At 36.7% G+C, this 138467-nt stretch overlaps 8 protein-coding genes and 4 long non-coding RNA genes across 22 annotated transcripts; 3 read left to right on the top strand and 9 right to left on the bottom strand.

Annotated features, from left to right (window-relative positions):
• Positions 1-782: 782 nt before the first annotated feature.
• On the bottom strand, positions 783-9322 carry LOC114530094. Its single transcript, XR_003687741.1, has 3 exons — positions 9119-9322; positions 2130-2275; positions 783-920 (listed from the first exon to the last, which is right to left on the bottom strand). It is a non-coding gene; the product is annotated as an uncharacterized LOC114530094 (long non-coding RNA).
• A 3186-nt stretch (positions 9323-12508) lies between these two features.
• LOC114530093 lies at positions 12509-18309 on the bottom strand. The gene is made up of 3 exons (XR_003687740.1): positions 18135-18309; positions 13285-13379; positions 12509-12874 (listed from the first exon to the last, which is right to left on the bottom strand). It is a non-coding gene; the product is annotated as an uncharacterized LOC114530093 (long non-coding RNA).
• A 6401-nt stretch (positions 18310-24710) lies between these two features.
• Positions 24711-26505, bottom strand: LOC114530071 (piggyBac transposable element-derived protein 2-like). The gene is made up of 2 exons (XM_028551658.1): positions 25900-26505; positions 24711-25771 (listed from the first exon to the last, which is right to left on the bottom strand). Exons 1-2 carry the CDS (start codon positions 26491-26493, stop codon positions 24980-24982), a joined length of 1386 nt encoding a protein of 461 aa, XP_028407459.1. The 5' UTR covers positions 26494-26505; the 3' UTR covers positions 24711-24979.
• A 1940-nt stretch (positions 26506-28445) lies between these two features.
• LOC114530049 lies at positions 28446-33577 on the bottom strand. The gene is made up of 9 exons (XM_028551628.1): positions 32241-33577; positions 31670-31844; positions 31375-31532; positions 31130-31303; positions 30454-30823; positions 29882-30143; positions 29146-29342; positions 28980-29058; positions 28446-28782 (listed from the first exon to the last, which is right to left on the bottom strand). Exons 1-9 carry the CDS (start codon positions 32421-32423, stop codon positions 28446-28448), a joined length of 1935 nt encoding a protein of 644 aa, XP_028407429.1. The 5' UTR covers positions 32424-33577.
• On the top strand, positions 33407-37790 carry LOC114530050. Its single transcript, XM_028551630.1, has 10 exons — positions 33407-33500; positions 34036-34154; positions 34657-34725; positions 35130-35192; positions 35311-35367; positions 35605-35676; positions 36168-36362; positions 36982-37044; positions 37257-37559; positions 37692-37790. Exons 1-10 carry the CDS (start codon positions 33407-33409, stop codon positions 37788-37790), a joined length of 1134 nt encoding a protein of 377 aa, XP_028407431.1.
• On the top strand, positions 37780-38935 carry LOC114530084. Its single transcript, XM_028551671.1, has 3 exons — positions 37780-37862; positions 38283-38383; positions 38553-38935. Exons 1-3 carry the CDS (start codon positions 37811-37813, stop codon positions 38868-38870), a joined length of 471 nt encoding a protein of 156 aa, XP_028407472.1. The 5' UTR covers positions 37780-37810; the 3' UTR covers positions 38871-38935.
• A 5159-nt stretch (positions 38936-44094) lies between these two features.
• LOC114530087 (TNF receptor-associated factor 2-like) lies at positions 44095-50444 on the bottom strand. 5 transcript variants are annotated; one of them, XM_028551677.1, is made up of 10 exons: positions 50093-50444; positions 49623-49883; positions 49398-49551; positions 49007-49055; positions 48735-48833; positions 48144-48311; positions 47327-47476; positions 46510-46930; positions 46109-46297; positions 44095-45509 (listed from the first exon to the last, which is right to left on the bottom strand). In XM_028551677.1, exons 3-10 carry the CDS (start codon positions 49541-49543, stop codon positions 45487-45489), a joined length of 1245 nt encoding a protein of 414 aa, XP_028407478.1. In that variant the 5' UTR covers positions 49544-49551; positions 49623-49883; positions 50093-50444; the 3' UTR covers positions 44095-45486. The 5 variants fall into 5 exon arrangements, with proteins under 5 accessions (XP_028407478.1, XP_028407479.1, XP_028407476.1 ...); XM_028551678.1 differs by having other exon boundaries at positions 46232-46297; positions 50093-50443; XM_028551675.1 differs by having other exon boundaries at positions 44095-46297; positions 49623-49727; positions 50093-50443.
• A 2153-nt stretch (positions 50445-52597) lies between these two features.
• Positions 52598-55413, top strand: LOC114530105. Its single transcript, XR_003687745.1, has 3 exons — positions 52598-53097; positions 53222-53361; positions 53534-55413. It is a non-coding gene; the product is annotated as an uncharacterized LOC114530105 (long non-coding RNA).
• Positions 55414-55652: 239 nt separating this feature from the next.
• Positions 55653-58174, bottom strand: LOC114530082. The gene is made up of 3 exons (XR_003687737.1): positions 57346-58174; positions 56196-57228; positions 55653-55726 (listed from the first exon to the last, which is right to left on the bottom strand). It is a non-coding gene; the product is annotated as an uncharacterized LOC114530082 (long non-coding RNA).
• Positions 58175-61800: 3626 nt separating this feature from the next.
• Positions 61801-95651, bottom strand: LOC114530017 (TNF receptor-associated factor 3-like). 6 transcript variants are annotated; one of them, XM_028551586.1, is made up of 8 exons: positions 95571-95651; positions 85397-85490; positions 69009-69164; positions 66865-66916; positions 65989-66087; positions 64951-65115; positions 64707-64862; positions 61801-64166 (listed from the first exon to the last, which is right to left on the bottom strand). In XM_028551586.1, the coding sequence occupies exons 2-8, from the start codon at positions 85447-85449 to the stop codon at positions 63219-63221; spliced, it is 1629 nt and encodes a 542-aa protein (XP_028407387.1). In that variant the 5' UTR covers positions 85450-85490; positions 95571-95651; the 3' UTR covers positions 61801-63218. The 6 variants fall into 6 exon arrangements, with proteins under 6 accessions (XP_028407387.1, XP_028407393.1, XP_028407390.1 ...); XM_028551592.1 differs by lacking the exon at positions 69009-69164; XM_028551589.1 differs by lacking the exon at positions 85397-85490 and having other exon boundaries at positions 95571-95644.
• A 792-nt stretch (positions 95652-96443) lies between these two features.
• Positions 96444-104270, bottom strand: LOC114530018 (synaptotagmin-15-like). Of its 2 annotated transcripts, none has more exons than XM_028551593.1 (5): positions 103293-104270; positions 100545-100949; positions 98827-99266; positions 98536-98656; positions 96444-97731 (listed from the first exon to the last, which is right to left on the bottom strand). In XM_028551593.1, the coding sequence occupies exons 1-5, from the start codon at positions 103399-103401 to the stop codon at positions 97412-97414; spliced, it is 1395 nt and encodes a 464-aa protein (XP_028407394.1). In that variant the 5' UTR covers positions 103402-104270; the 3' UTR covers positions 96444-97411. The 2 variants fall into 2 exon arrangements, with proteins under 2 accessions (XP_028407394.1, XP_028407395.1); XM_028551594.1 differs by having other exon boundaries at positions 103206-103384.
• Positions 104271-105016: 746 nt separating this feature from the next.
• On the bottom strand, positions 105017-117901 carry LOC114530097 (tRNA methyltransferase 10 homolog A-like). The gene is made up of 9 exons (XM_028551687.1): positions 117592-117901; positions 116292-116356; positions 115643-115740; positions 115495-115566; positions 115007-115081; positions 113513-113600; positions 112592-112650; positions 106990-107095; positions 105017-106563 (listed from the first exon to the last, which is right to left on the bottom strand). Exons 1-9 carry the CDS (start codon positions 117780-117782, stop codon positions 106418-106420), a joined length of 900 nt encoding a protein of 299 aa, XP_028407488.1. The 5' UTR covers positions 117783-117901; the 3' UTR covers positions 105017-106417.
• Positions 117902-138467: the final 20566 nt, after the last annotated feature.

The following is a 138467-nucleotide window of genomic DNA, read 5'->3' on the forward strand; positions in this document are numbered from 1 at the left end:
GTAAGTCGATTTGAATTAATTTAGAGAACATCAGCCTGTAGTTGAATTAATTTACAATATACGTTTACAACAGACACCATGCATGTACATCTCGCATTCAGATATTGTATGTCACTATATACAAGCAATTATACTCATTATTAAATCTGTGAAATTTATGACTGGGTATATAATTATATACTGGGTATAATTATACATAGTTGATATTATATATTTTTAAAAGTACAATAGAAACGTAATACTGCTGTTCGTTATAAATCAAATTATCCATGGTTTATTCACATTTCTTCAAAATGTTCTTGGTGTCTACAACTCTTCGACAGTAAAGTCTTCAGCTTGTAGCAACTCTCTTCCCCTTAAATCTAAGAAATATTATGAAAATATATGTCACGCCAAGCTCTGTATTGATTGATCAATCTAGAGTGTAAAGTCTGGTTTCAACTTGGCTGCTATACAGAGCTATAGTTGCTATCATAGTAAAATAGTCTAAATTTATCTTCATTTGCCTACTAATGCTTAGTGTGGCTATAGTTTCTGCATGTAAAATGTAAATACGTCTTTAGTGCCAATAGTGGTCGCAGTGAATCAGATATTGACACTGTATTACATCTGCCACACGGCCTCGTAGCGACTAGCGAGCAACGACGTACAACCAGGCTGGGGTAGTTAAAGTCAATGTTTTTGGGGGGAGGGGGGCAGACAAACGACGCGAGTTAAAAAGTCTGCGTTAATGGTTCTCAGTGACAGTTTTTCAATCATGAATACCAAAGCCTTACCATGACGTCCCTCATTCTGTTGGGGAAGCTGGCCTCTTGCTTCTGCAGGAGGTAATGAAATTGTGAAAAAGGCCAATACGACTTCCTCGTTTGCATTAGTTTGGCCGGAAAGAGATCCTGAATAGACGTGAACGGTCAGACGACCTATGTAAATAAAATAGATATAGACTAATATTCAATCTTATACTGATTCATGTAACATCAACATATATATCTTTTTTCGGTCTTTTTCATGTACATGATGATGCACGTATATATATAAGGTAAACCAATAAAGATTTTTTGGCGCTTTACTCCATGTAAAAGAAAAATATTATTGCTGTAAAAACAAGACGCGGAATGTGTTTAGATTTTGTTCCCGTAACGCTGTAAGGATGTAATCTACATGACATGGGCATGTGCATGGACATAGAAATATTAAGGGTCAAGAGTCAAGTGTTGGTTTCCTTCAGTCGGTCTATGCTTTAATCTTTATTATGCATGCCACTCTTCATTCCACTCTGAGTGGGCATATTGAAAATGGCTAAAATGTTTCAACTTAAGCCTAGGACGTGCGTGTGCTCATGGAAAAATTGAAATCGTTAATTGTTATATATATAGACTTTAAACTCACTGGAAAACTAATGATAGAAAAAATGGCAGAATATATATAGTTTTCTTAATTGAGTTAAGATACCCCGGTTCTGGTTGACTACAATTTTGTTAAATCATGAACAATTTACATAAAACTCGTGATATTAGGCAGTGATAAAGTAAATCCTTCCTTGCGGTGTGTGTTTCACGTTCCCCTTATTAAATCAGTTTAAGGCTAACCAACTGCCATTCACGGCCGTCCAGGCACTAAACGTCGAACTTAGCTTTTCATACATGCACATTCAAATAAACCTAAGCAAAGACTCATTAAACATCAGGTTCGGCAAATGTTCGACGCCTGAGACAGGCCTACAGCAGCAACGGCCTTTTACTTCTTAATCACCGCTTAATATCACGAGTTTTATGTAAAACATTTATGATTTAACAAGATTGTTACACATTTTGAAATATCTATAATCAAACATAAAATTCGTCTCGTGCAAAACTTGCAAACAGCTCTCAAAGCTCTCAAACATTAGAATATTGCCCCAAAAATCTTTAGTTTACTGAAAAAGGGTTGTGAGGGGAAACTGAGTTGGGAAAAGGACAGAAGCATAAATGGAAATTCGTTTGAAAAAATATAAGACCACCCTGACCAGGACCAGAGTATTTCTAAACGCTCTCTAAAAAGACAAAGTTACTGGTCGTACTTCTTAAAGTCTATACTTCTACACACAAATGTGTGTTTTGTTTCCTCTCAAGAATATATACCTCACTCACCCTCAAGTCCATCACTGTGTGGCAATGTGACATGCAGATGCCTTGCTTCTGGTGATAGTGGGCTGGTGACGCACAGATCAAGTCGTACGTTTCCATCAGTTAGGGAAATAGAGAACGGTCTGGATGGAGGAGAACGGTCAGACGACCTATAAAGTGATACAATAGAAATATTTGAATAGTGTGAATCACGTATGCCATCTAAGTAATTGTCTGGCCTAGGATTGCCCCTAAAGTATTGCGCGTAATACATGGAATATTTATGAATAATTTAAAACTTTTATGGCATAATGCATGAGCACCAAGGCCTTTAATGCTCGAACCGCGAGGCGAATGTGTTTTAGAACCAAGAATGCCCGCTGGAATGCCGATAGCATGGTTATTTGTTTTTAACTATTACTCATTTATGGTTTTCCGACTCGTCATACAGCACGATTACCAATGAATTTCTAAAGAAATATATTAAGTATAGCAACTTCTGCTGATTAACAACGAAAATAATAAAATATGAAAATGAGATTCAATTTCCTGACTACCCGGCGTTAATTGGCTATTGCATGGTGTTACTCGACACAAAACTGATTTTGTTTTTAACAACTAGTCTTTGTTTACCACGAAATATTTACTACCTTTTACCTCTGTGCGTTGTTTCAGTATTGGAATGTGAAAACTTTGTGAAACAGGAGTGTCATAAATTGTTTAACCTTTTGTTTATGGCAGCATGCCACGGCAGAAATTTCAAATCCGCGTAGAAACGTAGAGCGTGGATACACGAGGCAGTTTTAAAAAATAGGTACGCAATGCGTACATGTAGGTAGCCTGTAAAACATTATTAACTTAAAAAGTCCAAAATTGTTTCAAACATTTCAGCATAACAATTTTAAAGGACTCATCTATGTATCTGAAAAATATTTTAGAAGATTTTTGTTCAGTTGAAATGCACTTGTGTTAAAAGTTTTGTTTTTTAAAAAAATATGTTTTTGTTAGTTATGTTCAAATAAAAGCTTCTTTTTAAACTCCAAAGCATTTGGTTTAATAGCTGCATGTCCACAAGCAAGAAATTGACAGTTGAAATATTGCATTATAATTTGTAAAACAGGGCAACTTGTTACTATACCATTTGCCGAGTTATAATTTATAAAACAGGGCAACTTGTTACTACCATTTGCAATAAGGTCATGTATTTGGTTTAATAGCTGGATGTTCACAAGCAAGAAATTGACAGGTGAAATATTGCATTATAAGTTATAAAACAGGGCAACTTGTTACTACCGTTTGCAATAAGGTCATGTATTTGGTTTAATAGCTGCATGTTCACAAGCAAGAAATTGACAGGTGAAGTATTGCATTATAATTTATGAAACATGGCAACTTGTTACTGCCATTTGCCGAATAAAGTAATGTTTTATTTATTTTCTATTAGTGTAACTTTGTAGTTGTAGATTCAACGCTCACCGATCACTGCTTTTTCGTCTTTAAAGTACTCACCTAGACCTAGTCACCTTCGCTTTAAAATTTGACAAACGTATTAACAACGTCCAGTTTAGAAAGTAAATACAAATAGATACAAATTTTGGCGTACACTTGGCGTACAATTATACTTATGAATTATGATTGGCGTACAACAATATTTACCAAAATAACGGCGTACCACATAAAGTGTAAGCAGTACCTCAATTCTTGTAATAATGCAATTATAGTTTCAAATCGTGTTGTATGTAAAAATTATACATACATATTATGGTTAATATTTTTAAGTGTTACTGGTAAATTCTGGCTGCAGACATTACCTTTTTGTAGTAACTAGTAACCCTATATATATGTTGAAAAAATAGGTAGTTTTGAGTTTGCAGAGACGTCATCGACTGTTTGGCGACTCTCGTATCGCCGCATCGGCGTACTAAATTGGCTTACATTTTTACGGCCATAAATTGTGTCCGGTGTACAAAAAGGGAACTTTTAGCTTTCCAAACTGGATTAACGTGACTTCGGTTGCTTCCGTTCTTCGAAAACAACGAAATTTTCGAAAAATAAAAAAAGTAGAAGAACAATAGGCAATCGTCATGTTTCGTATATCCGACGATTGTCGAAAATGTGGCACCCACACACAAACATCCGGACACTTTTAGACCACTTGCATTATGACGTCATACGCATAAGTGCTCGTGACATAAATGCTCGGGCTTGATTTTAGACATTGTCAGGGGGGTGACTACCTCAAAAAAATGCACTTGCTAAGTGACGAATCATGACCGATTAATCACACTTACGAAAAAATAGTATAGAGTTATTCTTCTGATAGATATTCTGTGGTAGGAGGCTGTAAGTTGCTTCGAACGAAATGGATGCCGTGTGTGGCAACTGTTCTGTTTTGGAAAAGATATTCTCGCTTTGCTTCTATTTTCGACATTGATCGAAACTTTTTTGACATCGCTTGAGAGATTAGATTACTTTCTAATGGTAAGGGAAATTTAACGTCGATTAGTGTTATAGATTGTTTCTAATGTTAGATTATTTCTATGCTGAAGAGAATTGTGTTTCGGGCTCGTATACTGCTGTTTTTAATATTGAATTCGATATTCGAGAGGAAAAAATCATAATGCGAGCTGACTACATAAAGGAACAAGAATAGCAATAATTTATCCATCTCCGTCTCAAGCTGCGTTTCTGGGGTTTCGTAAACTCATCCGGATATTTCTCATTTTGTAGATAATCGTATATTCGCTGATACAATGGACAACTGTTTGGCAACTGGCAACTCTTTATACAGTTGTTTTGCGGCTTTTCTTTGTGAGTCATACAGCCATTGTGCCTGCGCATTCGTGAAATGCTTTTGTGTAATGTTGATTAATCCAGCCATTGTGCAGCTAATGAGCGCTTTTGTTTTTGAGGAATGCCTTTCAAGTCATTAGTCATGTTTATGTCGTATATTAAAGATATGATATTGTGTAATAACATGTTTAAATTCGAAACACTAATAACACTAAAATTCGAAATACAAATTTAGAACTTTTTCAATCACGTAATCGTGATCGACCAAAGAACTAAATCTTCTTTAGTTGTTTTTATCAGGGGGACACTATCCGCGAAGGGGGGCATTATCCGCGTCGCGGATACTGTCCGGGGGGACATAATCCGCTAGCGGATAGTGTCCGGAGGGACATAATCCGCTAGCGAATAGTGTCCGGGGGGACACTTTCTGCGGGGGACACTATCCGCTAGGACACAGGCACCTCAGCTGAGGTAAACAATGACCTTGCTCAAGAATATGAGACAACTAAAAAATGGACAAAAAGTTTGACTGGACTTCCACCTTTTACATATGAACTACATGTAAAACACTTAGAAATTGAAGATACTGGTGGTACATGTTCTCACAAGAAACAAGGATACCAAATGTTTAAAGAAAAATATGTGCACTACGTTCAAGTTAAAGCAAATACAAGCAAAGGACAAATTTCCTGCTTTTTGGTAAAAGGCTTTGTAAATGCGGCAATGAAAAGTAATATATATTAAGTCTATAGGTCCATTTAAACAAGTTAAATGCTGAAGTAGAATACAGTAATTGCACGTGTCCTGGTGGCAAAGGTGGAAAGTCCAAACACATTGTTGCACTTTTATTTCAAATTATTGAGTACAAACAATTAGATTTTACTGAAATTCCTGATGAGCCTACATGCACACAATACAGCAGTGGCATGTGCCTAGGAAGGATGAATTGGACGATACAGTTCTTTATGAAGATATTACTTTTCAAAAAACAATTTATGAAAAGGATGAGTAGATTAGAAAGCGGAAATTTATTCAACCAAATCTGTTGAACAACCCCACACCTGAGATGCCCAAGTTGTCAAGACACCGAGATTCTCAGATTTGCCATCTCATTGACAGAAACAAACAAAAACAGTTATTTGGGAAAATTGTTAAAATCTAATGACTGCAAGCCATGTCTTTTTGATATTACTCACCAAGACCTTCCCTCAGGTGCTTTCCCCACTCCAAACCCATGTCAGTGGGGAAAGGACAAGGAATTAAGAGTTAGCTATAATGGAATAGAAAAAATCATAGATGTGCAACCAGGATTAAACATAATTGAAATATAGAACGTTCTCTGGTTGAAAAATTAAAATTTATTACAAGCTTTCGGCTATCAGTCTATAGCCTTCAACGGGTAGAAAATATAAATTCAAAGAAGGAGGACGCTAACAGTGAAACATGAAACTACATGTGAGTCTAACTACAGTATGAAAGGTTATATGATATATACAAGGAATAGCATGAAATATGTAAATTTTAGTGTTTTTAGTGAACATAGTATACTGTCCTGGAAGTGGCTTAGAATTATTGTCAGCTTGATCGGATAAAGCTGTATGCCATGACTCTAAAATTTTCCGACTGCGGAACTCTCCAATAATTCTAAGCCACTTCCAGGACAATATACTATGCTCACTAAAAAACACTAAAATTTACATATTTCATGCTATTCCTTGTATATATCATATAACCTTTCATACTGTAGTTAGACTCACATGTAGTTTCATGTTTCACTGTTACGCCTGTATTCAAAAAGCTCACTCACACTCTTACTCATCGAGTGTGACATATAAATTTCGTTAATGCTGATCAATGAGAAAGTTTTTTCTGAATAGATGGAAAGATTTAAGGTAAATCACTGGAAATCAAGCCCCTGTTCGGCTGGAAATACCGCCATTGAAACGCTATGAGAAGATTAAGATCTCCCACTCAATGAGTTTGAGTGTGAGTGAGCTTTCAGAATACAGGCCTTAGCGTCCTTCTTTGAATTTATATTTTCTACCCGTTGAAGGCTATAGACTGATAGCCGAAAGCTTGTAATAAATGTTAATATTTCAACCAGAGAACGCTCTATATTTCAATTATAATGGAATATTTTAAATTTAAAGAGAAGTGCTGGATGTTGCGTTGATGTGTGTTCAAAATGTGGCTTCATTGTCAACAAGAGTTTTTCATGGTTAGGTGCTAGTCCTGATCAGCGACTTTTTAATCTTTGACCCCACAGAACAAACACAAATTGGTGTTGGAGAAGTGAAATGCCCTTTTTCAAAAAGAAACATTTCATTAGAAGAGGCATGTAAGGACAAAGATTTTTTTCTTGAAATGACTAATGGAAAGGCATAACCGAAAACAAAACATAACTAATTTTATCAAATTCAGAGTTGCATGGCCACTCTCTGTGTTAAGTGGTGTGATTTTGTTGTTCACATGAGGTTGATTTGCATGTAGACACCATAAGTTATTGTTTTTATTCACAATATATGTTATCAGAGTTGTAATATTTTATCAAATGTTGTTATGCATGTTTTAATGGTTTAATTTAGTAGCAAGACTGTTACTCTGTAATTTAAATCAATGGAGGTAAGAACAGAGTCAAATAACAAAAAACACTCGTATGATTGAAATTATCAGCTAATGATAATGGTATAACAGGTTGCAAAATTCTGTAGTTCTTAGATCTTGCTATATATTGCTCTCTCAACATGGAACCTTACAGAGGCAATCTTTCTTGTTAACTCTTCTTCCAAGGAAGATAGTTGGGGCTGCCCATTTAGAAAAGGTGGAATATTTAGTGATACTCCTTCTGGCATATCTGTCTCTATATCAAACCCTCTATCTGTCATCACCCATCTCCAGAAGTTTGAGTATTCCACAGTCAATAGTATCTTCTATAAATTTTTGTCCAGGCCATATAGGAAGGACACATAGGCGTTGATGTAAATATATAATTCATGTTTTGAAAATACAGGAAACCTGACTAACTGAAATGTTAAACCGGTGGGAAATATATCCTGTTGAAGCAAACCCAAGGGCAAGCAGACAAGAACAAGAAAAAGTTAATTTTCTGGTAACAGGAATCTTGCTGTGCCACATTTCAAAGACTGCACTTCTGAAGTTATGGGGGCAGTTTTAGAACCATGGTAGATAATGTGTTCACAAGCTGGGAAAAGATAGTCAAAAAATGCTTTGAAGTTTGAATAATTAGGAAAACCTGTGTAAAATCAGAACTCGTATTCACTGCTTATGAGCTTTTCCATCTCAAATAAACGAGGTGTCATTTTAGCCATTTCTTCATTATGTTTGGTTTGTAGTGCATTGTTTTCAGTTTAGATGTGAAATTTTCTCATTTAATAGTACAACTACTTTCTCATGTTCCAAAATGCCAGCTTCATCTCCTTAAGAGCTTGAGGTGATATTGTCAAATCAGGTTGAAGCAACATATCACTCTCAGCTTGTACATTTTCCTCAATTTCTATTGTTTTGAATCGCAACTTCATTTTGAACAAATGTTCTTACAGTGGGGGGTTTTCTTGGTTTAATTAATATTCTCTTGAGAGGTGAAAATAGTTGGAATGTTATTTAAATATGTCTTTTTACCACCAGCAAAATGCAAGGAACACACTTTATGGCTAGAGCCGAAATATTTCACACCTTTTCTCTTTAATATTCATAACCACCTGCATTTTAAATCCTGATTTTTTGGAATCTTATGGAATGAAAATTTGGGGTTTCTTCTATTGCTACTCGCACATTTTGGTACACAACAGTTCCTTTTTCACATTCTGGTTTTCCTTCAAGTATGTCATTGTTTACCTCAGCTGAGGTGCTGCATGGGTTCAGCTTGCATTATATGACTGTATAAACTGTTATTTTTTCCTCTTAAATGTCGAAGTCAATATTAAGAACAGGAAATACGAGCCCGAAACACAATTCTCTTCAGGATAGAAATAAACCAAATGTAGCAAGACGATTTAAAACTTCAAAATTATCGCTCTTAAAACAGGCTTTTTAAATTTTAGCATTTTCCCGTCAAAATAAACACACAGACTCGGGCGTCCAGACTGGCTTCGTGAAACTTAAAATTCTGTTCCAAGTTTTCAATTTTCCGGGGACTTAAAGGACGTTAATAGCGGCTTAGGAGTGAAGTAGCGTAGAAAAGACAACACAAGACAACATACCTATTAAAGCTCGAGTAGCCAGACTTCAGCGAGCAAATGTTCTCTTCGCGTGTTCATATTTCGTCACATTCCAAGCGCATTTTCGTTGTAAACAATACACTAATCGACGTTAAATTTCCCTTACCATTAGAAAATAATCTAATCTCTCAAGCGATGTCAAAAAAAGTTTCGATCAATGTCGAAAATAGAAGCAGAGCGAGAATATCTTTTCCAAAACAGAACAGTTGCCACACACGGCATCCATTTCGTTCGAAGCAACTTACAGCCTCCTACCGTCATGCATCACGAGCACTTATGCGTGTGACGTCATAATGCAGGTAGTCTTCGGCGCCAGTGACCCGTGCTTGGCTCTTTACCAAGTTCTAGCAAATTCTTTTCTGAAGTCTTGATGAAGTGGCATAACATTTTATAAGCCAAATTTTAAAATTAACATGATGAATTTTGTAGGAGTTAGAAAAAAGTTGCTTGTCAACTAGAAAGATATTATTCGAACATAACCGCTCTTCAGGTGATAAATGATGACATTGGTTACTGGTTATTTTGTGTGTAATATGATACTTCCTACTTTATGCAAAGCCCTTACATGTATAGTGCCCTAATATCATAGTTATTAGTTATACCAGTTGTTTCATATATTCTTTGCAATACGAATTACGCGAATTTGCTCAACGCACATAGCACATGCACTAAACACATTTTTAATTTCACGGGTAACAAAATCTATCGTTTGATATATGAGCCTATAGCTATATGGCGACATGATAGACACTCCGAATTTGTGCAGACAAAAAGTACGGTATTATTGTCCGTATAGATCAAATTGTGCAACACTTGCTGAAACTATATCCATAAAAATATTCAAGAAAGCCATATAAATAACACTATACCTGTTTTCCATACTATAACTGCTTTCGTCTTGAACAAAGAGACCTTCTCAAGAAATGACCGTAAGCACTGCTCCGCTTGCTCAGGCTGTCTGTTGATTTTTGGTGATTACTACAGTATTTACAGGAAATTATACGTCTATGGCATTTGGTTATATTTACACTTTGTATTTTGAATATGCAAATTAGAATAAAAAACATGCATCCCACACAACAATTTCCTTTTAAAAAAAAAACCTGTTTACTTAGGGGCTGTTTACATGAGCCCGGTTACCCGAGATTCAACGAAGCGTGAGAGGACTTTGAGGTATTGAAATAAGTCTTTATGACACCAAACTAGCACATGCTATTGTTGTGGTGATTATACGACTACCAGAATCATGTTATCTGCTCATTTCAATACTTCAAAATCATCTCACGCTTCGTTGAATCTCGGGTAACCGGGCTCATGTAAACAGCTCCTTAATGAACAACCAATATAACAATTACACTTGTGTTGTGAGTATGCAAATTAAAGCATTCCAACCTCATAACATGCCAGACACTATACTTGGCCCATTATGAGCTCACTAGAGTTACACGAAGCAGTGCTTTCACAATAGACATAGAGGATTGGGCGTCACTACCATACAAATTAGCCAGCGATACCGTATCCTGCGATTCATTTGATTAGGCAGCATTCACCAACATACATAATTATTGTCGAAACTCGGATAGCCCGTAAGTATTCATGGTTAGTGGAACAATGAGATTTGTTAATGGTTTTTACAGCTCTCAACTGGTACATGCAGTCGTAAAAGAGAAGAATAAAATAAAATAAAATAAAATAAAATAAAATAAAATAAAATAAAATAAAATGTCTTTTAATTAAAGTCGGGCCATACTTCAATCTCAACTTTATTTATGAATACGAATACTCTGACAATCACGCTGTGCACAAATTGGCAGCCAAGCGCCAATACCATATAGACTGAACGCTGCATGAGATGCGTATAGGAGTTTATCTCATGCAAGTTATGCAACGCTTGCAAGGCTATACGCATAAAAATATTCGAATAAGCCATATAAATAGCATTTTAACTGTTTTCCATACTATAAGTATAACGGCTTTTTTCTTGAACAACGAGACCTTGTTTCGAAATTACTTAATTGCTACAACTTTTTAACCGTGTAAACTGCACTATATATCTTCTCAGACTGACTAGTTCTGTGTGTTTGCATGCATGGAGCTGCCTACACTGTCTGTTTATATGATGCATGAAAATCATGTCTATCGTGTTCTGCTCAGGGGCAAGTGAGAGGAATTGAAGCGCTTTTGATTGGCTTATCTTGGAAATACATGCTAGGCTAAACTGCTGCGTTATATGTACACATCATACGGCATATTTATGTTACTTTCCAGCCGATACAGTCATAGCAGGAGTACACTGGCTACAATGTGTACATTTTCATCTCTAAGTTCCTGTCCACAAGAACGTTAACATATCAAACTTGTGAAAAATGTGATCCCTGTATGTGAATTGTAAAATAACAGTAGTAAAGACTAAAACAACACTTGCTTATGTATATTACAACAACTGTTGGTAAACTCTCGATATCGTAGATGTATAGTCTACAAGACTCTATGCCATTAAAATTTAGTTAAATTTTGAAATATGGGAGTTAAGGCCCGCTTCCACCTTCGCCTGGGATAAAATTTTTGATCGTTTGGGGAAATGAGTGTGAGAATTATATTGAAAACCGTTTATTCACGAACAAATTACTATACAGACTAGAGTCTACATATTTTGTATACAAATCTCAAAACGAAGAATCATATTCATGCGAAGTCTTGACCTTTTTCTTTATCATGGTTTTGTGCCTGTTTGCGTGTTGTTCATCCTTTCGATTTTGAACTTCAGCTGGCAAAAAGCATCGAGATTCGAGCAACATTTTACAACTTTCGTTTTGTTTTGATGAGAGAAGCATTTATTTAACAAACGCGGAACTTGAGTGTTCATACAATTTTAATCATGCATAACTTTCACCTTGAATAACCTATATATAGACAAAGAAATTCCCGACGTATAGAATTTTAAATTACAGTTTCTTTGAACACTCTAAAAGCGCTAATTAAAAGGATTATACTGCAATTTTTTAGATGTCGTCGGCAATAATTGAAAGTTTCGTATACAACACCTGCATTATCTCTACTCTTCGCGCAGACTCTCATTCTACCATACCACTGATTCAAGTATACAGTCGTCAACCACAATATAATATCGATTATAATAATGTCACTTACAGGATGGTGAAATAAAAATACTGATATAGGGAGTTTAAGATAGATCTAATCGAATATTTTGCTGGAAATAAGCTACGGGAAAAAAAAATCATACAGACGTTTCAATTATGATAAGTAACTTCCATTTTTAGCTGATATTATACAGTTCCATATAACTTGTAAAACAGCTATCACTTTATAGCTGCTTTCATGTCGTCCAAAACTGGACGGAATTAAAGCAGCTGCAAAGTGATGGTTGTCCTATATATGTAATATGTTGGCATGTGAAAAACAAATCGCTGGAAAAAGCCTAACATTAAAATATAATCAGTTCCTCACTATATGATTATACATGCAATACTTGGGAGCATTTAGCTAGGAATCGTCAGATTTACTTATATATTTAGGATTATAAATTTAAAATTAATTATGCCTTGAAAATACCACATAAAATAAGTATATTTCTGTTCGTGAAAAAACTTGCAGTTGAACAAATGTTTATAAATACTGACACTTGGTCAATGGCGGTTGTATTCACATTGATTTCAAACGTTTCTGTCTACAATTCTTCGCGAGTAAAGTCTTCAGCATCCAGTAACTCTCCTCTTCCTGAAAAATATTATGCAAAATGAACTTACATTAAACTTATCAGTTAAGTTAATCGACCAAACATTTCCTACAGTTTAGATTTAAAACACATGCATGCAGGGCTGCGCAACTCCGTTGTCTCTCGGATATGAATTATGATTCCATGTTAAAGAAAATTGGTATTTTTTTAATGAAGTAGATGCCGTATAAAAAATCCGTGCATGATTCGGAGATCCATGCATAATCTTGGTGTCGTGAATTTTGCCGCTCTTGTCGAAAGCATGTAATTTTCACCATTGTGAAATATTCCTGCCTTAAACTTGTCTATTATCTGAAATAGACCGGCCTGGAATTCTAATACATCCAGTACCTTGACATGTTCACGGCAACTACGAATAATAAGAATGATATATAGCGTATATCTATCTTACCGCGGAGCAAAATTGTGAAACAAAAAACTACTCGCAAATTCCGACCAATTGGAAAAGAGATCCTGAGTAAGATCAAGGTTGAAGTGCGAGACAATCTGTAAAATATAGAGTAGTTAATTTTATTCATTTGAATGCGTATGAAATGACGGTAATTTAAGGCTATTTTCTATTAACGTTCGCTTCACCCGCGCGGGCGAAGCGGCTTTTGAAAATCTGCCCATGCGACCGTGACCGGCCTGAAAAACAAAGCGCGCTTCGCCCGCACGGACGTAATGGAGGATCGCCTTTAAGATGGAATTTATATGTCGCACTTTGGTAGCGTCGAATGCAAGATAGATCATGTCCTAATAAATTATACTGCTCGCAGGGTGCAGCACAACATTGTATTTGATCACTCCTGTTCTTTTCAAAATAGATACCTTACATTTGCGTTAAAGTATGAAGCGTGGACTAATTCACGGAAAATATTAGAGAGAAATCATGCTAAACAAGCGTCCAGTCTTTTGTACGTTTGTTTATGAAAACACCAAGTAAATTTAGTTTTGCAGAGCTTTATTTTTCAGTCTGTAAGTCTGGCCCAGCACAAATGCAAATATTTGCATTATCATGCAGTACTGATGATGGTCCCGGCTTGCGGACCGAAAGCTCTTCAAATCTCTGTAAACTCACGTGGCGTTTTCACAAACAAACAAATTTACAAAATACTATCATCGTCATGCAAACATTTAAAGACCTTATATATTAAACGTCCTCATTTCATTCCTATGTTAGTTATTATAGGGCTAGTTTTTATACAACATAATTCGTCATAAAGTAAATTGTCGTAATTCACGTGTTATAATTCCTTGTAATTCTTTGTTATGCGAAATCCGAAAAATGAAAACCGAGTTATTATCACAAATTACGACATGAGAATTACGATGAACTGCATGACGACGAATTATGTCACATGAAACCAGCCTTACTTTTAAGGCCATTCTCCATTACAGACGCGGCCTTTACCCCGCTATTTAGGTTACCAGCGGCGTACGGGAGACGATAATTGGGGGAGGGGCACATACTCATAAATTTATTATATTCATGTTAACAGACCTGTAAAAACCTGGATTTGAAAAGTAATTAACCTTGCACAATATGAATATATGAGTATACAATAAACATAATAAACACAAAAATTTGCATAATATGATATGGTTTAAGCGGATGTGTTATATAGGGGGATCCCCTCCTTTTAAACTTCTCGCCCATTCTGTGCAATAATTAATCGCAAGATTTTTTCACGCTGAAAGAGTTTCCCTTTTCTACTTACAAACGAATCTCAAATATAAAAGAACTTGAAACATCAGGCAAAGTGTTCTCAAGAGCGTTAAGAGCATAATCTGATTTGCTGATGTTCGGATAAAAAATGAAACACAAAAATATTATGATCATATGTACTTAATATTCAGGCATGCTAATAATCCCCGAGCGGGCGCGGAGCGCCTACGAGGGTACTAATTCCGCTCGGAGATTAGGAATTACACCCGGAACCCGGTAGAACATAGGCGAATCCAAAGTTGTCCAAATTCTATGTCGTGGACGGTCAACGTAGGGTGGTTTTGTAAGTTATGCGCATGCGCGAGTAACGTCTGGTAATCAACGAACGTTCTGATTGGCTCAGACAGAAAGTTTGTATATTTCAATAAGAACGTCAGCAATGTAACTGTCATTTCGTAAACATTTTTGTAAAATTGTTTTAAAAACTTTGTGCAAAGAAAGTAAAACGAGAAGAAACAAGATATAATTATGAAGCATGACAGATAGCAAAGATGAACGTGGATACAGTCAAGGGTACGTGTTTACTTTGTTTATTTGGTATCAAAAATACACACTATATTTGTAAAGTATAAAACTGTACTTGTACTGTTTTAATCGTTTGAAACTTCGATTTTAAACCGTTACAGAATTGCTGGCATGGTATAATGCAGCAAAATTGAACGGGCAATGTTTACACTACTAGCTTTATGAATATTTTTGTATTGAATGATGGAAACATTAGCTATAATATACTCGGTAAAATATAATAAGACTGATTTGAGTTTTATGTCATTTCATAATATAAATTTAGGTCAGGTTAACTCAGGAAATTGTTTACTTGGTTTGAAGTAGCGAGGGGTTGCTGCATGCATGTATTTCTAGTAATTACATCTGGTTTCAAAATTGACCAATGGGAACTGATAATTCTGTATTCAGTCAAAAACGGCACTTTTGTATCACAGAAAAAATAGCAAGTTCGTTTTCGTTATACTTCCATCTTGAGTAAATCCTGAATATATACCCGGCGAATTCAGTCCTTGAGGCCCTGTTTATACTATACCGGATTAGTCATGTCAAAGGTAGTTTTACCCTGAAAAGTATTACAGCACGATGGCGTTAACATGATCTGCCAAGTGAGAAAGTTAAGATTAGGGTTGGAAAATAAATCACACCACCATGGAGGGATAGATCGACGGAGGAATTAATATCAATTGTATGAACTATATATTCATTCTTTCAAACGTTCTTTGCCTCTTTCCTGGCAATTCGTAATATGTAGGCTATTTTGGTACAGGTAATAATATGAAAACAATGTGCACAATGGCAAGTGACAACTGTGATGGCCCGTTAAGTCAGGCTCGCAGATATTCATTCGCAAATTTTAAATTAAAGAGAATATGCAAATCTTTGGATAGCCAAATAGAGTTTCTTCCTAGACTAGTAATAGAGTCTCTTCCTAGAGTGGACTAGTACTAGTACTATAGTAGACGCGGCATATCAGTAGCGGCATGTTACGACGGTGTATAAAACAAAATCCCGTCCCCGCCGTACTAGATCCTTGCAAAAAAATTAAACATTATCTTACCCTATTTCGATTGCAATTCTTTGATAAGCCATAGAGTGAAATACGCCCGTGTATAGGTTGTATAGCTATAAGCTATAGAATTTCCTTCAACTCTATCGGCAGTGAATAGTTGTGTGTTCTTCGTACTGTCGGTTTGGTCGTACTGAACACTCTTGTTCGTCGGTTTGTCATGTCCTGTGTTTGCATCATGTGATTCTGTACGTCATGTTGTGTGATCGTCGATATTATTGGTCGATTTTGAGTTCGTGGAATTTACTTACGACGCAGGGTATAAATAGCAAGGGGGTAATCTAATTTATACAAAAAATTCAGAGGACATGTTTCGGTTACGTAACAAGAATATGGAAGTGAAAATGAAAATAAATAATAAATAGAAAGAAACATGGAAATGAAATTCCCTACGTGAACGCACAGAATGCACCGAGGAGACATGTATTACGAGCTTACATGCAGCAATTATCGATATAATCTTACTGTGAGTGAAGCGAACAGCCTATATTCTTGACGTGCATCTCGATTTCAATGATTTTTGAGCATACGTGGTACTGCGGTTTCATCCTATTATGCTTCATATTCGCACTTGCGATCTCAACTCGGGAGAGATTTCTCATGAGCACAATACTATTTGTATGACGTGAATATATTCACAATTTTACACATGGAATCGGGCTTGTTACTCACTGATTAGGTCAATGTAGTTTTTTTATCGACGAATATTCAAAGATTAGGGGTGTCGTGATCTATTACGTCGCTAAGCCCATGTATCAACCATATTTTGTTACGCGTAAGTCAAAACCAATCTGTTTATATAGCCAGCGTTGTGTTTTGAACTAATTCCGGTAATTCTGTGTTTCATACTGCAAAGAATATAGTGAAAACTGGTATAACTATACAATCTCAGGGCTCTACATGTAAAGGTTATATAGTCCGCACAAAAGAAGGAGCAGAGTTTTCGGGACGTATTACGATTTCACAGAGAATTAATAATAAAAGTGCCGCCAATTAATTTTACTCCTGCTATGCTAATATTTTGTTGTTCATTGACTGTAAAAACAATGAATTTCTAAAGAAATGAATAATGAGATGTAAATGATTTACAATTAAATATTAACATTTCGTCCCTCCCTTGCCCCCTATAACTGATGGTTGTGATTATATCATGCATAGGCTAGAATTACAAATTGTAAGCACAGTGGCAGTGCCTTTATCTTCCTCATGCAGTCATCGCTTGGGTAGTCTTCAGGATAGTAATGGCAATATTCGTATCAAAAAACTAAATCTTGTTCATATTATGATAAACGTATACAACATTATATCGTGGTTATATACCTGCTTTCCATACTTGTTTTTATCAACGAGACCTTGTTTAGAAATTATAGACCTTCTTGACAAATTGTGCTACCTAATTTTCTGATTGCTCGACTGATTGCTACATTGGTAATATCGAGATTGGTAAATACTGCACACACGCACTGCGCTATATATACATGTACACATCATAGAGCATATTTTCAATACACGCAGACCTACTTGATGAATTAGTCTGGCGCTTTAGTAGCATTTTAGTTCTCTTTATACACGTTTACTTCTCAGCTCATGCATTGAGTTATCATCTTACGACAACAATTAACGTTAACATGCATCTTCATCCCTATAAATTCTTGTCTACAAGAACTTAAAACAATGGAATAATGGGAACAAGGGAGCAAAATAGGGAATAATGTGTCGCTGATTGTAAAATATGTAACTGGTAAACAGCATTTCCTCAATTCTTAAGTAAAGAGTAAGCGCCGTTAAAATTTCATCAGGCGCTAAATTTCGAAACATGAGAGTTAAGACTCGCTCCCACCTTTATCTATGATAAACTTTTTGATCATTTGGGGAAATAAGTGAAATATATGAAAAACCGTTTAGCTTGATCGGGCGAAAACAAACAAATTGCTACAGACTACATATTTTGCATACAAACCTCAACACGAAGAATCATATTCATGCCAAGCCTTGAACTTTTATTTCATCGTGGTTTAGCTAGTGCCTACTTGCACGTTGTTGATCCTTTTGATTTCCAACTTCGGCCGGCGAAAAGCATCGAGATTCGACAACTTTTTTGTTTTGACGAGAGGAACATTATTTAACAAACGGAATTCGAGGGTTTATACAATTTTAGTCATGCATGCATAACTTTCACTATTGGGGAAGCCTGTTTTGAATAATCTATAGACAAAGAAATTCCCGACGTATAGATTTTTAAATCAGTTACTCCAGAAAAGGTCGAATCTATTTGAAAAGCTGGAATATCCTGTGAATTTGTTTCTCAATAAAATTATAAAAGCGCTGAACGGATTCATTCGCACGCATTATCGCTATTTTGTGCGCGTTTCTTCTTCTACGGTACGACATATTAATGATATTATGGAGTACACAAGTACAGTCGTCAACAACAATGTAATATCAGTAATATATGTCACTTACAGAACAGCTGCGCGGATAGCGTTGGAATAAAAATACAGGACACTATATATTATACGATCGCTTAAGGAACATGCATGATTCAGATATGATTATGTCTCTATCAGCTATGTCCAGCCACGTGTTTTCGTACACACTGATCTAACAATCACCTTAACAGAAACACGTAATATAACTAAGTAAATTGGCAGTATTTTAGTAATTCTGTACCGATCGGAACACGCTTAACAGTATTATACAAAGACAAAGTACTAGTTAGTTGATCATTTAGCTGTTTAGCAACAACCAATGGCATTTCATTTGGTACGGGCTAGTTTCAGTATATTTAGTGTTTCATATACGACTTGCATTCGTGACCTTTAGTAAGCCTTTACTATACAACTTTTTCTGCGCGGTGACTTTGTCATAGTGTGAAAAACACATGACTGGAAGAAGCCTGAACATTAAAATTTGATCATGCAGTTACTCATTATAATCATACCATTTTGGAATTTATCAATCGTCTGATTTCATTATTTATAAACTTAAATCTTAATTAAGATATATTGGATGTTAAAATACGACATAAAAAATACTTATATTGCTGTTCGTTTTAAAAATAAATGCGGTTGACACAAACGTTTATATATACTGAAAAATTATCAATGGAGGTTGTATTCACATTGAATTCAAACGTTCCTGCATGTCTATAATTCTTCGCGTGTAAAGTCCTTAGCATCCAGCAACTCTCCTCTTCCTAAAAATATGCAAATGACTTACATTGAACCTCAGCGGAATTGACTTAGGGGCTCTTCACTGGCCTGTTTCATACGTCGAAGCTTCATGCGCCGAACCTAATTCAAATGAACTAAAGTCTTTGTTTAAGATCTTTGCATTCGATTCGGCACATGAAATGTTCGACGTCTGAAACGGGCTTTAATCGGGTAAACAGCCACTTAATCGACCCAACTATTACTGACTCAACTATTAATTCAAGCTTAATTCTCTAGGCGTTTTCAATTAATACGTATGTGTATCGAAAGTCGTTAGTTGAAATTAATTCTAATATAAACTTCATTCATTGATTGATAAGCCGATGATAAAATAGAGTTTTAAGTTTTGTTTTTTTGTATGATTTAATTGTATTCGTTGGTATGTAACATAATCATATACATGATGTATACATCAATCTTACCACGAAGTAGAAATGTAAAGCAAAAAACTACTCGCAAATTCCGACCAATTGGAAAAGAGATCTTGAGTAAGATCGAGCTGGATGAAAACCTGTGAAATATAGACCAAGTTAAATTTAATGATTTGTCGTGTGGAATTACGGTATGGCCCAATTAAACAATGGATATAATGTCATAAAGTGGGAAAAATAAGGTTTATGATCTCATTTTATTGTTTGAATTGCATTCGACGTGATGAAAATGCGATGCAGACCTAACTGTCTTAAAATACAGTTCATATACTACAATATGAATAATTTAAATAACCGCTTTCCGTTCACTACTATACACGCGTAAAAGCGCTTAAGTTGATGCAAGTTGATATGAACAAGATTGAACAGTGGTGTGCTGCCCACATTGTTCAGAGTTGTTACGTTATCAACATTGAACAATATTGTTACATCCGATTCAGTTTCAACACTATTGTTCAATGTTCTCAACAACTGTTAACAATGTGGCAACACAACATTGTTCCACTCTGTTCAACTGCATGCTCAGAGTTATTAGCCGTGTAATAACTGGGAAGGTTTCGTTGATGCTGGAGTGTCGAAATGCGTTGTTTTGCGAAATCCGACATATATGAAACAAGTGACAACTAATGCAACATTCGTAATGTTGATTAGGTACACAAATCAATGAAATAGTTCAACGCGTCATACTTGTTAAGCCTAGCGCACACTGGTGCACTTAACACGCACACAGGTCACTCGTGACAATTGACACCTGCACATATTCCTCGTCTGCGGGGATCAAATTGAGATATTCTGTCATTCGTGTCGTAATATCCAATTATCAAACATGTTTGATATTTTCTAACACGCGTGACAAATGCGCCAAGCATGCGCTGAACAAATGCGATTAAAACATGCAGCAAGGAATATGTAAATGAGAAATACGATAAATAACCTTAAAAGTATGGAGGAAAAACGCAGTGAACTGGTTGCAGAAGCCATTTTAGAAGACAAACTGGTAGACATATGGCCCAAATATCCGTGTATTTACAATGTACGCTCGCGAGATTTCAAAAACAGAGATTTACGAGAAAAAGCATTTCGTCCATCCATCGTTTCGTCCATATTTTACGATTGGCTACCCTTAGGCGTCTCCGGCGCCGACGCATAAGCAAAAGGAAAAGCAAATTTTTTTCCTGTTGAGACAAATAATCGTCACTTTCATACTCCATGTTTAGTTTGTTTATTGTATATTTCACATTTACACATCTCTTGCTGCATGCACATGTAAATTAATCATTCCTGATGATGACTAAATAAAGTCGAAACGTTGAGTGAAAATGCTTCATTCGGAGTTACTATTGTTGTGTATTGCAATATTTACCAACGCAGGTTTTAAGTGATGCTATAAACACCGCGCTCGCGAAGGTATGTTTTTAGCTCGTTCAATGTCATTTTGCTAACCATTTTCGAATCGTGAGCGTTAGACAACACTATTGTAAGGTAAGAAACGGCCGAAATCGTATTTCCTCTACATTTTGAGACATATAAAGAGCTTTAAAATGCAATGTGATCCTGACACTCCATATAAACTATGGTATGTCCGACCTGTGTTTGTCCGAATTTTTGTCATTTGATGACGTGTTTTTGATAAGTGTTTGACCGTCGGAAAGGTGGATTTGGTCCCCGCAGACGAGGAATATGTGCAGGTGACAATCGTCACGAGTGACGTGTGTGTGTGCTAAGTGCACCAGTGTGCGCTAGGCTTTATAGCACAGATGTTTCTCATTAAAAGATAGGGGAATCCCCTTTGTCCACACTTCTAGCGCATTCCGTGCAAGAATCGCAACATTTCTTTTCACGCTGTTAATTCAAAATTGGAGTCGCGTTGTTCTGCTTACAAATGAATCTCAAACCCTAAAGAACTTGAAACATCAGACAAAGTGTTCTAAAAAGTGTTAAGAGCAATATTTTATAATTACCCGTTACTCTTTATACAGGGTGTATAAGAAAGGAAGAAACACAAATATATTCAATAGAAAACAGTTGTCATGAATATGTAATGTAGTAGCCTTTTTTGGATGAACACTGTGTACATAACTTGCTATGTTCGCATAAAGGTAATTAATAAGCAGGCATGCGCATACATTCAGGTAATATGGTAATTACATGGTTTTAAAATTGACCAATAGGTATTGAGTCAGTAGGTAAGTCCTAAATATTCGGCGAAGTTATTTCTTGAGGCTCCGTTTATCAAACCGGATTAGTTATGGCGTTATCCTGCTTTCCCAGATGGCTTTGACATGAACTGCCAAATGAGAACGATGCGATTATGATTTGAAAATACACCAGCATTGAAGGAATAGAACCACACCATGAATATATATATATATATATATATATATATATATATATATATATATATATATATATATATATATATATATATATTTATTATTTTGAAACGGTTTTGCCTCTTTCTTGGCACGGTGATTAATACATACTGTGGCTATTTCGTTACAATGTGGACGATGAAAATGACAACTGTGATGGGCCACTGTTGGCACGTTTAGTCAGGCTTGCAGATATTTTCCTTTGCCTCATTTTAAAAGAGAATAAGGAAATCTATGAATAGCTAAATACAGTTTCTTCCTTTTCTAGTACTTGTAGCTACATGCGTGCGCCATGCGGAGTATAAAACAAATTCAGTTCCTCCGCTGGACGTGATCTTTTCAAAATTTAAACATAATCTTACCCTATTTCGATTACAATCCTTTGATGAGCCATAGAGTGATAATACTGCCGTATAGCTATAGCACTTTCCTCACCTCCGGTGACAAGCACATATCACAATAGTGTGCAAACAATAATTCCTATATTATTATTTGTCTGCCTTCCGTGTCCGCTTTCACGATAGGGTCGAACCGTCAGCGATTGGCTGATTTTGGGTTTGGAAAATTGTTATTATAATACCAAAAACGTATAGAATTTTATGTGATAGACAGCCACTTTTCAGTATATTTTACACGAGCAACTTTTATTTGCCAATTACTATATGTGACAATTTTTTTGCTCGTGTAGACAAGCGAAATTGAACAATTTTTGTGTGGCAAATACATTTGCTGAAAAGCTGGAGTGTTAGCTTTTATATGACAAATAAAAGTTGTCACATACGAAAAATTGCTCGTGTAGATTACTCGTCACAGAAAATGTGGCGTTGGTCCATTCGGTCGCCGCATGTCAAGCCGCATGATTTGGACTTTCCAGGCATCTGCTATGAACTCGAAATAAGGCAAAGATGGCAGCCACAACATATGCATCGCAAACAGCGATCGACAATTATTAGGCGTTACTACCATATACATACACTATTAGTCACATCCTTTCAATGCGAATATTGTCGTCTTTGCAAGTCGTGTTTCATGCAATAACCACGCGCGAGAAATAATCGCTCACATTTAGTAATATTAATCGTAACCCTACCTTATTTCAAATCTGATAGCCCTGCAATGATTCATGGCGTAATACGATGATTTTGTATCCGCTGGAATATTTTCACACTTCTCCTACAACTTAATTGTAGTCGTCGACAAAAGACAACAGCATGATGTCGATGAGTATTATTTTGGAAATATTTTAATTAATTCACACATGTTATCGCGCACCCTTTCTATTCGTTACTTTAAAGTGCAGGAAGCTAGACCTGCATGTGACCTTCAGTTGTAGTTAATAGCAACAAGTCAATAACATTCTTGCCACATCCAACGCAGTTCGCCCCGCGCATAGCCCAAATTTCGCTGACGATAAACAATTCCTATACAGTCTTTTTTCACATTAAATCTAAAACGTTTGTCAATGCATTAAAATCATAAAATCTATGATAAACTGATTAGCGTTCTATATTAATTTTGCTGTTGCAAATGCAGCCTCGCCAGCATAACCGCCAGCAATTTCGACAAACGGCGAACAATCATGCACGGGAACTGTATTTCAGACTCACGGGCATTCATATATAATTGTCGGATTGTTATACTCCCCACGTTTTTATATTGTTTTATGGTAAATCCCTAAATAACTTTTTTTTTATTGCGTAGAAAGACAAGTTATTTACGGATTTAATTTAAAACAAAACGCCGGCTTAGGCGTACACTCGTGCTCTAGGGATTGTGTTCTAGGGACTTAATAGCATTACTTGAGAGACACAATCATGGCTGTCGTGGGAACATATAGCGTAAGTTAAGGTTTTGTGGTTACCCAGGGCCTGGGAGGACTTAAAATTTAAAAATAATGGAAAAGTCTTTACAAGTCTCAATGGATTATATTTCAAGAAACTATGCTTGCATTGCCTCGTGATAAACTATTTAATGCATCAGCTATTAAATATATATGGATCGCTGTATGATCTGCGTATTAAACACGTATAAAGACTCGTGAGTAGTGCCGGTATAAAAATTGTGTCTACTTGGCCGTGGCCTTCGCCTAAGTGGCGTACTTTATAAATAATCATATATGAGCATGTATATACTGCAGTCAAACAAAGTGCAAGCGATAGATGAGGATTGTATTGACATACGAGAAGTGTATGCTCTAGTCGAGAATTTCCTGTTGTATGGGTACTTGAAAAAAAATGTAAACAATAATCGAGAGCAGTTACAGGGTCGGAAAACGTCGAAGATTGCCAAAGTATATGCTGTCCGTTGTTGTGTATCAAATACTCTCTCCACACTGTTAAAAATTTTTGTTAAAATAACCAATTTTTTTCTTAGCTACCAATTAAAATTGGTTAATCGAACCTAAAATTTATTGGTCAAGTGCAATTGGTTGATTCAACCATTTGTTTTTTGATTACTACAAAGGATTATTTATTGGTTAACAATTTATAACTATTTAATAAATAGTTATAACCCTATATTATCCAAAGTGCTTTATAGTGGCCTAAAAATTATTTATTCATGTTACCTCACTATTCTTGGACCAAATAACAAGATAATAAAAAAAATTTTATTTTTACCCTTTTTTCTAGGAAATTCTATGATGTAGCATATTTGCTACATCGGCTAATAACATAACAGCTTATAAGAATAACTTTCAGTCCAGTAAATCTTAAAATACCCTGTTCTTTCAATACAAAGTCAGGTATTAACTATGGTTTAACTCAGTTGGTAGAGATATACTATGTTCTCCTATTTACTATGATAGGCAAGGAAACAATTACGATTTTTGTTCAGGCATAAATGAACCTTGCACTTCACACATTTGACAAATGCAAATCCCTCTGGACAATTCCGACACCGCTGCCTTTTGTCCTCATAGCTGGGCATATGGCCAACACCATCAAACCGAACATCAGTTACAGGTGCTGGGTTCACCTCTTTCTTTTTCTTGCTCAAACAATCGAGTGATCGACGCCCACGTTGGGACTTTTTTACATTGCATAAGGCTGCAGCAACCATAGCTTGAAATTTCCTCAAGGGCATTACGCGAACATCTAAGGCTTTGCAATCTCTTCTGTACAGGAGCCATGCATTCACCAGAGCAATGGTTAGGGTGTGGTAAAAGATATAGAGATACCATCGCTTGCTTCGAAGTTGATACTTGTAAAGTGTGCACAACATGTCCATGAGATCAACTCCACCCATTGATTTGTTGTAAACCCCGATAAGAGATGGACGTTCAACATTGACATGCTCCTTTTTTGACCTATCATATCTTCGCACAGAATCAACTTCTTCAGCTCCAATATAGGACGATATCATAGTGACACACTTGTTATCAAACCAACGAACTAATGACAAATTTTTTGTTGTCTCAACAACGCTGTCATGTGCTCCTCTACCTTCCTTTTTCAATTCTTTCTCTGACTTCAGTGGAGCTCCATGAAGGCGATTGCTATTGATGGTGCCAACATAATGCAAACCTCGCTTTTCCAATTCACTCACCATAGCGAAATTTGAAAAGAAGTTGTCAGCAAATACCTATAATGTAATTTATCTCAATTTATTACAATATGCTATAACAGTCGCCCCAAGCTAGGTTTATTTACTTTGAGTAAAATCAAGCAAACAGAAAATATCAGGGAGTTACAATTACAGGCACAACTAACCTTGAAGTTTCTGTCTGATGGAAGAGCTGAACATAATTTCAACACGACATTTCCACCCAATCCACAATCTGGAACATTATCATTATCATCCATTCCAGTGCCTTTGCCTTGATATATGTCAAATACATGTAAAAAACCAGTGGATGAGCATCGGGCCCAAAGTTTGAACCCCCATTTTTTGGGCTTCTTTGGAAGGTACTGCTTAAGAATAGATCTTCCTTTGAAGGCAACCATTATCTCATCAACACATTGGTTTTCTGAGGGACTTACTTCAGAAAAATTTGCATTCAAATCATCAAACCATCGCCTTATCTTCCAGGCTTTATCTTTTTTTTCTTCCTCTGTTACTTTTAAGTTGTCAACTATGTGCAAATATGAAGCAATCCTCTGGAATCGCTGCCTTGCCATTACATCAGCAATTGGGTGATAACGAGTATATGTCTCCCAAAAGCAACCGACTGCTGGCATTTTCACTAACCCCATATGGAAATATAGACCAATGAATGTTTCTATTTCAGATGAGTTTGTTTGTAAAGTGATTCCTGCTTTCTGGTGGGCATAATTATTGGATTCCTCAGCCAAATATTCAAGCATGTTATTGGTCACAAAATACTTGAAGTAGTTGTAGGGTGTGTCCTCCTTTGGCTCGGGTTCAAGGGCAGCATCAACAAAATCAAGATTTGAAGGTGGAATAAATCGTCTTCGCTTGTTAAAATTGTATACTTTTTTCTTCTTTGCAATAGAAGCAAGTGGCTCATCATCACTAAGTAGCTCCTCGTTAATGGCATCATCACATTCATATTCTTCATAAATACTGTTATAATTAGGCAGAGACTGTTCATAATTTATTTCATCTGACTCATCATCACTGGATAATTCATCTAACTCACTATCGGAACCAGTAACAGCCTCAATAATTTCTTCAATGGTATCGTAATGATGTGGTTCCTAAGAACAGAAGCAATATTTCAGATATTTGTCAAAAATGTAGCAATATATTGTTACCAATTTACAACCTATAGTTTCTAATTCAAAGGGGTCATAGGTTTAAAACAAATTTAACTTTTATTTACAATTTTTTACAAAAAAAAAGCCAGGAAAATGAGATTATTCAATATTTGTCATTCTCATTAATTTTACTCTGTGTTGACCAATGTAGCTTATGTGCTACATTGAGTTCTACTTATAAATTTCGAGTGTTAAAAGAGATGGTTTTTGAAAAAAATACCGCCCAAATGATCTTTAGAGTTCCTAATTTGAAAATATTAGCAAAGAATTAACAAATTATAACGATTGAATACTAAAATTAAATTTAGAATTACCTTGAATTCTGCCAATTCCTCCACTCCTTGAGCCGCCATTTTTAATTAATACAAAAACTTCACAACCGGGGGGGATGGAGGGTGTTATGAATATTAATGAGAAGTACATGTAGCAAATTATCTACAATGGTGTAAAAGTTGAAAAAATATTCCAAAATGAAGGCAAAATGAGCCTTGATTTTCCAGTGTAGCATATCTGCTACAAGGGATAATATAGGGATAAATTCGACGGCACAAATGTGACCAATTAACAATTGGTTACTTGAAAATTCAAAATGGCGGATTCGCGTAGGAGTGCAGTTATCAGTTAACTCATGATTAAATGAATTTAACTTTCCAAACTTCTGTGATATTTTTAATATCACAAGACACACCTCCAGCAACCTCTGCCGATCCAAATTATTAATCAATGTTCACAAAAATTCGCAATGGTTTATTTTTGTCGACGAAAAGTTATATAAAGGTGAAATATGAAATACACAAGACATACGGAGAAAAGTCATTGACTCATATCGTCATGTTTTGACATTGTCATCGGGTAAAAACTAAAACGTAAGTGGTTTTGAATTTGTTATTCTTTTATAGTAAGCTGTTTAATACTTTATTGTATACTCGCTTAAACTATAAATATGGTTGAAGGACATATGTTAAATGTGTGTCAATGACATTTCAAAACGTGTGCGTGTAGATTCAATAATTACTAAATTAGCAAATGTTTATTCCATGAAGTGTTCTATACAGAACCAAATATTTGTCATGAGTCTAATTGAGTACTGTAGAAACATTGTTGCCGCAGACACGCATTTCCCTATTTGACTGAGTGTATTCGAACGAGGATATTATATAATCAAGACATGCACCATAATGCATTCCTGGTAAATAATGGTTTTGATGGTATCAAATTTATAACTATGTCCTAAAAGTATATAATGAGAAACAGCATTGGATCAGAAATTTGGAATGTGTACCTGTCTGAACACTGAACAGACCTTCATGACTGTATGTTTTGACATAACTTTAAGACATATAACTTCATGCACAACTATTATAACTAGTATATATATATATATAATACCATTACTATATAGCAGGAGAATATTTTGTAACAGTCCAGCTTGCAACACAGAAATCTTTTTGGCATGTTCTTGCTAACACCATTTAATAACCATTTAATCTACATGGTTATATATACATAGATATATACATATATATAATATGTATCAGTTATGTGTGAATGGTCATGCTGTAAGGTACAACATAAAAAGCAGCATTTCTTCCCTCTGCACTGATAGGATGAACTAGATGCATTGGGGTGTGAATAAAAAGATCTTCACTGGTGACTAAGGTTGGAGGCTCCTCACCAGCAATTACTTCAAAGGCATGGAAATGATAACTGAACTGTACAGCAACATACTTCTTCAACTGAAAATAGGATTTGTTTGGCAGAGATATAATCTTGGTAATAAGACCAAATTCTGGTGCCTCCTGCTCATGTAAGTAACCAGTGACTACAATTGCTCCAACCATGTAATCACTACCATTGATAGTAACTTTTTGAGACCTATAAAACATGTGGTAAATGATTATTCAATCATTATCGCGGTATTGTATGTATATAAAAGCTGGGTGTTAAAAAGTAATATTCATTATGTATTTTTCTCCCAGTACTGTGAAAAAATTAATACTATGTATGTGTGCAAAATATTATGCCAAGGGTTAGATCTTTCATTATTTAGTATAATAATACAGTTTACTTACTCATAAAAAGTATCAACAGTCAATATGTTTCCCTCTTTAGCTTGCAAATCAGCATAGTAATCAGTTCTCTGAGCTACAACTGTTTGTCCACTTCCTATAAAAGTGCAAAAATGTAAGTGAATTAACCATTTTCTATACACCTATATGAATTGGATTGTATAATTACCTATTGAAGTTGGTCGCTGGAGGAATGATGAACTTCCTTCTTTATTAACATTTGAATAGTAGCACTGCTGCCCTTGATGACGGGTTGCCATTGTGTACGCCACATTCTTATAATTTCCAATAAAGGAAGCCAACCGTTTAAAATACCGATGTTTAGCTTCGAATCGCATGCACCATGTTCTTTTCATTGGTCCAAATCTACAGCAATGTGACATGTATTTTGATGATGTATTTTTGAATATATATACATATATATATATATATATATATATATATAATATATATATATATATATATATTATTTTTTTTTATTTTTTTTTGAATTTATTAGTTACAGTGTATAGAAGTGCTGAATTATATAATTAGAATTTTTGTAATAAAGGCCAATTTCATTTTCTAACATGTGAAAGATAACAGATTATATAAATTGTTAGTATTACAACTATAAACTTATGTGTAAATTTGCTGGACTTGATTATTAAATTCCTATCGAAGGTGGCAGAAGAGCATAATTGATTGGGGATGATTATAATGCTAAATCCATTTTCTGTCTTTTTAATTGCCTTAGAAATAGATTGTTTTTACACTCCTGCCTATCATTGAATGTATGAATATGAGACCCTCCCTCTAGTTTGTGTCTTCTGCTGCCATGTGTAGTTTGATTGAGTATTCATGAAATTAATTATTAATCTTTGTTTTCAGGTTTAAACTGCAGCATATAACAAAAGTACATATACCTCATCATATGGGATGGATAGTGAACCATGTAGTGCATCTTAGGGATGATTGATCTTCCTGGATAAATTCGAAGAAATGTAGAATGATGCTCTTCAATTAGCCCCTCCAATACACCAATGGCGTTCACAGAAGTGATATTTGCAAAAACAATATCAACGATATCTAGGAGCAGGCAGAAAAGCTTCCAGTGCTCATTATCATCAGGGACAAGTGCACCAACCATCAATGGTAAGAATTTGGACAAGCAATACATTTGGCTCGCTAAACATAAATATGGACAAAAATTAGCACTCAAATTAAATCTCGATCAAAGCAATCAGAAAATTAATAGGCAAATTATTTGGTTTAATCAATACAAACTTAGCAGAAATAACAGTTCTCTGCACTCATTTATTAATTATTTCAAGTAGTTAAAAGTTACAGTAGATGTCTGCCTCAATCAATTACTGTACACATTAATCAATCTTTTTATTGATTGGCAATGTTTTGCCTTAAGCACTTAATACTATTGATATCATTTATTTTGTCATGTTGTATAGAATGTAAACTGTTTTTAAAGATTGAGCAATACCTTTTTGTTTGAGGCTATTGTTGTCACTGGCAAGGGTGCGTGGCTGTATCGGTGAGGGCTTGTCACGGTCATACATGTAACCATAGTCGAACAGCTGTATTCGACTATTCAACTGCTCTAATGTGAAACATTTTTCACCATTTATCAGGTGCTTTAACATCTCCTTGCACTCATACTGCAATACCCCTTCCAATATGTCGTGCATAGCATCACCAGGCAGGCCACAAATGACATGGTAGTATTTCGAGTCACACAACTTGGACTTTCGCTTGACGCCATATGTGACAGAGAGGTCGGGATTAAGCTCTATTTGATCGCACTGATGGTTGTGACCTTCCTTAGAACGTAACTCAAAGTACTTCTCTAGGAACTGAATAATCAGAAAATATTAACCCTAAGACGTTATTACAAACAGAACCATGGCGTACAATTGGTATACAGCGAGTAATTTTTTAGGATGATCCAGATGGCATAGACACTTTTTAGTTAATTTTACAAGTACAAGCATCCAAAATTAATGTAATGAAATAATTCTTATTATAAATATAAGAGCCAAACATATAACATTGATAATTTGGCATTCACCATCGGGCTCTCATATTTATAATAAGAATTCGTTTTCCGCGTGGCTAATCTCTGGCTACAGTAATTAAAGAAATGGTTTGTTTTTTCGTACCTGTGAAGTTATTAACTCGAGGGTTCCCATGCACTCTCTGCACTTTCGATATGAGCCAGGCCCTTCTTTAAACCCACCTAGAAGTTGTGAGCCAAGATTATCGCCACAGCAGTAAACGATTGTCCCTTGTAGTCGTTGTATTCTGCCATCAATTTTAAATCCATGCCCCTCATCCTACGGGAGATTTTTCAGCTTGAGGTCTAATTGTATTTTGTATTCAATTTATCTGCTGGAACGCATGTTACCTTCTCAAGTTCCTTCAGATCATTCATAAACGGCTCCAATATGGCATCTATTCCATACTTTTTAACAAGGGGCACAGTAACAAGTGCAACCAGTTGGATTGCCTGAAGCTGGGACCTGTGTTCAGGGTGTATGTTGGCCAATGTGTAGTAGAAAGCACCTACAAGTAACGCAAATTGAGCAGTCGGCACTAAGTGCGGGGAAAGATACAGCTAATGCTCGCAAAATATTCTTATACAGTATGCTAATGTGTAGAATGTTTACTGGAAATTGAAAATATTGTATGAGTGTAATTACCAAGTTTGTGCTTTCCAGTCTTACTTCCGAGTGGATTAACAATTTCTAATTCATCATAATATAAAATTATTTGAATTGCTTGTGGATTTCTTAATAGTAAGGGGTGGCATCTATATAACTGGCCATCGCAGAAATCTCTCATGTAGCCATCGGTGCTTGCATGTCCGTTTAAAACCTAGTAGTGAAAATTCATGGAAAAATAGATTATTTAATTAGTATTAGGAACAGAGGCTCCTGAAGCAGTTTAGGGCGGCGGGGGCGGAGTTTTAGAAAAGGGCACATTCATGTCACTATAGCAACCGCACGAAGATAACTTAAATTTACAAGCATGCGAATACATTTTCAATAATATCATCGGTTAGTTTCAATGCGAAAGTAGGCATCATGATTAAATGGTGATTAAGCAAAAGGCTCAAGGCTTGCCCCTCTCTCCCTGGTAGGCAAATTGAAGGGCAGTGGGGGTGACTGCCCCCGTTGTTCCGGCGCCCCGGATTAGGGGTAATTTTTATGAACTATAGACTATGAAAATATAGTATTACATATACAGTATGGACTGTGGTTAAGGACTTACCTGTATAAGAACAGATGGTTGGTTTAGCAACTGTTCTAAAGATTCCAATAAGGGGACATAAGCAAATTCCTCATTAGCCAAAACTTCATTGTACCCCGTTCCAACTCTCCTTCTCTTTGAAACATGACCAAGTAATATTCGAGTTGGTTCCTTAGGTGAGAAAATGAATACGTACAAAAGCATGTTTTATCTACTTTGCCTCTGGGGCCGACACTCAGGGGAGGACAGCTCCGTTTTTCTATCAAAGGGAGGGAATGCACCCGCCTTTCCCACAAAACCTTTCACTCACCACCAATGAAAAATTAGTTTTGTGAAATGCTGTTTGCTGATGTTTCGTTTCGACGTGGGCCATAGGGTTCGAAAAAGGATGATCTTCGTCAAATAGGTCACTTAATCCTTCGATTTCAGCAACATCTACTCCGCCTGCTTCAAGTTTCTTTTCCACTTCCTTTTTTAACATTTGGACTGTCCTTTTTACGATCCCAGTTGTTCCTTGCACAACGGTATCTAGCGATGTTTGTGTGAGAAAGTTGGTTTCCTTGAGTTTTAATAGGTAGAGGGCGTTAATACGTTTCGTTTCCGCTGATTCATCTGCAACTCCATTTTGAGGGTTTACCCCAACATTTCCCTCAAAATTGTCAAATCCTTCTGCATCGTCATGAGCATCTACCAGTTGTGTTATCGGCTTCTTGAGATCAATGGTGTTATGACTACGACGAAGATGACTTTTATAGGAAAAAACACGGCCAAATGTAGATTGACATCCAGGTACTTCACAGGTAATGTGAATACCAGGGTCATTCTGGTGGACCAAAACTAAATGACTAACCATATCAGATATAGCTGCAGTGAAAAAATCTCCACACACTTGGCATTGAATACGATTCATTGCTTTCCCGAATATTCTGTTTGATAAAACTATGCGGTTATTAGTGATTTTTCCGCTACATTTTTTTCGAAAAATATTCAAAAAAACTATAACTTGCTTCTCTTTCAAATTGTCCAGCCAATACTCCTTGTAAAATTGCGCGGACTCCTTATATGGTTTTACGCGGGTCATCATGGGATATTCGCGCTAAAAGTGAAGTCTTGCTTTCTCTGTTTCTCGGCGCTTCGCGACAGCTGTTTCATGCTTGATTCTTCGTAGCTTTTTACTTGAAAAAAACATGTCTTTGTCGTTAGAAAAGACTTCTAGTGCGGAAGACGTTGTTTTGTTTTTAGAACGGAATGGTTTTTCAGATTTGGTGGACGAATTTGTTGGTAAATATATTGCATTTTGCATTTTTTTGAATTGAATTTTGTTTGCTGTTTTACAATTTATATACTCGTCTCCACTGAGAGTTGCAGTGTCTACTGCCTATGGTTTGCTACAGGCATTATAATACGCGTGTTTTTGACACACTTTGTGTCCTTGTAAAAGGCGAATGTGTCCTTGTAAATGAAAAAGTGTGTAGTTAAAAATCATGCCTCATGGACAAAAATGTCTAATATAATTTTAATTTGACTATTTAAAATAATTATTGTTTTTATTATAAATTTGACATTATTGAATATATTATATATTAAAAAAGGCTAGAGACTGACGGACCGTGCTTTGCATGGCTATGCTCTTTTTTATATGCTTGCGTTGTAATTTCACGTTGTAATTTCTAAGACTGAGTGATTATTGAACCTAAAGACAATGTGTGTCCTTGTAAAAATTCCGTATTATAATGCCTGGTTTGCTATGCGCCGTTGCAAATTGATGTATATGTACAGTATATACGTCTTTCACTAATTTTATCATTTTATTCAGATAACAAAATTGACGGCGAAGACTTTTTTGCTTTCGAACTGAGAGACATAAAACAGTTCATTCCAACTTTTAAAACGCGAAAAAAGTTCATAGCCTTGTGGACGTCGATTACCGGCATGGTAAGTGAGACTGATTATAAAAAACCTAAAAACATTTTTAACCTAAAAACAATTTTTATATTCTTGCTCGATCGGGTCTGTTTGAATGGCTTGAAATGAGATGAATTATTTTTTACATTGTGATTGACAGTTGTCACATGACCACCCCAAGCTCGTCTGTTTTTAAAAATGTATTTGTTGTTGTACATATACATATAATATTTAATTTTTTGTGCAACTGATATTACAAGAGTAAAGACTAGTACAAACTGGGAGCTGGACCTCAATGATGCTGGAATATTTCTATATTATTTTTTTACTATATATCTGTCTTTAATACTATCTATAATATTATGTTTATTATTATGTTTGCTATATAGTAAATAATTACTGAAAGAGGTTGAGCGTGATATTGAGAATTATTATGGCGTTATCTCCCGAAGCCGTATGCAGTGAATGATAATATATATTATGTACAACACACACATGTCTCTTTTAACAAAGAATTCTTTTTTAATTCTAGGAATTTGACTCCAATGGTGCAAAAGTTGATAGGAGCACAGCTTTTCCAGGGTATTCCAGTGAGTCTAATGTACGTACGCTATAGATACATTCTTTTAATGTCGTATTATTTTATTTGTGTTAAAATGAACATGAATCGGGCAAAACAACAACATCACCTAGCTAAGACGATAAATTGCCACAACATCACCTAAAACGCTAAATTCTAAAACCTAGTGAGTAGTGAGGACTATACTTTTATATATGTTTATTTCTGGAGCTAAGGTTGCTGAGCAACAAGTGTGGTACCTTTTTACCACAATGGTATGAGTTGGTTTTAACATTTAAAATTATAGAAATCTATGTGATTCTGGGTGGTATTTTTGTGCCTGCTTTTTAACTGAGACTCTGACTCATTTTGTAACTAATGATCAGTGATATGCTGCATGATTTTATTGCCATAACTGCATAAATTTTGAACATTTACATTATAAGGCTACACCTGAGAAAGAAACTGGGTCTATCTTCGACTCAGTTCATTGTGACCAGCCAGTTGAGGTTAGTAATTTGATAAACTTATAAAGTATAATTAATATACATGCACCACCATCACAGAAACTATGGGTCTATTGCTGGGGACCTGATAATGTTTCTGAAGTATTATGATGTTTTCCAGCCTGCAACGCTAATACAAGCGAGTAAAGAGGTCACTGAAACCAGTCCATGCAATAAGGTGATTCCCCAATGTGTGTTTCTAATATACAATTAAGAGATAATCTGTGTTAATAAATGCTTTTGAATGCACCTTCAGTGCATTTTACAGATCAATGATCATCAATTAATTCAGTGGCTGCATTGAAATTTGTGTAAATGCTTAATTGTAATTAATAGGTTATTTGTGTTTTATTTTTGACTGCATGCATGATGCAATACTGATAACTGATAAGCATTAATTCAACTCTGATTGTAGACCACTTCAAATTCCTCAAAAAGTTTGCTTTCCCCTCATTCATGGATCAAGAATTTCAAAATTCCTTCCAGGGTAATTGTGCATGTGGCTAAATTATATGTTTTTAATATGACATCAGGATAATATTTTTTTCCATATAAAGCACACTAAAATGTTGATCAGTCAGTTAGATTAATTGTGAGCACTAAAATTTGTTATTAGCTAGGCCAATTAATTATTGATCATTTAGTGACTGATCATATTTTGCATGTATATTTGCTCAAAATATGTTGTAGTAAACTTGAAATGTGTGCATGGCATGAAATATGTTATCATATAATTAGTTTTTTCAAGGCCTATAATAGTTAAACCTGCTAATTAATGCAATCAAGGCCTATAATAGTTATACCTGCTAATTAATGCAATCATTGTATGCAGTATTGTATGTGTACACACGGGTCTTATATGGATGAGGTGCATGTATATTGTATATAGACAGATGAGCCATATTTTAAATTAGTTATTAGGCTAATCATCCAACTAAATTGTAGGCTAATGAAATGAATTTTTTTGAAATACTGCAGTGGGAACCAAATGTGGAAAATGCACTGAAAGCTGGCCAGCTTACACCTGAACAGAAAAGTGCACTGAATCGACAATTGTGTATGTCTATTATGGCACAGCATTCAGGTCAATTAACTGCAGCTGAGAGGAACCAAGTTGCTATAATGCTTATTCAAAAATACCCTTGTTTGAGTGGATCCTTTGGAACTGGTCATGTAAGTATAACATAATACATGGTTTTGATAATATGAATATGGATGAATTTTGCCCGGGCAATATGACTGGTATATCAATTTGTGGAAAATGTGCAATGATGGTAAACAACCTTGCTTTTTGATTCTATGTTATTGCCATGAATTGCTATATTTTGCTAGGTATAGTTGGTTCACATTATAGCCCCATCTGTTAATATGTACTGCACATATCTAGATAAACCTGAACAAATGCAATGTGGTTTAGAAATGTTCTTGCATGCATTCAAAGTGCAGTCAGTTGAATGTTTATAGTTTGCAGGCTTGGTAGCATATTAATTAGAACCATACCATCCATAATAACTCATTATTGAAAAAGTGGAGTTTATTATGTTGCACTTGCTTTTTAAAAAAATGAATTATGGGACTTGTGCAATTAATATCTATATTATACAAATCTAGAATACTATAATTCAAAAATGCATGCAATGAATCCTAGATTCCATACATACTAAGGTTGGATACAGACAAAAAAGTTCAATTTTGAACCCTTTCAGGCATAAATTTATTATTAAGTGTCATATCTATATATATATAGTGCTACAATACTTGTTCTATTACTGTGTCTAATTTATGTTTGTAGCAATTCTGGGCAAAGAAAATAAGGGATAGACTTTTAAATGTGGGGCGAAGGGATGCTCGAGAGGTAAAAAACTACTGTATAAGGTCTGATAATTTCCCATGGTTCCATTTCTCTACTCCTGCTATAATACTGGACATATAAAAATAATCTGCATGCAAAGAAATACAAGTATATTCATAGAACGGAAGAACATGCCCACTAACTCCATCAAAGGAAATCCCTTGCACGATCCTTCTGGTCACCAGATAATGTACACGTATTAACTTTTGGTACAGCATAAAAGAAACGTTGAAGCTTCTGGAAAAGTTTATGAGAAGAGAAAGCCAGGTCGAAAACGAAAGCTTTTGGAATCGTCCGAGATTCCACTGATCCCAGCAGGTGAAACAGAGGAAACTGTCAATGAGCAGCATTCGCAGCTCAAAGCCTTTTGCAAGACTAACAAACAGGATGTGATGCTTGTTCGACAACTGATGGATGGCACGTTTCCTAAAAGGAGAAAAACTATTCTGGAGGACAACGAGAGGGTATGGAAAACTCTGAAGAATTATCCACCCTTGACCAGGGGAAATGGCAGTGAGGTAGGAAAACAGCAATATAACAACAAATCACGTACGCATAGGTATACTCGAAATATAAGTGGCAAAATGACAGGAAGTGTAGTGTCGTAGTTGCTTTAATTGTTATTAGCTATATTTTTTTTCTTTCTTTAGATAAAAGCAGAATTGGGAAGAATTTTAAAGCGTGAACGCGTGGCCCAGGAAATGAAGGAGGCTTTTTCAATGATTCGCCTCGGTTGTTGGCTGCTTTAAAGCATAATAAGAAGAAAGACATGCAGTCTCTTTTCATGGAATTAGACGAATGTGATTCAACTAACGTAGAAGGTACATATAAAATAATTAACAATTATTTTTCGTTGTACTTCTTGTTGTAGGAACACTTGCTCCGACCGTAATCGCCTGAGCCTGTACAATCATTGCAGCGGACATAAAATGAGTGAATAATTTCATAGCGACACTTTTAAACAATAATTATAATCACCTTCTCGGCAACATTCGACGTCAAACTTGTGACTACAAAGTCACACTTTGCGGTCGTTTTATAATCATGCAGGTGTATAATTTCAGACCATTTAGCGATTCTCACGATGACGAATATCCGCCATTTTTGGGGAAATTTCAATTTTCAGCATATTCGTAATCATGAGGAAGGCTAATTTACCATCCCCTTGGTCAGTTCAATCACAAAATTGGAAAGAGGTTTTCAGTCGCATTCATATTAACAGTTCCTAAATCATATTTTAGAGATGGAAAACCGTTGTATATTCGCGTCCCTACCGCATGTATTGGGCGAGAAAAAGTCGAAGTCCATAGCTATAGGTGAATTGTTTTGGAAAATTGTTGACGTAAGTTTGTGTCTTATTTGGTTGTTTAACAACACACCCCAGTAACATGTAAAGGAATTCATTAAAGACTGAGGCATACTCTCTAGGCAAGGTTTTGCTTTCAAGTAATTATATTATTCAATACACTCTTTATACATATATGACATTTATTATTAAATACATTTTATAGATAACAGAAGGCGCAACAAATATTACGAAAGTTATCGAGCAAAGCTCTACACCCAGGTTGGTGTCCGCTGGAACAGTTTTAAATGTGGAGTCGCTGTGTTTAGCTGCTGAAGGCATGGTCGTGTGCAAATTTGGTCCGGTGAATGCAATTCTGAACGCGGTTGTTACGTTACTTGCAAGTTTCTATGTTTTTAATGCCAGCTATCCAGGTGGATTACCCAAGAATATTTTCACATTCCTGGAGCATGTGCTAGAACTAAATACAACACATAGCTCATTGCCCATTGCGGTTGACAATTTTATGTCAGAAATTAATTAAGACATTTTGTGACATTTGTTATGGCCTACTGCTGCATGTGTTTAAAATTCTTTTTAAAAGTCTGTTTTGCGTTTAAAATTCTTTTTAAAAGTCTGTTTTGAGAATAAAGTTGATGCGAATTAAATAAATATTGCATATATCTTATAGGAATCTTTCCCTGATTCCTTCGCTTCCCTGATATCCTCCGGGGTCTGTCTTGGAAAAAACAATGTCCAATCCTGGAATGCGCTTTCTACAAATGCAAAGCCATCAGCTACTCTAAGTTCTTTTAAAGGGCATCTTGAATGCCTTTTATTCAAAGTAAATATCGCTTTGCCCAAATTCTGGGCAAAAAATCGCTATCCGTATATATTGGTCATTTTGACCAATACGTTATTTTAAACAATTTAGAAAAGGTTAAAATTGGCCATTTTAACAAAAAGAAATACGTTACCTCAGATCCATCCAAGGTACAATTTATAATTGGTTGAATTAGCATTGTAATTTATTGGTAGAAACAACCAATTAACACATAAACTATTTTCATTTGGTTAAAATGACATATTAAATTCGTTAAAATAACGTATTATTAATAGGTGAAAATTGCAATATATTATTGGTTGGAATGAACATTTGCAAAATTGGTAGTTTCTACCAATAAATTTTAACCAAATACAATTGGTACTCTTAACCAAAAAAAAATTATTTACCTCAGATCCACTTTTAACCAATTTTTTTTTGTTACTTTAACAACAAATTTTTAACAGTGCAGGCATTATATTACTCATCCAGCCCGATGGGTAATATAATCCAGGCAACATTGTGGGTAAGAATTACGCTAAAGTAAAGAGTAAAGACCGTAACAGACCGGAATACTACCAAACGACAGCCTTCAAAACGTCATATATATATATATATATATATATATATATATATATATATATATATACATATATAAATATATATATATATATATAATTATATATATATATATATATATATATATATATATATGAATATAAATAGAAGAGTTCTATTAGCGTATCCAGAGTGCCCAATACCGCTACTGTATATATATATATATATATATATATATATATATATATATGTATATATGTATATATATATATATATGTATATATATATCGCTTTTTCATCATTCTGAAATACTTGCTGCCAGTGATGCAATAATACATCATTATGTGTGCATGTTAAGAATGTTTACGTAGAAAATCGGCAAAAACGTTTTGAAATCAAATGCTCGACCTTCGTGATTGAATCTTCCGTGTTTAGATGGCCCGATCCAAACACTTGGAAGTGTTGCTTGAGTTAAAAAAAGCTCGCGACATCAATCGCCTTCCCTTCGCATTTCGCGAGCTTTTCTCAGTTCGAAATATTCCTGCGTGTTTAAATCAGCCAATTCAAGGACAGAAACCAATTGTTTTTTGAATAAGTGAATCGCGACAATTTTCTCTTCAATATGGTGCAATCTTAATTAAAATCGGCCAAGTATTCGCACAGGCAATTCAAGCGTGTCAAATAACACATATATGTAGTTTATGCTTCGCCATAACTGACGTCACAGTCGTCACTGTCACTGAACTCACAGCGCAACTGCACTAAATTTTATTATTTCGAATAGTATTTATCTATTTGGACTTTTTTATTACCAATCTTCAGTGTTTTAACCTAGAAGTTATTAAGTAATAGGAGCTATATTTTTTCACATAAAAGCCATAGCAATGCCTTAGTTTTTCTAGCATTTCTTCCGTAATTGCTGGATTAACAATCCCGCCAGAATATCATGCTTTATCATAAATTGTTCCCTATCTAAGTAATTTAACTGTGTTGTAACCTACCTAACTTCAACTCCTATGCCCCGATATCTATTCGTACTTTACAGTAAACGCGCTGCACTTCGTCAACGTAAGTCAAAACTGAAGAAAGCTTATTAAATAATAATAATAAACATCGTACAATTTTCTGTAAACGTGTGAAAACCCATGGAAGTTCTATATGCAGTTGTTGCCATTTAAGGTAATATGAAAAGTAGAGATGATGACAAGCAGAACTCAGTTGTTGCCATATAAGGATATATGGAAAACAGAGGTCAATTACAGCAGTTTGCTGTTGCGAAATAAGAAGAAAGGTAAAGATATAAATTAAATTAATTGAAAAAAACAATTTAAATTTGTTTAACTTTGCCATCAATCGGGCAAGTTGGATTTCGATCACCAATTTTCATTTAAAAAATCCCCGATTATTGCTGTTATGAACTGATAAATGTTGTTATTGGGAAGCTAAATATCTGCTCTTTTACACTGAAGAGGGATAGCAATAGACATAATTCGTCATGTTTGGTCCTAATTCACTTGTCACAACGCGTTTTAATTCGTTGTTATGCGAATTGCGAAACCCGGCATATGAAACCCGAATTACAGCACGTCATGTGAATTACGATGTATAAAACCAGAGAGGGGGGATTCCCCTAGCTTATACTGCTTGAGTACTCTTTCAATTAAAGTACATGGGTATATGAGTGGGCTAATATCGCACACGAGTCACCGGACTATATACTCTATATACTAGAAATACATGCATGCAAAATCCCCTCGCCTGAAGTAATAAGCCTATAATTCCATTAGTGAAATTTACTAGAAATACATGCATGCAGCAACCCCTCGCTATTTCAAATCAAGTACACAATTTCCTGAGTTAACCTGACCTAAACTTATATTATGAAATGACACAAAACTCAAATCAGTCTTAAAGTTTCCATCATTCAATACAAAAATAATCACAAAGCTAGTGTTAACATTGCCCGTTCAATTTTGCTGCATTATACCATGCCAGCAATTAAGTAACGGTTTAAAATCGAAGTTTCAAACGATTAAAACAGTACAAAATCTTCACAGACAAAGAAAAAACTTCAAATGTTATTTTATTCTGTAATTGCAGTCAACGCCGGCGGCTAAAAGTTTCAGTATACTTTATAAATATAGTGTGTATTTTTGATACCAAAATTCAAATTACACTTTCAAAAACACTTTTTGAAGTTAAAGCAAAGGTGTAATAGCCCTTCACAGGTTTATGCGTTTGCAGAAAAAGCTGAAAATTTAACAAATGAACGGCATACAAAGCTGAAAAGTATACAAATACGGCTCATTCTTACCGCGAAACAAGTACGAGATAAACAAAGTAAACACGTACCCTTTGTCTTTGAAAACATTTATAAGCTTGCAGATTATGAATTATTCCTCTTACACGGCTTTGTTTTGACTGTATCCACGTTCATCTTTGCTATCTGTCATTCTTCATATATCTTGTTTCTTCTCGTTTTACTTTCTTTGCACAAAGTTTATGAAACGCTTTTACAAAAATGTTTACGAAATGACAGTTAAATTGCTGACGTTCTCATTGAATTACAAACTTTCTGTCTTAGCCAATCAGAACGTTCGTTGATTACCAGTCTACACTCGTTCGCATTTCACGCATGCGCACAAGCACCATGACCATTGAACGTCCACGGTCCCATAGAGATTATAAATAAAACTAGAGGAGTCATCGAGGAGAAATTGGGGAGCGCGTTAATGGGGGGCAAATCCAAGTCCCGGATGTTCACTCATTCATGATGTCCGAGGCCAAAATATGTCGTTTTTAACGAGTTTTTTATTTCTAAATGGTTTTTTCTCTAAAATATCATCTCGGGATATCTAAGGTAGTAAAACCAGTTCCAAAAAGCACTGTTTTTCCTTAAAGAACCGGCAAAGCGACCTGAAAAACGAATATAATTTTTTTAATACCAACTTTAGTTGTTGCTAACGTGGTTGCTAAGGAGGCATTGATCTAGCCAATCAGCGCTTGGCTTAGCATCCGGGACTTGAATTTGCCCCCCATTATCGCGCTCCCTTTTTCGACTGATGTTTCCGATACCAATGCCTCCTCTAGTGTTATTTATAATCTCTATGCACGGTCCACGGTCCACGACATAGAATTTGAGCAACTTTGGATTCCGCTATGTTCTGTCACAATACCCGGGTGTAATAAATCTCCCAGCGGAATTAGTACCCTCGCACGGCGCTTCGCGCCGGCTCGGGGATAATACTCGTTTCTGCTGAATGATCGAAGTCGTATAATCTACAAGTTAAACTTACGAAATACTTGCATGCTTTAAAATACAAGATCTACCTATTTACCTGTTCAAAAACACTCCAAGAATGCTTTAAAATCGTAGATTTTTCACCAACTATATTTGAATCAAAGTTTTTCTATCGGAAAGCATAATTTACTTTACATTTTAATCAATTTTACAAGTGAATTTTTCCGTATATTTTCAAAACCATCCAAATGAAAAATATTTTTAAACTAATAAAAGTTTTATAATTCAAAATATCAGTTGTGCTGACGCGAACCAAAATTTTAATTTAGCCAATCGCACGCTTGCAAACGTTTGTTAGTTACCAGTTTTAACTCGTCTTAAACTCACGCACGCGCATAACTTACAAAAACGCCCAACGTCCATGACATAATGGCGGACAACTTTCATTTCGCATTTGCATTCCTGGACGTAATTAAAATCTCCGGGCGGAATTAGTACCCTCGCCCGGTGCTTCGCACCGGCTCGGGGATAATACCAGAACATGATAAATTATGAATAAAGACTAACACTTTTTCCTTGGCATCTTTATTACACATAGCTTCGTACCACTGATGTGGCATTCATCAAATAAATCAGCCAACTACAGAAAAATGTTGATGATACTTATGTACCGGGGCCGGTTGTATAGAGCCGTAAAACTTTTAGTTAACTTTAATCACGTTGTTAAGCCGGCTGCCGGTTGTATAATAACGTAGTTAGCCGTTAACTGTACAGGGTGTCTAAAAAAAAAACGCAACCACTTAATATTCTAAAATTAATATTGTTCATAAGCTCAATAGATTTTATGCCCCTGGGATTTTAAAATGGCTTCTAATCGTACAGTTCAACTGCTAATAGTCAAATCAGCTAAACTATAATAATGGTACAGCTAACAACCGAACGAGTTTTTATTGTCGTGCATGATAACTTGAATGCTAACTGTCGACCTTAAAATAAATTTTAAATAAAATTTTACTCGTTAAATACTTTCAATTCAGCTCGTTGGTTTACGCACCCGACTTTGTTTACCGACGATTGTGCCGCTAGAATATGATTACAAGCTTTCTCGCATTCCAGGGGCCAAACGTCTTTTGTGTTGTAGAACAAAGAGGATATTCATGAATATCAAGTGTTGCGTTTTTTTTTATACACCCTGTAGTTAAAGTCTAGTTAAAGTTAACTATCCTTAAGGGCATCGAAAACATAGTTAAAAATGGCGTGTTGAACTTTTCAGGAGTGTGAAAAGATTAAAATCAACACATAACAAGGTTTTCAACCGTTATCCACTCAGAAAGACCCCTTCGAAGCTTGTAAACTTTCAACATACTTTAATTTTCGTAATTTAGGCAGCAACAGACCGCATTTTTGCTTCGAAAGACGCCGGTTGACAGCAAAGACTCCATTTTCATCTGCAACCTGTTGTTTGACTCAAAAGGACCTTTTTATATATCATAGCGCCTTTTCCTTGAATTATTTTCGCGTTTTTTTAAACTTTTTCCTGGTTTTATTGCATTTTTTAATAATATTTTCGATCGAAATACAGTCAATTTTTGTAGTCTTGTTCAAAATCTATAGCAGCAGTCAATATTATAAGGAAACTTCATGTTATTGTTCTGTTTAACACTCCCATGCACGCAAGCTCCACACAAGTTAACCACGCGATTAGTTTTTCATCCGACAAACTACGTTTTGTGCAACGCAGTTAAATCGTGTAGTTAACTAATCATAGTTAAGGATTTAACTACAGTGATCAGCGATTAGCTAAAGATAATATCATAGTTAAAGATAACGACCTTTTGATACAACCGGCCCGGGACTTTAAGTTTCATACTATCAATTGTATAGATCACGAGATTATATTAGAGCTGCAGAGAGCTGCACTAGTTTATCGCTTCATCCAGTGGAAGCGGCATTCGCGTCAATCGAACGTTAATTGAGGGGGACCATATTCATATATTCTGCTCGTCTAATTTCTCTCGAACAAAATTTAACTTTCTATAGGAATCAGCCAAGGGTTTCCATTTCTAAAGAAATTTCCTTAGAAAAGTGTTTCGCTATGGGGTCGAGTTCATTATTAATTGTACATTCTTTTTAAAAGTTCCTTGTTTCGCTCTGCTCGCCAATCCCATCCCTGTGCGAGGAAAGCTATATGCAAATAAATTATGGAATAAGAGTCCCCCTAAACGTTCGATCGACGCCCATGGGAGGCGGAACAAAGTAAATGGTGGAGGCAAAGCAGAGGGGAGAATGTAAAAAAACATGTAACAATTTTGAATTTTATACGGACAAATGGCACAAACAAGTGTATATGCCCCTATAGATTGTGCTTGGAAACTTTTGAAAATATTATTTGACCGACTGTTGTGGTTTCGAGCAACCTGGAGTTACTTTTTGCTTTTTTGAGCAACAGGAAGGAACTTTCAGGATTTTACATGTCTCATACTGCTAATTCCTCACAAATTATTAAATAAAACCTTAACCATAAAAATATTCATTAATTTACCAGCGCAATCTTTGGAGGCCTAAACAAGTGAAAAATTTATAATAGAACATGTTTAACCTGGAGTAAAGACAACATTCATATTTCTGTTTTTTAACCATGCTATGGCGGGTCAGACAAAGCCAGTAGCGTAACCAGCCTGACAATTTAAGGCGATGTTACAAGTCATGAAACATTCCTTGCAACTTGAATGCAATTCTACTCGTGAGGTATCTAAAGTTGTCAAATACGAACATTTCTTACGATTCGTTTCGATACATTTCGAACACAATTTACAAAATTACATCCCTCAAAAATTATAATTGCATTTCAAGTTGCAAGGAGAATTGCATAATGAAACAGCGCCTTTAGTCCAGCTTGATGCAAATTCTATAGGCCATTATAATGATTTATTTCGGTTTTGAAGTCTATGCACACCAAATAGTCTTTCAAAGTCAATGAACACCAAATTATTACAGCATAGGGTGTCTACATCGTCAGACTGGCTATATGACTGGACAAAATGATATTTTTAAAATTTAGCCCCACCTAAAACAAAATATGTTCTGCCACCCCTGGTCTTACCCTAGTCCACAATAATCTTAATGAACATGACATCGTCTTTGATATACTCACGATTACCTAAATCCTCAATTGGCATGAAAAGCGGTGAACCTGATGGAATATTCATGTTAGATCGGGGGCGTAGGAAAGACGAACTTTGAGGATCAGAGTGAAACGCCTCGACCATGTGGTCACCGTTACCTTGATCCATGAGCATCATCGTAATCTTCTTCTGAAATGGCCAGGTTTGAAGGGAGTCATATTCACCTTGAATGGCACCGATAGTAAGAATTAAACACAAAGTTAACAATCTCTCTGTGGCCAAAAAGTGGAGTACCCGAAGAAAACCAACAACGACCTCTGAGCAAGAATGATATTCAATATTACATAGTCACTAGATCCAGTATTTCTCACCTATGAAAACTGAAATATCCTGCTGTATTCCATACTTTTACAACAAAGTCCTAATTTTCACTTACCTTTCATCACGATAAAGTACAAGGATAAATGCGTCCCTTTTCCAAATCCATCTCCGTTCATGTACAGCTTTGCACACATCTTATACCCGTCCTGAGCACTGTAGAAATGTTGACTATACAAGGCTGGCATCAATCCTCTGACAGCAGCCTGACGCTTCTTCTCATAACCTTCAATCCTCCATATCAAGGTTCCATTGTAGCTGATGATAGGCTGCTCGCCAGTGATGTTCCATCTTGCAAATAAACCTGAGCGAACGTCGGCCATTTCGTCACGGAGAATTTGTATTGTTTGTGTAAATTCTAGTCGGGGGACGTAGGTCGCCAGTTTTGAAACCAAATCACAAACAAACAGGAACAAAAGATGGAGGTGGCCCAGAAAGCCATCATTCGAATGCTGGCCTAGTTCTCTTCGTTTTAAAGTCTAGAAATTATAGAAAAAAAATATTTGATAACTGTTTAAACTTTTTTAGGTTCATTGTTGGTCATAGTAATTGGTAATTAAATTACTAGCCAGTTATAAACACGGAAAAATAAGTCACATTTATTAATCACGTGGCCGGTCCACTTTTAGTACAGTATTTGCTGGTCATTTATTTGCAAATCATTAGAAAGTTTATAAAGTTTATAAAAGGATTTATTTATTTATATATAAAAGAATACATATTTTAATATTTGCTATTGACAACCTTTTTGAGGACTGTCACTTGGCCAAATTTTAGCCTAAAATAGCTAATAAATAACAATAATGTTGCTATACACTACTGTAACCAAATACAGTAACCATTGGACAGTGAATGTCCCTACAACAAATTCTTACCCTTTCATTACAACCCACGGCCTGGTATTCACATTCGACTATGACATCCCCACATGATTCTTTGTGCCTTTCAATGTCCTTTCTTACAAATTTCTGTCTGCAGAACTCACAAGTGATAGGTGCTTTGGCACAGTCTTTACTAACATGATCCTAAAGGTGGGATAAAAATACATAATTTAAGAAATAAGGTTAATTAGCAAGACTAGATCATCAAGTTATTAATTACAGGTTAAATAAATATTATTTTCAATGACACTTTAGCATAAAACTGTTTTTCACACCATCTAAGAATTCATCTAAGCTAAAACCTATCTAATATATAACAAAGACCATGATTAATAAAAAATATCATCATTATATTATAAATTTTAATACGAAAAATTTTCAAAAGGTTGAAAGTCTCTCTACACGGCCAAAAATTGATCAGGTTGTCGCATCAGGATGCAAAAATTGAGCAGTTATCGCAATATTGTGCTGCACACTGGGAACAGTACAACAATGTTGTTAAAGCTTGTGGAATCATCAATGTTGATGCAATGTTGTTGTAACAAGTTGCAACAACGTTGATGATTCAATAAGCTTCAACAACAACATTGTTAACAATACTGTTCACAGGGTGCAGCACAACATTGTTCACTCCTGTTTTTAACAACTTGCATCAACATGATGATTTTTACATGTTTACAAAGATTGCACCAATTGCAACCCTATATATACTTAATAAAAGTACTTGATGTTAGTACCCAACTTATTAAAAAATTGGATAGTATAACACAATTTCATGCAAGTTACGGTATTCAAATATTCTCAAAATTACCCTAATAGAAGCAAATGTACCATCTTTCTGGCAGTAATTACACTTCACTTTCCGATATTCACATTCGCTTGTCAAATGGTCATTCAACTGAGGGAATCTCACTTCCATCTTGCATTTTGAATTAACACAGTTTCTCATCAGAGCATGTTCACACTCTTCAGAATGCAGCTACATCAAAATTTGATGAAATGACATCAAAAAATTTTATCATAACTTATCAAATATAAGGACTTGCAAAGTCTGTTGTCATCACTTAAAAAACAATATTTCTGAAATTATTGACATTTCTCTGTCAATTAGTGTATTTATTTCCATTAAAGTAGTGATATTCCATTAAAGTAGGTTGACTGATCTTATAAATAAAAAACCTTGCAATTAAATTTAGGAGGACATAATTTTCAAAGCAAAAACCTAAGGAAGATCCTGAACTTAATAGTTTTCAAGCACAATTAAGGTCTACTTAACAGTGTGAAATAAAGAGATCTTTTGCTCCACGCAATTAATACCAGAACTACATGGAGTGTGAGTGAATTTTTTGTTTCCACCAATTTATTTTTAACTGCAAGCTCATGTCTTAAGCTCAATTAGTACCTTCAGTTCAGCATACGTGCCATGCCAAACACAGCCTTCATTGGGACAATGTAAGGACAATGCTTGTATTTCACGTTCAGTGTATGTATCGGGAAATATCTGAAAGAAATTATAGCCCAACCTTTAAAACAAGATAACCAAATTCTTATTTTAGTATTTTGTCATGAAAATGTATATTCTATATAGGAGAGATATGGTATTTTTGAAATATATAATAGCAAATTGCTTGGTAATTGGTAAGACACATACAAAAGTGGGCTTAATGAACTTACATTTACATTCAATTCTGTGCCATCAACAGGGCATCTTGCGTCTGAGCTCCTAGGAAACATAAGGATATATCCAAAATATAGGAATTAGGTGAGAAAACTGTTTGTATATATGTTGGGTGTTGTGGGTTGTGAATCATAAGTACACACAATGGAAAGATGACCATTTTGACAGTATCCGCAATTACCAATTCTCACCATCAACGTACACCTAGAACACTAAACATTAGAGAGGTCCTGACCCATTGCTATGTCTGAATTAAAACAGGGATACATTTGCAATGAAAGCATGCTGATTGCCTGGCAAGACAGCTAGAGAGGTAGCAGGTACACAGGGTGTGTAGAAAAATGATATCCTACAGTAAAGCCTTAGGAATAAAAGAATATAACATACACTAGAATAGTGTCAACACATGAGGAACACATGAAATGACCACAGGCACTCTGCATTGGAGTTGACAATAGCAAATTGCAATAGGAGCAAATCAATTTTTGATTGATTGTCTGTCGATCTTCATTTGCAATCTTTGTTCCAGGCATTATTTCAACTAGTAAGAAGAGTATGAAACTGAAACTACACAACAAGTAAATATGAAAAGTTCATAAATTGCTGCCATACCTGTTTATGTAAACTGTGAATCAGATTGCAGAAATGTTGAAATTTTTAAGCACTAAAATGCTCTTTTTATCACATTGCCTTCACCAGGCTCAGCTATTTGGTCTCCTATAAGTTGTATCTCTTTTTGTTACAATTTATTTTGAAGAGCAAGTAGCTTGAACCACTTAAGTTGACCAGGTAAACTGTTATACCATTGTATATACTATGATATAGCTACACATTCCTTACGACTACACCAAGAGGCAACAACAAATATACTGTCTGAAAATAAATGAAAAAGTCTGAAAATTGAAAAATAGCATTCTTGTCATATTAATATACTTTCTCAAATTTTTGGCTAATGTTGGTTTTCTATACTACCTGAAGTTAGGGTGCATACTACAGTAATTGTACAGCATCACACCAAAATTTACTAAATGTTGTAACTCGTACGAATGTTCAATAATTTTAACCACCTAACAGGGTCTCACCTTTATATATTTCCAACACTGCGATTGCAGTCTGTAAAATTTGCAGTTTATACTGAAGAACATCAGGGTATTGATAACCAAAGTTACAAAACACCACACCAATCCATAGGCAGCCCAATGGCGAATGGTTTTACTTGAAATAAAAGTTCACTAAAACATTGTAAATTAGAACAAAGCTATCCGTATTTTGATTAAATTGAACAGGTATCATTTAGTATTCATGCTAACTAAAATCCTGTGTATTACGCAACGGGCGGTAATAATTCCATGTTCAGTATACACCAATATACATACAACACCCTTTTTTTAAACATCTATTGTATCATATCATATCATTAAGCATCATACTATATCACACCGTATCATATTGCATCATATAGTATCGTACTATATCATACCGTATCATACCGTGTCACACTGTATCATATTGCATCATACTATATCATACTGTATCATATTGTATCATAGTGCATCATATTATGTCATATCGTATACTATAGCATCATATTGTATCATACAATATCATACCGTATCATACAATATCATACAGTATCACACCGTATCATATTGCATCATATAGTATCGTACTATATCAATATCATACTGTGTCATATCGTATCATATAGCATAATATTATATCATATCATATAATATAGCATCAGACTATATCATACTGTTTCATATCGTATCATATAACATAATATATATCATATCATATAATATAGCATCATATAGTATCATACAATATTTACCGTATCATACTGTATCATATAGCATCATACTATATCATACTGTATCATATCGTATCATATAACATCATATTATATCATATCGTATAATATAGCATCATATAGTATCATACAATATCATACCGTATCATACTATATCATACAGTATCACACCGTATCATATTTATTATTATTATTATTATTATTAAAAAATACACATACAGTAGCTTAGACAGCTAAATTACAATGTGATTTACAGGTTCATAAAAATAATTTAAGAAATATTACATTTTAGAATTACAATAATTCATACTCTAATCTATATTACAAAGCTAGAAGTAAATTACAAAAGCTATATTTTAAATATTAAGAAACTAATAAAATAGTTAAGAATCATCAATTTTGAGATTGTACTTACGAATCGCATATACTAGAGGACTATTTCTAAAGCGCTCTACCTACAGTTGGTGGTAGCAAATCATTGAGTTTATGTGAAGGGTCCTTTATATCCTTTATCAAGTTTATGCACATTAACTCTCTTCGACTTTCCAAAGTTTTAATACCACATTCAGTTAATGCTTGTTCATAATTCTTTTCCGGGCATATAATTTTCATTGCACGCTTTTGAATTCTCTCTATATCCCTAGATTGTTCCTCTGTCAAACTCCCATGCCAAATTTGAGCTCCATATTCTACGATTGATCGAATTGCCGAAGTATAAATAGTTTTCAAGTCATCTCGCGGAGCATTATATCCTTTTAAAATTTTTAAAAGATATAATCGTTTAGCTTCCTTTTTGACAATGTATTCCGTATTTGTTCTCCATTTTAGATCATCGTCTAACCACAATCCAAGTAATTTATACGAGCTTACTCTTTCTAGGATGCATTCATCGACTTCTGTTGCAGGAATAGCTGTTCTATCCTTTCGAAAGTCGATAATCATCTCTTTGCACTTTTTGGGTTTAACTCCATTCTCTCAATTTCCGCAAAATTCTTTACCGAATTAATTTTTTGGGGTATATTACCAATTTCCGTGCCAGAGATATGATTGTGAACATCCAGTGCCTCACTAATCGTTGTATCGTCCATGAAGAGAATCGTATCTTCATCCACAACGACATCATTATTTCCATTTCCTACAACAGCTTCTGCTATAACACTAGGTAACATATTAATTTTAACCACAAAAGCAATAGGTCCCAGCTTACTGCCTTGCGGAACGCCTCCCATAACATTCGCAAAATCAGATACTTCGTTTCCAAACTGTGTAAAATGAGATCTCTCGTCCAGGTACGATGCATACCATTTGATCAGAGCAGGTCTTACACCAATTTCTCGCATGTTTTCTAAGAGTTTATTATGATCGATAAGGTCAAATGCCTTTCGGAAATCCAAAAAGACTATTCTTATCACTGTGCAGTTCATCCAATGATTTATGCCACTTGTGTATTAAATTAACCAGCGCATTAATTGTCGATGATCGTGGTAGACCCCCATATTGAGAATCAGAAATTTTTTCATCGGTATCTTCATATATCCACTGAACAGCAAAAGATTCTTGAACCTTTGCTAGGACACTAGTTAAAGCAATTGGTCTTAACTCTTCAACATGCGTACATGGTACAGATTTAGGGATTCCAGATACCTTGTATTTTTTCCAGATCTCAGGAAAAATTTTTGATTGAAAAGATTCATTAAAGATTTCGGTCAAAGGTACAGCAAAATATTTTGTAAAAATCTTCAAGATCTTCAGAGAGGGATCATAGGACCAGGAGCTTTATTAAGGTTAATTTTACGCAATTCTCGTTGTACCTGGTCGACAGTAATTAGAGGTAGATTCTCTATACATTGAAATTCCAACCAATTTTCGTTCACTTTCGGATAATTCTTAGTTAAGTTTGCAAAATAATCGTTTATATAATGAGCAGACTGCTTATCATCCATCTGAAACCCAGTATTGGGATCCAACATTATTGGTTTAGCAGTTTTCTTGCCGATCAAGCCCTTCATTTGTTTCCACCAAGATTTAGGGTTGTTTTTAAAGTTTGGACTTACTTTATTCTCGTAGAAATCAATTTTCGCTTTCCGAATTTCTGCCGAGACTTGTCTTCTGAGACTTTTCACACGCTCAACTTTTTTATTTTTAAAAGCCATATTCCTTTTAAGAATCAACGATTTTATTTTAGCTGTCATAAAAGGTTTATCCTTACTATAAACTTTAACCGTTTTTTCCGGAAAATATTCAGAAATCATATTCTCAGTGACCTGAAGAAAGGTATTGACTTTTTCATTGATGTCGGAGGTGTAAAGAACCGAAGACCAGTTATAACTTGCTAGTAGAGATTCGAAATTCTCTAACTGCTGCTGTCGGATTTTTCTCACTTTGATTTTAATCGTAGTTCCTTTCTCCGTAATATGAGACTTGGACTTCCAGCTGATGATATTATGATCCGACGTTGACAGTGGGGCTAGGATTTCCGGAGTTTCGTAACAGTCAGCCATGTCAGTGAATATTAAATCAAGGATGTTTCTGTTTCTGGTAGGTTGCGTTACAATTTGTTTAAGATGACAATGCCTCTTTAAACGGTTTTGTTGGAACCCATTACTATCTGGATTGAAATCGCCTCCTAGAATAATTGCCGTATGTGGGCTTTCTAGACAAAGCTGGTCATAACAGTTGTTGATATAATCATAGAAATTGTCAATTTCAGATACATTTAGGTTTGGTGGAAGGTATGCGCATCCTACTGCAATCCTTGAAATTGATCTTGGTAACCACTTTGGGCGGATAGTAATCCATAAGCATTCAAACAGTTGATCGTTTAAATCATCACGCGTTTTTAGTGGTATACTTTCATTGACATATATTGCTACCCCTCCACCTCTACCACACAATCGATCTTTTCTGATAATGTTCAGACCAGAAACATTCACAACCTCATCAGGGATTACATCTCTTAACCATGTTTCTGTCACAAGAATTAAGTCAGCAATATACTTATCTCTAAGGATTTCAAGTTCATTTACCTTATTGACTAATGATCTTGCATTCAGCATCATAATATTAGGGACAGCTCTATTATTATCCAGGGGGCGTTGTGCTTTTTCAGGGTGGATTCTGATACAGTTATTAACGCAATGCGTTCTGACATTGTTATTTGGTGAACTTTGTCTCTGTTCTGTTATTCTAACAGGAATACTTTGTGTGTTATTTACCTCAGTACTGTCCGACAATGTCACAGGAACAAGGTTTCCTGTATTACGCTTTGATAAACGTGAGCGATATTTACGTTGGGTTATCACAACGGGAATATTATTGAATCTGATTGGAATGTGAGCCATTAGACGTATGTTGAAAAATTCCCATGATGGGTGGTGTTAAATTTGATTTCACGTCTAATGGAATTTCTAGTGCTTTTCGATTGCCACAGATTACATTTGACAAATCTTGGCCAGAAACCTTCCGATTGAACTTCAGACCACATTGAAGATGGTATGTGGATTTTAGCAGATTGGGTTCCTCTTCGTTGACTTCGAAACAGAGCAATGTGAGTAGGTATTATATTTCGTTGCTCTAAATAGGATAAGATCTGATTCTCTTGCACGCTCTCGTGTATTCCAGACAGGAAAAGTTTCTTTACTCTTTTCCGCCTTCTGTCAACCCCAATAAAGCCATCACCTTCAGTATTTCTTTGTAATGGGACACTTAGTAAAGTATCTTCAGGGTTATTAACCATATTTGGTTTTTCCTTAGGTTTACGGGGTTTTGGATGCCTTTTAACCACTTGGGCATAGGATTCTCGACGCGCCACAACACAGCCAACTTCTCTATCAGTAAGAGTCTCGTCAGATTCATCCGACTGACTAGTGAATCCTGCTTCATTGCTTCCTATAGAATTTTTTAATTGATCTGACACTAAGGTGTCATTAGCGTCAGTTTCAATACAGTCTTGGGCAATAACTTGATTTACATTTTCTCTTTCTTCGTTATGGTTAATCGACTTTGTCGAAGACCCCTCTGTAAGGCTTGTTTCATTCTTCCTGATGAAATCTTGAAATTCTGAAATTACTGAAGTTATGTGCAAGATAGAGTTCGACAATGATTGAATTGCCTCGCTATTCACTTGTTGATCTTGCTTCATACATTCTATATCAGTGTAGAAATCAGGCGATTCACCCGAATGAACTTTGCCCATGTCATGTACAGACACAGGTTCTGAGATGTCGTCTTCACACTCACATATATGCTTACATAATTCCTTCTTGAAGTTGTTAGCTTTCGATCCATTAAAGGACAACAAGTTCTTACTCTTTCTCCAGAGGATCGTCGAATCTTCGGTTGTGAAAAGCTTTCTATCCCCGCCGGGTTGAGACCAAACACCATCAAGTTTGAAGGTTTCATAAACAAACCTTTTCAACGATTCATAGTCCCCGTTCCAAGCTAAACTTAGCTTGTTTGTTATCGCCATAGCATAAATCAAATAACTTATAACTCTTGTACCAGTTTGGAGCTTATTAGACAGCTTATTAAGTTGAATATGTTGAAATCTTATAAAGAAATTTATCGGAGCTAAATTTTCACGTCCGCCATGTTCATTCGTCCACAATATATTGCATCATAATGTATCGTACCGTATCATACCGTATCATACTGTATCATATAGCATCATACTGGTGAGCTATATAACACTGTCAGGTACGCGAGTCGCCCGTTGCGTAATATACGGGATGTCAGGATTTTAGTTAGCATGAATAAATGATACATGTTCAATTTAATAAAAATACGAATAGCTTCGTTCTAATTTTCAATGTTTTAGTGCACTTTTATTTCAAATAAAACCATTCGCCATTGGGCTGCCTATGACCAATCACATCTTCTTCACCCGAAGCTCAGAGCAGATTTCCTAAAAATGCCCAAATTTTTACAATTTTACAATACGCACATTCCTATTTTTAGGCAGCAAGTATCAGCCACCGATCTCTATATACCGTAATTATTCGAATAAACGCCGCGGCGTTTATTAAATTTTTAGCAATTAAGATGCGGCGTTTATTCAAGGGGGGCGTTTATTCAAGGGAGGCGTTTATTGCAAACTCGTAACAACTCTGAGTTTCAGTGTGTAATTTAAACGCCAATTTAACCAATACAATCAATCCTCAAAAAAAACTAAGTATAAAAGTTATGTGTCTTTTCTATTTATATAATTATATAGGAAAATTGAACTGTGGTTATAAATAAATGCTTCGAATAAACGCCGCAATGACGAAAAGGTTGCGGCGTTTATTTGAGGGCAGCGTTTATTCGAGGGAGGCGTTTATTCGAGTAATTACGGTAGTTGCGGCATGCAACTTTTACCTTTATTAGGCCGTTACCTTTATAAGGCTAGAAATCGAATTCCGTCGCCCCTACCGCGGTGCTAACATATTTAATCGGCAATTAGGTAAATGAAATATGCTGATTTCAAATATGTTTGTTCCCACACGTCAAACCACGCAGCTTTTTCATCATTTCATGATACCGGCCAAAGTCCGCTATTTTCATCAACTGAGCGCCATTTTGAATTTTTCGGTATCTTTGAACTTTCGACTTCGTTACTTGAAGTAATACGACGTACTCACGAAATGTAGGCGCATAAACAATCGAATCAGAAAATATGGATGATTGCCCAGAATAACGCTTTTTATACGGCAATTGTGACAATTAGCTTCACATTCAAGTTAGTACAGTTGATAAAATGTGGAAATATTTTAGAACGGCTAAAACATGGCTGGGAAACGAAATCAAATCACGACAAAAATTTGGTCAAATCACTTCCCAAATCATCCTCCGAATCATCTTCAAAGCTTTCGCTCGGTGCGTTCGGGCAATTTGTGCACCCAACGCACTGGCAAATTTCATTGCACTTGTTGTTTGACTTTTTACAAGAACATCTTAAGGTTGAACACCCTGCCTTACATTTACAATTGCAATCTTTGTTGAGTAGCACATCTGGGGCACATTCCTTCGTCATCCACACCACATCAATATTTCCCTCCTCATCAATTTTCCATCCATAAACAGTAGGTGAAGGCGCATCAATGATCTGAGTTGTTGCCCTTTTCCATACTGCTGACTGGTAATTTGCCCGTTGGATGTGCTGTAGAAGACAGTCCTCGTTTGGAGGCAAGGATTCATCAGAGAATTTGCCCATTCTGAATGAATTATACCTTGCTTCGTTGACAGATTTGGTCTCCTTAGCCCCATATAGCATACATGTCAATGACTCGATGCTTTTCTGGATGCGATCATCTACTGTAAAATCATTTCCTAGGCGAGCAAGTGTATCAAGAGCTGTTTCGTCATTGGAAACCAATTTCCAGGTTGATATTTTACTTCGACCATAAAACGAGCTAGTGGAATCACACCCTAAAGGTGGTAAAGAAACGAATATTTATCCAGATTGCTTTATTTTGCTGGTGATGATATGAACTATTCATATATTTTAGCTGAATTATAAACATTAGCAGACTAATTATTGCTTACCCCGGCATATGCATGAAATCCAACTAACGCTTTGCCTTCTTTCACACCAATCTGCTGCTGAACACATCGTACATTTATGATACGAGTTTTCTCATTCATACCGGTCTCAAAGAACAATTCGCATTGGAGTATATGGCAAAAGTAAAGCATAATAATGAAGACGACTGTATCGGGGCTCTTTATCAAAATGTTTCCATATGATTGAAACACATGATTTGCATGTGATTTGCATGATCACAAGATAATGCCGCTATTTCTCGAATCGTGAGAGGTGCACCTTCAATACTTGTAATACCGCTAAACATAAATGATGCGTATGTACTCCAGCCGGAACATTGTCAACTATGTGATCTTGAGCACTTGACTCAATTGATGTCATCAACTTGCTTTTCTGGGTTTTGTGCAAAGTGCCCATCCCGGTTGAAAGAGATAAAGGAAATGGACCCAAGGAATAAGTTAGAACTTCCTTCATGTCAACATTTCTACTTTGTGCCAGCAAGAGCATTCGAGCGAATAGGTTACGGTCATTCTTAAGGGTGGCTTCAACACCTTTTGCTTAACTAACTGGCTTGGGAATCGTTACTGAAAAAAATATCAGGCTTTCGAACTAGTAATCTGTCTCTTAGAAAAGCAGTCACGCATTCTTCTCCTCGTTGTTTCGTTGTTAGTAAGTCATTCTTTACTTCTTGTGAACTAAACCACTTGACAAGTGAATCATTTCTGTTATATCATTATCCGTTTCAAAAGGATAATATCATATTCTGAAGCGTGTTCACTATACCCAAGACATCTTTCTCATGGCGAGTTCTTTGTGGCATGTCTAATTCCTTTCTTTTCCTATAAAGTCGAAGTATAAACATTAAAACGACGTTGACTTATATGAAAAAGCAATAAATTAATATCACGGGACCTTTCAACTGTGTCAATGCCGGCCATCTTCATGCATTCTCTTGTGATAGCAGATCTATCAGATTGAGAAAGAATCCATCGTTGCACAGCACCCCTGTTCAATGTATTCAAACCATTCTTGAAAAAAAAGTATGTACCCCTAAGATCGGTGGACATGCCACTGGAGAACTAGAAATCAATTAGGTTTTACCCCCCGTAGTTTTCGAATCTCTATTTAATGTTTGCTCAATAGTCATGTCACACGCGATGGAGGAAAATCCATGATTCTGTTGGCGTTGCGCAGTCCATTGCTGACGTAGATCTCCCAATAAGTCGAGACAAGTATCTATTTAAAGAATTAATGAAATAGACCGACACACCAATCTGTGTATACCAGCCTAATTTTGATTGGAAAATAAGGCAAAAGAAAACCATACGGATGCGAGTGTTACCTGGACGTGTATCTGGTAATCTTGTCATTTCAAGCCAATATGCCGTTCCATAGCGGCAATAATTCCCTCGATCACATCCAAAGTACTATGTTAGTGATGTTAGCATTGAACGTATAATTGAGAGATGAAGTTCCCAATTTCCTTCTTGTGTAGCTCTATAGGAGTCGATACAACTTATTTCCCAAAAAACCCAGTTGTTTCATGCCTCATGATTAAATATATTTTAACCTCAAATTTTCAAAATTGAAGGCAGTTCTTATATACAGTGAAAGACTGAAAGAACTTAGCCGATTAATATTCTCACCTTACAAATTGAAGTAATATGCCTGTCATTTCAAGGTAAGTACTCCACAATGCATCGTATTTATCAACAATTTGTGAGAATGGTTCAGCTGTAAGGCTATCCTGAAATTTCTCGTCTGGAAAATTGTTCAGCAGGTCAGACGCGACTGAGTTGACATTATTGTAATCCTCAGAACTGAGGCTATCCCAAAATGCTTGGAAGCGAAGTCTATGCAGAGCTTCCCTCACTACTTTTTGGCGATGCATACACACCACTTATTAACCGAATTTGAGGTCTGTACTAGAAAAATATCAGACCGAGGTCTTGACAGTACGGACCGAGCGATAGCGAGGTCTGTACATAAACGACCGAGGTTAATAAGGGATTTATTATATGGCATACAGTATTTAGTTTATTTATTTGTACAATGCGCTGCAGCATTCTTGCCGGCTCTTTCGCCAGCCAGTCGACAAGCAAGCACTGAAGTGGCTTTCAAAACTTTGTTTTTTACTCGTTAAAAAAGAATGATACAGTAATATAAACAAAAATCAAAGATGAATAAATATAATATTCACATGTAACAAATAATGCTCTTCTTCGTCCATTATCCGTCGATATTTTTCGTGTCAAAAATAAAAGTGCAAGCTTGTTTTTGTTCAAAAGTACGAGAGTTGGACCGTTACTACCGCAACGGTCTAATACTGGGGGATTCCAGACCGGCAAAGAGCCAATCAGCGCACGCCATTTTAGTCACGAGACCGCGTACCATATAATAATTCGATTATAATGCTTTCCGATTAATACACCTTAGCTTGGTTAATTTGTCCTTAGCTTGTCCAACAACATCAGATTCGATAAGTATTAGTCCTAAAAATATTACAGACATTTGTTACATTAACCGATATAGCTATCCTGCCCTAATCTCAGGAATTTACAATTAAATATTGTGATACAAGGAAGTTACGGTATGGAGAAAATATGCTCTAATATACCTGTAACCCAGCATCCCTGAACATGTTCCCTATTGAACTCAGGAACGACATTGTCGCATGAAATTCGCCTAGCCTGACAACAAACCTCTTCATAAAAGTCGCATCTTTCCACCTGATAATAGATAAAAACAAAGAATGGAATGCACGGAAGCGAGAGGTATGCAATGAAACAGGCTCATTGAAAACTCCAATAACTCAAGAAGGTATCAGTTTGGTAAAAATGCCATTCGACAGTTTAGAGTATTTACCTAATCTGTTCAATCTTAGCGTAGATTGCTTCATCAAAAACTAGGACGATGTGCTCTTGTGCGGACAACTTATCTGCAATATCCACGAGTATTCATTGGGGGATCCATCAATTATTGGTAGGTACCTGATTCGAGACATTGGTGGTATTGCTGATTGCCTTAGAAGAATGTTGAAACCTGTCCAACCAGGAAGTAACGTTCCGTATGGTGATTCTGCAGCATCTTCATCAGAAACAAGACGCCTGTTCTGGCGTTAGCTCCGGCGCACGTGCCAGTCTTCAATATAAAGCTTCTGAACATAAACAAGTACGATCGTACTATAGTGGACCAGGAACTGCGTGATCGAGTTTCGATCTTGTGAAAATCGTTAAACGCTCAAGAGCTCCAAGATTATGACTTGATAAACAAATAAAACTTATAATTAATCATAATTAGTCGTCCACATTCGTGAGCAGCTTTACCGGGATTAACTGTGATATTTTTCTTAACTGTCGCAACATTCCCGCGTGTTTGGATCAGGCCATCCAAACACGAAGTCATTAAGTAATTTTTTTATAAAATAACAAACCATAATAAATTTGTTTTTAAATTCCCGCGAAATTTCCGTGTTTGGATGGCCTGATCCAAACACGGACTTCAACCAATCAGAACACGTTATATATATACATGTTATCTTATAATTGTATTTACACAACGGAGAGGACAATGTATTTCTAATCGTTTGCGTTTACTTATAGGCTGAATATTAATGATATGTATATATTATTTGCTGCAAATATGGTTAAGAATTACTTGTAACTTGCTTCAAAGGTCAAAAGTAAAAATTCGAACTCGTCAATCGATGCGGAATATTGCTTAGAATAATTGTGCCAAGTTTCATTCCGATCAAACAAGTAATGCTAGAGCCTTAGGGTTTTTTGAAAAAGCGTCGCCCTCTAAGAAGAAGAAGAAGAAGAAGAAGAAGAAGAAGAAGAAGAAGAAGAAGAAAAAGAAGAAGAAGAAGAAGAAGAGAAAGAAGAAGATTAGCAGCGGTTAGGGACCAGTTCTTCATAATTTTATTCATTTAGATGCCTCGCGAAACTAAATGCTCGATCGCGAAATTCAGAAGCACATCGTACTTTAAAAAGTATAGAAGTTCAATTGTTCAGAAATGTAAATAAACCGCATGATACATTCGCTTTGTCTTACACTTTGCCTTTGGAATTCGCGCTTATACATAGTTATATTAAATCTTCAATCCTGTGCAAACTACGACTTGTCAACGCGTCCAAACACCACATCTTGTTAAACGGCGAAATAGCAGCGATATTATTAAAATAGGACCAAAATCTACATGTATTAAATACATTCTTACCCCAATTCAATCTAAACTTAATCGAACAGATGTACACATGTACAATGCCGGTCCTACAACATCTTAGGTAAGAAAAGTTTCTCTCCCTGTATACAATGTATTTTCAATGACTAAAAAACGAAACCTTGAAATTATTATCAATAACAATAATAATGATTTAATGATTATTCAAATATAACGCTTAATTTATCTTTAAAAAAGTGCTCTACAATTAAAATAATTCAATTAAAAGAATACAATTCTAAAATCGCCCTATAATAAAATTTAAAATAGCTACCTACACTAAAAAAAACAACTTATTCAAGTATTACTTTTGAATAGGCTAAAATTGGTGATTCCAAGGAATGTTGCCCGCCCGCAACAACACCGCAGAAATTGTTGTTTATGAAGTTTTAACTATTGCTAAAGTTAAACACTCACGTATACTATTTCTGTGAAATGGCTATTTTAAGGCTTAAGTATACAGACGGTTATTAACTCAGTCGATTCATTTTTGAGGTGTGCAATCTTCAAATATTCTGTGCATGCAAGTCATATTTGAAGTTTGAGTAAATTTGTAGTCTTAAGTATTAAGAAATATGGGTGGACATTGGACTGCATGTCTTACCAATTTCTTTTAATTAATTGATAAGTCTTACCAATTTCTACGGTGTCCCTTGCGCTTACCAAAACAAATCGGAATATTATTCACGTGCTATTTATCGATTCAGTTTGCAACGTATAACTAAACTGTTTACAATGGTCTGTTACTAACAATCCACAAATTCCGAGGTATATCCCTTGAGTTAAAACAATTATGTTTATTTTCAATTAGATGTTTTTTGAAGTTGGGCTTGTCGTTTTGTGGAACGTCAGTTGAACGCTTATTAAAAGTCATATCGGATCACAATCAAGATAAACAATGATCCTATCCCGAATTGCCTCCAAAAGTGCCACGCCACTTGATACCGACCCAGCACGACGTAAAGACTACGAACTGTGAATCTCACCTGAGATTGAAAAACGGAAGTGACAGTCGAACCAAGCGAGTTATCAAGCAAAGCCACATAGGACTTGGAGAAGAGCTCTTCCACCATTAAAAAGTCACATTGAATTTACGAAAGTGCTTCCTTGGCAAATGAATTAGAACTCTGATAATTGAAGGCGAAAAAATATGCGCTAAGGTTAAGGCAATACCACCTAAATGGATAGCAATCTTTACCACGAGGATCATTTCCTGGAAATTGTAGGGAATTGTAAGAAAAAAAATTGTATCAAGAACAAGAATTACGAAACTATTGGTTAATCCAACCTGCGCTCCCGTCAATAGGAAGACCATCAATTTCTGAAAAGAAACATCATCAACTTAAACCAAGACGCAGAACCAAGGTCACCATGTGCATGGGGATGTAAAAATTCCACATGCATTTGGAAAATGACAAGAACACATTAGAAATACGGCAAAATGAGTAATTGGAACTCATAAGATAAACAAAAAGAAGATAAAATAGGAAGTTAAATGACCTAATAAAAGTGAAAGTGAAAGGAAGTGAAAAGTAGAAGAGAACCTAAAATGCTCACGGGACAATTACGGCTTTTTCAATGGTAAATCCCAGAACTTCCAGCCATCCTCACACTTCAAAACGAGTTTACCGATAGCTTTCGATTTCATAGTTCTTAATCCACGATAATCTTAATGAACATGACATCTTCTTTGATATACTGACGATTATTTAAACTATCAATTGGCATAAACAGTGGTGAGCCACTGGCTATATTCATATCAGACTTTGGGCGTTGGAAAGAAGAACTTTGAGGATCAGAATGAAACGCATCTACCATGTGATCACCGTTACCTTGATCTAAGAGCATCATTGTAATCTTCTTCTGGAATGGCCAGGTTTGAAGAGAATCATAATCACCCTTCAAGACAACAAAAAACAGCGACAAGTGCGATCCCTTTCCAAATCCATCTCCGTTCATGTAAATCTTTGCACACAATTTATAACCATACTGAGCGCTGTAGAAGTGTGGACTATACAAGGCCGTCTTTATTCCATTGATAGCATCCTGACGCTTTCGCTGGTAGCCGTCAATCTTCCACAATAAAGTACCATTGTAGCTATGGATCATCTGCTGTGCACGAGGTCCTCTTTGTGACTCCAGATCGGCGATTTTCACTGTATTGAGGGCAAGCGACTCCTCATTTTGATCCATTCTGCTTCGCATCCTCACAATTTGTGGATCTATTTCTCTCAATTCTCGTTCCAAACTTCGAATTTTTTCACGTAAGCTGTTGATTTCAGTAGTCTTGTTCTGAATACTAGCCTTCAGCTCAAGGATTTCATCGCTCCTTCGCGCATGGCCACCACCACCCGACTCCAAACCTTCAATACGTCTCTCCAACCCAGTCAACTTTCCGACCAACATGACAAACTTTTCAGCCAAACCTGACCGAACTTCAGCAATATCATCGCGTATTTTTTGAATGATTCCTGAAAACTCTGGTCGTGGGACATAACTTCCTAGTTGGGAAACCTTGTTGAGAAAAAACTGAAGCAAGAGACGGACATGATCAATCAAACCATCATTCAAATGCTGGCGTAATTCCCTTCGTTTCAAAGTCTACAATATATGCAATAATACAAAAATAAGAATGATCTCGTTTCACCCAGCATCAAGAGAAGAAAACTAATCAAGAAAACTTTATACTGGATAGCCCTATCAGTTCTAAACTGTTCTTTTTAAACGTTAAGTTAAACTCATCTCCTATTTACCCCGTGCTACTTTTGGAGGAAACCTATGCTAAAACAACTTTATCATTTTATACTGGATAACTCTATCAGTTACTATATAACTCTTGCCCCTAGAGGTCTAGTTAGGATCATCTCTTTTCGATCAAGGGTTACAACAGGCGAAAACCTGAATTAAACTCACTTTATTTATACTGGGTATAGCTCTATCAGTTTTAAACTGTTTTCCTGAATAGCTATCACCTTTTATTGATCCAGTCTTAATACACGGAACTACATTGATACATTAAATTGATTTCACTTTATTTATGCTGGATATAGCTCTATCAGTTCTAAACTGTTTTCCTAGAGGTCCTGTAAGGATCAACTGTTAAATATCCAGTGTAATTACAGAAGGAAATCAAGTTCTCACCTTGTCACGATTACAACCTACGGCCTGAAATTCGCATTGCCCTGGAACCTCTTCACACCCAACTTGTTCGTGTCTTTCAATGTCTCTTCTCAAAAACGTTTGCTTGCAGAACTTGCAAATCACGGGCGCTCCTTCACAACTCGTACCAACATGATCCTAAACAAATCACTTGTTTGTTCAACTAAAAGCGATAGCACAGTTTAATTTATGCAAAATATAAAAATATTAATTTTTCAAACTTCACCTTAAGAGAAGCAAACGCAATGTCTTTGTGGCAATATTCACATTTCACGTTGCGATATTCACATTCCTTTTTCAAATGTTCACCCAAATAAGAGCGTTGAAACTTTATCTTACATTGGGCATAAACACAGTTGATCTGAGCATGTTCACACACTTGGAAATGACCCTACATCAAAATATATTTATGACATAATTTTTTAAATTTCGACCATTTAATAACGACGACGTCAGACGGAGAAAGCCTGATGTAAAACTAAACAAAAAACTCAAACTTCATTTTAGCACCGTTTTTTGCTTTGCACGTTTGAAGTCATCGTTTGATATCATATGAGCGTCAAATGCGGAACGTCTGATGCTACATTAAGTTTGATTGGCTCAATCATACTTCGTGTAACATCAGGCTTTCAATGCTGGACGTGATCGTTTGATTTCATGACCTTAAAAGCAGAAAGTTTTCCACGTTGACTTCATTATGCGAAAGTTTCTTTTGCACTAACTTTCCTTGTTATAACCGCGCAGCACGAGGCATCGATCAACGAAGACGCGTTTCGGCAGAAGAACAGCGAAATCAAAGCAAAAAGTATCTCACGTTGCAGATTGGCGTCGATCGAACGTTAATTGAGGGGAACCGTATTCAGATACTCTGTTATGCCTGCTATTTCTTTTGAAAACAGTTTCGCTTTCAATAGAAACAAGACGCCTACTGTGCTCGGCGTGTGCAGTTGTATATATACGCGACCCAACCAACTAGCAACTTACCTGTGCGCAGGTTCCCGATTAGGGTGATATGGCCTGCAACTAGAGACGCTGGGGATCAACCCGAGAGGAAAATAATAATAAAAAAACCAAGCTGAAACTATAGGTTGCTGTCGCTACGCGACGCGACCAATTAGCCTTGCATAACAGAATGTATGAATATGGTCTGCCTCAATTAGCGTTCGATTGACGCCGATGACGTTGCAGTCCTGTTATATCCACCACTGCGCAATTGCAGTAAGTTTGCATGTTTCCCTATCACAAATTATGACCACATGCTCACCTCTAGTTCAACGTATGTGCCATACCAAGAACAGCCAGGATTAGAACAATGTAAGGACAGTGCTCGCAGCTCACGTTGAGTGAACGCGTCAGGAAATACCTAAAACGGATTATCCGGATTAATGCATTACTGCAAATGATAAATTAATACAAACCTCTTTATGGTTTTATTCAAACGATGAATTATTATAAATTTCTCTATGGTTTTATTCATATGATGAATTATTATAAACTTCTCTATGGTTTTATTCAAATGAAGAATTATTATAAGTTTCACTATGGTGTTATTCAAATGATAAATTATTACAAACCTCTTTATGGTTTTATTCAAATGATGAATTATTATAAACTTCTCTATGGTGTTATTCAAATGATGAATTATTATAAACCTCTGTATAGTTTTATTCAAATGAAGAATTATTATAAACTTCTCTACGATTTTATTCAAATGAAGAATTATTATAAACTTCACTATGATTTTATTCAAATGAAGAATTATTATAAACTTCTCTATGGTTTTATTCAAATGAAGAATTATTATAAACTTCACTATGATTTTATTCAAATGAAGAATTATTATAAACTTCTCTATGGTTTTATTCAAATGAAGAATTATTATAAACTTCACTATGATTTTATTCAAATGAAGAATTATTATAAACTTCTCTATGGTTTTATTCAAATGATGAATTATTATAAACCTCTCTATATATGGTGTTATTCAAATGATAAATCATTATAAACCTCTGTATAGTTTTATTCAAATGAAGAATTATTATAAACTTCTCTATAGTTTTACTCAAATGATGAATTATCATAAACTTCTGAATGGCTTTGTTCAGTGACATAGATATGAAAAATAAGTGTTGAAGCCTACTTGTTCCTTTTTCAATTCTGTTCCATCATCAGGACATCTTGGGTTTAAGCTCCTGAAAATAACAAGAATTTTTTAAAACGTTTGAACAGGTGATAATTGAGGATTTTGCAAGGGCGCCTAGCACTCGACGTAAAGGCAAAGATTATATGAGAACACAGAAGTGAGATTTAACAATGCTTTATTCCTCAACCAATACCGTGTACAGCTGATGCATGAAAACAAAAACAACGTCACATCCTGTTCTATTTCACTTCTGCGTTAATGCTTTGTTTACTGAAGCTGAAACCCTAAAGATACTCAGTTCCCCTGGTCTTGGAAAAGAAAAGCGAAACTGTCTGAAAAAGTTGGGCAGTAGTTAAAAGTTAAAACGTATGAAAGAAAAAGGACCCGACCAATTGGCCATCTGAAATAGACGTGTCAACGCCAGTACAACGTAAGATGCATTTGATCCAATGAGAAATAGAACACGACTTCACAGGCCAGTACGGCCGATGATAAGCGATTAAGAGTCTTCTGGGCGACTTGGGGTCCACCGGGGGAGGAGAGAAGGAAGTGGGAGATCTTGATTATCCGGCAAAGAACGCAAATAGTCCAGAACAGAATCCACACCCCAAGACTGCTAATACCGAGGCATCGCCGAGCGAAGGTTTAAAATGCTCTTGAGCAGGCGAACCACGAGGGGGTGTTGACCCACTGGAAAGCCCTCGATAGGCGGCAGAGCGCCCGACAAAGCTGAACGGTACGTATTGATCGTTCGATATTCTAATCCTTCATCAAACGCACAAGCTAAAAAGGCCAGGATATTTGCCAAAGAGGGGCGAAATGGATCAACTTCCCGTCCGAGACACCAGCAACTCCATTTCTTCCGGGCGGACTAGATGAAGAGTCTGATGCGCAAATAAGGGATGTAACTGGCGTGCGGGCCCTGAAGCAACCCGAGACGCAACGGCAAAAGAACTGGCAAAGCAACAGAGAGGTCCAGTAAAACCGGGTACCAGGCCTGAGTTGGCCACACCGGAGTCGCTATAAGGAGCTCTGCCCCTTCCTCTCACAATTTCCCTGAAGACCGCATTATGAGGAAAAATGGGAGAAAGGCGTAAAGTCTCCCTACTGACGAACTCTGAAGGAGGGCATCCGTTGCAAAGTCCAGTAGAGCCGGGTGCTAGGCTTGAGTTGGCCACACCGAAGTCACTATGAGGAGCTCTGCCTCTTCAAACGATCTGCAAACAGATCTATTCAGGAAGATCCCCACGACAGTATCAAGGCGTGGAAATCGATGGGCCAAATCCCCAATTGCTTGGGTCCAGAAAATGACATGACTCCCAGTCCGCCGATACATTTAAATGCCAATTCTTTTCTTCTAAAACAAAACAACAAACTGATGAAGAACTTAAACGTTAGGGTTGCTAGGCAACCGGTAAACCGGATGTGACGTTGTTTTTGTTTTCATCAGCTGTATACCGTATTGGTTGAAGAATAAAGCATTGTCATATCGAAGCTTCTGTGTTTGAAATATAATCCGGATTTATCGATTATCAGATGAAGCTTAAGAATTACTAAATCATTTTGATATTTCGCACATGTTACCCTTTAAGATAAATCCTATTTTCAAATGCTGTCAAATACCTCTTTTTAAAATTTATTGAGTTTATCTCGCAAGTCTGTGCACGAGCAAGTTTGCTTTCGCTTTGAATGTCGTTAATATGTTGAGATACTTTCACGAGATACTACACAATACATGTGACTTGAGGATTAAAATTAAATAATTTATTAAGGTTCTACAGCTAACATTCGATACGCCACATTGCAACCGTCAGTGCTCAATGCTAAATAGCAACATATCCGGTGAAAAGTAGTATTGATAAACCATCGCAACATCTAGCTCATTGAGAAGTTGTGTTAGTTAACATTCACCGAAAGCGTTAAACGAACGCAAAGTCTCATTACAGAATGAAACAAACGTTAAAATACAGTAGTAGTTTCGGTGAATGCATTTTAATTATTCATAACGGGCGAAAAAATCAACATTGAACTTTGCCACATACAACAACACAAGCACTACTTTTTCAGCGCGAAGAATCAAACAATCGAAGTGCATGTTGTTTTCTATAATAAAGTCGTGAGCAATGAGAAGTAAAACATACTCTATCAAGGCATCAACACATGAAGCACACATCAAGTGACCGCAGTGAGTCTGCATCGGTGTTGACAGCAGCAAATTACAACAGGTGCAAATGAATTTCCAAGCAATATTCTTTCGATCCTCATCTGTAATCTTCGTGCCAGGCATTGAGAAAAAGCTTCAACAAGAAAACGAAAGTTTACTTGAACACTGCCAAGTAATATAAACCATACGCTCCCTTTATACATATAAATATAGTTAATCCCAAATATAGTAAGCGCTTTAAAAACAGACTTGTGGCATCGATAAGTGCCCGTAAACAATCGATTTGAAAAGAAATTAATAATGTAAAACACGAATATATCAGAATATGTTTCATTAATATAAATATTTATGAAACTGCCAGAGAATGAGAGAGAGAAAACGCAATAATTTCGATTCCGTAGACAGTCGAACTCGTCATTTATGGTCGTTCTCATCATTTAACTCGATCCCATGTTACTAGAACACTGCCGAAATATATATATATATACACCCATTTGCAAAAACGTTGGCCGCAAATAGATAGATAGATAGATACTCGAAGTCTAATTAGAATTGTATATGATTACATTTGCATGGGATTTCAATAATATTACACAACATATGCAATTCTAATTAGATTTCGGGTATCTATCTATCTATCCATCTGCGGCCAACGTTTTTGCAAACGGGTGTATATATATATATATATATATATATATATATATATATATATATATATATATATATATATATATATATATAAAATATGTATTTAGAATATATATATATCAAATATGTATTTAGAATCATATATGAGTAGAGTGCTCGATATACCAAAGTATATATATATATATATATATATATATATATATATATATATATATATATATATATATATATATTCATATATATAAATAACACTATCTATATAAAGAGTGATATCGAGCACTCTTTCTTCTTGGATACTTTACTTAATTGTATATATATATATATATATTATCTATCTATACTGATCTATTTATCTATCTATCTATCTGCATATATATATATATATATATATATATATATATATATATATATATATATATATATATTTATATATATATATATTTATTGTGTATTATATTTATTATATATTATATATATAATTTGCGGCGACACCACTGACAAATCCCCGCTTCCAATTACAAAATTCGCAGAAGGGAAATTTTTGCGTTGTAAATCTAACACCAAACTGATCCATTGCTTGATTCTTCATGACATCGCAGTCGTCACTTCACCCACTCCACATAAAGAGGTATTAAGCCGCATTTCCAGCCTCGTACCCAGGCGCTTTAAATAAAATAAATATGGGAACACTACAGGCTTTTACATAGATCAGTGGTTAAGCAGAGCGAGTGCGCAAGGAGTTTTGGGGAGGACGCGACGGAGAAATGGAGCGCCTGGCAGAAAATGCAAATGTTTTTGCCAGAAATACGATTTCTGACAAATCGAGCTTTTCGGCGTTTTATTCGTGCATTCTTGCGTTTTTGGTGGTTTGTGGCCATATGGATGACCTGGAGGAATCGCTGAAGAAGTTCTCATTTGACGGTAGTAATTTTTTACAGAATTTGATTGCATTTTACATAATATTTAGTACGTTTTTAGAGCAGACTGTCAGTGAATCTTTCGTGTTGTTCTTAAATATGCTAATAATAATATCCATCGACCGTTATCATATTTTGATGATAAAATTATCCTTACAATAGCATCTTCAAGTTCTGGTGATTTGGATTTATCGTCGCTTGGGGGACAAAATGTTCAAAGTTCCATTGACATTAAAATATATGTATGCGCATGTTTCTATGTTTTTAAATGTCATACAGTATGTATATATTTCAAATACTTTTTATGCATGTTAACTGGGCCAGCTCTGCCAGTCAAACCTGAAGTTGACATTTACATTGATTTTCCACACATATGTCTTTCACTTGTATGCCCCAACATGTTCCTGTGTTTAACAATAAATACTGTACACATGGTCACTGTAATATACCAATGTGTAATGTGTAAAATAACTCGAAAATCTAGGAGATCATTTTAACGAGAATGAAAATCCTGCGACAATTGCTATTTTTTGTTTATGACTGTGTGCTAGTTAGAAACTTCCAGCTATTTCATATTGTTATCTCCTGCTGGAGATGTCTGCTTGAATACTCTTTAAATGTAGTCTAGCAGGCAACTAAAGCTATCTTCTCTTGCAGATGGATATCTGGGCCAATGAACCACCAAAACTCATGGAGATTAAAATTTAATTTAAATATAATTCATATATACACCACATAATATTTATATTATATATATTATATTAGTTTCTGTCGTTCCGTACGGAACATAGGTCGTCCACCAGAGAACGCCATCCCCTTCTGTCCTGGGCCTTCCGCTCGAGCTGTCCCCACGTCAGGCCAGCGGCCTTTGCTTCGGCTTCCGTTGAGCGCCGCCAGGTGGTCTTCGGCCGTCCTCGTTTGCGCTTCCCTTGGGGTGTCCACCGTAGCCCTCTTCGTGTGACATTGTCTGCAGGTTTCCTCAGCGTGTGTCCGAGCCAACGCCACTTGCGTCTCTTGATTTGTTGCTCAATTGGCTCCTGGGATGTTATTCTTCACAGCTCTTCATTACTCAACCTGTCGTACCATCGCACTTCAAGAATCTGGCGGAGGCAGCGGTTCACAAAGACTTGTAATTTTGACATGACCAAGTTTCACTGCCGTATAGGAGGACACTTTTCACATTGGAGTTGAAGATACTAAGTTTCGTGTTGAGGGACAGCTTCGTTGGTTGCCAGATGGGTTGAAGGGTATTGAAAGCTCCTGCAGCTTTTCCTATCCAAATGCGGATGTCCTGATCAGTTCCACCCTCTGTAGACACAGTGCTGCCCAGGTAGGCAAAAGCCAACCTAATCAGTTTAATGATCTTCTCCGGGATGCCATAGTAGGCCAGCAGCTTCCACAAAGGGTCTCTGTCCACGCCATCGAAAGCCTTTTCAAAGTCTACAAAGATGGTATACAAGGTGGTGTTCCATTCAAGGCTCTGTTCAATGATATTGCGGAGTTTTGCGATTTGGTTTGTGGTTGATCGTTCTTGCCGAAAGCCTGCTTGTTCGTCACGTAATATGTGCTCCTTCTCCACTTAGGTCTTGATCCTCTCCAACAGGATTCTGCTGAAGACCTTCCCTGGTACCGACAAGAGCGTGATTCCTCTCCAGTTAGAGCATTCTTTGAGGTTTCCCTTCTTGGGTAGCTTAATCAGGTGTCCGTGCTTCCAGGCAGGCTTTAGGCATTTCTTTGGAGGTCCAGATTTTCTTGTCATGGTTGTGTCCGCCTTCAAGGCCTCAGGAGGAATCTCATCTGGGCCGGCTGCCCTGTTGGCTTTCAGCTTCTTCACTGCTCTTTCAATTTCGGCTTTTGATGGAGGGTCCACACTAATATTCAAGGTTCGGTGCGCCGAGGGGATGTCAGCCGGGTTGGGCGGGACTGGTCGGTTCAGCAGGTCCTGGAAATGCTCTCTCCAGCGCTCCAACTGCTCCTTTGTTGATGTGAGGGTCTCACCATCCTTGCTTAAAACGTGTTGTGTTTGAGTGCTCTTCTTCCCGGCCAACCTCTTGGTGATCTGGTACATCTCCCTCATGTCTCCTCTTCCAGCTGCGTCTTCTGCATCCTGTGTCATGCACTCCACATGTTCTCTCCTGTCTCTTCTGGCACTCTTCTTTACCTCTTTGTTTAGAGCTGAATGCTCCCTTGATAGCTTTGCTTTTAAAGCTCTTGTTTTCGCCATGTTCAATTCTGCTTTCTTCTCCCTCCTCTTGTCAATGACCCTCATAATGGCTGTTGTCAAACACTCCTTTTGGACCCTGCTCCTCTTCCCAAGTACTTCTTCACATGTTGACTTCCACGCTTGCTTTGTCGGGCTCTGTTTTCAGGGCTCTGTTGTTGAGATAGATGGTATTGAACTTACGACCCGCTTTGCTGCCTGGCAGAGGCACGTTTTCAGCTTCAATCCCACCCGTCCAACCAGCAGGTGGTGGTCCGAGGCAACGTCCGCCCCTCTCCTCACTCTGGTATCTTGCAGGCTTCTTCTAAACTTCTTGTCGATGGTGATGTGGTCAATCTGGTTGACTGTATTATACTAATCAATCTGGTTAATTATATTATACTATATTACAATAATAATTCATGTATGGTGTTGCACACTGTCAGAGATAGAGAGGAGGGGTTACAGAGATTGCCAGGCAATAATTATATTTAGTGTTTTTTGTGTTATTGCCATTTACATGCAACCTCATGGGTTATGACCAACAGGTTATGATACACGTTTGTGTTTTTAAAACACCTTTTCAAAGACGTCTAGAGCTTCATCCTACTAGTCAGCAGTTAATAAAAGACCAGGAAAACATCCGCTGTCTCTGCATGTTGTTGAAACTTGAATCCAAGTCCAATAGGTTTGCATGTAAATAACCATTTTGTAATATATGTATTCAACTTGATATATAACCTCTTATCACATTTCTAATGAACTTGGGTGTTAACACAAAATATCTTTACAATCTTTTTTAATGCATTAATGCATTATACCTACTGGCTACTGTATTCTAGCATATAATCTGTCAGTGGCCAATGCAATTAAAGAAGGCACAGATTGGCCGCAGATTTGGAATGAATTGTGGAATATAATATGGATCCAAATGTATATGTAGAACAGTCACTGTTGATGGCTTCCCTCGATTTGTCCGCTGAGGAGAAAAGCATACTATCAAGGGACGTCTCCCAAATTCTAATAAAAAAATACAAAAATGATATATTTTAGAACTTCATAAAAGTTAAAATAAATGTATATAGAGGTGCATACCTTTGTTCTACGATAATCAAATATCTTATCCCTACATTTTCTTGTTTCTTCTTCATGAAGAATTTTGCAAATCCGAATGGATTCGCCTTTTGCCCAACTTGAAAATTCTTTATTTGGAAATGATGACAGTGCGATACCTAAACACTCTTCATTTGTGCATAAAATTTTCCCCACGCATATATTTCTGTGTATCGCTCTTAAAAATTCGGGCGGAATTCAGTAATATTTTATCAAGTTCCTCTTTTTCACTTTTGAATAATAAACAACAGTGAAGTGAACTCATAAATCGTAAGCCGCCATGTTTTATGCATTTTCTGCCAGGCGCTTCCTTTCCCGCGTCCTCCCCAAAATTCCTTGCGCACTCGCTCAGCTTAGCCACTGATCTATGAAAAAGCCTGTAGTGTTCCAATATTTATTTTATTTAAAGCGCCTGGGAACGAGGCTGGCGCATTTAGACCACACCCAATTTATCGGCACGGCAGGGCTAAAATGGGTACCCGTACTAATTACACAGTGCTCGGTGTTCGGCGTTGTATTGGTAGTCTTAACAGTAATTAAATTGAGTACTGGTACCAATAGACCCTTTGCATGTTAGACTACTTTTTGATCTGTCCAAAATAATCCAATCAAATCACCATAGCTGAAAAGAGCGTACCAAAATTAGTAAAAATGCAAAGTTTGGTTGCGAAATCTCGTAAAATACGGAAAATATAGTCTTGCAATGTTTGTATACTTTAGTTTAATGCACGCAAAAAGTTACCATTTTGGGCCAGAATGTGGTAACATTTTGCGTGCGTTAAACAAAAGTATACAAATTTGCAAACTTTGCAAGGCTATATTTTCCGTATTTCACGACATTTCGCAACCAAACTTTGCATTTTTACTAATTTTAGTATGCTCTTTTCAGCTGTGGTGATTTGATTAGATTATTTTGCACAAATCAAAAAGTAGTCTAACATGCAAGGGGTCTATTATAGCTGTACGGTTCCAATAGATTGATTGTAGTTTAAACGGGGCTTTAGTTGTTTAATTAAGACCTCGCGAGGCTGCTAGCTCAGCAAGTTTCTCTCGTGTGTGGATAGTTTTCGTGAGGAACTCCCCTCGAAAGGCAAGTTTCTCTCGTGCGCGGATGGTTTTCGGGCTGAGCTAACTGCCTCGCGAGGTCGTTAGCTCAGCTGGTAACTCTCGTGATATAATTATTCAATGTTATCCATGAAAAACAGTCACACATATAATTATACATCAATCACATCCATAATTTTTAGGCTGGGTCTACTGGAGATGCAAATTTGTAATGAGCAATTGCAACAAGGACAAATTTCGTTTTCAAATTTCTTTATATTTTTCAGACTAAGCCAATCGGAATGCCAAAATGTAAGCTACGTTATGTAAAATGTGAATAATGTACCTTTTACCGGAAGTAGTTAATGTTTATGCATTCTGATCGGGTTACTGTGAAATGTAAACAAATTTAGCACTTATATAGGATATGCAGTATACAGAGAAAATTCTCACACTGCTTGAGTATAATTTATTAAATACCTGCATGATAAATCAGTGGGTTTATATCGTGTCGGTTCGTGTCATGTCGGATTTCGCATAACAACGAATTTAATACAACGAATTATGAATTACGACAAATCATGAAATATGGTATATTTATGCTATACTCATGTTAATAGACCGTAAAAACAATCAAATTGAAAGTACGAATATGAATATGTAGACGTAATCGAATACAAGATTAACCGGCAAGAGTATTCCCGTAACCCGTTAGAATTCTTTCCAACATATCTAGTCGCAGCAAAGATTATTATTAACGTGGGTTGTATTATAATCTGACACGCTTGTATCCAGCAACGTGGAAGCTTAACTTTCTCTTTCTGTTTCACTTTGTTTGGTATAGAATTGCATAGTATATAATTATTAATATATCGCCACGTAAACAACTCAAACACATTTAATAAAGGCTGGTACGTTCTCGTATAACATAATTCGTCGTAATTCACACGTCGCGTAATTCGTTGTTAACCAGCCTTTAAGTGCAATTAAGTTATATCACTTCCTTATATGATATTAATCGTAATTAGATTTTGAATAACTTACATTTTGCAAATGTATGCATTTATCGAGATATGCATATGCACACATAAGTGTAGTAACTCACTTGACTAAATGTCCTTTGGTCTAAACGTCGAGAATTTTTCTTGTCGCAGCGGTAGCGAGCGAACAAGGCACTCGCAGATCCTAAGATGGCGCCTTGCATGACGGTACTAGTGGCAGGGTCGACTAAACACTCTATTATTGGGGTGGGGCTGAATTTAATGACATCGCTTTGTCTCCATAGTCTGACTAGTCTGCGAGCAGGCTATACAGGGTGTCCCAAAAAAAACGAAAACTATTGAAATCACTCATTGTTAAAATTTGAATGCCGTGTGCACGAATTTTAGCCCATGGGGATTTAATGCAACTCAGTAAAATGCTAAATGCTTTGTGTTGCTAGAGAAAGGGGACATGTCGAAGGTCATGGTGATTGAGATGCACATTTAAATATTGTTAATAAATATCATTTTTGCGTACGAGCAAATTTTACTGCATCATATGCATGCATAAAAATGCTTATGGCAAACATTTACACACTTGTGGGTCCCAACAGAGTGCTTAGGCATTCAAACTCTAACAATTACATTGTTATGAGTGATTTCAATAGTTTTCGTTTTTTTTGGGACACCCTGTAGTCTGACCGACCATAAAAAGCTGCATGCACGAATTTCTTCGTAAAAACCGCCTTCATAGGCATTATATTAGAATTATTCATGTCTTTAGAAATCTATTGTTTTCTCAGTCAGTGAACACTAAGATATTAGCATAGCGGGACAAATTGACAGGCTGGCTATGCTACTGAATAACTTTGCATCAAATGTTGTATAAGAACTGCCTAAAATAGACAAACACACTTCTCAAAGTTTCGACTTGAGTTCCTTAATTCGTCAGGAGAGTTAGTATAACTTACTATGAGTAAGCAGTTGTGCTTAATAGTCAAATACAGGGTGTCTCAAAAAAACCGAAAACTATTGAAATCACTCATTGTAAAATTTGAATGCCGTGTTCACGAATTTCAGCCCGTGGAGATTTAATGCAACTTGCTAAAATGCTTTGCGTTGCTAGAGAAAGGGAATATGCATGTCGAAGGTCATGGTCCTTGAGAAGCACATTTAAATATTGTGATCCATATTTTGTAAATTGTAAATGTTGTTGATAAATATCATTTTTGCGTACAAGCAAATTTTACATCATATGCATGCATGCATAAACATGGGTATGGCAAACATTTATACACCTGTGGGTCCCAACAGAGTGCTTAGGCATTCAAACTCTAACAATCAATTGCATTGTTATGGGTGATTTCAATAGTTCTCGTTTTTTTGCAGACACTCTGTAGAGCGATGGCAACATTACGAAACTTAGCTAACAAATAACAAGGAACATGCGTATTTTAGCGAATTCCGGCGTATACATGGCGCAAACTATGTCAGTGATATATAAATTATGAAACATAAATTATGCAACTTGCGTAAACATAAAATTATCTGAATTATCGGAATAAAGTAATTACATTAAATCTGACTTTATTTTGACTTTATTTGGTGGTTCTTCTATTGACAAAGGCCTGAGTATACACCAAATATATTTGCGATCGACGAAGGAGAACGCTTCCTGACCGTGTCATATCGAGATTTGCGATGTCAGATTTGCCTCGTTCTGATGTGTCGTCTTAGTAACTGGAGACCATGCGCTCGCTCTATTTTGACATTTTGTTGTTAATTAAACCATATGAGCCATCACTGTCCCCTTTTAATCACATACGCTGTGACGTTATAATGTTAACATTTTTGTTAATGATGTTAAACCGACATAAACACATTTCGAACGCACATCACTAATCTGTGATTGCCACTAGTATATGTTTAATATATGTTAAGATATTCATGTGGTTATTTTCACTTCCATACGTATACCAATATACTGTGCTGTAAGAACGAATTAATATACCGTATTTACTCGATTGAGCGCCGCCCCCGAATGAGCGCCGCACTAATTATTTTCAAATTCAGCGCTTAATCGACGCACTGTCAGAATTGTTGAATTAGTCTTTAGAATTTTCGTAAGGCGCAGGTCAGCCGTGAAGGCAGAGATTCCAGTGATTTGTGCGAGTAGGTTTGTTTTCTCTAAAATGCCCAAATGCTCGCTGTCAAAATGTGGACATTTGGCTACATCTAACTTTCAAATATTTTCATTTGAAGTTCTTGTTACAATTCACAAATAATATTATTTAAAGAGCGCCGCCCTCGATTAAGCGCCGCATCTGAAGTTCTAAAAATTTAAAGAGCGCCATGCAAATGAATATAGTGATTTCTTACCAAAGATCGTCCACTCGTCCGTACAGGAATCTTTTTAAGTGGTATATAGACAATTAATGAAATGATGATGCGTAAGCAATTTTGGTTAAAACGTGGGTGGGCTTCGAACCTGGCATGCATGATGCATTCATAAAATTTCTAAGAGGTGTGAGAAGCTCAACGAGAAGATATGTCTGTATCTGTCGTATTTTGGTTTATTCCACCTTCAATCACGTTGGCTTACACCAACCCAAACCCAAGGGACTCCAAATTCAACATGCGTCTCATCTAGTTGGTCCGTCTGTACGTGACATACCAACAAAATTCACACCTACTTCTTGGATGGGATCCACAGGCTGATAGGACCTTATATAAAACCACTTGCTACCCATCCTAACTTAGTCCCTAAAGCCACTGGCTCATCTACATTAGCTCGTACATATCTATACCTGTCTGAAACAGCCAGAAATAATTTGTACCTATCAAAATATCTATTTCTAGTCTTTCTTAACGTGAAGCGCATGTGGGATTTGGAGACCCTTGGGGTAGTTGAAGCCAACCGGATTTACAAAGAATTTGTTAAGAATATTACGTTTAATGCCACTCAAGAAGAGCTACCAAGTAATTACAAACTTAGTTTGTCGCGGTTAAAATCGCAGATCCGGAGACTTCCGCATTTAATTTTGACGTAAAGCCAACCGCAGTGTAGGCGAAGAGAGCTATGCCAAACAAACATTAGGTACAGCATCCAAGTTAAGTGGCAGTCCGTAGTGTGAGCTGCGAATCTCTGCAGGTATAATTAATTCGTTGGAATGATATTTAGCGGAATGTCTGTTAATATAATTATTAAATCAAATTATTTTAAAAAGGTTACGAGGCAAATATTCACAAATCACAACAAATACGAGAAAAATTTCAGTTATTTTGGCTTTCGTTATAGAGGTTAGAAAAATTATCACTGTTTTATATTTTGATATTTTTACTCATTTTTGTGGCTAGCCCACTTGAGGACTAGCCAGAACACAGATTTTCGTCGATGTGTGCGTGCGCCATTTCTACCCATTTCTATATAATATATAACACGATAAAATACAATAAACTTGGTTTACTTCATATGATTTCATTCATGTGAATAAAATCGTATGAAGTAAACCAAGTTTATTGTATTTTCTTCTTCAGAATATCTAAAATATTAACATGTGTCTAACTTTATATTATATTTATTTTAGTTTCGAGCTGTTCTTTAAGACATGAAAGCTAGGCGTACTCTTTATCTGACTCATGTAAAATCTCAACTATGCTATGGAACGGAAGTTTGGTCGCCCGTAAATAACATTCAACTCTCAAAGCAGGTTGAAAGAGTGCAACGTCGGGCGACGAGATGGATCATGATGACAAAAACAGGAGAGTTGAGTTACAAAGAACGTCTGTTGGCCCTGGACCTTCTGCCGTTAACCCTCGATAGGGAGGTTAAAGACTTGGTGTTTCTGTACAAGGCTCTGTTTGGTTATGTGAATGTTGATGTCAGTAATTGTGTCTCGTTTGTCAGTCATGGTCGAACTCGGCTGAGTAACACCTTAAAGTACATTCTAAAATGTCAAATCTGTAGAACAAGCACTTATCAATCTTCGTATTATAACCGTGTCGTGAAACTGTGGAACACTGTATGTAAAGATATATGTTTAGACACTGTGTCTAGTTCTAGTTCTTTTAAATGTTTAGTTAAACGTAGATACTTTAGTATTGTTGATTCTATTTATGATGTTGACTTGTCATGTACGTGGTCCTTGGTTCGTGACTGCTCGTGTCATAGGACTTAATTGTATTGTACTGGGTGTGTGTAGTGTTGTGTGTGTAATGATAGTAATGATTTAGTAAAGTTTGGGAATGTATCTTGCATGGTTCCTCGAGTACCGTTTATACCTTGCCCTTTTAGGGTCTATATTTTAGGACTAGTTTTGATTGAATATTTTATATGTTTCTTTGTAAAAATGTGTTTAATTGACCCTAATAAAGATGATGATAATAATAATAAAGACTCTGAATACGTTGAAAGCGTCTGATTGGTTGTTTTGAAGTTGATCTGATATGAGTGGTAGTTGAGGAATTTCGCTGTCAGGGATGGTCGCTGTGGAATGATTAGATTGTTGTGCATCAGATGCGGGTGGTCAAGGTTTAAGTTATTATTAGTTACATTAACTTTCACACCTTTGCTTCAATCGCTTGGACAAAAACTGACCTACTGGCACGAGCACAAACAAAACACGCACGTGAATTCAAAGAAGCTTGTTTAGTACAGACGGCAATACTACTAATCATTCCACAGCGACCATCCCTGACAACAAAATGCAGTCAACCATGACAACGCATCCCTCAAATACCACCAATGCCAGCTTATTACATAATTGACCTTTCACTCTTAAGCTGGCAAATTATGACAAAAATGTTCTCCGTGTTTACCATACTTACCCTTGACGGGCATATTCAAACCTAACAATGCAAATTTGTCCCTTTCCCTCACCAGTTCACTCATTACGAGTGCCTAGGCCTTGAGACCCTAGGAGGCGGTTTAAAAGGAGAAAGGAACACACACACAACCCAAGCCATACATCCATCCAAAGCGTTAATCAGCTTGAATGTGAGAGATCGATTTTACGTATTTATCAGTGCGAATGCATGTACATTCTTAACATATCAAATGTCCAAGTGCCACACAACTCATCTCATCCGACTCATCGTCGTCATGAACATTCTTACAATGCAGGAAATAAGTATAGTTAACAAGTACGATCGTACTATTGGACCAGGAACTGGTGAAGTATAGATTCAATCTTTCTCTCCAGGATGAAATTTCAAGTATCTATGAACCTAGGCAATCTTGCGAACGGTTATGTTAAAATTGTGGTTTTTCTACATTTTCTCATCTGCTTTCAATACAAAGACACTTAAAATGTGCCGAGTTGCACATCTATGTCCTAAGCTATGCCGCTGTAGCTGGCGAGAAGCTAGCGTTGCGTGCACCGTGCCACTGTCATTATAGTCGTTTTTTATGTATACGTATGTATGCTGGGCAAAGCCTAAACAAATAAATAAAAAATAAGTAATGCCCTAGAGAGAAACGCATTTAACGCAATGGTCCTATAGTCATGACTACAGGGTGTATAAAAAAAAACGCAACCACTTGATATTCATGATATCCTCTTTGTTCTACAACACAAAAGACGTTTGGCCCCTGGAATGCGAAAAAGCTTGTAATCATATTCTAGCGGCACAATCGTCGGTAAACAAAGTCGGGTGCGTAAACCAACGAGCTGAATTGAAAGTATTTAACGAGTAAAATTTTATTTACCATTTATTTTACAAGGTCGACAGTTAGCATTCAAGTTATCATGCACGACAATAAAAACTCGTTGTTCAGTTGTTATCTGCACCATTATTAGTTTAGCTGATTTGACTATTAGCAGTTGAACTGTACGATTAGAAGCCATTTTAAAATCCCAGGGGCATAAAATCTATTGAGCTTATGAACAATATGAATTTTAGAATATTAAGTGGTTGCGTTTTTTTTGAGACACCCTGTATACAGGGTGTCCCAAAAAACGAAAACTATTGAAATCACTCATTGTTAAAATTTGAATACCGTGTTCACGAATTTTAGCCCGTGGGGATTTAATGCAACTTATAAAATGCTAAATGCTTTGTGTTGCTAGAGAAAGAGGACATGTCGAAGCTCATGGTCCTTGAGATGCACATTTAAATAATGTTATCCATATTTGTAAATTGTAAATATTGTTAATAAATATCATTTTTGCGAACAAGCAAATTTTACAGCATCATATGCATGCATAAAAATGCTTATGGCAACCCCGATTTATACACTTGTGGGCCCAACACTTGAGTGTTTAGGCATTCAAACTCATAACCCCATAACAATGGCATTGTTATGGGTGATTTCAATAGTTTTCGTTTTTTTTGGGACACCCTGTATATTGTGTACAAAACAAAGAAAACACACGACCTTCTGGCTTGAACTCATAGTATATGAATATTAATAATATTAAAATTTGCCTCCCGCCACAATCTGACATGGCTTGCAAATCTTCTGAAGAATATAAGCACAAACAATTTAACTCCGTAAGTCGATAGAGAATAACCTTTAAGATAGTTGTGTGACGTTTTATCACGATCTGGTGCGAAATGACGGAGCCTTAGCCATTTAAACTTGCTACTGTTATTCATACTAATATTGAATATACTCTATACGGATTACTACGCTACAATTTTGAGTTGCTTCTAAATTTCTTTAAAATAAAAAAATCAAAATTATAACTCCGTCAATCGATGGGGAATATCGCTAAGGATAGTTGTGCGAAGTTTAATTGCGATCTGATGCGAATTGACGGAGCCTTAGGCTTTTTTAAAGAGTGTCACCCCCTAACAAAAACAACAACAACAACAACAACAACAACAACAACAACAGCAGCAGCAGCATCAACAACAACGACAACGACAACGACAACGACAACGACAACGACAACGACAACGACAACGACAACGACAACGACAACAACAAGATTAGCCGCGTGTGGGGACCAGAAATACGTATGTATATTATCCGCGCCAATTACTTTTGGTTATTAGGGTCCCAAGGCTTAGGCACTCGTAATGAGTCAGCTGGTGAGGGAAAGGGACAAATTTGCATTCTTAGGTTTGAATATGCCCGTTAAGGGTAAGTATGGTAAACACGGAGAACATTTTTGCCTGTATTATTACCTGCGTTGCAACTCCAAATTTATTTTGGAGCAAATCATGTTCAAAAATATTGAAATCCTACAGAGTATGTTCCTAATAACCAACCCGAGCCGGTGCGAAGCACCGGGCGAGGGTACTAATTCCGCCCGGAGATTTTAATTACGCCCGGGAATGCAAATGCGAAATGAAAGTTGTCCGCCATTATGTCATGGACGTTGGGCGTTTTTGTAAGTTATGCGCATGCGTGAGTATAAGACGAGTTAAAACTGGTAACTAGCAAACGTTTACAAACGTGCGATTGGCTAAATTAAAATTTGGGTCACGTCAGCATAACTGATATTTTGAATTATAAACCTTTTTTTAAATAATATTTTTCATTTGGATGGTCTTGAAAATATACGAAAAATTGACTCGTAAAATTGATTAAAATATAATGTAAAAGATACCTTTGGATAGAAAAATTTTCATTCTAATGGATGGTGAAATATCTACGATTTTGAAGCATTTTTAAAGTGTTTTTGAACAGGTAAATGGGTAGATTTCGGCATTTTAAAGTATACTATTGTTTTGTAAGTTTAATATGTGGATTTATCAACAAATGTATGACCCCTCTTTGAATTTATTCGTCAATATATCGTTGAAATGATTTGGATTTGAAAAGTATTTATTTTTAAAGGTGAATTTGTTTAAAAAGTAATTGAAATTTCGCTAAGAATTGTAGTATTTAAAACTATTCGTAGCACAATTATGATTATATTATAGTCGAATTTGATAGCTCGAGAGTCGACTTTATAATTCTACCAAGATATAGGATTTTACTTTACGACTTCGATCATTCAGCAGAAACGAGTATCATAGAATTTCAGTGATGGAAATATTGTTTATAGCTTTAAATATTGTTTATTGTTTAAAGTTTATTGCGTCAGGCGAGGGGACTTTGCATGCAATGTATTTCTAGTTAACTATACTTATTTCCTGCGCATGCATTGTAAGAATGTTCATGACGACGATGAGATGAGTTGTGTGGCACATAGGCAGTAGGCGAAAACCTGGGAACGAGGATGATAATTCCTTAAATTTCCGCAATCATTCTTCACGTCAAACAACCAGGTTCACACTTCTTATTTTATATACGGCTCACTGGGATAAATGGGATTAGTTGCATATTCCCAGCGTGAGGTTAGTGGGGATGTCCCTGATTTATGCACCGAGTGAAGCAAACTTCCTGTTTTCCGCTTTCTCATCAATTATAGCGACACTTTGCCATAAACCAGACTAATGTTTGTCTTTATTTATCCAAATCGCAATGATATTATATCAGTCATTTCGACACGTAAGCAACTCAAGCACAGGCAAAGTACGATGTAGCTATATATCTGTTAATATTCAGTTGTGTAATTGTGTTCAGACGCGCCCGATTTCGCGGCGTCAGCGACGGAGTTGAAAATTCTCCCCGGTTTTGTTTTGTTTTGTTTTTTTTATTTTTCGTCGTTGCAAGTCTGTAATGGCGCGAAATATACTAGTATTGGAAATGTGTATGTGACCGTATTTATCTACGTCCCAGTCTTATCTCCCAAGAGTTGTGGTGCACAGCTTTGGCTAATTTTCCGATGCGGATTCGATTTCGCTCGCATGATACCGCAATTCCTCCAAGAGGAACAAATAAACGTTTTTTTATGCTGTTCGATTAAGTTTAGATTGAATTGAGGTAAGAATATATTTAATACATGTAGATTCTGGTCCTATTTTAATAATATCGCTGCTATTTTGCCGTTTAACAAGATGATATGGCCGTGTATGGGCGCGTTGACACGTCGTAGTTTGCTGACAGGATTGAAGATTTAATATAACTATATAAGCGCGAATTCGAAAGGCAGAGTGTAAGACAAAGCGAATGTATCATGCGGTTTATTTACATTTCTGAACAATTGAACTTCTATACTTTTTAAAGTACGATGTGCTTCTGAATTTCGCGATCGAACTGTATTGTTTATGTTCAGAAGCTTTATATATTGAAGACTGGCATGTGCGCCGGAGTTAACGCCAGAACAGGCGTCTTGTTTGAATTAATTTTAATTGAACTTAATAGAAATAATAAAGCACTAGCAAGACGGATAGAGTTGCAGTGTATATGTGGATGTTTCAAAGTGAACTTTGGGTTACTTGTACTTTTGGAACGGAAATTTCCATTGCGAAGCACTGCCTTTATATATAAAAATTAATATACCATGTTCGATAATATCTACTTCCGTCTATAAAGAGTAATTAAATTTGTATCAACTTCTATCAAACTAGATTTTGCAATGGATGCATTTATATGATAACATAGACACACATAAGTGCAGCAACTTACTTGACTAAAATGCCCTTTGGTCGAAACGTGTAGCAGTTTTCTTGTATATACATGTAGTTTAGACTATACAATTACTTCATGGTTTCCGTGTTTGCTATAGAATAGAATAGAGGTTTATTCAAATTACTTTGCAGCAAAAGCTGAATTACGTAATGATTACAACCTTTGTATTAAAATTAATTATGATACTACTGATATTACTTACATCAAAAAGTTTAAAAAGCAGAATAAAATTCAGTTAAAATCTAAAAGTCAGGTAGACCTAAACCTATTTAATTTTATTATTGAATCTGTTGCACATAGCAAAGATAAAAGAGTTTTTGGTCCTTTCAGTTTTAATTAGAGGCAAGTTAAAATTATTTACATTCCTTAAAAAATAGCCTGAATCATATCTTCCAGGCAATAAATGACGAATCTTGTGATTTTCATCGGACATTACAGATTGGAACAAAGTGTTACATAAATATTCGTGATGATTTTCCATGGATTTAATGTTTAACAATCTGAGAGCATCAAGGTAATGCGTATCGGGCATAATTATCGCAATTGCCCTTTTCTCCAACCGTATCAGTTCGTTCTTTAAATATTGTGGTAATGAGTGATAGAATACTGGTATTGCATAATCAACAACAGATCTGATACATGAAGTGTAAAACAATGCTAAATCTTTCGATTTCACTTTGGCACGTTTTAATTGTGAGAGAAAGTATAATCTTTTATTCACTTTCTTAACCACAACCGCGATGTGCTCATTCCATTCCAATTTACTGTTTATAGTGAGACCCAACAGCTTTATACTTTCCACGACTTCTAATTCTTTACCATTAAGAACCAAGGGATCCAGATCAATAGGATTTGCGGAAAACGTAATGCGCAGTTCTTTGCATTTCTCTGAGTTTAGTTGCATCCTGTTTTTTTCAGACCAGCAAGACATTTCGTTTACTAGGCTCTGAGCTTTACTAATGCCGTTTTTCCGGGCTATCTCAGATGTTGTTGAGTCCCATAGATCCCCTTGAGATATATGTAAGTCGTTTATTAAAATAATAAACAACCAGGGACCTAATTTTGTGCCCTGAGGGACGCCTGATGGAACAGAGTCCCACGACGAAAAGCAGGAATTTCCCAGCTTAATTCTCTGGAATCTATCGGTAAGAAAATCTATAATCCAATTTACGACACTGTGGGGAATATCTAATTGTGACACTTTTTTGATCAGGATTGAATGGTCTATAAAATCAAAGGCTTTCCGATAGTCGAAAAGAATTGTTCTAATAACTGATCCATTTCCATCTGTTCCAGTGTACCATTGGTGTAACATATTGATAAGTGCCATTGTTGTAGATGATTCAGGTATAACGCCGTATTGATTCCGATCAATCGCCTTTAGTACAGCTGGCTTTACATATTTATTTACCACAAATTCTTCTGCCACTTTAGAAACGCACGAAGTAAGCGAAATCGGTCTTAGATCTTTTTCCGGGTGTTTCACAATCTTAATTTTTGGCATTGGAATAACATCTGCCTTTTTCCAAAGGGAAGGAACATACTGCTCTCGAAAGGATGCGTTGAGAATAAAGGAAATGCAAGGATAAATGAATATTCCTTTAGAAGCCAGTTAGGGATTTCATCTGGACCAGCTGCTTTGTTCACCTTAAGTTTTGATAAGACTCTCTGTACTGATAATTCTGATACATTGAGAAAAACTGGAGACTCTTCCAAAGGGTATTTGGGTAGTGGAGTGTTGATGGCCTGATCCAAACACGCGGGAATGTTGCGAGAGTTATTAAAGAAAAGCGCGCGAACACGGAAACCATTACGTAATTGTTTTATAAAATAACAACGACAAGGGCTGAATTTAAATTTAAATTCTTTAAAACTTTAAATTTCCGCGTTTGGATGGCTTGATCCAAACACGGGCTTCGACCAATCAGAACACGCGTTATATACATGTTATTCATAAAGGCAATTGCTGCTTGATTTTTGCTCCGGTGTGCAATATCCGAAGTCCTTGAGCGATGTGTTGAGCGACTTTTCCCAACATGGTTTCATCCCTAGAAAGTCGTGTACAACCCAGCTAGTTGAAGTCTTGCACCACATTGGATCCATTTTAGACTGTGGTAAACAAACTGATATGATATTCATGGACATGTCAAAGGCTTTTGACAAGGTCAACAATGCAGTCCTGGCAAATAAACTCCAACAATATAACATCGACGGATCTCTTCTCCAATGGTTCACCTCGTATCTTCATGACCGCCAACAGCGCGTCACAACCCTTGGCACTACTTCCTCCCAAAAACCAGTGTGCTCCGGTGTTCCGCAAGGCAGTATCTTAGAACCAATACTTTTCCTCCTGTATGTCGACTTACCAGATGTTGTGGCCATTCGTCAGTTGCGTATTTTGCCGATGACACGAAAATTGTTCACAGAATTGACTCCATCTCTGATGCCATTTTACATTTGAATCCTGGTCCAAGTCAAGTGGTCTCGTGTTTAACGAAGAAAAATGCAAAAGTCTTAGCATCACCAGACGTAGCCAACCAATTAAACATCCATACAGCATCAAAGGCAAAGAACTTATTCCTATCTCAGGACAGAAGGATCTAGGACTCTGGATCGCGAGTGATCTAAAGGCCGGCGCACACTAGAGCTATGTGCTTAGCAAAAAGTCATTCGTGGCCATTGGCGTAAGCCAGTTGCTCTCGTGGGCGGGCGACTTTTCCGGCGACTTTGGTCATTCGTGCCACTTACGGCAAATATCTAGCATGTTTGATAATTTCTGCCTCGCGTGCCGAAATCTTTCCGTGTGCGGCAAACTGAAAGCTATCTGCTTATGGATTGTCTACAGCGCATGCTTAATATACGAAAGTACTGAAACATCCAAGTGCCGGTGCGAACAAAGCAAAATGAATTGGTGGCTAAGGCCATATTGGAAGACAAACTGGTTGATCCTTGGCGAGAATATTGGTGTTTATACGATTTGAATTCTACAGATTTTAGAAACAGAGAGAAACGGGAATGCGCTATTGCAGAAATAGCTAGTAAGGTTTCTCAAACTGGTAATATAATTAATAGCACTTGGATAACGGTGTTTAGTCTAGTCCGACGCAACAGCAACAAAAATAACAACACCTCTTCGTCTTCACTTTCATCCATAATTTTGTTTTTGCAATCTGTTCGCCTTCTTGGATGTTTACTTTCGTATATTACGCATGCGCTGTTAAGACAATCAATAAGCAGATAGAGATTGAATATGTTTTCGTAGACCGTCAAAGTCAGCGAATTGGTAATCAAACACTGTTCGTTTTATCTTTGGGAACGGGTTGCATGAAAGGGAGAGGTCGAATATAATGTGAGTAAACACATATTATGTTAATTGTGTTTATTTTTGTTCAAAGGGCCCACAGTAATTGGTTTTCACTGTTGTGGTGTCCCTGCCATTCTTGTCCTTGTTTTGTCCAGACGCCTCATAGAAAGATGTGTTCGACGTCCTGTCATTTGTATTTGCAAAATTAAATAAATAAATGAATGATATATTTCTGTCCGCACAAGCTAGCCAAGGTCATGCATTCGGTGTTTATGCACATGCCACTGTGGCGACTTACCATTGGTAAACGTCGTATAAATATGTATATATGTATTGAGTATAAATTTAGAGTTGACTATTGATTTATAGTAACCCAATTAGGCTACTTAGACTAATTGTTTAACATATTCTCACTATGTGAGCTATTCTGCAACTTGATTGGTCGAGATAGCCACCGTATATCAATCATCTAATGGTGAGCAGCAATAAAAAATGGCCGAGTAGTAGTGACGAAGAAGAAATGAAATAAATATGTATATATTCACAATACAAGCCTGGAACAATTTGCTTCATAACCAATCTGTGAGCTAGAAGTTACTAAAAATTATAGCCATAATTATTCTATTGATACACGCATACGCGCAATACAAAAGCAGGGCCGTCGCTACAAGCTTAATTAATTGGGGGGTTGCATATTCATATATTCGTCTTATGGCCGAAAGATTTCTTTTGTTAGTTATTGTTTCTAAGGTTGTATAAACATGAATATGTGAATATGCATCCCCCAATTAAGCTTCTAGCGACGGCCCTGTGCAAAAACCTGGTTCTCATATGTCACCGACAGTCGGCGATGTATTGTTTGTAGCCGGTGACGAAGAACATTTTTTGAAAATAATAAAACACTTCATTCATCAGAGATCAGGGACAATAGGTATCGCCGACCGTCGGTGACATACGAGATCCAGGCTTAAAGGCCCACACACACTGAATTACATTATCCCCCAACGCGACGTAAATTTTCATATCTTTTAAGCAAATAAATTAAACTCTTGAATGAAATTTTGATCTGAGGTCATGACGTCATTAGGTGCCTTGGCAATACAGTTCAGGGCGTACCTGAGCGCAAGTTGCAACGTGTGCGCTACAAATTGCAGCAAAACTCGGCACAGCACATTGTATTATTATGCAGAACAATGAAATCATACAATGATAAACAGAAGTTTTATCTTCAATGCGGTGCATGGAATAGGCATACATTTTGTATGAAATGCATAAGTTTAAATTGCACAATCAGTGATCGACGATAACGTGATGATAACCATGTAATATTGTAAGATGTTCTTGAAATGAGTTCGTTGCTGTTGCCCTAAAATATTCAGCGTGTAACGTCCACGCGCCTTTAACTGATGCGTACTTTTGGATAGATGGGAAAATACTGTTCTAAATAACGTTTGAGACGATCGTATATATGCGTGTGGAAGTTGCGCCAAGTTTAACTTATAATCCTAACCTCATTGAACTATTGTTTGTCATATGGCAATAGTACTTTTGATTTGTATGCACATCTACGCTAATTCTTGTTGTAGCAACTGACTTTGGCAAATTGTAACATTAATAGCGTCGGTGAGAGGATCATATACTAGTTAAGTCTTTTGTATTTATATCATAATGAAATTTTTAATTTGAGCAAGGAAGCAAATAATCCCGAATATGTTGGGACTGTGCAGCAAAATGATGCACGCCATCTGTAAGGCCGTATAATTCTGTAAAACATAAACGTATACACAGGAATTGCAATGTACCAGTTCGGTTTAAATCTGCATAAAATCGACTGCTTTATTCTAATTACAGTCTAGCAATGCATATATAAACTATACATCTTCGTAATTTTAAAGCTTAAACGAAAAAATGGCTTAAAACCCTGTTATTATTCAATAACCAAATTCTACTTTTGAATTATTGAACACAGTTGAATGTGAGGCCCAATAAAAGGCCCAATCTGAGGCCGAATCCACGGCTAACTTCACAGTGGTAAACTAAATACAGAATAAATAAATACAGAATAAACAACACGCCTGTTCTGGCGTTAACTCCGGCGTGCCGTGCACGTGCCAGTCTTCAAAATAAAGCTTCCGAACAGAAACAATGCAGTTCATATTCATTTAGATGCCTTGCGAACCTAAATGTTGTTCGATCGCGAAATTCAGAAGCACGTCGTACTTTAAAAAGTATAGAAGTTCAATTGTTCAAAAATGTAAATAAACCGCATGATACATTCACTTTGTCTACAATCTTTGGAATTCGTGCTTATATAGTTATAATTAAATTTTCAATCCTGTGCAAAATGCGACGTGTCAACGCGCCCATACACGGCCACATCTTGTTAAACGGCGAAATAGCAGCGATATTATTAAAATAGGACCAGAATCTACATGTATTAAATATATTTTACCCCAATTCAATCTATAAAAATTAATCGAACAGCATCAAAAGAACGCGTACGGGTTTATTGGTTCCTCTTGTAGGAATTGTCGTATCATGCGAGCGAAATCGAATCGCGCATCGGAAAATTAGCCAAAGCTGTGCACCAACTCTTGGGAGACAAGACTGGGACGTAGATAAATGCGATCACATACACATTTCAATTATCAAATACTAGTATATTTTGCGCCATTACACACTTGCGACGCTGACGCCGGAGTAATTAATTAACGTAGCTACGTTTACTAGCTATAAATTAATAACACAAAGAAAGAGAAGAGTCTTACTTTAGTTGGCGCACACAAACTGCTGCTGAATACCGTCGTCGATAGAGTTCAAACGTAGAGGTATATATCCAATTGTAGCATAAGGTGATTGGCTTACATTCCAACACGAGATAAGCAAGGTGTCATGCAAGCACGCTAATCCGGGGGTAAGCTGCTTAGTAGCAGCTGCTGGTGTAGTCGCAGGAAGTAACAAAACGGAAATTAATTATCTATAATGCTATTTCTATCATTAACTGCTATATTTTTATTGACCTCGGAAGCACTTACAATGGTGCATCCGCGGCAACTTACTTTTCCTTATTCATTAGTGTTAGTCCATATTTACAGTTAATCCCATTATCCGATATCCGTTACAGTTATTATTGTTATTGCATGTCGTTAAAAGAAGCTATCACGCCCTATAGAATGAGAGTATAAATAACAAATGTAAAATATGAATAAGAGAGTTGGATCTAGACCTGTTGTGTGTGTGAAGTAAGCTCGGCTCGTCACATAACCATAAAGTTAGGGTTTTAAACCTACATAACGGGCCTTAATAGCGGTACTACGAACCTTTGCAATACATTATTTAAATGGTTTGAAACAGGAATTAATGTCAATAACTAAATATAAGTAAATGAATAAAGCGTTCGTTCTAATGACAATGTTCATCACAATCTCATACCAACGTCAGGTGGCCTCTTCTAGGAAGACGATCTTGTCTACAGACCTCACCAACTCGTTGCTGCTTGTCTTCTGTTTCACGGATCGTACCAGTCCTTCACGCTCGTTGCGGTACGCTTCCAACACACGAGCTAAGGGCCATACTCCTCTTGGTTTGCTGTCGCCTAGCACCATGACGATGTCGTTCACTGCCACGTTCCTCTTCGAAGCGTTCCACAATTTTCTTGAGGTTGTCTGGATTGTCCAGTTTCCCTAATTAACCAATTTCCTTCAATGTGTTGGTGCAACTCACCAGCTGGATTGAGAATCTCTGCAACTCCTCGCTGTCCTATTATCTGATGGGGGCCCCGTCGATGAGTTTCTGCAGGTGCGCAGCGACGATCTTGTATTTCTGACCATATCGCTCCTTAAGCAAGCGTCGCGCTTCTCTATATCCCTCCTCTGGCTGCATGGACAGACAACTTCGCATCAATTCCTGACCGCTTCCGGAAGTGTGATGCACAAAAAAGTAGAATATTGCGCTGGGGTGGTTTGCCTTGCACTCTACCATATGTTCAAATGCACGTACGAAGTCGCAGAAACCTAGCGGATCGCCGTTAAACGTCTGCAAACTGGGTCGTGGTAAGGTCAGCGCCATTAGGCTTTCTTGTTGCTGTTCGACTAGCTGCTGTAGCACCCCATTCTGACGTTCTTCCGTCGTCATTAGCGCTTGAAACGATTCCTCGCGGAACTTATCTAATTGCGAAAGGTTGTTGACGTACGAGCGTTCGTAGCCCTGCGGCGTTACAGCGCCCCATTCGGGGGCTTCAGAGTTGAGTGTTTGACGTGAGGAAATATCTACGGCAGCGGGATTAGCTTCTGGACTTGAAGAAACCTTTGGGGCATTCTCTCGTCGTTGATCGGCGAGGTTTAACTTGCGCTGAACCGGTGGTAAACTATGCAAAACACTTTTGTTAACCACAAAATTAAGGTTTCAAACCTACAGGCAGCACTCCCTACCCTATTGGTACCCTAGTTCAAAATGGGCCTAACTTTTCTTTGGCGCATTGCATGACGGTACCAGTGGCAGGGTCGGTTAAACATATCTACATATTATTTTGGTTTGGGGCTGAATTTAATGGCATCGGTTTGTCTGACCGACCATAAAAAGCTCCCGCTCCACGAATTTCTTCGTAAATACCGCTTTCAAAGGCAAATATATCGGGTGCTCTCCTTCGATCCTTCCTAGACACTCTAGGATCTTGTTTTCATTATGTTGAAGACAATTTTCCCCGCTTCCTGTACGCGCGCTATTCGATTTCTTCTCATTTAACGGGCCAAGCTCTCGGCCGGGGGCGGATCTAGGGTAAGTCCAGTCAGTCGCGCGACTTACGTATTTTTGGCAGTAAAAATGATAATTAAATATTCAAATTTATCTTGAAATATGAATAATTAACCCCTTCAAGATTGTAATAAGAATTAAAATCATAGTCCAGTTAAAGGGTTCAGTTTCAAAAAAGCAATATTCTTTCATCCAGAGCAGCGGTAAAACGCAAAAAACTCGCAGAATCGGGTGGGTCAGCCGGCTCATTTGATTGGTCGATAAGCCATTTGGACTTATCTCGACTGATTTGTGGGGTGGCCGGACTGATTTGCACATTAACGGGGCCAAATCAGTCCATTTCTTGCATTGCGATTGGTCAGTTTGAATTTACCGGACTTATCTCGACTGATATGCGGGGTGGCCGGACTGACTTGAACTTTAAACGGGGTTCGATTTCGATCGCTCTGTCTTCAGAATGATAAAAATACAAAATTTATTATTAAACGAAGCCAGGCTCTCCACTTGTGTGTTTTGAAATATGACCCTCGCCAGCTCTGTTAATAAGCGGAATCTAGTATGTCTTTCCTGGGCATTGTGATGAACGCTAAAATGAGCCGAAATAATCAAAATTCCGATCCGCCGATTTGAAAAATTTTCTCAAAATTTTCCAATTTGGACTTATGTTTGAAAAATCCTAGATCCGCCCCTGCTCTCGGCTTACTTACTCCGACAGTTTTGGACAAATCTGTGCACACGCGCACAAATTGTCACGGTTTTCAGCAAGGAATACTTTTCTACCAACTCGTCAAAGGCGTTCTGCTCTGCGGCTGAACATATAGGCTTGAGCGCCTTGTTGGCTAACGCGGTTTTGGCTTCATCTCTGGCAGGGCCGTCGCTAGAAGCTTAATTGGGCAGGGGGGGTGCATATTCATATATTCGTCTTATGCCCGCCTGATTTCTTTTGTTAACTATTGTTTCAACGGTTGTACGAACATAAATATGTGAATGTACACCCCCCCCCAATTAAGCTTCTAGCGACGGCCCTGTTCGCTTGCTTCCGGACTGGGTTGAGGAACGACTTTTGGAGACCATTTCGACTTGTCACTCGAACAAGTTCACCGGCTGTGTATGCTCCCTTTAATTATCTAGACTGCTATACTTATCTAATCGCCTACTATATTTATCTTTGATTTATATAATCTTGGAAACACTTGCGATGGTGCGCATCTCCGACTTTTATTCCATTATTTAAAATTTATATCGTAAATATGTAAGGGCAAAGGCCTTGCCTTTTTTTCGAGATTTAATCGGAATTCTAAAATACACAAAAAAACGTCCCCCCATAATTGCTTATTTCCCGCAACCAATCAGATCGCAGTCGACATCGATTGTCCCAGAGCTTTCGGCACAGGCAGTAGACGAAAACCTGGGAACGAGGATGATAATTCCTTCAATTTCCGCAATCATTCTTCACGTCTAACAAGTTCACACTCCTTATTTTATATACGGCTCACTGGGATAAATAGGTTCCCAGCATGAGGTTATGGGTATGTCCCTGATTTATGCACCGAGAGAAGCTAACTTCCTGTTTTCGCGTTTCTCATCAATTATAGCGACACTAATTAGCCATAAACCAGACTAATGTTTGTCTTTATTTATGCAAATCGCAATGATATTATATCAGTCATTTCGACACGTAAGCAACTCGAGCACAGGCAAAGTACGATGTAGCTATATACTGTTAATATTCAGTTGTGTAATTGTGTTCAGACATGCCCGATTTTGTCACTTCTGTTGCTACTTGATTGAATTTTGTTCGCAAACGCATTTGACTAATTTGAATTAATTTTAATTGAATTGAATAGAAATAATAAAGCACTACCGAGACGGTTGTAGAGTTGCAGTGTATATGTGGATGTTTCAAAGTGAACTTTGGGTTACTTGTACACTTTTGGAACGGAAATTTCCATTGCGAAGCACTACCTTTATATATAAAAATTAATATACCATGTTCGATAATATCTACTTCCGTCTATAAAGAGTAATTAAATTTGTATCAACTGCTATCAAACTAGATGTTGCAATGGATACATTTATATGATAACATAGACACACATAAGTGCAGCAACTTACCTGACTAAAATGACCTTTGGTCGAAACGTGTAGTAGTTTTCTTGTATACATGTAATTTAGACAAGCAATTTCTGCATGATATTTCTGTCCACAAAGTTGGCTATGCATGAGGTGTTTATGCACATGCCACTGTGGCGATTTACCATTGGTTAACCTCGTATATATATGTATACAGGGTGTATCAAAAAAATTCGAATCCAACTTTGACAAGCTGCTGTGTATAAAATACTAAAGTAAACGATATAATTTTTATATGGCAACAAAGATTAGCTTATTTAGTTTACGATTATACCGTTCTTATATCGACACGACCAAAACTGGCCGAGTTATCGTCTTTTAAAAATTGTTGCTCGGAATCAATTTTTTCCGCTGATGGAAATTCGAAATGAGACCTCCAGACAAAAGAATATGCAAATTTAATTAATGGAGGCATTGTGTTCTTTAAACTTCTGTCGTTGAACATTGAATAAGCAGAATTTTTGCGATAAATTTGTGTTTTAGTTTTCAGTAATGATTAGATTTTAAAGCCCTTTGGGACTAATTTTCAATAAAACAAACGTCCAGATCCCATCGGCGGAAAAAGGTGATTTTTATGAACTTTTTTTGTCGAACCAGTACTTCTTCATTTTTCAACTAAATTACACGTACAACGTGTCATTTGAAAGAGAAATGAATGAACTTAACAATGGTGTAAAAATCAACCAAATTTGTCAAATATATTTTGCATTATTGCACGCAAAATTTCGATTCGAATTTTTTTGATACACCCTGTATATGTATTAAGGGGCTGTTTACATGAGCCTGGTCTGACTAATGATTTTCCTGCATTCTAACTAAATAAGGAATTTGAAGCAATTATAAATTAATGCTGATTATTATTTGTAAACACCTCGCAATTTATATATACTGACCCAATTAGTCTTAGACTAATTATTAAACATATACTCAATATGTGAGCTATTCTGCAATTTGATTGGTCGAGATAGCCAGCGTATATCAATCATCTCATGGTGAGTTGCAATAAAAAATGGCCGAGAAGTAGTTTATTCACAATACAATCCTGGAACAATTTGCTTCATAACCAATCTGTGAGCTAGAAGTTAAAAATTATAGCCATATTCTATCGTCGCTAGAAGCATAATTAATTGGGGGGTTGCATATTCATATATTCGTCTTATGGCCGAAAGATTTCTTTTGTTAGCTATTGTTTCTAAGGTTGTATAAACATGAATATGTGAATATGCACCCTAATTAAGCTTCTAGCGACGACCGTGTGCAAAAACCTGGTTCTCATATGTCACCGACAGTCGGCGATGTATTGTTTGTAGCTGGTGACGAAGAACATTTATTGAAAATAATAAAACACTTCATTCATCAGTGACCAGGGACAATAGGTATCGCCGACCGTCGGTGACATACGAGATCCAGGCTTAAAGGCACACACACACACTGAATTACATTATCCCCCAACGCGACGCAAATTTTCATATCTTTGAAGCAAATAAATTAAACTCTTGAATGAAATTTTGATCGACTGAGGTCATGACATCATTAGGTGCCTCGGCAATACCGTTCAGGGCGTAGCAAGGGAGAGGGGCGAATTCATGTTAAATGACTCCATCCATGGTTGACAAAAATGAAGTTGTCACGTTGTTTATTTAAAGGGTATGTTTTGGGATGCCCTGATGAATTTTCTTACTTTTGATTTTAGTTAATTAATATGCACGGAAATGATCCATTCTAGCAAGCTAAGATCTTAAATATCAAAGGCCTTTTTCTTTGAACATCCCGAACTGCGTTTTTTGGGACATTCTATGTTTTACAATCTCATTGTTATTTGGCTATTTCCCAAGTGAATGCCAGTATTTCACCATAGTCCTGGGTTGACATAACATATCAGTCCAGTGCTCAAGTTCCTTGCCTCGTGCGTACATCATACCGCCTAACAATACTCGACCAATCAGCTTTCCCTCAGTTGTTGCGTCACTTCCGGTACTTTGATACACGGACAGCAGCAAGCTGCATGCCGGGAGATCGTCGCTCGTCGCGTTGATGTGAAATGTTTCATTGTAAAATGGCTCTATTGTGCCGCATTTAACGTTGGTTTTCTTCACCTTTAGCACGTTGTTGCCTTTCGAAAATGTCACTTTGACGTAAGTATCTATACATGTAGGATAAACAAACATATAAATTTTCATTTATGCGACGTTTCTTAGCACCATAGAACTAGTGATCATAGACAAAGAATTGTCAACAGAACTACTTGAACTATATTACATTATATAACGGTAACAAAGGAACAATTCTTTAATGCGAAAATAAATGTTGAAAAAAAACTGCTCGTAACCAAGAAACCGGACTATCATGTTGACCAGAGTTTCAGCCTTTCTTCCTCGAGCTCAAATCGCTCATTCATTTATTTCCATTTCTTTTAAATCATTGGCGTGGGCTGACACAATGAGGGGAATTTTATTTTACTATTCCTTCATATGAGGGTATGAATCAATAAAAGTAAAAAGGTCAATATATATTACCTACAAAATACTATAATTGATATGAATGCCATTCTCCAACCGGCAAATTTCCCAAGTGAAACACATATAAGCAAGCAAAATTAATTAGAACCTAATGTCTGTAATGAACAATCATTATGCTGTTGCAGAATTTGTTCTGAACAATGTTTGGCGCAAATCACAACCAGCCAGCTAAAGCCACTTGTTTAGCAAATATATACTTTTGGCAAGTCAGACGATATGACTGGGCATTTTTTGCTTACTGGTGATTGTCCGCTATTTAACCGATTCGAATTGACTAGTTTTAATCTGTATACACTGCTTGATAAAAATCCTATTTATTTTAATTTGAAATGCTTATCTTACTAAATAGCTACATGTCACTAAATAGCCACATAGTGACCACATAGTGACTAAATAGCCACATACACGTGCAGTTAATATGCACAAACCTGGATTGCTCATTCCTTTATAAAGTGGAAGATTGATGGCCCTTAAAACAATAACCGTCAGTCTATCAAGAATAGGATAGTGAGCCAATGACACGTGAAGATCTCCAAGCTTCGATTCAACCTGCACCGAAAGATAATATGAAATGAAATATACACCTTTCCGTAGAAAACGTTTTTGTCGCATTGACTAAAACTATAGCAGAAAGTAGTATGCAAGAATGCAAGTAAGTGACGAATATAATTACTGTATGATCAATATATATGAATTCGAGTTGAAAGTCACAATCCTACCTCCGAAAGCGTTTCGAAATCACGCCAAATTTCCGAACCGCCGAATGCCTCATCTTTTAACGAATATAAAACGTGACCAATGACGTCACCACGACGGCCTTCGCCATGATCATAGACGGAAAGCCGAAGGACGCGCTGACGCAGATGATCGCGGGCTACTTGAAAGTTGAACACTTCGCAAAAATTTGGATTCCGAGTTTTTCTTTTGACCTCAGTCTGATGCTGACAGCGGTCATCCGGTAGAAGGTACAGACGTACCTGAGGGTCGGGAGGCACATTAGAATCATCTCGGTTAGGCAGATGACGTATTCTAATAATGTTTACTTGGAGCTTTTCTGTAGCAGATTGGTAGTCTGTCCGAAACCAGATACGACCAATGTGACCCAACGGATAGTTTGTTTCGTCTTTGATATCCTCTTGCCCCGCGTCGATTCTGTCTTCTAAGAAAAACAGAAATAAAAAATATATTGCACTAACTGGAAACTGTAGCGTAGCCAAACGGACAATTATGTCAGTTCGGGGGGCCTCCACGATATTATTTCGCGCCTTTTAAAAGTAATTTTAATTACGCAGCCTTCTTTCGAATTTTAAACCCAAATATTTTAAAAGCCACTGTCATTTGAGATCATTATTATCCAGAATGAATACAAAAATATTATGTTTAATCTTTCTACAATTTCGTTAAAAAAATCCACCATTAAAGACTTAGAACACGTCATTCTTTTGGACATAATTTGCAAGTTATAGACTTGCACGTCTTAATTTATGGCAGACAGTTATCGAAATGATCAATAGCTTTAGTTTTACTTTCGCTGCCATTATAGTATCAGGTATACATGCGTAGGTGGCAAGCTGCCTAGAAAAAAAATGTACTCTGTGTCAACGATAATGGTCTCAGACTTCGAAAGCGGTAATGACTTCTTAATGAATATTTCTCACGCAAGAAGCACCGAAAGGTTTACGCGTTATCTAGAAGCGTAAATACAACCGAGTTAGGGCAAATATTGAACTATATATATAGTCTCGCAACGAATACACGTAAAATTTACGTTTTTCTTATGTTAACCTTTCCACCCGCATGTCTCCTACATCTAAGGCAATGAAGAAACATTTCTTAAATATTTAAATACTGGTGAATGTTTCCAAATAAGTAAAGCAAATAGAATGATCCTATAGCTCACTTCATAAGGCGCTGCGGTTTACAGATATATATAAGACGCGCAACTTGAGTACTCCTAATCTCATTTCCTTGTTCAGCTTTCATACCGCCTACGTCTTTAAAAGCTTTAACTTCCCATACAACACGCGAATTTTCAGCAAAATTGCGTAATTAACTTCAGGGAAATTTTGTATTAGGGGTTCGTATAATGACGCAAAACTACATTTATATAGACTCGATTAAACCGCGAATCAAAATTTCTGCGATAAAAATTTGGAATTATGCCTAAGTATATAATTCCTATAAATCCGCAGGAAATATTTGAGTGAGTCAAAACGGTTTTAGTTTCAGTCAAGCGTCGATTTTAGATATTTTAGTCTGGTATTCGCAACAATAAAATACGCGCATGCTTTGACATGTAGACACAGCCAAATAAGTAAAATAGCTATGAATATGCATGTCTTTACCGCCAAAACGCCAAATCATAATAGGCAATAAGATGGGGGCCTTTCCGTGCACGCGCGTGTAATATATGTGACTACCCGCTGAATATACATACCGTCTGTGTTGTTTGCGACGATTACATCCTCTTTCGACGGCGAATTATTCTTTCGCCGCCGCGGTGAGCTCCAGTCAAATCTTTGCACCAGTTCATTCCCGTCAAAACCTTCTTCTTCGCTTGAGCTATTTTCCAGCATATTGTTATTATTGATGTTATTATAGGTCGTCCGTCTCCCGAGCCCGGACTTACTGTAGTCCGGCGCAGCGGGAATTGGCCCGGAGCTGGTCAACTGATGCGTCGACGTCTGCACCGTGACCGGCCGATGTTTGACGGCACGTGACGGCGACTTCCGATAGCTTTCCGATGAATTTTTTCTCCTTCTCCGGAAAAATATGAACATTAAAATGGCGCAGATGAAAACAACAGCAAACACTACAATACCTGCGATCGCTGGCGTTGATACTGAAATTAGGAAAATGATGAAGTGTCAAGGCTGGAATTGCGAAAATTTGAAAAATTTTTATCAGAGGACTTCATGCATTGCTATATTCCTCGTCCCTCCAAAATGAGTTTTAGGCGACTATACCATGCAGCGTGCACTTTGGAAAATATAGCTATAACTAGATATTGATATAAGCCCGATGACTTCTAATAGGCTGAACCGATAACTATACAGTGGTAAAGGGTTTTCTGAGCAAGGAGCTGAAATACTTTTTTGACCCCAAAAGTTCGCCTGTATTTGTATACCAAGGTGTAGCTAATGAAAATTTCTATTCAGAGTAGATGTTTCAGGACTTAAAAGAAAATAAATATTTAAAAAACAACAACTGCCATTGAGCGAAAAAAATCAGAATCGGTATATCGGTTATTAATTTTGTATTTCCCAATACACCTTCATGCAGCTTCAATAGTCACATTCTGCTCATAGCTCAAGTAAGTAACCACATTCACCGTCAATGCCTTCCAGTTTACTTTTATACTAAAGGTAAGGTAAGGCTAGATCGCACATTCGCTTTGATCACACATCTAATAATTTTATAAGCTAATAGCGGCCATTTCGAATGGGCTCAACTTATATTGTGAGATATTTTAAACTTGATTTCATAATATACATGCAAGATATGAATGCACTGGAAAATGTATTTGCTTCACAGGTTATCTATAATTTAACCCCATGCAATTGCACACCGCGGTCCGTGGAGGCAAGGTGGTTTTCTATTTGCCGCAATACGAATGGTTTTTTAGGCCGCGGCTTTCAAGAATTAAGTGCGCCCGGTTTAATCCTTAAAACAGATAAAGTATATATATAGTTTAGAAAAAAAAGGGCTGTCTGCTATGCAAATTACATGACCCGTGCATCGTTTCGACAGCAGTTTGAACTATACGAAATTTTATCACGGGCATGCACGATATAACAAAAATTGTATCGTGGTCTCGCTTCGTATGCAGTATATATATATATATTTATATATATATATATAATTATATATATATATATATATATATATATATATATATATATATATATACGACCCATGCTTTTTTAGAACTACAATCAAATGATGGCTATAAATATCACGCATTAGCTTTTAGAAAAACCCGCAGAAACTAAAAACGCTCTTTTAATATTTTTTTAAAACCATTCTCAAACACTGCAGCACGTGTAATTTTGATCAAAACAACTGATTAATTATGTATCCGAACTCTTTGAATAAGGACCTTCACAAGCCTGTTTTTACTTCAATTACCGTATCGCAGTGAACTATAACGACTTCCACGATACTTTAATATATATATATACTATATTGCAACAGTATAAAACCATCATCATGCAATATTCTGCTTTCCCTAACTAATAGCTACGGCAGGGAAAATTCAAATTTTATTGCAATTAAAGTACGGTATAATCAGTTGCAAATAATATCCTACGCGCGCATACTACGCGAGCCTCGTGATTCCTAGGCAACGATGTTGGGCTTTGAAACGTTTGGGATATGATTTCACCGCGTGATAAATCCATATCGCGAAATAATAGGGGTCTCTTAAACCATCACGTTCACAGGGCGACGGAATATATCAGTAAAAGGGAGATACCGAGCAAGCAATTTAGAAAATTTAGAGCGCGTATTAATTTTGATATTTAAAATCTGCTTTATTCAGCTTATCACGCAGTTAACATTTTCACATTAATATATGCATATGCTATCCTCAAAGTTACAGTTTCATGAGTCTTAAAATTTTGATTATTAATTTCTAAATACTACGACTTCTAAATATGAATTTTTATCGAGGTTTCAACTGCTCTATATAAAGTATGAATTTATATAAGTAGCATGGAGCGGAAGTAGCATAGTAAAGAACGTACAATGGTTTGTAAAAGAAGTAGTATATAAGTCTGCCTACATGGCTGTTACAGCCCAACGGCTGTTTGGAGAAATTTGGTAAAGTTTCTATAACTAATCTATGTATATAAAATATGTTCAACAACGAACAAAACAGGACCAAAGCAATACAAAAAACCCCTATACATGCAACTTGAGTTGATGTATATGCGAGTCTTGTACACTAACCGAATTAAGAGGATATAATACAATACGAAATTATATACATAATATAACACGTGGCATTAACTGAAAACATTGATATTATTTTGTAAAAACCTTTTACATGCACATAGCTATATACGCAACTATATATGAAACAATTTAAGTGTCCTACCCGTGCCGAGAACGCCTAAGACACCAAGCTGTCCATTGACACGTCACAACAGAGACAAAGTCAAAGATCATAAAACGCGTCACTTACGTGTAGTTTCTTTGTTATCAACGGCTGTCTTCTTAACGGTCCTTCTGGGAACCTCGTCTTGAAGATATTTCGAGTCGGACAAACCGCCAAACTGTTGTTTTGGTCGCATAATTGTGTGAAAGACGGCAAGTATATTCAGCTGACTCAATACCTCGGTGACATTTCGTAAAGACTCGAAGCGATGTCATATCGTGTATGCGTCTATATCATTTGTCCCGGCCACCTGTCGATATTGATGCTCTAATTCAAAGCACTCCGCATCAACTATACTTGCTTATCAGTATGCAATAAACTATATATGCTAATTTCTCTCACGATTGTAAAGTAATGAGAAGCATATTGATCGAAAGAAGCGTCTACTTATTGTCACTGTATAAATACGACTAACTTATATTACCCCGGAAGACGCTAATGATTTAGTGAGCGCGTGCAACCGAGTGATTGCAAGCGCCAGTCTGTAAGCGTGGCGAGAAAGGGTTCATTTATGTTCAAATATTTCATATTTGCAACATTTTAGATATGTAATTATCCCTATACATTTGATAATTTGAATATAAAAACAAACTTATGCATGCATGCATGCACGAGCGAATATACTTCGTGTTAAACACAAGACAATGACGTTTTAAAAAATATGGATCTTTAACGGAATTAAAATCTGTTCCCAAAAAAGTCTTAAAGCATCAACTTTCTCTTTGCAAATTCACATACATCCATGCATGCAAGCAATTTGCTCAAAATCGAGGGAGCAAGCTTTCTGTAATTTGCGGGAATTGCAAGGAAGAATTTTTTTATCAGAATTGGCGGATGAGATTTCTGCCCAAGTGTTCTAGAGACCTATATATATGTATATATATAGTTCACTTATAGTAATTCCATGCATGTCCCGCTATATATATACCACAATTATATATAATCCTAACTTTAAAATACAATCCATAATCCTTACCCAACCAGAAACTAACATTGAGGTTACAGTGTTACGTATATTTTTATATTATTTTTAAATTTTTAATAATTGTATATATAGTTAAATTAACAACCCCAGCGTCTACGCGACGCGGCGCTGTAGGGTGTAACTGTTATTATAAATATGTTGAAATAATAATATAATAATAATAATAATATTCCATGAACCTATATAAGGGACAGAATACAGCAATATATATGCATGCACACGAGCGACGTTTTTTAACGTTTCCAAAATCCTTTTTGGCGTCTTGAAAGGTTTTGACGCCCCTGGGCCAGTTACTCTTTAGCTACATTTTGCATAGAGGTTTAAGGGTCCTAATTTCGAGTGGAATTATACACAAAAGCGTATGTTCGATTTCTGCCGGAGAACCTATAGTTGACTCATTTTTCTTTCAACTGTTTCCGGCTTGAATTTAAGTTTGTAAAATTCCACTCGAAATTAGGACACTTTAAACCTCTAGAATTTACCTGCATCGAGTGAAGTGCCAAAAATCTTAATACATTTTGCACAGTTAAATCCTAGTTAATTCAGAATTACACGACTCTGACAATTAAAAAGTTAAATAGTCTTTTATACAACTGGCCCCTGTTCCCATGATCCGAAAGGGTAAAGTGCTTATTGAATTAGTTTTAACCTCAAAATGATGGTGTATATATATGCGCCTGTTTATAGCGTGGAAACATCAACGAGGACGCTCGAAAACTTCACCATGTAGACTCTGGACACGGAATTATTACCTATATATATATATATACTTTATAGGAAATTTTATTGTACATGTGCTGAATGATGTAATTTATTACGACCTAAATACAGACTTGGATTTTTATTTTATCTCACTATATTTTGCCCGCTGAATGATGTGATTTATTATTATCTATACTAAAAATCATTTCCTAAATTTGTGACCATTTTATTCATGTCTATGATTTAAAGTTTTAAAACAAACATGGCGGGAACATTTCCTAAATAAAGTGTGAAAATGATTGACGAAATGATTAGATTTAGATATAGCTGTGCTTTGAAGGAAATTAATATCGCGGAAACATTTCCTCAATAAGCTCTAAATAAAATTGATAAAATTAATAGATATATAGCTATGATTTAAAACAATATGATGGCTGGACAGCTCCTGAATTTATTTGTGTATATACATTCATGGGACATTTGTAAAATTGAGTATGTTAAGTCAGTTCGACGTGAGACATGGAAACAAGATTTATTTCCATATTCAAAATTTAATTTTCCGTTAATTTATGCTGCTTTTATAGCCTTTAGAATCTAAATTAAGAAAATTAATAGGAAGTAAATTGACATGCGTTTCAAAAATTCGACCTCATGTTCAATAAAGCGATTATTTTTGTCAGTGCAAAGTACTCAAGACTGTGACTTGAGAATTTTTGGCCCGCATCTGCATGTCCTAGAGCATTGGAAAGGACACGCATTTCAACTTTTGGATCTGCTTTTTTAGGAAAATAATGCTTAATCGAAGGGTTTATTACATCTAAATTTAATCTTCGTTTATTTATGCCCAATATTCTCGAATAATAAGCATCACGCGAGCTTAGAAAGTGGCACTAGAACCCTCTGCGAAGGTCTGCTGCACTATAAGTATAGCTTCTTAAGATTGTGGTTCTCCTAAGTCTTGTTTAGTCTTCAGCGTTCGTTTATAGTGAACAGGCAAACTCGTTTAGCATGTGTATAACTTTAATTTTACGCAACCCGTTGTCTTTCTTATGCATTATATAGGTTCTCTGACATGAATCACATGATAAGCGACTGAACACGAGTAGATGTTTACCCACATTGTGCAAAAGTTTGTCAAGGGTAAACACACTTTGTTAGTTAAACCAAGTCTTCACACTGGTAAACACGATCCACGACCGAAAAGCGCAGCAAAAATGGTGCCTTGATAATCCGCCCTCGGTACAAAGCTCGCAAATATGCCATCGTTAGAGCTTTGAAAAGCTCTTCATAAAATATATAGGAGCAACAGGAATTCAACCTGGACAAAGATGAGATACGCATTACGCAAAACATTCACTTTGAACCCAAAAGACTAGATGCACTGGCACGATCGAGTGTCCAATTTCCACACAAAAACCACCCGTTATCTAAACACAACCAATTGTATGTGCGCGCTTGATTCACCCTACTCTACAACATTTTCACCCACTTGTTCCTCGCGTTCCTCATTGTCCACATTTACCAAAGAAATTCCTTTGCGTTTAGGAATGACGTCATAAAAAGAACGTTGCCAGTCTTTCGTTTCAAGATACTTGAGCATGATTTCAAACACTGAAAGATTATTATGTTTAAATGTGAATTATGCAATGCGAATAATTACATTTTAACAGTGTCGAATAAATAGGTCTCTTGAATAAGTACTGGGGGCGTTGTTTGAAAGGCGTTTAGCTTACTAGCTTACACGGTGGATAAGCTAAAGTTTAAAAATGCTCTCATATACATGTTAAGATTTAAGAATGACTTAACCAACATCTTATGCATTAAATCATTATATATACTTCAATTCAAAATTAAACTATTTACATCGAAATATTTCAGCTCGGTTAAATAGATAATTTTGTTCTCCATTTGAAACTTACCGCCGTTCAAGCTAGACCCCAACAACCGGCCACAGTACTAAAGTAGCTCAATAACAATTGCTTCGACTAAGAGCATTGTTTTTCGAGCATGCAGTTAGTCCAATACTGTTGTGCTTACCATGATTAACTGTCAGTACATTTCTAGACTGCAATTTGACGAAGTTACCGATTGGTAACTGTGCATGATTAACGTGATTTTCCACAGCAATTTTATGACACAATCCCTAAAATAGAAAAACTATGATTAGAACCCGACCGTATGAACCTACCGTTATTTGATATACCAAAAATATTTTAAAAATGTTGCATGGGTGTATATAATATAACAGCAAGCACATTCGGTCAGATTCACCCTCATGACCAAAACTTTTATATGCATAGGGCTATTCCAATGTGTGTGTGGAGTTATGGGATTGTCAATGAGAATTTAGAATCTATAAAACTTTGTATCAAACACTTTAGCCATTTTTCCTTATATCTTGCCTAGTTCTCAAAATATGTCAACCGAAATAAGAGAGCTAGGGGATATCTTGGATAGTTGCATGGGGGTGTGCAGGGTTTCCAAACGCTTTTATCCCCGAGCCGGCGCGAAGCGCCGTGCGAGGGTACTAATTCCGCTGGGAGATTTATTACACCCGGGTATTGTGACAGAACATAGCGGAATCCAAAGTTGCTCAAATTCTATGTCGTGGACCGTGGACGTTCAATGGTCATGGTACTTGTGCGCATGCGCGGAATGCGAACGCGTGTAGACTGGTAATCAACGAACGTTCTGATTGGCTAAGACAGAAAGTTTGTATTTCAATGAGAACGTCAGCAATTTAACTGTAATTTCGTAAACATTTTTGTAAAAGCGTTTCATAAACTTTGTGCAAAGAAAGTAAAACGAGAAGAAACAAGATATATGAAGCATGACAGATAGCAAAGATGAACGTGGATACAGTAAAAAAAAAGCAGTGTAAGAGGAATAATTCATAATCTGCAAGCTTATAAATGTTTTCAAAGACAAAGGGTACGTGTTTACTTTGTTTATTTCGTATTTGTTTCGCGGTAAGAATGAGCCGTATTTGTATACTTTTCAGCTTTGTATGCCGTTTATTTGTTAAATTTTCAGCTTTTTATGCAAACACATAAACCTGTGAAAGGCTCTTACACCTTTGCTTTAACTTCAAAAAGTGTTTTTCAAAGTGTAATTTGAATTTTGGTATCAAAAATACACACTATATTTATAAAGTATACTGAAACTTTTAGCCGTCGGCGTCGACTGCAATTACAGAGTAAAATAACATTTGCAGTTTTTTCTTTGTCTGTGAAGATTTTGTAGTGTTTTAATCGTTTGAAACTTCGATTTCAAACCGTTACTTAATTGCTGGCAAGGTATAATGCTGCAAAATTAAACGGGCAATATTTACACTAGCTTTATGATTTTTTTGTTGAATGATGGAAACATTAGCTATACTATACTTGGTATATAAAATATAATAAGACTGATTTGAGTTTTGTGTCATTTAATAATATAAGTTTAGGCCAGGTTAACTCAGGAAATTGTGTACTTGGTTTGAAATAGCGAGGGGTTACTGCATGCATGTATTTCTAGTCTAGACATTATCGAAAATCCGTGGATTTTCCTTCATCACTGCATATAAGAAATGATAGTCTATCTGAAAACATTTAAAAGATTCAGTAATTGTTCTTCGGTTACGTCGTTAGAACTGCATTGTAAACAATGTGTATTACCATTCACTTTATAATTTTGATTGGTTAATTTACCTCCAAGTAACTGCATGTAGTCAATAGTCTGAGCATGCGCATTTGGTGAAAGTAGGCTGAATTGGGTTTTAAGTAGGCTTGCTGGATGAGTACCAGGCAAAGCAAGTCATGGGAATCATGCATTTGTTGATCATTGGTCGTTTTGACGGACGCGAGATTTTGGATACGACCTACAAGTTGTTTCTTGTTCCTCCTTATTCATCCAAGTTGCTTTGTTACATGAAGCATAAATGGCGCTGCCATGGGGTAGAAATATTCGACAATAAAGTTCGAAGTGCTGTTGGAATTGCGGCCATAAATGACGTATGAAAATTCGACATAAAAAGAAATCAATGTATTGAGATGCCACCATTATACCATCCCTCCTTCATGGCGAATCTCGTCGTGACAAGACCATGTTGTTGATTGGAGGGATCGGCAATACTGACAAACGTATCAATGAGATCATCGAGTACGATCCTAAAACTAGCCGGAGCAAAGTTCGTTTGGTTCATAGAAAAAGAACGAGCTGGTTGTTCGGCAATCTTATATGAAAACAGGTTTGCTGTGATTGGTGGTTTGGGTGACGATGCAAATGCAGTAGATTGTTTCAACTTTTTATCAAATTCTTGGAAAAAATTACCTCACTCTGAAGGCGTCAAATACTTCAGCAGTGGTTGTGAATAGAGTTCTGGATTCTGAGAACTGCCAACTAGTTATATTACAAATAATGACCGTAAAATAGCAAGAGGTGATATAACCAAAATTTAATCGAATTCGATCATTTTTTAATTAAAAAAAATGTAATTGTAATATCAATTGGGCTTTTCGGCATTTGAAAAGAAAGTATTTCATATTTTTAGTCTAAATGATATGTGTTGGTGCCATAAACATTAAACTCATGTTTTCACATTGGAAATTTTAGTTTGCGCAAAATTCGCTTCCAAACTGTAAAACAATAGCCCGTAAATCATCTCTTCCTGGCCCACGTGAAAGCTCTATAAAAAACCTTTGATTCGCACTTGAGAGAATGTTTCTGAATTTGATATAAAACATACAGCTGTATGTAACTAATGTAAGACAACTGTAATTTACATCTTGGAAACAGTCGATGAAAGTTTATTATGCACTTGTTGGCTGGTGTCAACCACGCATGAAAGCCAAATTTTATCGAAGTATTTAGACAAAAAATTCTATTATAATGCACTAGGGTGAGTTGTTGCTCATTGTGTATAAAACATACTCTGTAAGGCGAATATACAGGTAAGAATAGGTTCATGATTCTTCAGAGCTGTACGACTTCGTTTAAACGATTGAAAAGTGCTATTTTGTCACATCATATGAAACACAATTGAGCTTTGTTATTTCTAATGACCCGAGTATTTTTATGATTAAAAGTTTCATACAGACGCATCAAAGTAAGTTGCAAAACATGCATCAGATTAATTAGCATTACTAATGCCTTTCACGGGTTATTAACCGCACGCCACGTTTACATTTTCGAGAGCGTCTGATGCGCCATCTGGAATCATTATTATGAATTCATAATTTCGCATTTTCTCGGAAGAACAATTCGGAGTTCTCAGTGAAACTTTGAAAACACAACTAACAAATCACTCCGTGTTTTGAAATCTTTCGCCAGACTAAACGGCTAGATGTGACTATATTTTGACGTGAAGAAACATATGGCTTCAGGTTACGACACAGCACGTTTAAAATCATTCTTCGACGAGGGTTTTGTTTGCTCGATCTGCCTTGGCGTTTTTAAAGATCCAATGCAATGTGAAAACAACGAACATTATTTTTGTTCCGGATGCATCATGGAACATCTAGAGAAGACCTCGCAAACTTGTCCAATCTGTCAAGATAAACTGACCGTAGAGACGCTGAGAAAAGCACCGAGAATTGTCGAAGATTGTGTGTCTCGTTATAAGATTGCTTGTGACCACGAAGGAAGAGGCTGTCCTGCGGTTCTCGAGATCGGAGCTCTACAAGCACACATCCGGACCTGCAGCTTCACGCCTGTCTCTTGTTCAAACGATGGGTGTGATGATGTCGTTAACAAACAAGAGACTGAGTTATGTCGTTGCAAGACGGCAACCTGTGATGATTATGGAGAGAGAATGGCCCATGGCATACGACGAGATGTCGATACAACTGCAATTGAAAAGCTTGAAAGTCGAATTGAAAACAGAGTGGCTCATTCTATGAATTGTGATATTGTTGTCATCGCGGGTCAAGATCTCAGAACATTAAAACCTCTATCTTCCATCGAACGATTCAATCTGTTCAACCAAACCTGGACAACACAAACCGAGTTGAAAATAGCTAGACGGGGTCATGCGGCTGTTGTATTTGAGAAGCAACTCCTTGTTTGTGGCGGTTTTACCGCTGTAGCTGGCGATGAAACCACAGATAGTATAGAAGTACTGGATTTGAATCGTCATCCACCAAGATGGACGACGTTTTCTGTCAATCTTCCTATTAAAGTTGCAGCTCACAAGTGCGTCGTTCATGGGAATCATTTGTTGATCATTGGCGGGAATAACGGACGCGAGATTTTGGATACGATCTACGACTTGCTTCTTGTTCCTCCTTATTCATCCAAGTTGCTTTCTCACATGAGGAAGAAACGGTTCGCACATGCCGTAGAATTATTCGATGACAAAGTTCTCATTGTTGGTAGATTTGGGATGAAAAATGAGGTGGAAATATTCGACATAAGAAGAAATCGATGCATTGAAATGCCCCCATTGCCATGCTCTATTTGGGGAATGGCGACGGTTCGTCGTGATGAGACCATGCTGTTGATTGGAGGGATCCGTGGGGAAGGGAGAAACAGCAATGAGATTATTGAGTATGATCCTAAAACTGGTCAGAGCAAAGTTCTATTGGTCATGGAAAAAGAACGATTGGCTTGTTTAGCTGTCTTAGCTGAAAACAGGCTTGTTGTGATTGGCGGTAGCGTTGAGGGCGATGCAAATGCAGTGGATTGTTTCAACTTTTCATCAAATTCTTGGAAGAAGTTGCCTTCGCTCACCCAGGAGAGATACCTTGCTTCAGCAGTTGTTGTGAATACTAATAGTTTTCTATTTTGTAGTTACGTTTGAAAGAACGACCGTAAAATAGTAACTGAAGTGATATACGCAAAATATAATCGAACAGACATTATTTGTCGATCATTTAATTAAGAATATATAATCGTAATATAATTGGGTTTTTGCCATTCCATAAGAAATTAAATTAAAATTATTTTTAGTCAGAATAATAAATTTCGTTTGCGTAAAATCGAACAGACATAAGTCATGAGACATTTGATTAAGAATATATAAACGTAATATATACTATAAGCGGGTATAATTCGGCATTCCACAGGGAATTCTTTTTTATTGATTTGTAGTTAGGTAGAATAAAAAACTATTACAGCTGTATTAAAACATTACACTTAGCATAATCCCGGCTATAATTATCATGAATTCCATGCACAAGGTTTTGGTTTCCGAAACATTTCTTTCTAAATTTAAAACAATATCCTGCATGCTTTATAAATCACCTGCTCCCCCCTGGCCCCACTTAAGACCCTTTCATTATTCCTGAACTTTCATTTAACAAATCACCTCCCACCAATAAAATTGGGCCCATCCTATAAAAACCTTATTCATGAAACCTGTAGTGGAGGACAGAGTTGGTCAATCAGAGTCGCGTATTTCTGAGTTAACAAGGGTTTAACTTTTCAAAATGTACATAGTTGAAAAGTTTTGTACAACTGACCCCTGTTCGTTTTTTAGTGTGTACCGTAATGTCAACGGTTTGTACAATTGACCCCGGTTCGTTTTTTACAGTAATGTAAACGGGCCTCAAGATTCAAAGAATTGGCAAAAGGGTTTTAACTATACGTACTTTTTAATGAAACAAACTAAATTTTCGTTGCCCATGTACCCATTGACGAAAAAATATAACAATCAACTCACTTTGTGATGGTTATGATCCACAAGACCGCCGATAATGTAGGCTTTCGTCAGGTCAATGTCTGTAAAAAGAATAATTTATTAGTGTTACAAAGCTAGATGCTTTTGGCCTCAGCAAATATAATCAATATACGTTGTCCCGTGGGAATTTTGTAGGATATTTCGGGCGATTTCAGGTGGCGGGCTGAGAAACGAATTACGTTGGAGAGAACTCGCTGAGTAATTTCCCGTGATATTCTGCAAAGCATTTAAACATCGCAGATACTGGTGCTTAATTATGAAGTTTCAACCTCTGAAGAAAATCTAATCACTGCAAAGAGTATAACTTTAAAAAGTTGAATTTTTCTTCTGAATACGCATTCTGCAATCTTTTGACAGGTCATCATACACATCTCACAGTTGTGAAATGGCCATTTTGAGGCTTAAAGTAGCTATATTAATTCAGACGATTCGTTTATGCCGTGCGCAAGCTTCATATGAATCTTTCGTGCAAGTAATATTTTATTTCAGTATTAATCAACAAATTACGACAGCTGATATTCGGATATATCGCCGTATATCGCGCTTACGTTATTCGCATTTGCTGCAACGGTATATAGATTATTTTTTTTAGTATGAATTTCGAGGTGTCTATTGATTTGAGCCCGAGGTAATCACATCAAGCTCGGTGAATACAAGCTTTTATAGGCTTCTAATCACCTCGTCTTGGGCGACTAATTGCTAAATATCACTCATATTCACCGGTAAATACGATTCGCGAACTTCGTACGACTCTACACGCAAAGACAAAATGAAGAGAACAGTGTTGTTATCAGCGTGAAATCAAGCAATTACCAATTCTGGTGAGGAATAATGAACCGTATTCTCGACGAGAAATGTACTTAAAATACAAAACTTCTGTAAAATGTATGTATTTTAACAAACCTTTTAAAACGTTATCGGAGTCTGATGTAAGATAGACAACATCGTCTTTCTTGAAGACATCAAGGTATCCTTTACTTTGAACGTGAATCTACATAAAAACGAAGAGTTGGTATAGCCTCCGTTGAAACTAAAACGGTTGGATATAGCACGTATAGCACGCCTATCACAGAAGCACAGAACAAATATATATTGCTACATGTTTTTCACTATACACGAGGCTCTCACTTTCGTTATTTTCAAAATGAATAGCAATGGGAAAACACTATACAATCTATAGTATATATACGCTCAATTTATTGCCATTGGCATTGCACGAATAATGAATCGAGTGTTATATGAATGAGGTTTAGTTATTTGCATTTAGGTACTGCATGGAGCTCGGGTTTTTTTTAAAGGAAAGCTTAAGGGGTTGTCGTGATGACACGGTTTACTGAGAACTGTACTTTTCAGTTTCAACTGTGTCTGCGAGTTATGTACATCTCGCAAAAATTATCAATCTACGAGAGACAACCTGTTTACATAGGATAAACTATGACATGTATGCCTATAGGCTATAGGACTGATCGAGACATTCTGTTTTGACTAAGGAAAACCCACGTGATTTTAAATGTGCTATGTAGCAAACGCTATTATCAGCAGGCTGTCTCTTACAGAGTGTCTCAAAAGCATTAAATATTGAGCCAAACGATTTGATTATTAAACAGCAAGAAAGAGGCGTTATTTAGGTTTCTAATAGTTTTTGTTCCATAATCACTAGAAATGACCAAATTCGAAGACCATATTCTTTACTTTACAGGCTGGGAATTGAACAGACAATCTGATTGGCGCAAACACGCTCACATAAATTCACCTTTGTTTCGTCTTGCCTTTAATCGGGCAAATTATATTTCCATGACTAATTTTCATTTTAAAAGTATTTTATAATTTCTTGCTGTTATGAACTGAAGAAAAATATCACTGGGAAGCTAAATAATTGCTCTTTCATACTGCATAAGAATTAAATCATTACTCAATATTTCCTTCGTCTAACATAGACCGGGGAGACGGGGGGCTGCAAATGTAACTATTTTGGCCTCTAAAATTAGTGAAATAAAAGTCACACAGTAACTAGCTATAACATTTGGGACTTAGCTACTGTAGCAACACTCTCTGATACGCTCTGCAGGCCCTGCCTAAATACAGTTTATCGTATCATATAACGCGCGTACACATATATTCAACCAAAATCGGAAAATAACACATTTGTCTCGTCTACAAAACTGATACACAGTAACAGTATACTGCTCAGAATACACCCTTGCACGGGTCCTGTCCATAAAACGAGTGTCCATTATTGGACTGCCATTTGTCCATAAATGGAGAGTTTGAATGCGTGCCACATAAACAGGCATTAAAATAAGCCACAAAGCTAACGATACGTAATTTGACGCCTGCGTTTTTTCGAAAACAAAAAGGATGTTCAACGGTCTGGATAAATTACCTGTTCTTACTTACATCCCAATTTTTGTATTCTTTGTAGATTTCCTCGGTAATCGATTGGATATTACCCGCAAAACTGGTTAAATAAAGCTAAAGTAATAAAGGAAAAATAATGTAGCTACTCTTCAATTGCAGTTTTATAGAGGTTAAAAAAAATGACATCCTATTTTACCCTTCATATGTCCTCCTAAAGGTTGGGGGGAGAGGGTAGAGTTAGGCAGAGGCAAAGTGATGCAGGCAACATAACTTGCCCTGGGCTAAAGATGGGCACAAAAAAGATTAAACATTGCCCACAGAATAAAAAAAGCCTCTGTAATGACCTACAGAGTGAACTATATGTTTAACATTGGAACAGGGTTGTAGGGCTGGGAAGAACATCTCTATATATTCAAGAAATTCACAACACCCCTGATGTACAATAGGAGTTTGTACACACTCTTTTCAAGGCAATACAGCTGCATAATGTGCTTATTTTATTATTACTTTAACTTCAAAAACATTACCTGTACAGGGTTAGGGGCTTTCCTATTCAAAGCATAGCAGGATTTCACTTGTTTTAAAAGCTTCTTAATTGACTAGAGAAAGAAAATTAATGGCTAACTAAGCAATTTCCACGTAATACAAAAGAAATATTAACTGAAACCAACTTACAGTGTCATCCATGAAGGCTTCAAATGACATGTCAATGACAATCCTCACAGGTAAAGCCTCATCACAATCCATTTTCTTGATCCCTTTCCGTCTTGAAGCTGAATAAATTGGACAATGGGCTTTTGAATCACACCACAACTCCAATACACTCATTTTTTACCACAATTTTGAGAGGATTTACCAGGGGCACAACACTCCAGAATGTCAGAAGTATGCTTTTGAGTAAATTGTACCACTGATCCTTTTAGCAAATTGAAGGCTTATTTCCGTTTAGCCCAATGAATGTGTACATGGCCTAGCAGTTAGGGGTAAGAGTATTTTTAATAATCTCTTAGTTAAAGATAAACAAATACCAACTTTATATTTTGAATTTGAAATTCATATATAGATATACTGCAAGGTACTTGAAAGAACTATTCATTCATATGTACAAAGGTACTATAGTTTGTGCCAATTGTGCCATATTGAAATATCTCTAGGAGGGATCGAGTTTTCTCTGCCCCCTCCCCGAAATTAATGCGTATAGACTCTCAATGCAAACTCTTCCCCTACCTCTATAAATATAATAGTACATTGACATTTAATAATGTTGAAGGCTAGTGATTCTGTCACATGTGGTATGTTCTAATTTTCCAATGCTTCAACTTACACCTTGACTTAGGTCCTGGTAACCCTTCTTCTTTAGCTTTTTTTAACCTCTCCTTCCTTTCCAACCTTAAAAATCAAAACACATTATATAGTGCAGAATATTAAATACAATCAAAATCAGTCCATGCTTGTCACTGGAGTTGAAAATTTACAGTTAAGGTATAAAATATATTCTCAAGATTTCTTGTTTATTTGAAATTTGTTCATTTTGCTTTAACATTTTGTCTAAAAACAGCAAATTATGTCTAAAAACAGCAAGTGATGCTATTGCTATTCTGCATAGTAAACTTCGTTAATTTCCTCATCTCTCAGCCTAGATGTTTAAAAATGCCAGTGTACATCATGTAATAAGCCTGGAAACCATTAGTCAATGTGCAAGTTGTGCTAATCTGATGACAAATATGGGGCAACTTGTAAACAATTATGAAACTTGATAAATGAAAAGACTTGTTACAATACTATTCGAACAAACATGATGTACCGGTAGCAATATATCGCTACAATCTTGTGTTAGCAAGTTTATGGCAATGTTGTTATATATATATATATATATATATATATATATATATATATATATATATATATATATATAACACAAGATGAGAAAACGCAGGTTACTTCATCGAAATTTTATCGAAATTTTATTGTGTTATGCCGCTCTGCATTAGCATTGAGCACTCTACCCAGACGATTTTGTATGCGCTAGTTTCTATCTTCACGATAGTTTCTATCACTACACCTGTATATATATATATATATATATATATATATATATATATGTACATATATATAAATATATATATATCATCACTGCCAGACGTATCAGACATGCCAGAACAATCTTGTTACAAGTTTGATAATGCCATTGGACTTATTACAATTTGTTATTTGTTGGGAACAAATCTTGTTGCAAGCTTGGATGTGAACAAACTTGTAAACAACTTGTTTGCAGACTTATTACAACTTGTATGCTTTTGTGTGTGTATACAATGTTGTTTAGAAACTAAATTTTCTCTGAAAAATTTGCAGGGAAATTAATTGCCACTTTGATGAGATTACATCAAATTTGCCAAGACATGATATCTTGTTGTCACACAAAAAATTTTCAGTTGTTTGCTACAGATTTGGCCAAGGATCCCCTACATATCGTGCAAATGATGAAGGAAAAACATATAAAATGTGTAAGTTTGCAATCACCAGTATTTAATATAGTTGAAAGGGGATGATTTTGATATTTTTCATTTTGATCAATACAAAGCCAGATCTAGACAGTCGAAAGGTGAATTTGCTGCAATGCTTACTTTTTCTTTTCTTTCCTCTGCAGCCATTGTTGATGTTTGAGCAGGCGCTTTCGTTTCCTCTTCGACAAAGTTTCTTCTGCCTGAACATCGGGAGTCGCAATTGGTTTAATTTCTTGGTTCGTACCGAGGTCTGGTCTATTATCTTTCTCTGTATGTTTCGATCCGTTATCCAGGCCGGCGAATTCTGCCATGATTTCTTTTTAAAAGGCCGAACATGAACTTTAAATGTTCTCGCGAGCAAATAATGCCATCTTTGACACTATGATCTTTCAGACATTTGATTATTTGAAAATCACAATCAAATGAATCAATAGTCAGATCGCATAATGATATTTTCGTTGCTGATCAGGCTTCCCTCATTGCGGGATATTCTTAGCCCACAATCAGGCGTCTCTTTGGCAACGCAATTTATTCCAATTAGCCTTTCTCATGATGACGATGTGCCGCCATTTTTCACAGTAACTCGGAGACCTTGCATGATATTTCTTTAAAACTTACTATGATCATGCCTGCTCTTCTCTTGCAAAAACCGAGTTTCAAGTCGAGATCGAAAGACCATGTGACTTGTCTGTCTCGGCGCATGGATTTGTGACAACAAGGTAACTTTGATGGGTTACTTTGGGAATGCAGTCTGAACCATCCAGTCGACACTGCTTGCTATTAAGACCTACGATCCCCGATAGCGTTAATGGCATGAACACTTGCAACCCAACTCGTTATTGGAGCAGATAAGACCACCAGCTTAGAGGCCTTCTTAGCGTGTCACTTAATTAATACCTCTGGGCAAGAACCCTGGCGTCAGACCGATTGGGATTGGAGAGGTTCTACGACGTGGATAATTGAAAAATCAATTGTCTTTGCCATCAAGCCACAAATAATGGATAGCGCAGGAGACGTACAGCTATGCGCAGGACAACAATCAGGCTGCGAGGCTGCTGTTCCCACCATCAGTCAAAGATTTTTTAAGAAGAAGAAACAGACCCTGTCTTACTGGTGGACGCTACCAATGCGTTCATTTCCATCAACCGCAAGATCATGTTACATAACGAATGATTATTATTCCATCATGATTCTACGAACGAATAACCGCACCCCCTCACAAACTCAGGGCCTTAGCTATCTTAGGCAAATTTAGCAAAATTGGCAAAATTCTGATGGTATTTCGACTTTATAAATACAAACGAGTGAATTAGTTACGGATGTTTAATCATCGGAGCATTCGTACCTTATGACTCGTTCACATATATCAAAAAAAGAAAATTGCAAATAAAATGGTAGCAAAAATCGCAGATGTAACCGGATCTCTGCGTAACAATAGCTGATAATAGCGTACGTTATATGACATTAAAAACGTTTTTGCCTTTTGGCAAAAATAAGCTGAAAGGACAGTAATTTCACACCGGTGTGTCGTTGGAGTGCCATATTATTTTGAAAAAATGCGACTACATAATTTGATGTCAGCATGCATGGCCACCAAAATAGCTCGGCTTAAACCACAACAAAATCTGACAACTTCTGAGAATGATATGCAAAATATTCATTAAAGCCTAAGAAATTGGCCTCTAAATTTGATTTAGTAGCACATTTGGGATAAGAATATTTTTGGAATAAGCTCAGGAAATTGAGGAAAAAACTAATACTTCTCAAGATGCATTAATGAGTAATGCCCACACGTATATTTTAATCGCCATGCACTTGGCCGCTGAAAAAGATGATCTTATTTAAAAGCTATAAGGAATTGAATCGAATTAAAGTCCTAGATTTATATCTGTAAAATATTAACCATTTTTATGCTGTTGTTTGGTCGACTGCAAGTTGACAAAATTTCAATGGCGTGAACATGTCATTTTCAACGATGAGAAATAGTCCGGATGTAAATTTGTCCTTATTTAAGTTATTTCTGTATGGAAATCTGGGTCAGATTACACATTGATTTTTTGCTTGCATGAAAATTTATTATGCCGCAGGTACGGCATAATTCTAATCAAAGTCAACAGTAATTAAAGGAAATGCTGCCGTCTGTAGGTCTAGAGTTATAGATAGCAAAGAAATTCTTTCGTAAAGCTCTTCGCCATTTTGACACCAAATGTGACGATCCCGTTTCAATTACAATACAACCATTGGCGACTGCCGCGAATTCCGTTGCACCGACATTCCCAGTCCCAGAAGTAACAGTCGTTACTGTTAGGAGCAATACAACGGCCGCCGGAGCTGTATCCAATGCACTTGCACTTATTTAAGCATTTCCGCGTAGCGAGGCGTAAAAAACCACCCACCATCGCATAAGGACTTTGTTGAATAGCAACCTTCCTTGTACGCCCGAGCTCGTGGCAAAAAAGCAAGAACGCCAGACAAAGCTACGAATAGAATCAACTGGATTCTTGTAGTAGACGCCATTTGAACTGAAAAAAAAATCAAAATGAGCTTTCATTATATGCACCGCCTTTTTGTGATTGCAGGAAAACATCTGTGCACGCGCAAAAATTAAGAAATATGCCGAAAAATGAGAACATCATCTATTGAAAGTTGTAACAAAAGATGCATATTAATGCACTAGATGGTGCCTTGCGAAATGCGAAGGTACTAATTCCGCCCGGAAAATTTTACAAGTACATCCCAGTTAACTCAAGTAAGACTGGAACGCCACTCTGTCGGAAGTTTGAAGCCAAGATGGTGAACACTGAAGCCTCTCTTGTAGGTATAATCCAGGCCTCCACGAGGAAATTTCGTAGGTAAAATGGCGGCAATTTTTATTTTTCCTTTGAAATTTCTGCGCCATAGGCGTAGATCATACCTACAAGAAAGGCTTCACGATCCGCCATCATGGCTTCACTCATTAATGAGGGAAAATCAGAGAGTGAGCGTTCCAGTTTTATTTCAGTTCACTGGTACACACGGGTTGCGAATGATAAATTGAAGTTATATGCCATTATGTTACAGACGTTGATCGTTTTCTGAGTTTTGCGTTTCTCCGAATTTAAGCTGTACTAAAACATTTTCGATTTTAAAGCAATTTATTGTGTTAGAAGAGGCAATATTTTTGTAATTTTTGTTGTAACACTTTGATGGTTGAATTTGATTGCTAGAGTTGTAGATGATAAAAAACCTTACTTATATATACTGGAATGCCCATCATTCACTACGTGCTAGGGTATTAATTCCGCCGGAAGATTAGGAATTACACCCGGAACCCAGGAGAACATAGCGGAATCAAAGTTGTCCTAATTCTATGTCATGGACGGTGGACGGTCCACGTTCGACTGTTTTGTCAGTTATACCTCTAAGACATGTACGGTTTTCCAAAAAAAGAGTTTTTTAATGTAGGTTTCGTAAAAATATTTATCGAAAATCGAAAATATCGAAACAACGGTTTTTCACGGCAAAAAACTAATATTGTTTTGGAAAACCAGGGGGAAGAACGCTGCTGTAGCGGGCTCAGAATTAAGCCTGTTCAGTGGTAAATACCATGGGCAAAGGGAACCATGTGGCGTAAGCAGACTGCGCACTGCGCAGAAGGTGAAGTCCGCCATGTTTTTGCGGGCAAAGAGATCGCTGCGAAGTTACCGAAAAATGAGGAGCAAGTTCCTCCAGGAATTTTAATATAGCTCGGTGGAAATAATTCATAATCTGCAAGCTCATAAGTGGTAAAAAAGGGGACGTGTTTACTTTGTTTATTTCGTATTTGCTTCGCTGTAAGGATACAATTTATTTGTATAATTTTCATCTTGGTATGCCGTTTTGCATAGGCATAACCCGGTGTGAAAGGCAAAAAGTGTTTTTGAAAATGTAATTTAAATTTTGATATGACAAATATCACCACTACACTTCATAAAACTTTAAGCCGTCGACTGTATTACAGAATAAAATATCATTTCAGGCTTTTTCTTTGTCTCTGAAGATCTTGTACTGTTTTAATCGTTTGAAAGCCATTACTTAAGTGCTGCCATGACATATAATGTAGCAAATATTGCCAATGTTTACACTAGCTTTATAATTATTTTGGTACCGAATGATGGAAACATTAGACTACAAGAACACTAGACTATAGATGACAACAATACTAGAATTACAAATTTTAAGTGAAATGCTGCGAGTGAATACACGTAGTACCTTTATCTTCCCCATTCATCTCTTGGGTATTCTTTAGGATAGTAATGGCAATATTTCGTGTAAAAAACTTAGACTCGTTTAATTTATATTATGATATACGCGTATACAATATTTTATCGCGGTTATGCTGATGAGAATTCTCTCCCGAGTTGAGATCGCACATAAGTTACATAAATGAGAATGTGAAGTATCACGCATTTGCATAGGATGAAACCACTGTTCTATGGTACGTGTGCTCAAAAAGTCATCGTGACAAACCAAAATCGCTGAAATCGAGATGCACGTCAAGAATGTTATATATATGAAATATAATATAGCCTGATTTGACTTTATAATTTAGGGTAAATCGGGAAATTGTGTACTTGATTTGAAATAGCGAGGGGTTGCTGCATGCATTATTTCTAGTAATAAATAAGATATTAAAGTGGAAGTCAAGTCCTTTCTTCGCATCGGTTCCATTGAGGCATGCATAAATATGCGAGGGCCCTCGAATGGAAAAATGTCAAAATTTCACATTAAGATTCAACGCTTTGCGAAAATCAAGTCATATTCTTTTCGCATATTTTGCATAGGAGATGTTCCCCAAATCCAAAAATACCCTTTTTTGCGTTGTTTTAGACCGCGTCAAATAAGCCTATCCTTTCACAAAAACCATATGCGCTTAATATCTGAGAGCCATTCTCCTTACTTTTGCAATGTATGTCTATACTTCTTCACGAAATGTTAGCTTGGCTTGAATGAAGTCTTGAATGATCAAAAGCCCAAAGTGGAGAATGTTTTATACAATCTCACCGGATGTCGAAGTTCACGAGCCACGATTTCCTTCAGCTAGATCAGATTATAATGTTCACAATATCCTTCAGGCTTCAGCCTAATGCTTCAGCCACACCGGACGGCTTTATGTGTTCACAGAATCCTTAACAGCTTTAGGTCATACTCTAACAGTACTTGGACATAATCTATTTATATGAGTACTTGGACTTAATCTACTTCTCCAAAGCAATGTTACTGAACGATTATAAAACATTACATTTAAGCCGAGGTAACCGCGCCACCTGGAGCGAGACAACCAATGGCATTAACTTAGTCGTACCTAGAATAAACACCACAGCTTACCAAAATAGCTATTATTGCATGATGCCAAGAATATACAACAGTTTACCACAAATATATGAGGAAAATAAGTGAATCAAGTGTAGAGACTATACGTTGACCCCCACTGCAGTCAGAATTTTCGCGAGGCGCAGGTCCGTTGTGAAAGCAGAGAACTTTTGGGAAACAATAAGGCCAATTTCTTTCTTTCCAGTCACTTGTGCGAGGAGTTTGTTTTCTTAGCTATCTTAGGCAAGTTTCGTAAATAAGTAAAATTCTGATGATATTTCGATTTTATGTGCGATTTTCTTCTTTACATAGATACGAACGAGTGAGTTAGTTATGGATGTTTAAGTAGGAGCTCGTACACATCCGAGCACTCATAACTTATGACTCGTTCACATCGATCTAAAGAAGAAAATCGCAAATAAAATCGCAGATGTAAACGGGATCTCTACGTAACAATAGCTGATAACAGCATAGCTACTTTATTACATTAAAGACATTTTGCCTTTCGCGGGCAAAAAAATAAGCAACCTGAAATAATTTCACAGCGATCTGTTATTGGAGCGCTATAATATTATTTAAAAATATGCGTCTTGGTTTAAACCACAACAAATTAATCTGAATATCCATGCAGCATCCTTCGACTGTTAACAAGCAATCCAAGTTACAAATATATCGCTGTCTGTACAAATCACATTTTTGAGAATACTTTTCCCCTATCAGACGAATAAAATTTTAGATTTGTTTATGGGGAAAATGTCTTACGTAACAATAGCTGCATGATAATAGCATACGTTAATTATTACATTAAAAATGTTTTTGCTTTTGGGCAAAAAAATAAGCTGAACGGGCAATAATTAATTCAATGCGATCTGTTGTTGGAGTAATATATATATTATTTAAATAAAATGCGTCTATAGCATGACCGCCAAAAAAGCCAAACAAAATCTGCCAACTTCTATAAGAATGATATGATACGCTGAATATTCATTAAAGCCTAAATTGGTCTCTAAAAAATTTGATTTACTAGCACATTTGGGATAAGAATATTTTTTGGAATTAGCTCTATAATTCAATAAAAAACTAATACTTCCAAGAAGCATTAATGATAAAACCTACAGTATTTAATCCATGCACTTGGCCGCTAATAAGATGAACTTAAAAACTAGGTAATTGAATCGAAAGTCCTAGATTTATACCTTTAAAATATGAACCATTTATTAATGCTGTTGTTTCTAAATTTTCTCGGCTAAGTTTACAAAATATATATGAATACCCTGAACAAATCATTTTCGAAGATGACAAATAGTCCGGATGTATATGTTTGTCTTTATTCCTGTACGGAAATCGGTCATTGCTAACCGTCGTATTTATACTCATATACATTAATGACCATCTTAAATTTTTAGAACTTCTGATGGGGTGCTCAAGGGAGGACGGCGTTCTTTAAAAAAATATATTTGTGCATTGTGCGCAAGAAGAGCTTCAAACAAAAAATATTGACAGCCGGCATTTGCCATTTTTATATAGAAAACAAACTCCTTGCACAAGACACTGGAAAGAGAGAAATTTGCCTTATTGTTCCAGCAAAATTCTCTGCATTCACGACGGACATGAGCCTTGAGAAAATTTTGAAGACCGTTTAACAATAGCGTCTTCAACAAATCTGACTAGGCGTTGATTAAGCCGGTCGCATTTAGTGCGGCGCTAATTTGGGGGCGTTAAATTACACATTGATTTTTTGTTTGCATGAAAATTTATTGAAAATACAACAATTTTTACCGCAATTTTTACGGCATTAAGTCTAATCAATATCAACAATAATCAAAGAAAATGCTCTAATTCTAGATAACACAGAAATTCTTTCATAAATCCGTTCGCCATTTCGACACCAATTGTAATAGGGTTCAACATCAGAGAAACGATCCATTCATTTACCATATCCACACCACCACGATTGTCTTTTGCCGTAACTTCCGTAGCAGTGACACGAATAGGCATAGCCAGTTGTGGAACACTTAGCTCGAGTCAATACGCAATTGCCGCCATCGCGACCCAAGCACTTGCATCTCTTATCGCACGGGTACACAAGGAAGCTAGGTGCAATCCCTTTACTCCATCCGGAGCATCTACTCCATGTCTCCCAGCAACCTGCAGATTCTCCTCGTGGCAAGAAAGCAAGAACGCCAAACAAGACAACGAACAAAATAAACTGGATTCTTATAGTAGAAGCCATTGAACTGAAAATAAACATCAGAATTAGCTTTCATTATATGCACTGCGTTTTTTTAAATTCAGGAAGACATCTGTTCACGCGAAAAATTAGAATAGCAGCTATTTAAAGTTGAAACAAAAGAGGCAAATTCATAGCACAAAAGAAGTTTAAAACAGTAAAACTTCAACTCGGAGATATTCTCCAAATCCAAAAACACCATCTTTTGCGTTGTTTATCTCATCACAAAAACCGTATGCGTTTAATGCCTGAAAGACACCCCCCTTACCTTTGCAATGAATGCATATACTTCTTCACGAAATGTTAGCTTGGCTGGAATGAAGCCTTGACTGATCAACAACGCAAAGTGGAGAATGCCTTTTACAATCCCACCGGATGTCGAAGTTCACGAGTCACGACTTCCTTCAGCTAGATCCGATAATAATGTTCACAATATCCTTCAGGCTTCAGCTCAATGCTTCAGCCACACCGGATGGCTTTATGTGTTCACGGCATCCTTAAACCTTTATATTATGCATCAAAGCTAAACCTTCAATAAAAGGTCATACTCTATCAGTACTTGGACTTAATCTACTCCTTCGATGAAAACATGACATTTAAGCCAGTCAGGTAATCGCGCCACCTGCAGCGAGACAACCAATGGCATTAACGTAGTCCTAGCTAGAGTAAACACCGCAGCTTACCAATATAGCTATTATTGCATGATGACAAGAATATACAACAGTTTACCAACAAATATACGGACGTTACCATTATATTATTTGTACCTACCTTACCTAGATCGGACGTTACCATGCATTAGACAATTTAGTGATTATTGATACCATTAGACAATTTAGGGATTCATATTCCAGAGTCCAGACTATTTCGAAAGATGACAATTCTTGAGTCTAGATCTATTTTAATGTGCTTAAATTCCTTTCCCTGGATGATTGTAGTATAGAGCATGCAGGCACAAATTTGTGAAATTAGGAAGAAACAATGTATTTGTATGCTACGATTTCCACGAAGAAAATGCGCGAAACACAAATGATATTGCATGGCGAGATACACACCGCACATTATGTTTATTGTTCACCAGTGAAAAATGATAACGAATATTAACCATATTACAAGGATTCATTTTTTATTTTCCAAATTTTGATCCCAACAAGCAAATACCGCGTATAAAGGGACCGCTTCAGTGAGTGACTGAATATTGCGTAGTACTACCTATACTATGGATTATACCCTATGACCATGTGGTGAGTATCTCTACATTTCTTTAACGAATTATATTGTGATAAAAAGTTAATTAATGGTTTATGCGTTGACAGTATGTGCGAATGTTTAAGCATTGTCCTTCAAACTTGTTCATGAACAAAAATATCAATATGAACAAACATGATCTCTAAGTTGCCATATTAATTTGCATATAGCATATGCCATGAAGATTATTTAAGATTTTGTACAGTTCTTAACAGATCATGTACATGTGATGTTTTACAACATTTTACACTATCTATTATTGCTGTAATTAATTGCAAATTATCTAAATCATCACAAATTGGTTGCATACAGTCTGCCATGAACTCAGTTCTAAGCTGTTATGATTTCTGGTTGGGATAAATACACTGTGGTATACACACATCTTAATTTTCACAGCAGTGTATTATAATTATATGAAACATCATTGCTCCCGGAGTATGCCAGACAAAAGTCAAATAAAGAGTGCATTGTTGATATATCTAATTATTTTTATGTGGAACCAAACATAATCTGCATAATCTCTCTTTGCGAGTGTTCAAAATGGAAAGATGATTAAATCTCGATTGTTGCGTCTGTGAGCGTTGCCAGGTTTTTATTCTTCTTGCTGTTGAGAAAGATCTTTCTCCTGTCACACTCGTGGCAGGATTAACGTGGATTAGTTTACACACTGTAATGACCTGGTCAATAAGCTGTTGCTCGTGGCTTTGTAGCTCCGCGTGACCCCATTTAAGATATCTTGAAAACACCTCAACTCTACGTCTTTTACGAGCACTCGAAATGTGCATAATTGCGCAGTTAGAGAATTCACATTAACGTCCGTGCTAAATTTCGACGTAAGATCCTCGATTTCCTTCTAAATATCTTCTCCTTTAGCAGGAGGATTTCTAAACTGGCATAAACTAGAAATGCAGGCTGACTAAAACGCTCCTTTACGGAAAAAATTAAATGGTCCACAACTTCAAAATAGATCTTTCTGTTATGAACACGAAAATCTGGGACTAGTTGTCAAATAAAAATCCAATTTCAGGTTGAAACAATGTCAGAGCCACCATAGGCAGCCCAGAAATGTTTTCGTTCTCGTGGCGCTCGCGCGTGTGCGTAGACTCGCGTACAGGAGCTGCAGTTCTTATAACTAAGCATATAATCGTAATATTTCGACCAATTTCTATTCCAAGAACCCTTCTGAGCGCTCATTGGTGCAATTTGCCCGAGGGCACGAGATCAGAACCTCCTTAGACACAAATGGGTGGACTAGATGAAAAAGACACGACTCAGGAGAAAAAGTGCGACTCGACGATGAAAGGCATTTGAAAAGCAGACAATGACGGACAGCTTATTTATAGGTTTGCTACATTTTAAACTAACTAAATGAAGATCAAATTCGCTATAATATTATCATCGGTTAGATATGAAATTTAATCCAAGGTGGGATAAAATCGTGTTCACGGATTAAGTGGAAGTTTTAAAAAACTTCGATTGATTAAACCCGGATAAAAACGGGTTGGTTGCGTAGTGTAAACGAGGGTTAAGAATTCGAATTTGGTTCCGTTTCTACTCTTATAATGGGCATCTGTCAAAAGTGGACCGTGTCAAATTAAACCGATATTTAAGTAGACTTACCACCATACACCTAAAACAGTCAGCATGCCATTTCTGATTGATAGCCTCCATCCAGCGATCACCGGCCCTGATGATCTGTTTACAAGAATACCATTTCACGCAGAATAATTCTTTATAATCTTGACTGCAATATGGGTCGCCATTTTCTACGTGAAAACCTTCACCTGCTAACTGCTTCCCACAGTGAGTGCACGTGAAGTGCTCCTGATGGTAGACCTTTCCTAATGGGTTTACACTTACCCTAAATGAAAAAAAATATTGAATATAAGAAGGTTTTGTCGGAAAAGAAAACGTCAGAGAAAACGTATTATAATTCAAATTCATGAGAAGGAGGTGAGATACTATGGATAACGCGGGTCTGCAGACGATGGAGTAGGCTTTTTTTAGACTCTGCTTAAATATTTTGCGAAATTCTGGGCTGCCTATGGAGCTACAGTTCTTATAACTGCTAAGTTCTTATAACTGCTGCCAGGTTGATTTATATATGACCCCAAAATTTGCGCACATCAGCCCTTTTTTAAAGGAACTTCATTAGCTTCCTGTTAAATTTCGGATTGAATTCAAGATTCTCTTATTAACCTTTCAAGTAATCCATGGACTAGCTCCTCAGTATTTGCGTGATCTAATTCGAATCAGAGAACCGCGAAATTATTACCTGCGAATAAATAATGAAGTGCTTCTGGATGTACCGCCTCAGAATTCATTCACTCAATCGGAGATAGAGTTATGGAATCGTCTTCCGAAATAACTCAGAAATTTAAAAATCGCAAAATTTTGACCAGTGTCTATCCCGACAACCCTTCTGAGCGTTAATTGGCTAAAAAATAGCCCGAGAGCACGAGATCGGAAGCTCCCTAGCGCTAGTCGCGACAAAAATGGCAGGACTAGACGAAAAAAGGCGTTTAAAAAGCAGACGACAGACAGATTATTTATAGTCAAATGTGGTATTACAACTGCCTAAATAGACAAAACACTTCTCGACGTTTCGACCTGAGGGCCTTCGTCAGGAGAGTTAGTATGCAAATAAATAGGGGAGATTACCCGATTGGATGGTTAGGTGTTAGCTCATTCGCTCGCGGGAGGGTTGGTTTGGAACGAGTGCTGTAACTTGAAGCCAGGTTGAGATCCCTACGGAATCTTAAGCTGAGCACCTCCCTGGTGAAAGCTACTCCTTCACACCAACTTTGTTGGTGGAAAAGACAGACACATGAAGGGAGTAAACAAAGGCAGAAAAGAAAGACATTTACTAATAGAACTTTGCCACAAGCTGCTGTTGTCGACGTTATCGCTCATTCGCCGACGGGTTGTTAATGCCCTCTGCAGGCTCTGCTCCGCACCTTGCCTCCACTCGCCACTCCCATTCGGTCACGTGGTTTGCCTGACGTCGCTGAACCGGTTTCCTCTTTGTTTAAAATTTAGTTAGAATTCTCAATGGGCTCGTACGACGTTACTTATAAGATGGCTTATAGTAGATTGGAAAGGTCGCTGTCAACCGAATTAATGCGGCAGCACAAAGATCTTTTAGAAAGTTAAAAATAACGATTACAAAATCATGCAAGAGAAAAATAAAACGAGGGAAGCTTTACTCGACCATATCACTTCCCGATAAGGTGTGGCAAACAGGGATTCGAAACAGTTAAAAAACTTGTTGCGAAGATTTAAAGGCTTGCACCAAAAAACGACACTACCGATTGAGAAGAGAGAGTAAGTTGAATGGTGGTGGTCCTTCATCATCGAAACAAGTCGATGAAGCTGCTTTCTCTCTTATGATTCCGGCGCAAGTAAACAGCTTAACTATGACGTGTTTGATGTGACCACATTCCCGTTATATTTGAATCATTATTTGAGTCACAAAGTATACAACTGAGTACAACTGCATGCCTCTCACTCACACTTCGCTCAAATTCTGAGCCTCATTTGAGTGTGAGTGGTGTCTTTGAATAGTTGGAGTGTGAGTGTAGCATTATACTATGTGAGTGCGAGTGGACACTCATTTAGTGGTGAATTGTACTCATGCACACATATTGAGAATGAGCGTCCACTAAATGAGAGTGAGTGTGAGTGAGGTCTTAGAATACAGGTGTTAGTGGGATTGTTGTAGCGAATTTTAAATGTGCCTGCTGTCATCCCGATGCATATATGTATTCTTTGCTCTCACCGTTATTCGTTTCAATCTTCGCGCTATAAACTACGCTTTCTGCCAAGCATTGTTTTCCGACAGGACACTCATTACTCCTGCGGCAGTTGCACGATTTAGCTGTAGCTGTACTTTGAGTAGATGTGCTTGTAGGTGTAGGTGTAGGTGTAGGTGTAGGTGTAGGTGTAGGTGTAGGTGTAGATGTAGATGTAGGTGTAGGTGTAGGTGTAGGTGTAGGTGTAGGTGTAGGTGTAGGTGTAGGTGTAGGTGTAGGTGTAGGTGTAGGTGTAGGTGTAGGTGTAGGTGTAGGTGTAGGTGTAGGTGTAGGTGTAGGTGTAGGTGTAGGTGTAGGTGTAGGTGTAGGTGTAGGTGTAGATGTAGGTGTAGGTGTAGGTGTAGTGTAGGTGTAGGTGTAGGTGTAGGTGTAGGTGTAGGTGTAGGTGTAGGTGTAGGTGTAGGTGTAGGTGTAGGTGTAGGTGTAGGTGTAGGTGTAGGTGTAGGTGTAAGTGTAGGTGTAGGTGTAGATGTAGATGTAGGTGTAGATGTAGGTGTAGGTGTAGGTGTAGGTCAGTAGGTGTAGTTTTTACATTAATATTGTAAGGGGAGTTAAACCAAATAATATTAAGCTGGCGTCGTCTTCTATTATTGTCGCTAACTGGTGTAAACTTCAGCTTTTCTTGATAATTGCTGCGGTGTAAAGCGTCTTGGTATAAAAGTGCAGCCTATGAAAGGAATTTTCGTTGGATGATAATTGCGAAAGCCGCCTGTTCACAGATGATGCAACTTGTCTTAGGATTGAAGACGAGTGGTTAGAATGACTGTTGATATAGAGGGGATCATTGTTAGGTTTACGATACGGTTGGAAGGTATTATCTAGTAAATTAAGAGTGATGTCTTGAAAGTTCACTGCTTGGTACTTTAATTCTGCTGTGATTTTTAATTGAAAAACATGAAACAGTTTATGCAATCTTTCCTTGCTTCGTCTGCGAGGCGGCTCGAAATTCCCTTAAAAAAGATCAACCCGTCATCACGGTAAAGACCCACGTTATCCTTACCGTATTTCTTGGCTAGCGTGTCTAAGATAAATAAAGCAACGAGTTTCCATACCTCTGCGCCGTCATAGCTACCCATTGTCACATCAAATGTGGAGTTGCCTTGCCGTTTGATCCATGTTTTCTCGCCGTTGAATAGCAGTGGTTTTCTTGCATTTTGATGATGGTTATAAATTATATGTTTCTTTGGGGAATGGAAACGTATTTTTGTGCACATGAAATAGCTTTGTCAAGTAGCTCATTTGCAATGTTCTTAATTATAAGTTCTCGGCTATCTTGTAAGTTTTCGTAACATTTTCTTTTAAAATTTTGTTAGAATTGATTGCAGATGTTTGCAGACATTTCTTGTTTTGACAGCGAAACGTAGATGTTTTTTGATGATTTAACAGTTTTAAGATCTTCATTTAAATTGTTCAAGAACGAATTTCACGTTTTCCTTTAGTTTAATAAGATCATCTTCAAATGGTTTCAAATCATTAACAATTGGCGATGACTTTTTCGATTTTAGCCCAAACTTAAAGCATTCACTAAATGATTTGAAATTGAGTCAAATCATTAATTTTGAATAATTTTGATTTGATTTGAATTTTTCAAATTTGAACGTGCGCAAGCTTAGTGATCGCGCAAGAACGCTAACGGAAAAGAACATCAGCAATCAAGAGTTAGCTGTGGCTCAATTTTACATTTGTCGCCTGATGATCGTGTAAACGTGAAACTTGAAGTTGCGACTGTAATTTTAAGTAATATATTAATACTAAGCTCTACCAAAACTCAGTGTTGAGCACTCTTCGTCCCACATCGTATATTTGTTTTAATTTGTATTACATGTCCTACATGGTATAATCTTGAATTTGTGCGTAGTAAACCAGAGTGCTCAAGACAAGTAAATAGTAGAGCGAAAACACAAACATATCAACAAAATATAATCATAAAATTGTATTTCATCGCTACACTGTGTTTCACGTACAGGTTTTTGTACGATCCTCAGGCGATAACTATTTTCGCATGCAATCAAGTTACAACGGTTTTAAGGTCGGTTCACAGACCGGACGCGAAGCGGCAACGCGACGTCAATTTTCAGTTTTCAGAAGCATGCTGATGTTCTTTTCCGTTAGCGTTCTTGCGCGATCACTAGGCTTGCGCACGTTCAAATTTGAAAAAATCAAATCAAATCAAAATGGTTCAAAATTAATGATTTGAATCAATTTTAAATCATTTAGTGAATGCTTTAAGTTTGGGCTAAAATCGAAAAAGTCATCGCCAATTGTTAATGATAGAACATGCAGCTGTTTAGAAATGTTTCGGTAATCGAATCTTTTACCTTGGGTTTTTCTGCACTCCACAAAATTCAAAAATATATGGCCCATAATTTTGGCCGTGTTCTCTCAACGAACTTATAAAGTCGCTAACATTCATACGAACATTTCGATTTGGATTGTTGATGAATTGACCTGTAATATACCAAGAAATTTTGTTAAAGATATTGCCTTTCGTATCCCTACTAAGGAATTTTCCTGTACGGTCCGGACTTTCTGCAGTTGCACATTACAATACAATACAATACAATACTTTATTGACACTCCCCTACAGGGGCTTTTCAGTGACAAATTTACAATAAATAAGTTACGATACTATGATAAAAATTTAAGTTACTATGTTATGTTAGCTAGTCGATAAAAATTCATTTAAAAGATATTTCCTTAATTTACTTTTAAAACTACTTTAAAAACATTCACTTGACTTTATAGAGGATGGCAGATTGTTCCATATGTTGGCAACTCTATAAGAGAATGACCTTTGCCCAGATTTGGTCTTACACAAAGGGATATGCAATTTATCAGAATTCCTTGTTTTACGGCCACTTACACTGCCCCTAGTACTAAATTTCTGGTGTAAGTAATCAGGAACCAAACCCATCATGCATTTAAATGCCATTACAGCATCTCTAAAATATAACGTCGACGTCGCTGCGTTGACGTCGCTGCATTGACGTCGCTGCATTGCAACATGGCGGACAGTTGTATGCGATATAGCTCTGTTAATTTCGACGAAGATTGTATGAATTCTTGGGATTTCAACGTCATATACAACAATATCATTTGTAGAAATATTGTATACGACGGGAAAAGATTATCTTGGTGCAATGATTATGATTTGTTGAAAAAATTTGTTGAACAAGCTTTAGCACAACGTGGAAAGTGGCGGTCGCCTGGCGGCAGTGCAAAAAGATTTGTCAGCGATATCTCAGATTTTACTGTGACATGGTACTCTGGAAAGTTAAACAGTCTATCCTTTAACGGTAAAACTGGCGAATACGTTAGGGCTTTTCTGATAAACTCAATTGCACCAACATTGTCTGATCTCGGAGGAAATAATATCCCACAGCCTCAATCAGACCTATGCTTTGAAGACATCAGTCTTAATATAGAAATACTACAAAGTAGAGTAGAATCTATGCAATCGCTGATCAACACTCACGACGATCTTTTTTCTAGGGCTCTGGATCTGGTAAACGAGATGTCCCGAATGCGTTTCGAGCTCGAGGAAGAAAAATAAAAAAACTCTATGTTGGAACAGCAAATGCAGTCCCTTAGTGACGAACTTATGAAAATGAAGTCTGAAGCCAGTCAGGATGGGTTTTCCCTGTCTGCAGACATGAAGAAAATTCAATTAGAGCAAGTAATAATGCAAAGAGATATTAAGTCGAATAATCGAGATTTCGTCAATCTCAACGATAGTGTTAGTAAACTTAAGATTGGTTTTCGAGATATAAAAGATTGCCTGGATAAACACGAAGATAATGTGTATTTGAATCCGCCCACACCATGCAATGCGATTCTTAATTTGCCTGCTCGGGTTGAATCCCCTGAAGGATTAGTGTTACCGCAACACTGCTCAAACTGTCCTAATTTGAATAGTACTGGCAAATCTACCCAAACAATAGAATCAGAGATTAAAGAAATTGATATTGAATGCGTTAAAACCAATCTGTCCCCCACCAACAGTCCGGATACAATAGCCGATACAATAGAGGATCATAACTGCGCCAATAGTCTGATTATTAACAGTGCGTTTGCTGAATTAACCCTCAAGGAAGGTGAAAATTGTAATGAAGTAAGCAACGTTGAAGATCAGCCTCACAACGCCGACTCACATACAATCAATATAACCAATACTCTTACAAGTCAATATAGACGTAGCGATGTAGCTCCACCAACCCAACAAAATGTCCCTGACAATAACAATGCGAAGACCATCCCTGTCCGTATTACGAACAGAAGTCGCCTCAAACCAAACCGAATGGAACTGTCAGCCCAAAAGAGGAAAAACCTAAGACACACTGTACACCACCATCAGCAAGTATATGGTAATCAAGTAAGCGATATTGTAGACGGCCACAGGCCACAACAAAAAGCCACTGAAGAAGACCATGCTAAGATCATTCCCGTCCGTATTACTGGCAGAAGTCACCTTAGACCGAAACGAGCAGAACCTCTGGCCCGAAAGAAGAAACATCTAAGACATAATGCATACCACGATCAACAAGTAAATAGCAGGCCACTGCTGTTACACCATAAAAAGATGAACAATACCAATCTAAATGGATCCGACAAAGTTTTTTTTCGTACCGCCCCCAAACGGAAACCCAAACTACCGCATCGAACACAGAAAATATCGAGAGACAAAATGTTTTTTTATCAATTTTATTATTAGATGTCCATCCCTCCGCGAACACCTCTAGCGCGAACGCTTTTGGTGGGAATATCTTTCTAACACCCGATGTAATACAACGAACATCAATTAATAATCATAATAATAATCTTGTGAACCTTGACGAAGGCAATCAGAACCAGATCCCAGTAAGAATTACTACACGTTTTGAAACGTCACGTGATAAAGCGAGGTCTCATGTACCTTTAAACTGTACTAATACAAGGTCAAATTGGAGAGTCAATGCTCCAGGTCAAAAAAAGGTACTCTCGTCAAATTTGATTAAAATTGACCGATTTGTTCAGAAAAATTCGTCCAGTTATGTTCCACGCATAATGCTTTCTAATACCATGTCACTTGTTCCAAAAATGGTGGAAGTTCAAGAATTTGTTCTACGAAACCGGGTTGATATTGCCTTCATAACTGAGACATGGCTTAAAGATACCATAAGTGACTCTGTAATCGATATTCCAAGTTTTAACATTTTTAGGAAAGATAGGGAATTTTCCCAGCATGGTGGTGTTTGTATATACCTTAAGCAAGGAATTACGTACGACATCCCCGAAAACCTGCAATGCTGCAACACCCATGAAATTCTCTTTTTGAGACTTCGACCGAGCAGGTTGCCCCGAGGTTTTACGTGTATTATTGTAGCTGTGGTCTATCATCCCCCAAGATCTGATCCGCTATCCATGATAAACCATCTCTTCAACAGCCTGTCACATGCCGAATCATCTTTTCCTGGTTGCGGTTTAATTGTTGCCGGGGATTTTAACCGGGGATTTTAAAATTCTGAACACGTTGACACTTCTTGATATTAAATTCTGCGGTATTTGACCAAACTGAAGAGCAATAGTATAGTTTACTAAATACTAACGCGTTGACATCACTAATAACTCTCTTTTAAAAATGTGCTTCACCCGATTTATCTGTTCAAGTGCTGACATACATTCAGAGACGGTTTTTACTATGTGTTCATTGAATGTTAAGTTTTCATCAAAAGTTACTCCGAGGTCCTTTACAGAGTTTACTGGTACCAACACTTTTCCCAACAGTGAGAGGCGATATTCTGGCAGCCTGTCTATCATCTGCCCACTTCCATATATAATCAATTTCGTTTTACCTGGGTTCAATAACAAACAGTTGTCAAAACACCAGTTACGGATACTGAAGAGATCTTGATTCAAAGCTGTGAGGGCGTTGTTACATTCAGAAACACGAAATGACATAAGTAGCTTGGTGTCATCGACATAGCACTCGGGTGAACTGTTTTGAGGGACAGTTGGCAAATCCTTGACGTATATGGTAAATAACAGGGGTCCCAATATACTGCCTTGAGGAACACCACTTACAACAGGCTGCGGGTCAAAAACTGCAGAATTGATACGAACTGTCTGTTTCCTATTAGACAAATAACTATTGAACCACTTTAAAGCAGATCTCGATGCACCAACATCTTGTAGTTTATCCAAAAGAGTCCTATGTTGTAAACTATCAAACGCTTTACTCATGTCTAACAGTACCGCAGCAGTTACCTTCTGTTTGTCGATAGCATTTAAACAGATATCTGTTGCATGTATTAAAGACGTTTCTGTGAAGTGCAATTTCCTATTTCCACTCTGCATCGCCGGTATTCGCTGATTGGATTCAAGATATGGGAGGAATTGATTTAAAGCAGTTCGTTCACATACCTTCGATAATATAGGTAAAAGTGATATAGGACGATTATTGTCAGTCACTTCATGGTCACCTTGCTTTAAAATAGGCCTAACCTCAGCTATTTTCTAGATGATGGGGAAGATTCCGGTCTTGAATGAACCATTTATAATAGACGTTAGAACAGGAAAACCTGAAGGCAGACAATGTTGTAATACATGTACAGTTATTTTGTCAATTCCGGGAGCTTTACCTATTGGCATTGAATTAATTATGTCTTCAACTTCTTTACATTTAACAACTCTAAACGAGAATTGGTGTTCTTTATGGTATTGTCTAGGAACAAAGGAGCGATTGTTAAGGACATAATTATTTTGCTCAGCCAAAAGTTGTATTTGATCCACAGTATTCTTTCCTATTGAGGTGAAAAATGTATTAAATTCATTCGCTACCGTTTTATCATCTTTACTATACGTTTTGCTGCTACCAGATCTCTTGGGAATACACGCTCTTATATAGTCTTCCAAATACATCCTGTGTTATTTGGATTATTTTTTATTTGCTGTTCCACATATTCCCGTTCAGCAAGTCTTAACTCACGTTTAACTTTCTTTTTGTAGTTTCTGTAGTTAGCTTATACCAAAGCCTATTGGGCTAGTATTGGTAGCCAAAATAATATCGAGCAAAGACTTCGAAGTCTCTGTTATCCTGGTTGGTTGCTTGAATAATTGCTCAAGGTTAAAAGTATAACAAAAATTCAACAAAGCCTGAGAGCCAATATCGTCGGTCTTTAACAAATTACAATTCATATCGCCTAGAATGTATATGTCTTTGATATTGTTAATGGATAGTGCCGAAATAAGTGTCTCGCTAAGATCTTCGTCAAAACAATTTGTAGTTGTATTTGGTGGTCTATATACTGTACAGACGATAAAATATTTGTAATGTCTTACTTGTATTTTGAGCCAAAGTTGATGCATACCAGTAATGGAAATCCTTGATAAATCGCTCAGGCATTCAACCTTATAACAACTTCTCGCGAATGCACAAACGCCCCCTCCGAGTTTGTCCAATCGGTCGAGTCGATAAATGTTATAGCCAGGAATTTCCACCTCTAAATCTTGTACGGTACTTTTAGCCACGATTCAGAAATAGTTAAGATATCATACTCATTCTTTAAAATGAGGTCTTTTACAAGAATATGATGTTCTCTATTCTTGATAGATCTCACATTCAAATGGGCAATTTGGAAATGGCGCCGTTGACGTTGTTGTTTATTCGCAGCACAAGTCCTTCGTGTATCACGCTCGTTGACTGGACCAGGATTTGGCGAAATATCCATGTAGATTGTTAATTCTATTTCAAATGATTTTGATGGTAGAGCCAAAATAGCTATTCATCGCTTTGTATTTCTAACGATAGCGAAAGACAAATTCGGCTTTGTGGAAATTATACGCCTCCGATAAACATTTATATGCTGAAATAAAATAGGCTCAGCACGTTTCACTAGTACATTGCTTGAAGAAATATCGACTCTCCATGTAGTGTTGAAGTACTCAATTATTTGTTTCGAACCAGAAAAACATATTAAGAATATTATCAGCCTCGTAAGGCAATTCAACCATAAAAAGCGCATAGGGCACCTTTGAACACAGTGGGTTGGCAGAACGTAGAAACACTCAAGGTAACAGTGGGCAACATCCAAGGTAACGGCAATTATAGGTGTTGTTGGCAAAATTGCCAAAATTCTGATGGTATTTCGGTTTTATAATACAAACGACTGAATTAGTAACGGATGTTTAATCATCGGAGCATCGTACCTTATGACTCGTTCACATAATTATATCAAAAAGAAAATTGCAAATAAAATGGTAACAAAAATCGCTAATGTAACCGGATCTCTGCGTAACAATAGCTGATAATAGCGTACGTTATATGACATTAAAAACGTTTTTGCCTTTTTGCAAAAATGAGCTGAAAGGACAATAATTCCACACTGGTGTGTCGTTGG

The sequence above is a fragment of the Dendronephthya gigantea genome, unplaced genomic scaffold (assembly GCF_004324835.1).
Source record: "Dendronephthya gigantea isolate DGI-Jeju-01 unplaced genomic scaffold, DenGig_1.0 000059F, whole genome shotgun sequence".
Lineage (NCBI taxonomy): Eukaryota > Metazoa > Cnidaria > Anthozoa > Malacalcyonacea > Nephtheidae > Dendronephthya > Dendronephthya gigantea.

Coding starts and splice junctions, on each gene's coding strand:
- LOC114530087 (XM_028551676.1), bottom strand. CDS start 49,543: ATGCCTGGAACAAAGATTGCAAATGAAGATCGACAGACAATCAATCAA. Junction 49,056..49,397: donor TGTGTTGACACTATTCTAGT/GTATGTTATATT, acceptor TATGTTTCCTAG/GAGCTCAGACGCAAGATGCC. Junction 47,477..48,143: donor GTACATTTGCTTCTATTAGG/GTAATTTTGAGA, acceptor TCCCACCTTTAG/GATCATGTTAGTAAAGACTG.
- LOC114530084 (XM_028551671.1), top strand. CDS start 37,811: ATGCAGTCTCTTTTCATGGAATTAGACGAATGTGATTCAACTAACGTA. Junction 37,863..38,282: donor TGATTCAACTAACGTAGAAG/GTACATATAAAA, acceptor ATCATATTTTAG/AGATGGAAAACCGTTGTATA. Junction 38,384..38,552: donor TGTTTTGGAAAATTGTTGAC/GTAAGTTTGTGT, acceptor TACATTTTATAG/ATAACAGAAGGCGCAACAAA.
- LOC114530071 (XM_028551658.1), bottom strand. CDS start 26,493: ATGCTTGAATATTTGGCTGAGGAATCCAATAATTATGCCCACCAGAAA. Junction 25,772..25,899: donor CATCAGACAGAAACTTCAAG/GTTAGTTGTGCC, acceptor ATTACATTATAG/GTATTTGCTGACAACTTCTT.
- LOC114530018 (XM_028551593.1), bottom strand. CDS start 103,401: ATGCGACCAAAACAACAGTTTGGCGGTTTGTCCGACTCGAAATATCTT. Junction 100,950..103,292: donor TGATAACAAAGAAACTACAC/GTAAGTGACGCG, acceptor TCCTAATTTCAG/TATCAACGCCAGCGATCGCA. Junction 98,657..98,826: donor ATTTCGAAACGCTTTCGGAG/GTAGGATTGTGA, acceptor CTTTCGGTGCAG/GTTGAATCGAAGCTTGGAGA.
- LOC114530017 (XM_028551586.1), bottom strand. CDS start 85,449: ATGTATATACAAGAAAACTGCTACACGTTTCGACCAAAGGGCATTTTA. Junction 65,116..65,988: donor GCACATACGTTGAACTAGAG/GTGAGCATGTGG, acceptor ATTTTGATGTAG/GGTCATTTCCAAGTGTGTGA. Junction 64,167..64,706: donor TAGGTTGTAATCGTGACAAG/GTGAGAACTTGA, acceptor CATATATTGTAG/ACTTTGAAACGAAGGGAATT.
- LOC114530049 (XM_028551628.1), bottom strand. CDS start 32,423: ATGCTTTTGTACGTATTCATTTTCTCACCTAAGGAACCAACTCGAATA. Junction 30,144..30,453: donor CAATAGCCTCAAACAAAAAG/GTATTGCTCAAT, acceptor ATTTATGTTTAG/CGAGCCAAATGTATTGCTTG. Junction 29,343..29,881: donor TATCCATCCCATATGATGAG/GTATATGTACTT, acceptor ACATTGCTGTAG/ATTTGGACCAATGAAAAGAA.
- LOC114530050 (XM_028551630.1), top strand. CDS start 33,407: ATGTCTTTGTCGTTAGAAAAGACTTCTAGTGCGGAAGACGTTGTTTTG. Junction 34,726..35,129: donor GGTATTCCAGTGAGTCTAAT/GTACGTACGCTA, acceptor TTACATTATAAG/GCTACACCTGAGAAAGAAAC. Junction 35,368..35,604: donor AAACCAGTCCATGCAATAAG/GTGATTCCCCAA, acceptor CTCTGATTGTAG/ACCACTTCAAATTCCTCAAA.
- LOC114530097 (XM_028551687.1), bottom strand. CDS start 117,782: ATGGCAGAATTCGCCGGCCTGGATAACGGATCGAAACATACAGAGAAA. Junction 116,357..117,591: donor CAGAGGAAAGAAAAGAAAAA/GTAAGCATTGCA, acceptor TTGATTTTTAAG/GTTGGAAAGGAAGGAGAGGT. Junction 115,741..116,291: donor ACCAGGACCTAAGTCAAGGT/GTAAGTTGAAGC, acceptor CAATTTATTCAG/CTTCAAGACGGAAAGGGATC.